Source organism: Oryctolagus cuniculus, chromosome 1, assembly GCF_051225735.1.
Source record: "Oryctolagus cuniculus isolate XC-2025 breed Fujian yellow rabbit chromosome 1, ASM5122573v1, whole genome shotgun sequence".
NCBI classification, from domain to species: domain Eukaryota; kingdom Metazoa; phylum Chordata; class Mammalia; order Lagomorpha; family Leporidae; genus Oryctolagus; species Oryctolagus cuniculus.
In genome coordinates, this window is record NC_142867.1 from 59,538,334 (window position 1) to 59,682,512 (window position 144,179).

Sequence of the window (144,179 nt, forward strand, 5' to 3'; positions counted from 1 at the left end):
GCAACTTTTCCAAACTCTCTCATGAGTCCCAGTAGTCTGCTAGGAGTCTTTTTTTTTTTTTTTTGACAGGCAGAGGGGACAATGAGAGAGAGAGACAGAGAGAAAGGTCTTCCTTTTGCCGTTGGTTTACCCTCCAATGGCCGCCGCGGCCAGCACGCTGCGGCCAGCTCATCGCGCTGATCCAAAGGCAGGAGCCAGGTGCTTCTCCTGGTCTCCCATGGGGTGCAGGGCCCAAGCGCTTGGGCCATCCTCCACTGCACTCCCGGGCCATAGTAGAGAGCTGGCCTGGAAGAGGGTCAACTGGGACAGAATTCGGCGCCCTGACCAGGACTAGAACCCGGTGTGCTGGCACTGCAGGTGGAGGATTAGCCTATTGAGCCACGGCACCGGCCTAGTGGATTCTTTTGATTTCCCTATGTATAGGATCATATCATCTGCAAACAGGGATAATTTGACTTCCTCCTTTCCAATTTTTATCACTTTGATGTCTTTTTCTTGCCTAATGGCTCTGGCTAAAACTTCCAGAAGTATATTGAATAGGAAGCGTTAGAGTGCACATCCCTGTCTGCTTCAAGATCTTAGTGGAAATGCTTCTAGCTTTTCCATATTCAATATGATGCTAGCTGTGGGTTTGTCATATGTTACCTTGATTGCGTTGATGCATGTTACTTCTATACCCAATTTGTTTAAGGTCTTTATCAGGATCCTTTCTGATCTTGCTATATGCTTCATAATGTTTTCATCCTTTATTGTCGTACAAATAGACTCCCTTATTCTCAACTTTTAATTGAAATATAATAGCAGGGGATCAGATGGTGGGTGGAGAAAGAGCTTAAAATATTTCTTTTCATGACTTCCTCCATATAAATTAAGTTCCTCTATATAAATTAAGACCAATGCTGCACTCTGAGTCCTTTGAATATAGATATATTCTCCAGTTTCTGGTTTCATGCTATTGGTATTTTAGTCCTGGATGGATTAGAGACTCTTACTCTTATTTGCTCTAGGATAAACAAATATTTATTGTCTTTTTCCTGAAACTGTATTTACTTTTATGAAAGTGTATCATGATAGACACAGCCCACATATTTCTAAAAAGCATATGTAAACATCAGAGTTCATATATTCTACTTCATTTTACCCTTGCTCCTTACTACCCACCTCAAATACACATATAGGTACATAGCAGGCACAAACATTTTTGTTCTTATTTATTATTTTTAATAAATGTGAAATATTTATTTTGGATTATGTAAAGATATTCAGAAATATCAACAAAAAGAACTTGGAGAACGATTAAGATAGATGATAATACATAGCATGAGTAAAAGACTGTATAAGGTTTATGAAATGTTAGTGTTGCTCAGAGCATTTTCGAGCTCTTAGGTAACCAAGGTGACAAGAGGGAAGCAGATCCTTCTTCCTGTTTCCCCATGCATATTTGTTCTTTTTCACACAGGAAGAGCTGGATAAAGGAAAGAAGGTAGGTAAATGGATAAGGACGAACAATAGGAATCTTAAGATATTTTAGATCCATAAAGAAGAGGATTGCTCAGAGAGTCTTATAAAGAGGGAGCCAAGAAGGTCTTTGAGTTCATTTTCAGATTCCAAACCTGCAAGAGAAATTTCTTGAGGCTACTTTCCTCAGAGCTCCCTTCACATCCTTGTTCCTCAGGCTGTAGATGAGGGGATTAAGCATGGGAGTCACCATTGCATAGAACACAGAAACCAGCTTTTCTTGATCTTTGGAAGATTTGGGTGTCATATAGGTGACAATTGCTGATCCATAAAAAAGGATGACCACCACTAGGTGGGAACCACAGGTAGAAAATGCCTTGAGCCTTCCTGCAGCTGACCTCATCTTAACCACAGTCAGGAGGATGCGGCTGTAGGACACCAGAATCAGGGAAACAGGTATGAGGAGAATCAGCACCCCCATAAGGAAAATGGCCATCTCTGGAGTTCGAGTGTCTGTGGATGCCAGGACCAACAATGCAGGGGCCTCACAAAAGAAATGTGCGATGGTGTTGCTGCCTCGGTAGGGCAGCGTCAGTGTGAAAGTGGTGTCCACCACAGACACGACAATGCCACTGCTCCATGATCCTGTGGCCAGCTGTGCGCACACCCTCCAGGTCATGATGCTAGGGTAATGTAAAGGGCTGCAGATTGCCACATAGCGGTCGTAAGCCATCACGGCCAGAAGGGCACACTGTGTACACCCAAAAATGAGGAAGAGTAGCAGCTGAGCGGCACAGCGTGGGAATGACATGACCTTCTTCCTGGAAAGCAGATGAGCCAGGGCCTGAGGAACTATGTTGGTGGAGAAACAGAGGTCAGCCAGAGACAAGTTGCAGAGAAAGAAATACATGGGTGTGTGCAGCCGGGAGTCAACCTGAACGAGGGACATGAGAAGCAGATTTCCAAGCACAGTGACCAGATAGACTCCCAGGAACAAGATGAATAGCAGCTGCTGTGTGTGTGGATCCTCAGAGAGTCCCAGAAGGAGGAATTCTGTCACCTGTGTCTGATTTGTCTGCCTCATAGTTTGCCTCCCTTTGCAATAAGAAGTCGCTATCTACTAATCATAGGTATGCACAACATGTGAATTCTGTAATTCAGAATTGGAGGGTTGGCAGTTTCACCACTCACTACCACGGGTTTCAAAGTCCCACTTTGAAATATTTAGAACATTACATGTGTCTTCAGTTGGAATATTTTCATCTTAAGATAATATATGTGATCATATTGTGCATTAATCATTGGTGTCATCTGGCAAATATAGAGTAGAGCAAAAGAATCATCTTTGTTATTCTCAGTGTTGTATTTCGAAAATACAATAATGATATGGATTGGATTCATCTGTAGAGTTATGCCATTTAATTTCAGTTCCTTATCAATGTAATTCCTTGTATCTTCGGCTGCTTTGTCACATCTTACCCATTTCATAATAGTGTTGATTTTTAAAAGCTGATTTTGACATTTAACTGTTCCTGTTGTCTTTTCCTTGAAAGGACAGTCCCAAAGGAATAAGAGTTCAAAAAGAGGCAACGTACCCTGTGGAACTGACATATTTCTAACATCAAGTGTCTGTTGAAGGAGCCAGGAAAGTAAGGGATCATTTCTACCTGCAGCTTCACTGGAGTATCGTAATTAATTTCAACTGAGAAGGGGATTCCAAAATAGCAGACACACCACAACTTTGCCTAATATCCCATTCCATCCAAACAGCAGTATTCTCCTACCACTAGTCCACTGCCTCTCACTATATTATCCCCCCAAAGATGAAGAACTCTTTGGAAAATTGTCTACATCTTTTTCCTTTCTGTGTCTTTCTAAAGACTTAGTAAAGAACTTCATTAAATAAATTATAAATGACAGATAAGTAAAAAAAAAATAGTTTGCTCAGAGTTAAGCCTTGATGTTTATAAGGCCTGCCTAGAGAGATTTGAAAGAATTTGGGAGTATAATAAAATTTTATGGAGCTGATCTAAATAGAAGCAAAAGAAATTTACTTAAATGGTAATGTTTAAGGTCCTGGGCAAGGGTTATGGCTATAAATCCTTTATCTTTCTGGAGAATGTTCTCAAAATAAGGTCTTAAATACATTGGATAGTATCTAGCATTATCATGGAAACCAGTTATATCAAAATACATTTACTGATGTAGTTTTAGAAAAGAAATATGTAGACAGCAATCTATGGGCGTTATCCTCAATTGTTACAGTGTGATACAATTGTACTTCTGATTTATGTTGTTGACAAAGTCATAGATATTTCTAATACCGGTATGGATTGGTTACATCTATTCATATTAGAATGAAATGTTAAGTTTAAGTTAGAGGATAGTAAAAAAATAAGAAGTATTTCACATGAAAATTAAAGAACAATTAATTCTAGGTTAACAACTGTTGGGCTATAAGAATTCCCAGAAGTGTTCTAAAGGGGTAAAAAAGCAAAAATTATATCTCATGCAATCTATTAATGAAGTCTAAAATCTGGATGGGTTTGTGAGTCAAAGTGCTGAAATATTTCAGTTCATATCTGGTCTCAGGACTAAATTGGAAGGTGGCATTGAGAAGAAGGTCCCACTGTACTTTTATTTAACTCTTCAGTGCTTGTTCACTTTATAGTTGGAAGCGCTTAAGAGAATAGTATGCTCCAGACAATACTTCAGCTGTATAACAAAAGCTGATTAAGTATAGATGTATATTTAATGTATATAAATATCATTAATATAAATTCATTAATATAAATATAGCTATTGCTGATTAAATATAGATTCCCATTTCCTGCCCTCAATTCCTGGGATTTCTCCACAACATCCTTTTCCATTCCTAGTCTCATCCCCCACACACAGACACTAGCACACACAAGTGCGCATACTCACAAACACCTAGTCTGTCTTATAGAACAAGTATACAAGTGTGCTGCAGCATCAGGTACTTACCTCCCTCCTAGTGTGTAGCAAATCACATTGAAATGACTGGTCTATCTCTGGGACTGTAAGATATTCAAGGGCAGAAGCCACATCTGAATCATCTTTATTACAAATCATGACACATAATAAGTGTCTGAAACAAGTTCTTCAAGTGATTTATTTGAGACAAAGTAGCAGGAGATAGGGTGGTGAAGTGAGTCACATTTGAAACTGACTTGTGATTTGTCAGATGCAGGGCTCTCACCCACCCTGGGATTTCAGGGTCAGAAGACAACACTCTTCACCTCTTCCAGGTTGTCTTAAAAATGTGATTCACCCTTGAAAATGTGGAGGAGAAAATGTTCTCCCAGGCGACTGTGAATCTGCCCCCAGGGTCAAGCAGCTTCACTAAGAAAATCATGCTTCCTGTCACCCTTTCTGCCATTTTATTCAAGCTTTTCTCCAGATTTAACAGGGACTTTTGAGTTTGCTTATGTAAAAAATAAAATATGTCACTGGATGTGGGACAGGATGACAGGGTCGCAGAAACATTGTCTAAACTGACAGGTATTTTAGGGAGAGGAGACAGAAAACCCAGAGGGAAAAACACTAAACTCAGAGAAAAATACTAAATTTCTCCTCTGATTCCATGATACTCCATGCTTAAATTGAAGTATTTTGTATCCTACACACCCACTTCCCATTTTCCAGACCCAGCTTAACAGAGGCACAACAATCCCCAACCAAAGGACCCATACTGGCTCCATGGAATTTCTGCCTGTGTCTCCGTAAGGGGAGGACCAGGGTTGTTTTTGGTTGTTTATTTTGTTTTTCCACATATAATTTCACATTATGGTTGTGGTTTCACAAGGTAGATACACTGTAGGAAAAACCTTGGCAGGATCTATTACAGAAGATTTAGTCCTAAGAATCAGATTAATTGGACAAAATTAGTTGAATTTTAAAAATCAGACCTATAAAAGTACTGAAACCAATTCATTCCCAAAATAGACCAGGTTCTCCCCAACCCTACTTTGTTTAACTTGTACGTCATCTAATAATAATAATCTTACCCTTTTCTCATCTGATGAAGAAAAATAATCAGACTAGCATATCATCAGTAGTAAAGATACTGCACTCCTGAGGGAGAAAGCGCTACAGTTGGATTGCTTACAGCATGGGAGTGGAGATAGCAGCATTTGTCATAAAGGCAAAGAACTTTGAAATACGTCTTCAGTCAAGACCAAGGACAAGGCAGGAAGGGGACTCTCCACATCTCCTATGTCCCTGTGCTCCATCCAAAAGGTTTTATTATTGACTTCAGGGCATGTTGTGCAGTAATATTCCATTTAAATGAGGTATAAAGTAGGGGAGGGTTACAGGGAGTGGCTGAAGTCTCTGGAGTGGCTGAAGTGCTCAGGAGAATTCCAGATCATTAGTGTGGGTCCTATGTTGTGTTTTCTCACAGAAGGATCCCAAATGGTTATAAGGAGGAGAGAAAACAGCAGGTAGTTAGCACTGATACCTCCACGTATAGGCCCCATCACGTGTTGTTTCTGTGTCTTCTCTTTGGGGAAATGTTGTATTGTTGCAGTTAAGTAGTGTATTTGATTTCTGGAGGTACCATTCAGATCTGGTACATGCGCTCTGTATGTTTTCAAGAAGGTTCATCATTTATGGAATGTGACTATGATATACCTCAGATAATAATAATTCAATGGTGTGAATAATGTCTGTGCTGGTCAGAGCTCAATTAATAACACTTCTGATTATTAAGGTCAAGGCTAATGGATTGCAATATGCATTCATATCTGAGTTTTGGCAGGTATCACATGTCTGACGTGGTTCTGGAAATTTATTATACATTTGCAGAATCCTAAATGGCCAGTGCAAGAAGCTGAAAGACCAAACAAAAATTAGCTGTGAAGAGGCAAAGAAAACTAAGCAGAATCCTTGAATCTGGGTTGGGTGTGGATGAGGGGAGTTGAGATCAGGATCTGTAGAGAGCCCTCTGGGAAACACCCAACTCTCAGTTGCAGCCCCTGAATGATCTCCAGAGAAAGAGCCACATAAATTTGGACCAGCTGTCACAAGACCTGATTGAGTAGAATATTCTGTTAGGTCAATTCATTAATTGTATGTTTGTCAGCAAACAATTTCTCTTCCTTCCTTCCTTCCTTCCTTCCTTCCTTCCTTCCTTCCTTTCTTTCAGTGGCAGTGGATGCTACCATATCCAGTTTTCAGGCTCAGCCATCAGCAGTTCCAGTACGTTTGTCCTGTGTTGATGGTATTATCAGTGTAAATTGTACCATCTAGTGTCAAATGTCAGTCATGTCCTATTTGGGCCAGTTCTATGATAGGATTTTGATCTATATTTCTGGCTACAGGGCTTGAATTACTATTGTTTCAACATTTTTTACTTTTAGCTTCAGTCATATACTGTCAGTTTCTGTTATATACAACTAAATATCCTGATTGATATGTCATCTACGGTATGTCATGATTTCTGCATGGGTGTACTAAGCATTTTGCATTATAAGTTTTTTGAACCTTCATTCTCCTTCTCCCTCCATAGCACAAACATAGTGTTTACAAGCAGGCAGCTTTTCATTGGTAATATGAGGAAGTTCTGTTTGTACCTGTTTTGGTGGCATTAATGGTATTATTATTCATTAATACCATTATTAATAATGGCATTACTATTATCAGTATTTGTTGCTGCATGACAAGTCATTTCAAAACTTAGTACCTGATAACAAAAACCATTTTATTTTGGTCAGGATTCTGTGGGTCTGAAATCTGAAACAGACAGATGGTAGTTCTCAGCAGTGACTTATTTAAGACATGACCATGGGGGTGAATGACTCAGATCATTGGAGAAATGAGCAGCAAGAGAATCAGAGAACAGAGAATATTTGAGTGTTGCAGCTCAAATAACAGAACTCTACAGGAAGAGTTGTTGGAGACATTGGCAGTGAACCAATAGCTAAGTCCTCAAAGAAAAGGGAAGAATGACCCGGGAATCTAAAATAATTAAAAAAAAAAAACCCATAATCTAACTTTCCTGACCGTACTGTATTTATTTCTTTTACCTCACTGTGAAACTTCTCCATTGTAGAGTCTACCCTTTGCTTCCATTTTCTTACCTTTCCATTGCATTTATCCATTTTTCTTTACTACAACAGAATACCCCAAGCAGCCTAGCTTTCTGAAGAGGCTTGTTTAGTTTGTACTTTGAGGGTCAGGAAGTTCAAACATCATGGAGCAGGCTCTTGTGAGGACCCTCTTGGCTGCATCACATCATGGCAGTCCAGGCAGGCGTGTGTTTATGTGTCTATGACTGTCTGGTCTCTCTTCATGATCACACCAGGATTAAATTATGGGGCTACATGATGACTTATCTAAAATAATCAACTTCCCCAAGGCCACCCCTCTGATACTACCCACTTAGTATCTCACAATGGGTATTAAATTTCAACATGTGAAGCCTTAGCACCCTCCCTTCACTACAATAAATCTCATCTATGTCATAACTAGCAGCCAAACTCACCAAATTTAATGAATTTTCTGTGCTTTGTTAAATATTTATTATAATTTTTGAGAGAGAGAGAGAGAGAGAGAGAGGTCTTCCATCTGCTGGTTCACTCCTCAAATGGCCACAATGGCCAGAGCTGGGCCAGACTGAAGCCAGGAGTCAGGAGCGTCCTCTGAGTATCCCATGTAGGTTCAGGGGCCCAAGCACTTGAGCTGTCCTCTGCTGCGTTCCCAGGCATATTGGAAGGTAGCTGGATCAGAAGTGGAGCAGCCTGGACTCAACCTGAACCCATTTGGGATGCTGGTGCTGCAAGTGGTGGCTTAACTCACTATGCCACAAAGCCAGCCCTGAATATTCTGCTTTTATTTACATTACTTCATTTAGCAGACTAAATGAAGGTTTTTTTTGGTGAACATACCAAGATTAGAATTTGCCTATTGTGATAGTTATAGCAAATATTTTATTTTTCTTATTTTGCATCATAAGCAAGTTATCTTTTTTAAAAGATGAGTTATGGGGCTGGCGCTGTGGTATAGCTGGTAAAACCACTGCCTGCAGTATCAGCATCCCATATGGGTGCCGGTTAGAATCCCAGCTGCTCCACTTCCAATCTAGCTCTCTGCTATGGCCTGGGAAAACAGTAGAAGGTGGCCCAAGTCCTTGGGCCCCTGCACCAGTATGGGAGACCTGGAGGAAGCTCCTGGCTCCTGGCTTGGGATTGGCACAGCTCTGGCTGTTGTGGCCAATTGGGGGAATGAACCAGTGGATGGAAGACCTGTCTCTTTCTCTACTCTCTGCCTCTGCTTGTCTGTAATTCTGTCTTTCCAGCAAATAAATAAATCTTAAAAAAAGAGAAAGGCTGGCACCATGGCTCAATAGGCTAATCCTCCGCCTGCGGCGCAGGTACTCCGGGTTCTAGTCCCTGTCGGGGTGCCAGATTCTGTCCCAGTTGCCCCTGTTCCAGGCCAGCTCTCTGCTGTGGCCTGGGAGTGCAGTGGAGGATGGCCCAAGTGCTTGGGCCCTGCACCCGCATGGGAGACCAGGAGAAGCACCTGGCTCCTGGCTTCGGATCAGCACGGTGCACCGGCCGCAATGGCCATTGGAGGGTGAACCAACGGCAAAAGGAAGACCTTTCTCTCTGTCTCTCTCCCTCTCTCACTGTCCACTCTGCCAGTCAAAAAGAAAGAAAGAAAGAAAGAAAGAAAGAAAGAAAGAAAGAAAGAAAGAAAGAAAGAAAAAAAGATTGCGGCCTACGCTGTGGCACAGCAGGTTAAAGCCCTGGACTGAAGTGCCGGCATCCTACATGGGCATCAATTCTAGTCCTGGCTGCTCCTCTTTTGATCCAGTTCTCTGCTATGGCCTGGGAAAGCAGTAGAAGATGGCCCAAGTCCTTGGGCCCCTGCACCTGCATGAGAGACCCGGAAGAAGCTCCTGGCCCCTGGCTTCGGATTGGTGCATATCTGGCATTTGCAGCCAACTGGGGAGTGAACCAGCGGATGGAAGACCTCTCTTGTCTCTACCTCTCTCTGTAACTCTTCCAAATAAATAAAATAAATCTTTAAAAAATATTAGTTAATAACAATCAGGAAGAAGGGAAAGAGAGAGAGAGAAAGAGAGAGAGAGAGAGAGAGAGACTCTGTCCACTGGTTCACTCCCCAAATGCCAGTGCTGAGCAAAGCTGAAGCCAGAATCCAGGAATTCCATCAGAGTCTTCTACACAGATGGAAGGGACCCAAGCACTTGGGCCATCATTGGCTGCTTTCCCAGGTGCATTATCAGGAAGCTGGGTCAGTAGTGGAGCAGACTTGAACCAGCACTTTCTTATAGGATGCCAGTATCACAAGTGGTGGCTTAACCTGCAGTGATACCATGCTGGTCCTGATCATTTTTCTTTAAAGATTTATTTATTTATTTGAAAATCAGAGTTACACACAGAGAGAAGGAGAGGCAGAGAGAGAGAGAGAGAGAGACAGAGAGAGGTCTTCCATCCGCTGGTTCACTCCCCAATTGGCCGCAACTGTCGGAGTTGTGCCAATCTGAAGCCAGGAGCTAGGAGCTTCCTTCAGGTCTCCCACGCGGGTGCGGGAGCCCAAGGACTTGGGCCATCTTCCACTGCTGTCCCAGGCCATAGCAGAGAGCTGGATGGGAAGTAGATTAGCCAGGACTCAAACTGGCACCCATATGGGATGCCGGCACTGCAGGCGGCAGCTTTACCCACTACACCACAGTGCCAGCCCCAGCCTCAATCATTTTCTATTGTACAGATGAAAACAATACATTTTAAATCTTCTTTAAAATTAAAAAAGCTAAGACATAAAATTTGTACATATTTGCGGGCTACTATGTGATGGTTTGGTACATCTTTTAATGTGTAAGGTCCAATTTGGGTAAATATAATTATATTTTTGGCCAGCGCCATGGCTCAATAGGCTAATCCTCTGCCTGCGGCGCTGGCACACCAGGTTCAAGTCCTGGTCGGGGCGTCGATCCTGTACCGGTTGCTCCTCTTCCAGTCCAGCTCTCTGCTGTGGCCTGGGAAGGCAGTGGAGGATGGCCCAAGTGCTTGGGCCCTGCACCCCATGGGAGACCAGGAGAAGCACCTGGCTCCTGGCTTCGGATCAGCGTGGTGCGCCAGCCGCAGCGCGCTGGCCACAGCGGCCATTGGAGGGTGAACCAACGGTAAAAGGAAGACCTTTCTCTCTGTCTCTCTCTCTCACTGTCCACTCTGCCTGTCAAAAAAAAAAAAAAAAAAAAAAAAAGAAGAAGTAAGTAAGTATAAAAACAACTATTTCACAGGAATAGAGACAGGCCTGAAAGTAATAATGAAATTCCAAGATGTCCATTTCATTCATATACTTATTTTTGTACTCTGCATATTACCTACCACAAATCATAGCAAATGTGTTTTCTGGTGTTTTCAAGAGGAAAAAATGAACTGGAAAGTATTATTTCTCCTGTTGTCTTTTTTTCTTTTCTTTCTTTTTTTAAATATCATCTATTTACATGAGATGTAGAGTTACAGACAGTGAGAAGGAAAGCCAGAGAGAAAGGTCTTCCATCCACTGGTTCAGTCCCAAAATGGCCACAACAGCTGGAGCAGGGCTGATACAAAGCCAGGAGCCAGGAGCTTCCTTCAGGTCTCCCACAAAGGTGCAGGGGCCCAAGGACTTGGGCCATCTTCTACTGCTTTGTTGGATCAGAAGAGGAGCAGCTGAGTCTTGAACTGGTGCCCATATGGGATGATGGCACTGCAGGCAGAGGATTAACCTACTGTGCCACAGCGCTGGCCCCATCCTCTGTTATCTTTCACAAATAGAAATCTCCTAGGCCTAAATGATTCCATAGTAAAGGCTCTTCCAGACATTTTGATTGTTTTAATTGGAGTCTTTCCACATTTTGTATGACCTGTACGTACACACTAAAACTATCCTTGATGTTTGAATCATGCATGCAATGCATTTTAGACGACATTTCAGGATAATATAGTCTGTATGTCCTAGTTTTCAATCTGATCATGCTGAAGCCATATTTATGGCAGCTGAATTCACTGTATGTTCCTCAAAACAGCATCTGACAGCTTTCATAACCAGGACATTACTGAACGTCTCATGTTTTTATTTCTTTCCTATGTTCTAGTTGAAAGTGTAATATTGTTGGCCGGCGCTGCGGCTCAATAGGCTAATCCTCCACCTGCGGCGCCAGCACACCGGGTTCTAGTCCCTGTCGGGGTTCCAGATTCTGTCCCAGTTGCCCCTGTTCCAGGCCAGCTCTCTGCTGTGGCCCGGGAGTGCAGTGGAGGATGGCCCGAGTACTTGGGCCCTGCACCCGCATGGGAGACCAGGAGAAGCACCTGGCTGCTGGCTTCAGATCAGTGGGATGCGCTGGCTGCAGCGTGCTGGCCATGGCGGCCATTGGTGAACCAACGGTAAACAACGGTAAAGGAAGACCTTTCTCTCTCTCTCTCTCTCTCTCTCTCTCTCACTGTCCCCTCTGCCTGTCAAAAAAAAAAAAAAAAAAAGAAAGTGTAATATTGTCTTTTGTACATGGCCTTCACTCACATGTCTCTTCCTGAAGTTACCTAGTTCATAACTGCCAAACGTCTGCTCCTCCTTAAAGGATGTTACCGCAGTTCTAAAAGTGAGACCCCTAGCACACCGCCTCTGGGTGTGAAGCTTTCTTCCAATAGTTTCCTGAGAGCCCTCTCCACATCCTTGTTCCTTAGGCTATAAATTATGGGGTTCAACACTGGAGTCACCACTGTGCAGAACACAGATATCATCTTATCATGCTCCTTTGTGGTCTTGGAGTTTGGCTGCATGTAGGTCAATATTGCAGATCCATAGAAGAGATCAATAATGAGATGAGAGGTATAGGTGGAACAAGCCTTGAGCCTCTGCATCTGTGTGTGATGCCCAGACTGCATCTGGGGCACAGTGGAGATGATATTCCAGGAGGAGATTAGGATGAGAAAGACAGGAGCTAGGAGGATTACCACGCCCATTGTAAAGATGGCCATTTCCGTGCCATAGGTAACTGCGGAAGCCAGCTTCCGAGGAGCAGAAGGCTCACAGAAGTAGTGATTAACTATGTTCTGATCCTGATAGGGAAGACAGAAAGTAAAGGTGGTATCTACCAGAGACACTAGTGCCCTAATAGTGCAGGACCCAACAGCCAGCTGGGCACACACCCAATGTGTCATGATGGTGGAGTAGTGCAGGGGCTTGCAGACAGCCACATACCAGTCATAGGACATCACTGCCAGCAGTGCACACTCTGTACTCCCAAGTAGAAGGAAGACAAAATGGAGACTGTTTTCACTTTTACCAGGAGGTGAACAAACACTTGAGGGACATTGCTGGTAGAAATACAGATATCTGTGTAAGAGAGGTTTCTTAGAAAAAAGGTTTCTTAGAAAAAAGAGTTGAGAATCCATGGAGGTGAGAACAATGATGAATAGGTTTCCAAGCGGAGTCAACAATAAATGATGAGGAAGAGAATAAATAGTAGAATCTGGGTCTGCAATCTGATGAGAGGCCCAGGAAGATAAACTCTTGTACACAGGTTTGGTTTCTTTCTCCCCTAGAGATGTATGCCCATTTATCTGTTTGGCATAGAGAGTTTCCCCAGTATTGGATGGAGACTTGTACCCTGGTGGGATTGGCTTGTTTCAGCTTGTATCACTGCCAGCCGCACACTGGCCTGACACACACTGCAAGGTTGCACAGGGTGATGACTTGAGACCCAGATATGACCCACCTAGTGCCAGTCTGGGAGACTGAGGATCTCTGTCATCCTTCCTTCAACCTTGGAAGACAGCAAAGAACCAGAAGAATGTTTTGGGATTCAATGTCGTTCAGGAAAAACCAACACTGAGAAGATCCTAACAGATGCTTGTGCCCAAGTCAGTGATGCAGACAGAGGCATTGGATCTGTGTGCCAAATGGAATTCTGAGGCCCCATTTGAGCAGCTCTATATCCTAGCTAGAATCACCAATGGCTGGTAAGAGTGGCATCAGGTGGTAAGTCCAGCTCAGGAGCAGACAGGCCTTAGCAGGGCTGGCTTTGTTCCTACCCCGCAGGTTACACAGGTCTTGGAGGGCTATGAGTTTTATGTACTATGTATTTTATGTATTATGTATTATTGTGTCATAGGACTAAACACTTAGGCTTATCCAAGCCCCTGGAAGAGGTTTTAGGGATGAGTATTTTAGATAATTTTTAGATACTTCCATAGTTCATTCTGAAACACTCATTAATTTTGTGACAAATAAGTGCTTGTGGAACACAACTGGTGAAAACACACTGAGCAGACCTGATGCAAACATTGATTTAGGCCACCATCTAGTGGTGAAATAGCAGAAGTGTCCATAGGCTCAGAGATCACCTGCTTAGAATTTCTGGAAAGACAGCCACAAACAAAGCCAGAGTATCATAACCCATCTTTCAATGCACACATGATGTCAACATCAACAAACATCAGGAACTTCCAGGAAGCTCAAGTGTTTGGCATAGGGGTTAAGATGCCACTTGGTATGTTCACATCCCATATTAGAGTACAACTATCAAGACCAGAAAGGTCAAATGTCATCAATCTTGCTAACTACTACTGATCTCTTTATTCTATTGCTTCATGATTCAATCTTAGTAAAGTGCATCCAAGAATTTGTCCATTTCTTCTAAGTTACCAATTTTTTTGCCACATAATTGTTCGTAGTAATCACTAACAGTACTTTGCATCTCTATGGTATGAATCTTAATGTTTCCCTTTTCATCTCTAGTTTTATGTATTTCAATGCTTGGATGAAGACATCAAAATAACATTTTTTAAGGAAACTCAAGAAACTTCTAAAGAACACAGAGAAATGATTTAATGCTCTAACATAGAGTCTTGATAGAGAAATGGAAACTATTAAAGAAAATCAAACAGGAAACCTTCAACTGAAAATGACACTTAGCAAAATTAAAGATGCAATAGAAGGCATCAATAGTAGAATAGATGAATTGGAAGAAGGAATCAGTTCAAGCTTTTTGAAAATACCCAGTCAAGGAATGGTGAGAGTTTACAGGTAATTTGAGATGGAGGGAAAAGAGCAAACATTCAAATTATTAGGGGTCAGGAGGAACTCAAGAATGACAAAGGGGTTAAAAGCATATTCAAAGAGACAATAAAAGGAAACTTTCCAAAGTTTGACCAAAGAGATGAAAGTTCTCTACAATGAAGGCTGTAAATCATTGAAGAAAAAGAAATTGAAGAGGATACAAAGAAGTCAAAGATCTACCATGTTTAAGTATTGGAAGAATCAATATACTTAAAATTTTCAAACTAGCTAAAGTCATATACAGATTCAATGCGATCCCCTATCAAGATACCAAAGGTATTTTTCACATATATAGAAGACACTAGCAATATGTATATGTGAACACAAAAGAACATGAATAGCCAAAGCAATTTTGAGCAAAAAAGCACAAAGCAGAACGCATCACATCGCTGGACTTCAAAATGTATTGCTAAGCTACATAATTAAAACAGTGTTGTGTTGGCGTAAACACAGACACGTGGACCAACGGAGCAGAATAGAAACCCAAGAAGCTGACTGATCTTTGACAAAGGTGCTAAGAATATGCATCGGGAAAAGAACTGTTTTCAATAAATGTGGTGCTGGTAAAATTGGATATCCACATGCAGAAGAAGGAAACTAGACCTTTATCTTCAACCACGTGTGGAAATCAACTTAAAATGGATTAGAGGTATAAATGTGAGACTTTAAACTTCAAAATTACTAGAAGAAAACATAGGGAAATACTTTAGTACACTGAGATGGGCAAGGATTTTTTTGGATCAAAAATCCCGAAACAGAGGAAATAAGAGCAAAAATATACACATATACACAATTTCACCAAATAAAGAGCTTCTGGCACAGTAAAGGAAACAATAAAACATTGAAGAGATAGTCTAAATAAAATATCTGCAAGTTTTGTATCTGACAAGGAGTTAATAACCCAAATCTCTAAGGAACTCAACTCAATACCAATACTTCAGTTAAAAAATGTAAATTAGATAGATATATACAGACATTTCTCAAAGTGAAGGATACAACTGGCTGACAAGTACATGGAAAAATGCTCAATATCATTAATCATTAAGGAAATGCAAATAAAAAGTCAATGAAATATTACCTCACTCCAATTAGATTGGTTATTATCACAACAACAAAAGATAACAAATGTTAATGAGGATGTGGTGAAAAGGGAACCCTTGCACACTGTTGGTCGGAATGTAAATTAGTACCATTATTGTGGAAAATAGCATGGAATTATTTAAAAAATTAAAAATAGAACCACCATCTATGACCCACTTATTCTACTACCGGTTATATAGCCAAAGTAAATGAAATCAGTATCTCACAAAGACATCTTATATTTACTGCACTCTTAAATTTATTGCAGCACCACTCACAGTAGTCAAATAAATAACCTAATTGACAATCCACTTATGAATGGATAAAGAAGATGTGGTACATAGAAACTGTGGAATAGTACTCAGCCACAAAAGGATGAAATCTTGTCCTTTGTGACAACACAGGTGAAACTGGAGGTAATTATGTTAAGTGCAATAAACTAAGCACAGAAAGACAAGTGTCACAAGATTTTACTTTTATGTGAAGTCTCAAAGAAAGGGAGATCTCATAGAAGGTAAAAGTATCATGGTGGTTTCCAGAAATTCAGGAGGGAGGAAGGAGGATGAAAAATATGATTACTGGGTAATAAATCATATTTAGATATGAGTAAGACATTTTGAGTCTCTACTGCAGAGTAGAATAACTATGGATAATTTTAGTTTACTGTATACTTCTCTATTTTACAAAATACAAACTGAAAGATTGGATTTTTAATGTTTCTACTATAAAGAAATGTTAAATGCTTGAGGATAGAGATGTATTTACTCTGGACATTACACAATGCATACATGAATCAAAACATCACATGATACTCAGATATGTAAAGTTCATGTGTCTTGAAATAAAAACTTTAAAAAATATTAAAATAAAATAATGGAAGAAAATAAGTTAAATTATTGTGATATTTTGATAGGAATAGACTTTAAAAGCCTTTTAAGAAACTACAATGAATAACATATACTCAGTTATTGCATATACTCAAAGACTTCTGTGAGATAATATCATGAGCAATATTAGAAGATAACCATGAAATGGGAAAAATATCTGGGGGTGATGCCAGACAATAGTTAAATAGTTTTGTTACACTAAGAATCTGTATAATACACTATGAAAATTAGCTTCAAGAAATAATGGGTCAAGGACACAAACAGAATATTTATAGAGAAGTAACATAGATTACTACTAAGTACAAGAAAACTATTCAATGTTATTATAACTCTGCAATTACAATTACCACATTGAGATATACATTTTTCACCTAGATTAACAGCTAAGACTTTAACAAGAAAAATTGTAATAAAAATAAAACTAGAACTTGAGCATTTAGTACATAACAGACATTATTTTAAAGGTTTTATATGATTACAACCTCCTAATAACATTATGATACAGATATTATTATTGTTGTCTTGCAAATGGAGAAACTTAGACATAGAGAAGTTATATTACTTTCCAAAAATTACACAATATTTCAGAACACATTAGCTATACAATGAGAATGCAAAGAACAAGACACATTTGCAAATGCAAGTTGGTAGGAAAAATCGTACAATCTTTCTGGAAAATAATTTTGCTGAATTTACTAAAAGACTTAAGTAGACATATGCTGTGACCCAGTTCTCAACAGTATAGAGCAGACATAAATTTGCTATTGTTTTTTTCCCTACAAGGAGTATAATACTTACTTACAACCTTCAAGGATGTTAATTGGTCCATTTTTATTAATGGGTAGGGTCACTGTGCTTTAAAATATCATGCCTATTTTTATTTCCTTTCTTGGTGGGACTGGACAGACAAGCAGAATAAGGTTCCTTTTAAGCACCTTCCTTGCTTTCTTCTCTCATTTTTGTACAAGATCTCAGTGTCATCTCTTTGTTCTTCCATATCATGTTGTCAGCTACAAAGTAATACGATGATAGAGTGAGGATTTTAGATGTAAAGATACTTGAATTTCTTGAAAAATTTAGGCCAGTTTAAGTGCTTAACCCAAACTGAGGAGAGCTCTGAGCTTCAGGATCATTTAGTTAGCATTAGCACAATTAATTAAAAATTATGCATTATTTTCATTCTTTTCTAGACCAAGACTAGAGTGGTAGGGGTTCCTGAGTCTGCAAGGCCTATTACAACACAATAGTCCCATACCAGTTATTCTGATTTTGAAATTCACTTAGAGTCCCTTCTAAAAGAATATTCTAAATTGCAAAAAAAATTAATGAGCAAGTATTTCATCACACTACATAATGAAATAATAGAAACAATTTAAACAAACAATAGAGGATTAGGCAAATTACACATTTGTATTATGTGAAACTAAGCTATGACTAAAACAATATTTGTGAAAGACTTACTTGATATTAAAATATTGTTTACATATTCCTAATTGAAGCATATAGAACTCAAAATTTACTGCCTAGTGTGATTTCAAGTGGACGTAACTGCAGCAGTGGAAGGAGGTAGCATATGGACATAATGTCAATCATATGTGAGCACAATGCAGAGATATTTCTCTTAACCTAGGTTAAGAACAATTCAGTGTCTTTATTGGTCTTGACATGCCAATTTGATCTTTTCTCTTCATCAGATGAGAAAATATTAGTAAGATTATTAGGGAGAGGGGAAGAAAAGTCACAAATTAAACAAAGAAGGGGATGACTGGGAATAGAATGAGAGTAAGCTAGTTTGAGTATTTTCATAGATTTATTCTTTAAAATTAAACTGTTTTGTTTAAATAGCTGGTTCTTAGGGTTAAATCTTTTGCAACTGATACTGTCAAAGTCTTACACACAGTGGATCTACCTTGTCAAACCATGATTACAACGAGAAGTTACCTTCAAAGAGGAAGAACCCCGGTTCTTCCCTTACAGAGACACAGGCAGAAGTTCCATGGAGTCAGTATTGGCCCTTTGGTTGGGGATTGTTATGCCTGTGTTGGGCTGGGTTTAGAAGACAGAAAGGGGGTGTGGAGGATACGGAATAATTCATTTTAAGCATGAAGGCTTTTTGGAATCAGTACAGAAATCTAATATTTTTCTCTCAGTTCCCTATGGGTTTATTCCATCTACTCTTCTAAAATACACATTCGATTAGACAATGTATGTTTCTGGTACCTGTCATCTTGTTCCATACCCAGTGACCTATTTTATTTTTAGAGCAATGAACTCTCAAGTTTATCTTAAATCCAGAGAAAAAGTTTAAAAAAGTGACATAAAAGCTGACAGTAAAACATGATTTTCTTTGAGAAGATTCTTGACCCTGAGGTCATATTCACAGTCACCTGGGAAGATTTCACCCTCCACATTTGCATGGAAGAATAATATTTTAATGACAAATCAGAGAGATTAGTGGGGCTTATCTTTTAATGCTGTAACCAAGGGTCAGCAAGAACTTCTTCCATATGACAAGCCATGTTCATCTGTGACTCTCATTCATCTTTCTGTCTCCAGCTACTTTGGCTTATGTAAAATCAATTCAGGCAATGTGTGTTTGACATTTATATGCCATGATTGGTATTATTTGGTGTAAATAGAAATGATTCAAATGCAGCTTCTGCTCTAGAATATCTTATAGTAACAGAGATATACAAATCATTACAATACAATTTGTTAAGACCTATAATAGAGGTAAGTGTGTGATGTACTGCACTTGTGTATCTAAGACTAGGTATGTGTGAGTATGTGCATTTGTGTATATCCATGTCTGTATGTGTTGGAGGAGGGATTGGGGAAAGGAGAAAACCCAAGAACTGAAGAATGAAGAGGGAGCCCACATGTAACCAGAAACAGATAAGGGTAGAAAAGTTATAAATTTGACTTTTGTCATGTAGGGGATACATAGTTGGAACAAGCTTTTATTTATTTATTTATTTATTTTTTAAGAGTATCTACCTAAAAAGTGAACAAGTAGCAATGCTAAAAAGGTAAAGGTACCAAACAATTAACTAGAAGTGCAGTGGGACTTTCTTCCCACTGCCACATTCAACATTAGTGCTGATATCAATTAAGAGTTGAAAGCTGTCATCACTTTGACTCAAAGACCCATCCTGACCTTGAGGCCACAGGATTTAGGTTAGATTAGATGGTGTGTTTTATCCCCCTTTTAAAAGCACTCCTAGGAATTTCTGTAGCCCAACAGTTCTTAATCTGGGATTCAGAGTGTTCTTCAATTTGGACAGGAAATCCCATTTCCTTATTTTTACTTTCTTCTTAGATTTGACAGTTCCTTCTAATTTGGATACATTGATAGTAGAAGTACTTATGACTGTCAGAAATAGAAATACAATGTATTTTTTATACTACATTGCATTTGTTGAAGATACCTCCAAATATTTAGGCTCATATTATTTTGTAATGAATGTGGTTGTTAGATACATCACTATATTTATAACTTTCAGGTTTGAATAAAGATAATTTTATCTTTTTATTCTGTGTTAGTAAAGCCCATATATTGTTGTCTTTTTAGATCTCCAAAGCTTATTTAATTATTTTAAATTTACTTATTTATTTTAGAGGGAGGGACCGAAGAAGGGAAGGAAGAGGGAAGAGAGAAGGAGAGAGAGGGAGAGAGAGGAGGAGAGAGAAGTATCTTTTAGTTTACTCCTCAAAAGCCTGCAATGAAACCCATTACTCAAACTCAATTCAGGTTTCCTATGTGGGTGGCAGAGACCTATCTACCTGAATCATAACTTATTGCTTCCCAGGATGCAAGCTAACACATAAGTGGAATTGGTAGCCAAACAGGGACTGAAACACAGGCACTGAGACATGGGACGTGGTATCCTGAGATATTCCTTGGTTCCCTAGCTCCTTCAAGATAGGTAAATTTCTTTAAGAAACACAGAGTTCTACAGGGTATTTTGGCTCAATTTGAATTCATGTAATTTTGTGACTGTCCTTTCAGGGAAGAAGCAAAAGGATTAGCTGCATGTCCAAATAATTATTGAAAGCCTACAGGATCACCAGATGGAGGAGATGGAACGAAGCAGCACAAGACTCAGGGGACTGAGGTGATAATAAAATGAATTTAAATGGCACGACATACAGATAAATCCAATTTATTCATTACTGAATTATTGTGTGGTATTCAGAATAAGGACGATGATCCCATTGATCTGCTCTACACTTGCCAGATGACACCAAAAATGAAAGCACCATCTTATAAGTATGATTTTACAATAGTGATGATGTTCTACCTACAGCAGCACAAACATCTTCCAAAGATTTAATAAAAGGGATTTTGAAATTATGGGTAGTGATGGAGAAATTCCTAAGCCCTCCAACTCTGAAATACAGAATTAACAGGTTATGTTGATAAGGAACTGAAATTAAATGGCATAACTCTACAGGTGAATCCAATCCGTATCATTATTGCATTTTCGAAATACAACACTGAGAATAACAAAGATGATTCTTTTGCTCTACTCTATATTTGCCAGATGACACCAATGATTAATGCACAATATGATCACATATATTATCTTAAGATGAAAATATTCCAACTGAAGACACATGTAATGTTCTAAATATTTCAAAGTGGGACTTTGAAACCCTTGGTAGTGAGTGGTGAAACTGCCAACCCTCCAATTCTGAATTACAGAATTCACATGTTGTGCATACCTATGGTTAGTAGATAGCGACTTCTTATTGCAAAGGGAGGCAAACTATGAGGCAGACAAATCAGACACAGGTGACAGAATTCCTCCTTCTGGGACTCTCTGAGGATCCACACACACAGCAGCTGCTATTCATCTTGTTCCTGGGAGTCTATCTGGTCACTGTGCTTGGAAATCTGCTTCTCATGTCCCTCGTTCAGGTTGACTCCCGGCTGCACACACCCATGTATTTCTTTCTCTGCCACTTGTCTCTGGCTGACCTCTGTTTCTCCACCAACATAGTTCCTCAGGCCCTGGCTCATCCGCTTTCCAGGAAGAAGGTCATGTCATTCCCACGCTGTGCCGCTCAGCTGCTACTCTTCCTCATTTTTGGGTGTACACAGTGTGCCCTTCTGGCCGTGATGTCTTACGACCGCTATGTGGCAATCTGCAGCCCTTTACATTACCCTAGCATCGTGACCTGGAGGGTGTGCGCACAGCTGGCCACAGGATCATGGAGCAGTGGCATTGTCGTGTCTGTGGTGGACACCACTTTCACACTGACGCTGCCCTACAGAGGCAGCAACACCATCGCACATTTCTTTTGTGAGGCCCCTGCATTGTTGGTCCTGGCATCCACAGACACTCGAACTCCAGAGATGGCCATTTTCCTTATGGGGGTGCTGATTCTCCTCATACCCGTATCCCTGATTCTGGTGTCCTACAGCCGCATCCTCCTGACTGTGGTTAAGATGAGGTCAGCTGCAGGAAGGCTCAAGGCATTTTCTACCTGTGGTTCCCACCTAGTGGTGGTCATCCTTTTTCATGGATCAGCAGTTGTCACCTATATGACACCCAAATCTTCCAAAGATCAAGAAAAGCTGGTTTCTGTGTTCTATGCAATGGTGACTCCCATGCTTAATCCCCTCATCTACAGCCTGAGGAACAAGGATGTGAAGGGAGCTCTGAGGAAAGTAGCCCCAAGAAATTTCTCATGCAGGTTTGGAATTTCCTTTTGACAGTGTTAATAAATATGGAGACCTTGGTGGACCCCTACCAGTATGAATTGCATGGTAATCCCATTACTTTAGAACGTAAAACGAGGAGATTCTTATCCTTGGAACTTTTTCTATGGACCAACCATTTATCATTTTCCACTTCTGTATTTATAAAAGGGAGAGAGGAAAAAATTTATAACAGGAAGCAGCATTTACTCCATTGTGTTTCAGTATTTGAATGTAAGAATTATAAAATTTGGGGCCGGCGCTGTGGTGCAACAGGTTAACGCCCTGGCCTGAAATGCCGGCATCCCATATGGGCGCCAGGTCTAGTCCTGGCTGCTCCTTTTCTGATCTAGCTCTTTGCTATGGCCTGGAAAAGTAGTAGAAGATGGCCCAAGTCCTTGGGCCCCTTCACCCGTGTGGGAGACCAGGAAGAAGCTCATAGCTCCTGGCTTCAGATTGGTGCAGTTCCAGCCATTGCAGCCATCTGGGGAGTGAACCAGTGGATGGAAGACCTTTCTCTCTGTCTCTACCTCTCTCTGTAACTCTATCTTTCAAATAAATAAAATAAATATAAAAAAAAAAGAATTATAAAATCCTTTGAGAAACATTTGTATTTCCTAAAACTGGTAAAGTATACATTTTTCATCATTATCCTTATCATTTATATCAGATCCTTCTCTAAGTTCTTTACATTTTGGTGTTTCTGAATCTTTCTGTATGAATAAAGAATAAAAATGTAACAGACATTAATCACTTACAGTGACCTAGGTATTATGTGTTTGCTCATCCTCGTGTACCTGTGTGTGTGTTTAAGGTGTGAAATGAAGAGCATGGATACAATGAAGCAGAGTACAAGAGCTCTCACATTCTTCTCACATGCCTTTTAGAGACTGTGGATCATTGTATATTGGGATATACCTTCAAAAACCTTAATATGTAATTTTGAAAGCCAACAAGAAATAGTAGACTAACAAAATAAGAAGTTGTAATGCATCCTAGGCCTGAAGGACCAAGAAAGGGAGTAGAACATGAGGTGGTAGCTGTATGTAAAGGCTCAGAGAAGAGCTGCGATTTAGGTTCCCTGCAGCCAGGATGCCATGCTTAAAAGTATTTCAAGCTCATTCTCCACCTGCCCTTCTAATCCTCTGCTATTTTATTCCAGTTGGAAGCCAAGAACAAGGGAACCTGTTGGTAGAATCTGTAAAGACAACAAGCATTCCTAAGTACACAGTGAGGTCACAAATGCTAGAGGACACATATAAAAGGGTCAATGCATAGTGAAGAATATCTCTACCTGCAGCATCCACTTTTTCTTGATCCAGTTGTTAGTTCATGTAGCTAACACAGAATGTAAGATTCTGCTAAAAACTTTATCATCGCAATGTGGTCTCAAGCAAGTCACACTTCTACTTGTTGTTCAGGAGAATAGCTCTTACCAGTATTATTTCTATAAGATATGGGAGGAGAAAGGGCAAAATAAAGATCACGTAATTAGCAGAAAATAATTGCTCTAGGTCCTGATCCTGGTCACCAAATCTAAATTGTTGATTATTGCTTCCTATTTCACCACTCATTTGTGGATTTCTTCCTTTCTTAGCTTCAGCTTGCTGGCATTTTAAAATGTGTTCTGTGTGGGGAGCAACTCGGACTATACTGTTACTGGAATTAAGACTTATTCTGTGCATCTGCTCTCCCACAATATGGCGCTGGGAGAGAAGAAAACAGCTTCTACGCAGCTGCCTCCAGTTCAACCAATAAACTGTAGGACCTGCTCCTGATTGGAGGAGGGCAGCGTACTCGGCGTGTGGGCAGCCGAGTTGGGATTGGCGGAGGAGGACTATAAAGGAGGAGAGAGACGGCATGCACCAGGAACATCTAAGGGGAACATCTAAGGGAACACCTGTGCAGCCCCCGAGAGAGCCGGCCGGCGGTGTGCTGCTCCCCTGCGGAAGTGGGGAAAGTGGCCAGGGGGAACCGCCCTTCCACGGAGGTGGAAGGGACAGTAGCCAACCCGGGAAGAACCAGCAGCAAACCCGGGGAGGGCCGAGCAGACGAAAGAACAGCGCAGGGTCTTGTGTCGTTCCTCCACGAAGAGGGGGAGCGACATAATGGTGCCGTGACTCGGATATGAAGCCTAGGCAGGGTTTAGTGTCGCTCCTCCACGAAGAGGGGGAGCGACAGTTCTGTGTGGGCGATCCTGTGCCTGGTTGGAGACTGCCTGCCCAGCCCCTGCGGGAGGTTAAGAGGGCGTGGCACACCATGCCTCTGGAGATGGCCTGACTGCTGGCAGGCAGCAAGAGCCCCAGGCACATTTCCCCCACCCTTGCTCCCTGTTGAAGGGCCTTGTAATTACCAATCAGGAAAATAGATCCGGGCATGGCCCAGGCCCATCAGGACCACCTGGGAGACTACCTAGGCTACGTGACCTTCAGGCTGATTGGAGAAGCATAGTGGCATCAATATTGGCTTTATCCTATAGAATTAGTGTTGCCCTCTGCCTATCCTTTAAAAGTGTGCTTGATTGTTAATAAAGTGGACATGTTCATGGAAAGTTGTCCCCGGTACTTCTTGTTGAAGAACGCTGTCACCCCACCATCCTGACAGTGCGCAGCCTCGCAGGACGAGTCCATGGTTATAGTAACCTAAAATTTCTTTCCTGTAGTGTTTGCATCCTGATGATGTCTTTTAAATTGAGTTTCTGCAGTTTCCCTTTCACATGGCTGTTGTTCAGGGGAGCATGATCCAGCATAGTGGAGAGTCCCCTGGATTTCAAATCCAGTCTTCTTGACATTGGAAAGCAGAGGATTAGAAGGGCTTGGAAGTAGGATCAGTCACTCTAGTCTATATAGTGACTTCATTTGTCAGTCTACTTGTTCAAAAGCATATGGAACCTGGTGCCAACGAGCAGACTCTGCTTCTAATTCATTAAAACTGTGAGTGGTTCAGGACCATGGTGAAGACTTTTCTTCTTTGGGAACTAAGAACTGTAAGTCAGTCAAGCCCAAGAATGTAGCAATAGGTAGCAAAGACGCCTGAGTAGGTTGTTTGGCTTATTAACATGAGGAATCACTTCAGGTATATACTATGATTTGCCAACCTTTATATTCCAGCAATTGGAGAGACATCACAATATTAGTGACCACTGTTTTCACATATACACTACATTTTACAAGTCATCATTTCAACCTCTTGGAAGGTTTTCTCCCAGCTGGTATTGTAACTGAGACTTCAGTAGGCCATGCTACAGTGCTATCAGATCAATTGCTTCTGCATGCTGGAATACATGGGGAGACAGACTCAGATTGAATCCACTACACTTTTTGTTTTTTTAACCATAAACAACAGAGAAACAATGGGAGTCTGTTCTTGTGGGGATAAAATACTGACACCTTAATGTTGGAAGAGGTCCAGAAAAATCGACGTAGAACCAGGAATCAACTGTTTCTTTTTCCAAAGTGTGTTATAGTGGGGTCAGTGTTCAAAAATATAAACAATGTTGTAACCATGGAACACTGATAATAGAAAAGATTGTCATCATTATGAAAGGCCTATGATGTCTCCTTTCAGCTGCTGTCTTCCTTCTCCTAGTCCCTGGCAATCATTGAGATGCTTTCTGTTACAAAAATTTGCCTTTTCTAAAATTTTATATCAATGTAGTCAAACAGAATGGAGTTTTTTTTTTGTTTGTTTGTTTTTTGTTTTTTGTCTAGCTTTGGTTTCACTTTTAAATAATAATGCTTCAAAGATTTCTTGGAAAAGATCCCAGAAGGACAGCCAATCAAAGCAAAAATAGACAACTGGAATGACCTCAACCTAAGATGCTTCTGCACTTGAAACACTTGACAATGTCAAAAGGTGACTGACAGAATGGGAGGAAATATTTGCAAACTATGCAACTGTAAAAGGTTTAAAATCCAAAAATCTATAAAGAACTCAAAAAACTAAACAACAAAACAAGCAATCCAGCTAAGGAATGGGCAAAACTTGAACAGTGTTTTTCAAAAGATGAAATTCAAATGGCCAAAAGACTCAAGAAAGAATGCTCAAGATCATTAGCCATAAGTGAAATGCAAATCAAAACCACAATGAGGTGTCATCTCATCCAAGTTAGAATGGCTCTCATACAGAAATCAACAAACAATAAAAGCTGGTGAGGTGTGTGGAAAATGATTCCCTAGTCAATGATTGGTGGAAACACATTAGGTGTTTAGATCATTCACTTTTAATGTGAAATTATCTGGGCCAGGATGTTCTTTGAGAGAAGGTTTATTTGACCTCAAATCTGATTTCTTTATTTGATATAACACTATATCAAATATTTCTTCTTAAATGAACTTTGAAAATTTGTGTGATTCAAGGAACTTTTCTATTTTAAGTAAATTGGTGGATATATTGAGAAACTTTTCACATTTTTTATTATAATTTTGCTGTGTATAATCTGCAGTAATGTGATCTGTGTCATTATTGATACTAGTAATTCCTACTTACCTAATTATTCTATCTAGAGGTTTATCAATTTTACGGATCTCAATGAACCAGCCTTCGGGTTTTGCTGATATTTTACATTATTGTTCTATTTTCTATTTCATTTATTTCTGTTCTGATTTTCATTATTTGTTTTCTTTGCTTATTTTGATCTTAATTTGTTCTTTTATTGTTAAGGTGCATGTTATAGTCATTTACTTGAGACTTTTTTGTTATTAAGATATATGCATTATATATTATACATTTCTTTTAAGTAAATTTTAGCAGCATACCACAAATTCTGATATGCTATGTTTTCACTTTTATTCAGTTCAAAATACTTTCTAATTTCCCTTTTTAATTTTTTTTATTTTATGGGTTATTTAGAATTGTGTTATCCATTTCTGAAATTGTATTATCTGTTTTTGTTATTTTTTTACTTTAATTCTACTTGGCCATATAACATACTTTATGTTATTTAAATCCTTTTAAGTTTGTGGAGACTAGTTTATGGCCTAGGATTTTCTGTTTTGGTAAGTGTTTTGAGTATACTTGAAATGAATACATATTTTGCTGCTTTTGGGCAGATTATCAACCAAGTCAAGCTTGATAGACACTATTGTGAAAATCTATTGTCTTGTAGAATTTCTTTTGTAAGCCATAGAGAAGGGTATATTGAATTGTCTCATGGAAATTTTACATTTATGTATTTTTCCTCGTAGTTTTATCAGGGTTTACTTCATGTACTTTGATGCTTTACTGTTAGGCACATAAGTATATATAATAATTATTTCCTCTTGTTTAAATGACTCGTTTATTATTATAAAATGACCTTCTTCACTGATAAAAATATTCTTTACCCTGAAATCGTCTTTTTCAAATATTAAATTGTCGCTCCCCCTCTTCATGGAGGAATGACACTAAACCTTGCCTACGCTTCCTATCCGAGTCACGGCACCATTATGTCGCTCCCCCTCTTCGTGGAGGAACGACACAGGACCCTGCGCTGTTCTTTCGTCTGCTCGGCCCTTCCCGGGTTTGCTGCTGGTTCTTCCCGGGTTGGCTACCGACCCTTCCACCTCTGTGGAAGGGCAGTTCCCCCTGCCACTTTCCCCACTTCCGCGGGGGAGCAGCACACCGCCGGCCGGCTCTCTCGGGGGCTGCACAGGTGTTCCTTCAGATAGATGTTCCCGGTGCATGTTGTCTCTCTCCTCCTTTATAGTCCTCTTCCACCAATCCCAACTCTGCTACCCACACGCCGAGTACGCTGCTCTCCTCCAATCAGGAGCAGGTCCTGCTGTTTATTGGTTGAACTGGAGGCAGCTGTGTAGAAGCTGTTTCCTCCTCTCCCAGCGCCATATTGTGGGAGAGCAGATGCATAGAATAAGTCTTAATTCCAGTAACAGTCTAGTCCGAGTTGCTCCCCACATTAAATATTCTTTGTTAGATTTCCTTTAATATTAGCATAACAAAAATTTTCAACTGTTTAAATCTAATGTATTTGTGTCTCTAATTTCATAGACTTTCATTGTAGATAATATGTATCTAATAGCCTCTTATTTTAATTGAAGTATTTAGACTATTTTCATTTAACATGGCTCTTGAAGTGGTTAGATTTGTGTCTGTAATCTTGCTATTTTCAATTTGTCTCATGCTTTTTCTTCACTTTTTCCTCTCATACTTTGTACTAGTTGAGCATTTTTATGGTTGTATTTTATCTTCTCCTTTGGATTTACAACTATAACTCCTTGTGTAATAGAACTCCAGAACTGTTTACTCCTAACTATAACTCAGTACTTTTTAATCCACCTTTCCCCAATCTTCCTTCCTCCTATATTGCCAGGCCTCTGATTACCACCATTCTAAATATAACTCCACAAGATCAACATTTTTATACGCTACATACTAGTGATGTCATACGGTACTTGTCTTTTTATGCTTGGCTTATTTAACTTATTGAACCTTCAGTTCATCCATGTTTTTGCAAATGAGAAGACCATCCTTTTTTTGGTGAATTGTATTCCATATTATATATACACCATATTTTCTTCATTCAGTCATCAGCTGATGGGCACTGGTTGTTTCCATTATTTTGCTATTATGGATAGTGCTGCAATAAATGCAGGAGTGCAGACTTCTCAACAGACTGTTTTACTTCTCTTCAGTGCATATCCAGTGATGGGATCGCTGGATCATATAGTTCTATTTGTAGCTTGAGGGACTGCCATACTGTCTTGCCTGTATTAATTTATATTTCCACCAACAGGATGCAAGTATTCCATATTCTCCACATCCTTTCCAATGTTTTCTATATTTTTCTTTTTGATAATAATCAGTCTGACTGGAGTGAAGTTATACATCATGAAGGTTATATATCATGAAATTTATACATCATTTTCAGCTCTCTGGTGATCAAAGGTTTTCTCTTTATCATTGGTTTCGTGTGATTTGATGACTATGTATCTTAGTAATTACCTTATGTGTTTTATTCTTAGGATCTGCTGAAGGGTTTGGGTTTAGAATTTTAATTAAATTTAGTGAATTTTCAGTAATTGTTTCCTCAATGATTTTTTTCTGTCTTCCTTCTTTCAGTTACTTCATGTTAGATAGCCCAGTGTTGTTTTTTTCACTTTTTCCTCTGTGTTTCTTTTTGGATAATTTCTATTGCTATTCCATGAAATTCACCAGTCTTTCTTCTGCAGTATCTAATCTGCTCTGAATCTCATTCAACATAATTTTCCTCTAGAATACTATTGTTTTCACTTCTAGAAATTTAATCTGGATCTTCATTATAGCTTTCTTGTCTTTTATTAACTTTTTGAAGGTAAAGAATAAAGTTATAACTGCTTGAACTTTGTTCTCTACTATTCTACTTTTTCTGTCATTTATGGGTTGATTGAAATTCATTGATTGGGGCTGGTGCTATGCAGTAGGTTAATGCCCTGGCCTGAAGCGCTGGCATCCCATATGGGCACTGGTTCAAGACCTGGCTGCTCCACTTCCCATCCAGCTCTCTGCTATGGCCTGGGAAAGCAGAAGACAACCCAAATCCTTGGGCCCCTGCACCTGCATGGGAGACCTGGAGGAAGCTCCTGGCTCCTGGTTTCAGATAGGCACAACTCCAGCCGTGGTAGCCAATTAGGGAGTGAACCATCGGATTAAAGACCTCTCTCTCTCTCTCTGCCTCTCCTCTCTCTGTGTAACTCTGACTTTCAAGTAGAATAAATAAACCTTAAAAAGAAATTCATTGATTATTCTCCTAATTATACATTATACTTTCCTGAATCTTTACATACCTCATAGTATGCATTGGATGCCACACTTTGTGAATTTAACTTTGTTTGGTGATGAGATTTTTTTGCATGCACCTAAATCTTTAACTTTGTTTTTAGGATGTAGTTAGGTTATTTGGAGACAATTTCATCTTGTGTTTTGCTGCATGATTTGTTAGGTGGATCTAGAATCATGCTCAGTATTCCCTCCTAGTATAACAGGACCATTTTTTTTTAATATTCTGTCCAATATTGCATGAACTGAGTTTTTCCAGTCTGGCTAATGGGTGCAGGGACTAATACAGACATTGTGAATGCCAGGAACTGTTTCCTCTAATCCTTTCTCATGGTCCTTTCCTCCCTCAGATAGTTTCTTCATTTGGATATATGTGGTTCATTCTCTTGACTAGAGAGTGGGCCTTTGTACAGAAATCTTTGGGATTTTTCTCTTTGCAGAATTTTCTCCCTGTTATCCACTCATAGAGCTCACTTCATTTTTCTGCCTCTCAGTCACCACTGTCCTTTGTTGCCTAATATCCAGCATCTTGAAAGACCACTGTTTTATGTATTTTGCATTTATGTTATTGATTTAGATGAGAAGGTAAATGTAGTCCTTGTTGCTGTATTTTGATTGGAAATAGAAATGCTTAACATTGTTGTGAATGATAGTTTTGCTAATTTGGACGTTTATACAGGCAATACTTTTTTAGTCAGTTTAAAAAATTATTACAGGGCCAGCGCCATGGCTCACTTGGTTAATCCTCCGCCTGCAGCACCAGCATCCCATATGGGCGCCAGGTTATAGTCCCGGTTGTTCCTCTTCCAGTCCAGCTCTCTGCTGTGGCCCTGGAGGGCAGTGGAGGATGGCCCAAGTGCTTGGGCCCCTGCACCCGCATGGGAGACAAGGAAGAAGCACCTGGCTCCTGGCTTTGGATCAGTGCAGCGCCGGCCGTAGTGGCCATTTGGGGAGTGAACCAACGGAATAAAGACCTTTCTCTCTGTCTCTCTCTTTCACAGTCTATAACTCTACCTATCAAATAAAAAAAATTATTCCAATGCTTTATGTCTTCATTGAACATGTGTTTGCTTATAGTATATTCTGCGTGTCATTATTATTTTTTAGCATTTTGGTGTGATTTATCAGTTATTTTTTTTACTTGTTTGTTTTACCTAAACAGTTGATATTAACAGAGCAAATATTTTTTCCAGACATTGTGCCTCTTTCACCCTATTGTTTATTCCTCTGGAAACCTGGTTATATATTATTTAGAACTTTAGCTTGATTATATATTTTTTTAATATTTATTTATTTATAAGTCAGAGTTACACGGAGAGAGAAGGAGAGGCAGAGAGAGAGAGAGAGAGAGAGAGAGAGAGAGAGAGTTCTTCCTTCCGCTGGTTCACTCCCCAAATGGCCGCAATGGCTGGAGCTGTGCTGATCCAAAGCTAGGAGCTTCTTCCGGGTCTCTCAAGTGGGTGCAGGGGCCCAAGCACTTGGGCCATCTTCTACTGCTTTCCCAGGCCATAGCAGAGAGCTGGATGGGAAGTGGAGCAGCTGGGACTCAAACCGGCATCCATATGGGATGCCAGCACTGCACACGGTGGCTTTACCCACTGCACCAGAATACCGGCCCCCAGCTTGATTATATTTTAGAAATAATTTTACAGACTTTCTGATAGATTGAATATGAGGGGTGAAAGTTGGTGTGTAAACAAGGATGACTTGCATCATTCAGTAAATGGTAATATTATTTACTGATAAATGGATGAGTAAATAGAAAAACATGTATAATAGAAGTCTTCAGCCCAAATTAAGTTTGAGATGTCTGCTTGACAAACACAGAGACATACATGAAGAATGCAACTGGATACTGGAGGATGAGCTCAGTGGAACCATACCTGAAACACATCATAAGGAGTATCACAGGCATGAAACTAGGTAACGTATTTCAGATTATCTCCAGCATGGAAATAATAATAATTTTAGTTTATTCAAAGTGCTGTTTTGAATGAAATTAGAATTTTAAACTATAGAAATGCATACATTTAATTATATTTTCTAATACTTTATAATAATAATGTACTTTATTCAGAAATGGCTAACTGATTTGGGTATAGAACAGATGGATAAATCATGCATTTTATAGGTTTTCTTGGCTATTACACTCTTTGGATAGGTATATATACATTTTTGTCATTTTGACCATTTAATCAGAGATAAAAATTTGTCTCCTTCTTTAATAAACTTCCTTTATGGACAACTTTAGATTTATAGAAAACTTAGATAGTATAGACAGTTCCTACATAGTCTCCCTCTGCGTCAGTTTTCATATTACTAATATCTTATATTAGAATGGCAAATGCATTATAATTATGTATCAACCTTGATTTATTGCTATTAACTAAAGTTCATAGTTTATTCAGATTTCCTTAGAACTCTCCTAAGTATTGGGGACCCTAAATATTGACAAATCAACATTTCTCTGAAGGGATTATATGTGTGTGTGTGTGTATATACATATACATATATGATTATTAGGAATCTTAGGTAATTAAGTATTTGGACTTGTTAGCATTTCAATTCATTTGATGGCAAATCAAACGTACATTTATTGTATTTTCACTATAATTAAGTTACTGTGTTAGGCTCTATAGGATATATAAATATGATATAAAGCCTGTCCTTAAAAAGAAACCACATACAGAAAAATGTGATAGGACAGAGAAGAGATAGAGTATGTATGTGTTTGTGTGCACATGTGTTTGTGCACATGTGGGCATGTGTTTTTCAGAGAAGAAAACACTCTCTGATTGAAGGCGATTGAACTCATGTTATGAAAGAGATAAAGTTTAAAGGATGATGAATCTGTGAAAATCGCAATATTTTTTTAAAAACATGTATTTATTTGAAAGGCAGAGTTATATAGAGGCAGGGAGACAGAGAGAGAGAGAGAGAGAGAGAGAGAGATTCCATCTGCTGGTTCACTCCCCAAATGGCTGCAAAAGATAGAGCTGGGCTGATCTGAAGCCAGGAGCTTCTTGGGTGTCTTCCATGGGGTGGGCCATCTTCTACTGCTTTCCCAGGTGACAGTAGAAAGGTGGATTGGAAGTGGAGCTGCTGGGATTTGAATAGGCTCCCATAAGGTGTGCTGCCACTGCAGGCAGTGGTTTTATCCTCTATGCCTCAGTGCCAGCCCCTCTCACAATATTTTGAGTGGGTTGAATAGTGATATGATTTTTAAATAGGGAAAACATGTTGCAGTTTGAAAAAGCAGTAAACATAACTATTTTTTAAAAATATTTTTATGATCCAGAAAAAAATCCATATAGTCTTTACAGAATTTATTGAAGATTTTGTCTGATGCACTGTTGTGACACCGTGAAGTCAAGATGCTGGCTAGGAGAGGGCTTTTTACCAGATTTCCTGGGTATTAAGGATGAGCCTCATTTAACTATCAGGTTTCTGGTTTGGCTGACTAGGTAATATTAGAGATAGTCTCTGAAAAGGGATTCAGTTTGAGAAGATTTGGAAAGAAAAATGAGTATTTTTTTTGACTTGAGTTAAATGATGTATTTAAAGTATCTTTGGGAGATAAATGTGGGTAAGTCTTATGAGCAGTTGCTAATACCTATCTCTGAAGCTCAGCACTGATAAAGCATTCCCCACCCCATAAAGAGTGAAAAAATACTATGACTATTGTTGAAAATTTGTGTAGCACAAATTCCCAAATGGTTAAGTATTTGTCAGCCAATTTCTTGAAGATTGAGAAAGTGTAGTCAGAAATGCAGGAAGGAAATCAGGACAGAGTGGTATTTGGTAAATAAAAGGTACAGAAATTTTCAAAAGGAATGAATGAGTGCTGTAAGGGCTGTAGTAGAGAATGACAAAAGTAAGATTAAATACTAGGGGCGAGCACTATGTCATAGCAGATAAAACCACCACCTGCAGTGCCAGCATCCCATATGGGCACCAGTTCGAGTCCCTGCTGCTCCACTTCCAATCCAACTCTCTGCTATGGCCTAGGCAAGCATGGAAGATGGCCCAAGTCCTTGGGTCCCTGCACCCATGTGAGAAGACCAGGAGGAAGCTCCTGGCTCCTGGCTTCGGATCTGTGCAGCTTCGGCCATTGTGGCCATCTGGGGAGTCAATCAGTGGATGGAAGACCTCTCTCTCTCTCTGTCTCTGTCTCTCTGTAACTTTGCTTTTCAAATAAATAAATAAATAAATAAATAAATCTTTTAAAAAAAGATTAAACACTTATCACTGGACATGGTATTATGGAAGCCATTAATGACATTAAAGATCTATAAGTGATGGGGCAGAATCTATATTTCAGTGAGAAAACAGTAAATGGAAAGAAGTTAAATGGAAATTATAAACTTTTCCCACCAAATGTCTGATAGTAATATATATGTTTTATTTGGGGTGTCAAAATTGTTCTAAGCTTAGGCTGTGATGATAACACCATAAATATACTAAAAATCAATGTATTATAAACTTAAGAAAAGCTTTATATATAGATAGATATATATATATTTATAAATGCAGGGAGAGGGGGAGGGGGAAGAGAGGAGAGATCTTCCATACAAATTTTACTCCCTAAATGCTTGCAACAACTGAGGTTAGGCTGTACTTAAGCCAGGACTCATGAACTCAACCTGGGTCTCTCTCAGGGACACAACCATTTATTCAATACTTTCTACCTCCCAGAGTGTGCATTAGCAGGAAGCTGGAATTAGGAGTGAAGCCAGGACTCCAGTATTGGGTATAAACACCCCAACTGGTGTTTTAACCAGAATGAGGAAAGCCTGTCTTAATTATAAACTATCCATGGATGAATTTTGCAGTATGTGAGTTATCCTGATGTGTTTTTTTTCGAAGATTTTTTATGTATTTATTTGAAAGTCAGAGTTGCAGAGAGAGAGGAGAGGCAGAGAAAGAGAGAGAGAGGTCTTCCATCAGCTGGTTCACTCCCCAATTGGCTGCAACGGCTGGAGCTGCGCCGATTCGAAGCCAGGAGCCAGGAGCTTCTTCCAGGTCTCCCACGCGGGTGCAGGGGCCCAAGCACTTGGGCCATTTTCTACTGCTTTCCCAGACCACAGCAGAGAGCTGGATGGGAAGTGAAGCAGCCGGGTCTTGAACCAGCGCCCATATGAGATGTTGGCGCTTCAGGCCGGGGCGTTAACCTGCTGCACCACAGCACCAGACCCCTGATATATTTGTTTGAAAAGTAGGTTGTTTTAGAGTAAATGAGAAGGATGGGAGGAACATGGAACCAAGATCGTGATCTATTTTTCTTTTAAGAGTCAGGGCATTTTTATAGCTTGAGAGTAAACTAATACAAGGATATATTGAAGTAATTGTTTTCCCCAGAGTTGTGGTGTCTATACATGAGGCTGCTGTTTACTAACAGTGCAGAGCTGAACTGTGTTCACTGAGAAAAGTCATAAATAGAAGCTGCTGTGTTGATTGGATAATGTGCAAGATTGTAAAGGATAATTGATTTCATCTAATGACAATGAGATTGCAGAAGAAAATGTAAAATCTGGTAAATGAAGAATCTTTGGATTATTTACAGAACTGTCCCCAAATTTATTTATTTGTACTTGATAAATGAGGGATTTATACTTGAAATTGGGGGTTCTTTATACTTTCATGTCAAACAGATTTCATACTGCAGGTAGATAGTGTGAGATGTAGTGGTCAGTGTGGAGAGGTTTTTCTTAAGATGAGGTACAGGTGGACTATGTGGCAGAAGAAGAATGGCTCAATTGCTAGCCCCCTAAGCATCCATACTTTATAAACCACTAGAGATCTTGAGCGTCTTTTTATTTTCTCTTCTTATCACCAGAATGTAAATTTTACAGGGCAAGGAGTTTATCTATTTGTCCACCACTATATTTTAGGATCTAAACAGGGCTTGGTAGTGCTTAGTGATGTATAAAAATCTATTGAAATTTTGGTTTCAAGTTCAAAAGTTGTTGAAGAAGTGAAAGAATTAAACAGAATTATGTTGTTTATTATCACAATTATTTAAATTACCTTGTAAGCAAAGACATAGTAGAAATATGCAAGTAGTGGTTCTAGATACATAGAAAAAATGGAGCAGAGGATTATAAAATTAAACGGATGAAAAATTTTGAGAAATATATAATTTTGGATTGTATCAAAGTTATCAAACTTCAGAGTGCTATAATTTTTGAAAACCAGCAGAATTGTCAGTGATAGCAGAACCACAGTCCCATAGAATACTGAACCTATCATAAGGCTTCCTTTCATCATTCATGTTTTTCATTCAGAAATGACTCCTGGGGGAAAATTCAAAGTCCCTGTCAACATGCTGTATCTCCTGGAAAAAGTGGAGACCCACAGCCCACAAGAACTTACTTTCCTTTTCTTTGGTCTTACATTGTACCCCTTCAGGTTCCTTAAGTCGGTTACAGTTTCTGAAGTCCCAGGGTCCTGTGGATGATCCGCTTCAGTGCAGCCTTCACTTCACTATTCCTTAAGCTGTAGATGATAGGGTTCAACATGGGAGTCACTACTGTGTAAGAGAGTGACAGTAGCTTCTTGTTCTCAGGAGAGGTGTTAGAGCGTGGGCGGAAGTATGTGAGGATGGCAGTGCTGTAGAAGAGGGAGACGACCAGGAGGTGGGAGGAGCAGGTGGAGAAGGCTTTGCGTTTCCCTTCAGCAGAGGGCATTCTGAAGATGGTGGAGAGGATGCGAACATAGGACCCCAGGATCAGCAAGAAAGGGAAGAGGATGAATAAAACGGTGGCCGTGAGGGCCTCTAGTTCAAACAGAGAAGTGTCAGCACAGACCAGTGCAATGACAGGTGGGCTGTCACAGAAGAAGTGGTTTACCTTGTTGGGGCCACAAAAAGGGAAACTGAAAATCCATGTGGTTTGCACGGTGGCCACTGGAAACCCTGAGAACCAAGAGGCAGCTGCCAGCTGGGCACAGGACTTGCGGCCCATGATGACTGGGTAGCGCAAGGGGTCACAGATGGCTACGAAGCGGTCATATGCCATTGTGGCCAGGAGGCAGCACTCGGCAGCCCCAAAGAAGAAGAAGAAATACATCTGGGTGGCACAGCCAAGGAAGGAGATGGCTGTGTCTTGGATGATCAGGGTCCCCAGCATTTTGGGCACAATGACCAAGTTGAAACCTATCTCCAGAAAGGACAAGTTTCTGAGGAAGAAGTACATAGGACTTTGTAGGGCAGAATCAACTGTAGTGACCAGGATGATGAGGACATTGCCCATCAGGGTGACCAGGTAAATGATCAAGAAGAGGAGAAACAGTAAAGCCTGTAGCTCAGTGGACAGGGCTGAGAAGCTCACTAGGACAAACTCACTGACAATTGTCCAGTTTCTCCACATCATTATTCTGCCTGGAATTTCTTTGAGCATTCAAACTCTAAGAAGGTAGAAGTCTCCATATTTACATCTCTATTACACTCTTTTTAAGGGAACTCCCTTTGGTCTCATTCTCTGCCTTTCTTGTGATAGTTATTGAAGATCAAACATGCGTCCTCTCTAAAATGGAAAAAAAAAAGAAACTTTACTGTAGGATTTACAAGTTTCCTTTGGAATAATTTCATTTTGTTTTCATGCTGACCTGAGAGTCACTATATGTATTTATACATGTTCTGACTTTTCTGTACAGAAGATGCCCAAAGCCACAGCTTCAATTTTGTGTTCTTACCCTATGTCTCAATAGTCAGTGTTGCTACATCAGGCAGTCCAAATGTTTCTAAAGAGCGAGGTCTTGACACCTAATGAACGGTGTGATAAGGCAGGTATCAATCTGCAAAATGGAAGGGTGAGAAGGAGAAAATCAGGGAGAGTGAATCAACAACTTCCAAGTAAGTCCAGAAGAGGAGATTGAACATGTGTTAGGTCTCAAGAAGCACATACTTGGGAAGATTTCATTCTACATTCAGGAAATTTCAGTCTAAAGAGAAAGACACAATACAGAAACTGTGATTTATCTTTATCCCAAGGCTAAATGTTCTTCACGTGGCTGTATGTTATCAGACAAAAGGAAATAGTCTCAGGGTAGTGCCAGAACCATGGAGAGAATCCAGATGTTTTAAACGTAACCTGTCTCATCAGTTTCTCTTGGTTGACTTGTTTCTTGATTCCCAAGAAATATGAAGATCATATTTAACATGTTAATTAAGTTCAACTCAAAGACGTGGAAATTAGGATTAAGATAAAACTCCATGACAGAAGATATCATCATTACATCAAGAACTAAGCTTCAAAATTGGGACCCTGAAATTCTTTCTGGTGACTATGAACTGAAACGAAGAGAGATGGCTAAAGCCCTTGGCATGTTGTCTGGTACGTAAATGCTCAAGAAATCCTAACCGTTATAATTATTATGGCATAATATTACCTTCCAAAATTTTTTCTTATCTAGCTCATTACCAAGATATACTGTAACTCTAATTATTCAATCCCTAGTACAAAGGATAATTGATTCAATAAATGTCTTGTGTGTCAGGCACTGTTCTAGATACTGAAGATGATACATCAGTAGATAAATAAAAATATTTTTCCTCAAAGAACTCATCCTCTCATGGGGAAGACAGCTTACAAGCAAATTATGTTCATAAAATACATAGTCCATTAGATAGTAATAAGAGCAAGGAGAAGAATAGAGTAGCAGAGAAGGAGATAGGCATCTGGGATGGGGGAGTGTCAAGCAGAGCTTTACTGAGAACATGTTAATTGTTTCCAGTCCTGAGCAGCAGTGAGAGGTGAAGTTAGGAAGTTGAAGGAGGGAAAAAAATAGGGAAGTGTTTTACATTTTTTGCAGACTAATTCCTTTTTTAAAACATGTTTATTTTTTAAAATTTATATAAAGGTAAAAATTTCGTGTATCTCATATACACAGTTTAAAGAACATAAAATATACTTCTACCCTACCCTCTCTTGCTTCCACGTGAGTTTAATCATCAGCCAACACATTCACTCAGTCTTGCAGAATGCGAGTGGGTCTAAGTCCACAGATGAAGACAAGCTGCAGTGTCTGGAATAGCATGGTGTTAAGAGAGAAAAGCAAGACAGTTTCCAAAGATGAGCAGAAAGTTTTTGTACATATAAGAAACTCCAAGAAGTGGAATGACACATTTGCAGTCATTATTTTGGAATAATTATTAATTTATGTTTTTGGCTCATACCATAGTTGGTGTGCTCCTCAAGAGTAGGAGCTGTGTTATTCAGATGTTTATCCAAATTCTAGAGAGGTGGATGCTCAGGAAATTGTTGCTGATTGGATTAATGGATGATAAAGAAAATATTAAGAATAACCAGGAAAACACCCATCTTGATAAAAGTTAGGTATGGTAGCCATCATTCATAAGCAATTTAGACACATACAGAAAAGAGTATCACCTAGCCTCAGACAACATGAACTTAAAGAGGAATAAGAGAAATAACCTGAACATGATATTTGTATCCATCTCATGTTAGTATTCCAGGAGCTGGAATATAATCATCCTTTAATCCACCCCCTCAGTGGGTTATGTGTGATCAGACTGATCCAAGCCACCTTCTCCATCTCTACCATCACTGCCTTTATTTTCTGGCTTTGGTTTTCTCTGGGTGGGGCAGGAGAACAGTTTAAACCCACTTCCAGTTCAATTTCTTTACTCCTTGGATTTTATGTGATCTGACAGCAACCCTGATTCAGTCACGTAACAGGTTACCATCTTCTAATCCCTCCATACTGCCCTGGGATAAAGTACAAACCCTTTAATGGGGTCTTTTTCTCTGGTTATTGCTTATTTTTCTAATCCCCCATGTAGCTGATGTTGCAAACACGTCAGAATCCTTTCTGATCCTAGTATACATCATGCTCTGTCACGGTTCCCTGCATTTGCGCACGTGGCCCTCTTCTCTTGGAAACCATCCTCCTCAACCATGCTTATCTTTCTGTTCATCTCAAAGTCTCTGCTCAAACATCACTTTCTTTGTGATGTTTCACTGCCCTCTCTTGGTGGAATCAAGGAATTTTTACTTCACTCTCAAAACACTGTGCAAACCTCTACCAGAAGATTTTAATAATTGTGTGTGGCCGGCGCCATGGCTCAGTAGGTTAATCCTCTACCTTGCGGCGCCGGCACACCGGGTTCTAGTCCCGGTCGGGGCACCGGATTCTTTCCCGGTTGCCCCTCTTCCAGGCCAGCTCTCTGCTGTGGCCAGGGAGTGCAGTGGAGGATGGCCCAAGTTCTTGGGCCCTGCACCCCATGGGAGACCAGGATAAGTACCTGGCTCCTGCCATCGGATCAGCGCGTGGTGGCCATTGGAGGGTGAACCAACGGCAAAGGAAGACCCTTCTCTTTGTCTCTCTCTCTCATTGTCCACTCTGCCTGCCCCCCCCCCAAAAAATAAATAAATAAAATAATTGTGTGTACGTGTTATCTTAATTAATAATGCCACATGGCACATCTATTCATTCATCATTGTATCTTTTGCACCTAGTACACTGGTTAACTCCAGTGCTCAGCATTTTATGTAGCCCAAGATTTACTTTTCCAGTTGTTTGATGATACAGTGGATCTCTAGTTGAACCTAGAGTCAAGTCAGATCTCTTTAAGTGTTTCTCTTTAACAGATTGTATATTGTTTTGTGCTACAAGGTGTACATGTATTTTGTTTAAAGTTTGGTGCATTCTGAGGAGATATTTTTTAAAGATTTAACCTACTCTAATAGTTTGCATCTTTCATATGCTGACTTCTTTTCATTTGAGTAGAGTGATCTATACCCCCATGTTTATTGCAGCTCAATTCACAATAGCTAAGACATGGAATCAACCCAGTCTTCATAAACTGAAGACAAGATAAAGAAATCATGGTAACTAAAAGAGTACTAAAAATGTACATATTAGTGTGAAATGGACATTTTGAGATTCAATGATTGTTTTCAGCCCTTGTCTCTTCTGTTGAGGTACAATGTTTCTTTTTTTCATACTATGTGTTGAACTCTTTTACTTAGTGTACAGTTAACCTTATGATCATTAAGTAAACTGAAAGTAGATCTCTGTAAAAATTAAGAGTGGGGATGTGAGAGGGAGGAGGAAAAAGGGTTAGAGTGTGGGTGAGAGGGAGGGAAGTATCACTATGTTCCTAAATCTGTGTGTATGAAATACATGAAACTTGTATAACTTGAGTAAAATTAAAAAATAATAATAAAAAAGAAACTGTGGTATATAGACAAAATGGAATACTACACAGTAGTAAAAACTAAATCCTGTCATTTGCAACAAAATGGTTGTAACCAGGAACCATTATACTTAGTGAGATAAGCCACTCCCCCAAACACAAATACCATATGTTCTCCCTCATCTGTGGTAACTAATAAAGTAGTGATCTACAGTAGTGAAATTGACACTTTGAGATGTGATGATTTTTAACAGCCCTGTCTCAACTGAAGGAATGTTTTTTTTTCTTATAATTGTTTGTTGAACTCTTTACTAAGTGTAGGATTAATCTTATGAGTATAAAGTTTGCTGAAAATAGATCTTTGTAAAAAACAAAAATGGGAATAGGAAAGAGAAGAGGAAGAGGGTGGGAGCGTGGAAAGGAGGGCCAGTAGGGTGGAAAGTATCACTATATTCCTGAATCTGTATATGTGAAATACATGAAATTTGTATACCTTAAACAAGAATTTTAAAAAGGAACTATTGGGTGTTCGTGGTTGGGCAACACTGTGAATACATTACATGTCATGAATGGAACAGTTAAAATAATTAACTGAATGTTATGTGATATACACTTAGATAGAAAATCGTATAATGAAAAAAATAGTTTGCATTACTGCAATAGTTTGCATTTGCCATGGATGTCCACTCCTCTCAAATGTTTAAACAAAATGTTCCAGGACAGAGCTAAGGCCTGGAAACACATCAATTAGGCTACAACCCCAAATGGGTTGATATCAATTTTTTAATCTATCCTTTTTATGGGGGGTAGGGAGGGGATAAAGCATATTTTTTCTTATAAATAATATTAAATAATTCCAAATTTGGGCTGGGTATTATGGACTTAATGGAATGGTGACTATAGAGGCTTAAATTAGCTGGGATATAATCTGTTATGTAAAGATGCCTACAGTCACTTTCTCAGATCTACATGACTTTTTTGCAAACTCTGGGACCCATACTATTGTATGTTAAGAGGGAATAAGCTTCTCATCTTAGAGCCACTATAGGAAAAATAATTATGCCATTGTCTGAACATTTCAAAACTCCATTGTTTGCGTCTCCCTGCATATTGATTACACCAGTGTATGGATCTGTAGTGTACTCCCCTAATTAATAATCAAGCCTGGAACTACAACCAGGTATCCTTTGATTTTTACTGTGATTTGTAAGCCCAACTTAAATCTATCCTAAATAAAGCTGACTGAATGTATGTACCCACCCTGAAAGAAAAAAAAAAAGTCAGACCTAAACTTTAGCAAAAGCTTGCAAAGCAGTTACTTCAGACTGATTCCAGGCTTATATTTTCACTTTGCTTTCTGAATAAATTCTAACTTTGATTCCTCAATTAGGCTGTGATTATTTCAGTTGACAGAATCACAGTGTTATGTATGAGAGTACTTCAAAAGTTTCACGGAATCAAAGGATAAGTTTAAGACTGGTGTTGTGTTACAACAGGTTAAGCTGCCACCTGTGACTCCAGCAACCTATATTAGAGTTCAAGCCCCAGCTTGTGGGCTTCTGATTCAGCTTCCTGCTAATGTACCTGGGAAGGCGGTGGAAGATGAACCAAATACTTGGGCCCTTGCCACACACATGTCAGACCAAGAAGGAGTTCCCAGCTGTTGGTTTTAGCCTGGCTCAGATCTGGCTTTTGTGGCCACTTGGGGAGTGAACCAGTGAATGGAAGATTGATCTCTCTCTCTCTCTCTCTGTGTTTCCCACTCTCTGTTATTTTGCCTTTCAAATAAATAACTTTTTAAAAAAGATTTTTTTATTTTGGTGCAAAAATTTGAAATCCAGGTGTAGTTCTTTTCACAATACACACTTTTCATGAACTTTTTGAAGACCCTTTTGTACTGTCATCTGGGAACATATCATTAACAATGGTTTGACATTGCTACCATTTTTTTTTTTTTTTTGACAGGCAGAATGGACAGTGAGAGAGAGAGACAGAGAGAAAGGTCTTCCTTTGCCATTGGTTCACCCTCCAATGGCCGCCGCAGCCAGCGCGCTGCGGCCGGTGCACCACGCTGATCCGAAGCCAGGAGCCAGGTGCTTCTCCTGGTCTCCCATGCGGGTGCAGGGCCCAAGCACTTGGGCCATCCTCCACTGCACTCCCTGGCCACAGCAGAGAGCTGGCCTGGAAGAGGGGCAACCGGGAAAGAATCCGGTGCCCCGACCGGGACTAGAACCAGGTGTGCTGGCGCCGCAAGGCAGAAGATTAGCCTAGTGAGCCACGGCGCCAGCCTCATTGTTAGCATTTTTACCTGTGTGTTCTCTCCTGTAGACCTAAACAAGTTATACCCATCACTGCATACATATTACATTGCCTAGTGCCCATACATTAATAATAAATTTTATGAATAAATATTATTTAAATATATATTTAAATATTTACTATTTAACATTTATTTATTTTTATCCTTGAAATCAGTTTTATTTTCTGAAGGGACAGGACGCCAAAGATTAGTTTTTTACAGATGGCCAATAGCCTACAGTGGGGAACAAATGCCCATCCCTATCATATCATTTGTAACAATGCATTACTCTTGTCATTTATCCACTATTAATATTTGCTGCTGGTGCCGCGGCTCACTAGGCTAATCCTCTGCCTTGCGGCGCCAGCACACCGGGTTCTAGTCCCAGTCGGGGCGCCGGATTCTGTCCTGGTTGCCCCTCTTCCAGGCCAGCTCTCTGCTGTGGCCCGGGAGTGCAGTGGAGGATGGCCCAAGTCCTTGGGCCCTGCACCCAATGGGAGACCAAGAGAAACACCTGGCTCCTGCCTTCGGATCAGCGCGGTGCACCGGCCGCAGCGCGCTGGCTGCGGCGGCCATTGGAGGGTGAACCAACGGCAAAGGAAGACCTTTCTCTGTCTCTCTCTCTCACTGTCCATTCTGCCTGTCAAAAATAAATAAATAAATAAATAAAATTTGCTGAGACTGTTCAGTGTTACGGTTACAAGGATGGAAGATCTGCCTTTCACATTCGGATAAAGGACATGAACAAACAGAAGCAACTTCAGTGTGGCAACAATGACAGTTCAGGACCCTGCAGATTCACAGTGAGAAATGAGGATATCCAGGGCTTTATTTTGTAATGCAGAGGCCACACCGTGGCCCCAACCCCACTTCCCACACTGCACTTCTTAAATGTTTATCACTCTAGGAGACCCAGCAATCCCCTTCATGATCTTTTGAAGATCATTGAACTGGAAAATTATACCCTTATTTCTCTTAAACAGATCAATAGCATTATTTACAGAATTCATTTTACATAGATAGCAAAAGTTATACTAAAACTTTCACTAAACTAACTTTATATTTTCCTTGCTTCAGTTTCATTGCTAAACATCGTCACAATGCCTTCTGGTTCTCATTTTCTTGGTGCTCACAATGTCCTTATCTTTCTCTGGATCTTCTGCCTGTCTCTTGACACCTCGTGTTACTCTCTGCTCAGACTTACTCTCCACAGAGTCTGCACCAGACTTGAGATTGGTCTTTCTGGATCTCAGACTCATTACCTCTGTATTTCCAGGTACTCCTTTCTGATTCTTCATGGAGACTTCTACACTTTTCCCCTTCACTTTCACTTCTGTTGTGTTATGTATGGGGGACGCATTCTCTTCCAGATCTCAAGCACATTCTATTTTTACTGACTTTGCCCCTGGATGTAAGTTTCTTGGCTTCATCATCTGGTTTTTGTAGCTCCTGGCTTTCAATGACAGTTAATTAGCCTAATATACTACTATTTATAATAAAAAGTCAATGAAATTATTTTTCATAAAATTGTCAGCAAATCCATGAAGGATTAAAGTTACCAGATGGAAACAAATGTGGAATTACAAAACAGTAGACAACTTTGAATTCTTGTCATTATTATTATTGATAAAATTATAATGTAGAGTATTGTCAATAGTTATCACACACTTATTATCGCTTTTTAGCTGTGAAGCACTGAGCTCCTGAAGTACCTTTTTATGGTTTTCTCAACTGCAAAATTGTAGTGGTAATAAAAGCCCTAACTACCTGACAGGGTGGTTATCAGTGAAATGAGATAATAAATCAACAAACACTGAGTCTTCTATGTGTACAGTACTCCCTATATGTATATATATAAATCATTATATTTATACATATATAAAATCATTGCTTTCTGTCCTTCCTCAGTTTCCTAATTTGACAAGTCCAGTAAAACTCCATATTCTTTACATGAGACACCTGATCTTTCTTCTTGTGCTTAAGAAGGGAAATGTCTCAAAGACACAGGTTAGTGAGCCATCATTCTCCTTACAAGAGATTTCACATCTGCGCTCCACCTGTCATCCTTTACTCACCTCCTACAATGACACTGTGTCTTTAAATTCCATAAAAGTCTTGGTCTGTATCAGCCACTCTGGAAAGTATTTCTAACGAGTCACTCCAAGGGAATCCTAAATTATGGGTTTTCCTGTGCAAGCCATTGCAGAGACTTCCCAAGCAGCATCAGTGTCAGTCATTCTCAAGACACTCTTGGCTGTGCTCATCTCAGTCCACATTGCTGGCCAACTGTGGATTGTGCCTCTGGCACATTCTCCATGAAGCTTTGTTTCAGATCTCACAGATAAATCCTGGGCTGAGGCTGGGTCAGTCCCTGTAAAGAAGCTCTGAGCTGTATAGCCTTTGTCACCCCAGAGAAGCTCTGGGCTGGGCCTGTGTCAATCACTCTTGAGGATTCCAGCCTGGGTCTCAGGACTATTTCATTCCCTGATGTTTACTGCAGGGAAGAGATTCTCCCAATGCTTCCTTTTCTTCAGATAAAGTAATGGATTCCGAGAGGTATGAGGTTTGAGGAATTCCTAGGGGGACAAAGATTCATGAAGATTTTGAAGTCCTAAAATTGGAGGAAGGACTTGATGGCACCTGAAACTTTTCTTAACATTTGTGAGGCTAACAAGAGCAAGGGGACAGAACACAGTGATCTATCTATCCTCCAAAGTGCAGGCCCAGGAGATAATAAAGGAGAGTGCATTTTTTTTTAGGTTTGCCTTCATTGTGATTCTCATTGGGTTCATTCTCAGGAGTGATTCTAAACTGGACTCTGGAGAAGTTATCAGGCATGGGGAAGAGAATCTATTAATAATGATCTAAACCAAGTGAAGAATGTTAACAAAAACCCTGAGCCATTAGTTTGGTGGTTGTGGAGGTCATTAACCCGATGCTATGATGAGGAGATGAATGTCAAGCAGTCTGAAATCTTAAACCTTTCGGAATAGAAATTGATGTTGCATGAGTAAGAAGAAGCTAATGCTTTAGGATAAAATCTGCCCAAGATGATAAGAGATTCATAAAGATGAATCTTTATGCAAAGATTCTCATGGGCATCTGAACAATCCTCATGGTACTTTTGAAACAAATGTTTTATCGCATGCTTCTTTACCAAAAGCAATAACTGTATATGGCTTGTTATTGTTTGCTTGGTATCTCGTATGGTGCCTGTACGTAAATACCTGAATTTTCCCATGAGGTTTTTAACATATTAACCATATGTCTCAGTATTACCTACTAACTTGGTATTTTCTGTTTTGATTGATGAGGATGACACATTCATCTTGTACTTTGTTGTATAGAAACTTTACATGGATAACAGTATTTCTAAGACAGATGTGATTCTATGGATGAAAAAACAACAGCTATGTTGGGGACTACAACGTGGCTGGAATTCTGCCTGGCCAGATTGCAAAGGTGATGGGTGAAGTTATGTTGACAATGGCAAAAATCATTTGACATGTATGCTGAAGCAGCTAAGGAAATGCTGTGGTCTCCAGTTAATAGCAAATGGGACATTTGCCCCAGTTAATAATTAATATCCCTCAAGTTTCCCCCATATTGTATTGTTTTCTTAATCCTAGCTTCTAAGCAAATGTGTCTTTCTTGTAAACACCAAAACTTCCCATTATTTCCTGATTTTCTATGTTTAAACTCCTTCATCATGAAATCCTGTTTTCACCAAACTGCGCATGTTTTATGATTAATTGATCACATCACCATTGATTATGAATTCTTGGAGTAACCAGACATCTGGGCCTCTGCCTCTGCTTCCACCTTTGTCAGTGGACAGAGTATCCGCTGGTCTCCTCACTTTAAAATATCTAATCTGAGTCTGCTTCCTTAATCTAGGCAATGTCGTTCCTCTGTGATCCTCTGTCCAGTTAACCTGACACCTGGTCATGCTGAATGCAGTACAGCTACTATTCCCCATGGTGATTGTTTTCTTTGTCTAGTATTTACTTTAAATTCAAGGACCCTCCATGGCTCTTTTGAATTACAGTTAGAGGTAATGTGAGAATAAGTATGACTACCAGACTTCTCTCTGTCATGCTTCCTCTCCCTCTCTCAAATCCCACCCTTTACCATATGGAGGAAGAACACTTCTATCGGAAGCTCTAATGGACAATGAACTTTAAATATTTTCTTCCTTTAAATATTTTATCATTCAGTCAACAAATATTTATTGGCTGCCAAATCTATGCTAGACACTAGAGATTCTGTGGCAAATTTAATAGATGTTGCTCTTGGCCTCACGGAACACTTCCTCGTGGAACAGGAAGACAAAAATTAAAGAACCACATAAAAATGTGAAATTATAGCTGTGATGAACATGTAACTAGAAAAAATTATGTAGCTGGAAAAATACTGCCACCATGTCTTCTTTCCCTGGACATAAACTATGAACATGTGGTACATGGATAATAATTTGATAAAGATGTTAATGGAAGCAACCCCAAGGTTTCAGCAATATTTTTGGATGGCTAGGATAGAAGATTTTAGAGGCAAATTAATAATCTATAGCTCCTTTCTTAGTTCTAGCAATCCCAAAGCAGATAATATCAAAGTGGATGGTGAAGAAAAAGAACTATCACTGCTCACTGTAATAGTGTATGGTTTTGAGTCCTTTGTGAAAAGTCAAGATGTCTTCAAAATGATGATTTAATAAGAAACTAGTTTTCTACTTATGTGTTAGTGATATTATTCTTGATAAGGTAATCTATATTTCTGGGAGATGAATTTGAATATTTGTGCTTAGTTGAGATTACATGTGGAATAATCTGGAAAAAATAGACATGTCAGCAACTTGTTCTGAGTTGATGTTGATCATAGAGAGGTCATCACACATGTTCTATTTTTAGAGATTTCCCTATACTCATTTTTTAATTCTGAAAGGACTGTAGTGGCCACTGTTAACATTATTCTTCAATCCTTTTGGATAAACATAGTGTGCCATCTCTACAAAACAGAGTACTATGAAGTTATAGAAAGAATGAGAACTCATTTTGTGGTTAAGGAAACCCTATGTTGGAATCAACTGTGCTGATGCTATACCTTTCCTCAGCTTCTGCAAGCTCTACTTTTTCAATTTCATCAAAGTAATAAACATATCCATCACCTCCAAAAATGTGTGTGTGTGAGAGAGAGTGAGAGCGAGGGAGAGAGGGAATGAGAACGTGACAAGAATGCTCAGGACAACTTTCCATTATGAAAGCTTGTATCTGAGGTCTTGTGAAGTGTTTCCTGGGACCTCTATAGGAGACAGAGTGACCTGGCATTTCTTTTCTCCTTCCTTACCACCCCATACTTTCCAGTAATCAGCAGATGTCTGCGGCAGAAGTAAACAACCTTACTTCCTGTGACCTAACACAGAACAAACACACCGAGAATTATTTTATGCTCTGGGGTTCCCTGATGTGTCAGGCTGAGACTGGGATTTCACCTGAAATTGCACTTTTGCTTAGCTCTCTGTTCCTAATCTAGTTTCATTAATTAGTTAATGGGTTCTCCAGTAAGTCAATCTCATTTGAATCCTTGGCTCCACATTTGATTCCTGGAGAACCTGGCCTGGGATGAAAACCTGCAGTCCTGAGGAAAGATTAATTCCAGCATGTTGGCAGAAGATGTTTTTAGAAGGTGGAAGGGAATGCATAACAGAGATACTAATGTAAAAGCTTTAGGCTTGAACTTCTGTAGAAAAAAAATCATGTCTTTAACACTTCTTTTATGGATCTTTCACAGACTTTATTAGAACACCTGTGTTCTACCACAGGAATTGGTCTTGGTTCAGAATTAGTCCTCCTCTCTTGAGCAGTGCATTTTCCCACATGTAATGCACTATAAAATTCTATAAAATTTTCCTCCTAAAATTACTTAGAATTAATTTTGGCTTATACCTCTCTACTCGATGTCATCAATTCCCAGTTGCACTATGCATTTATCTATTAATCTTTCATATACTACTGAAAAATTGGGGAATTATTTCACTATATGTAATGTGAAAGTCCTTCTTGGGAAAGGCAAACCATGACAAAAAGTGATAACCATCAACATTTAGGTAAATGTCCCTAGGCTCAGCCATCAGGAAGCACGGTGAAAAATTTTAATAACAATATAAAAAGCATGCCTGTACCTAAGGCTCCTTCCTAAGATTTTGGTACCCCTATTTTGTGCAGCTTTTGAACCAAAGCATATAGCATTGAATCTCATGACCAACAAAAGTCTTCCCATCATCTTACAAACATGACATATTATATACAGTTCAAAATGTATGTGAAAAAGATGTAATATCTGGAAATACTTTATCATAGAGGTATTGATATATCAAGTGAATTTACAACAAAAAGAATAAAAGTATAAAATGGACAACTGGAGGAGATGTTGTAAGTGGTAGTAACAGGTCTAAAATACTTTTGTGTCCTTTCTTTTCTACCGAGCTTTCAAAAAGCCATTTACCATTGGGTTTCATCCCAATGGAGATGTAAAAAGAGGTAAAGAGGAATTTCAAATATGAGACTGTTTATTCTCTATTCAATAAAGTATAGTCTTACCTCTTACTGCATAGGGAGACATGGTGTCTGAAGGCTAGAACCTTATGGAAGGTCCTGCCGAGGGCATTCTTCACCTCATTATTTCTCAGGCTGTAGATGATAGGATTCAACATTGGAGTCACAACAGTGTAGGACAATGATAGAAGCTTCTTGCTCTCAGGAGAATTATTTGACTTAGGCCGGAAATAAGTAATGCTTAAAGACACATAGAAAAGGGAGACCACTAGGAGGTGGGAGGAACAGGTAGAGAAGGCTTTACGCTTGCCCCTAGCTGATGGAATCTTGAGGATGGCAGCAGTGATGCGAGTGTAGGAACACAAGATCAGCAAGCAGGGGATCATGACAACCAGAATGGTTCCCACGATGGCGTAGACCTCAAACAGTGCTGTGTCTGCACACACCAGCCTCAGCACAGGTGGGCTGTCACAGAAGAAGTGGTTCACCTTGTTGTCACAGAATGGAAAGCTGAAAAGCCATGTAGTCTGCACAGAAGCTACAGGAAAGCCTGGAAACCAGGAGGCAGCAGCCAGTTTGGCACGTGTCCTTTCGTTCATGATGACTGGGTAGTGCAAGGGACTGCAGATGGCTACATAGCGGTCATATGCCATGGTGGCCAGGAGGAAGCATTCAGCTACCCCAAAGAAGAAGGAGAAATACATTTGAGTGGCACAGCCAAGGAAAGAGATGGTTGTATCTTGGGCAAGTAGGGTCCCCAGCATTTTGGGCACAATGACTAGATTTAAGCCAATCTCTAAGAAGGACAAGTTCCTGAGAAAGAAGTACATGGGACTGTGCAGCATGGGATCTGCCAGTGTAACCAGAATGATGAGGCTGTTTCCCGTTAGGGTGACCAGGTAGATGATTAGAAGTGTTAAGAAGAGCAATGACTGAATTTCGGTGGGTAAGGAAGAGAAGCTCATGAGGATAAACTGACTTACTCTTGTCCAGTTTCCAGTAGCCATATATTAGGCATAAATCACCAATATGTTTTTAAAGAGAGGTCTTGATTGAAAGAATCAGATGCTGGTTTTCATACTTCTTCTTAGTGTCAAGAAAGGTAGCAAGGTCAGAATCTCACTTAGAAGAAGAAGGGCTTGAGCTGTCAATAGATAGACAGAAGAAAAACGCCTAGAGATTAAGCAATGAGATGGGAATGGGTCAGTGTTTTAAGGGTGGAAACTTTCCCATCTGCACATTTACTTATACAAGGGTACCTTCAAAAAGTCATGCAGTTGCAACTAGTGCTTACCCTAAATATTACAATGCCAATAATGAAGTCTGCTTCTCACAATGGAGTATCTAGGTTCAATTCCTGACTCCTTTTTTTTTTTTTTTTTTTTTGACTCCAGCTTCCTATTAATGCAGACCCTGGTAGGAAGTGCTGTTGGGTCAGCTAATTGGGTTGCATTTCCAGTTCCAGGCTTTGGCCCAGGCTGAGCCCTGGCACTTTGGGCATTTGGGGAATGAATTAGTGGGTGAGAGTTATTTCTTCCTCTTTCTCTTATCTTTCTTCCTCACAAATAGTATCTTACATTTTGTGGGAAACAGAACTAAAAGACAAGTTTCTTTGGTGACAAAAATGTTTGAATTCCATGTGTAGAAGAATCTTCAAAAATTTCATGGAAAGACATATGATAAAGATAAGTACAGGTGAATTTAAATTTTTTCCCAACAAAGTAAACTTAGCTTTTAATTCCAGTTTTCCAGGAACTTTTGAAGTTCCTTTCTACAGAAAGATGTTCAAAGTCAGAATCATGAGTCTTTCATGTGCTACCAAAGGAAACATTTCAGAAGGCAGTGATATTCCTGAAAATCATAGACCTTTAAGAAACAGGCTCAATGTTTGTAATCTCCTTACAGAAGACACAAATATGACTTCATATAAACTTTAGAAACATAGTTATTATGTAGAATGAGGTAACAGTAATTTCCCATTCTTTATGTATTTTTCTTTCCTGACTAGAACTTGGGAGGCAAGAGGTTAGGATGTATTAATACAGTTTACATGTACAGGTTTGTATCCTCTTATACCTCTATTTTGTAGGTGAGGAAATTGATCTCAGGGAAGTTAAGGTACGACAAGTATAGCTGTTTGCAGTAATTCCTGATGATTCTTTTTATTTCTGTGGTATCCATTGTGACATCTCCTTTTTCATCTCAGATTTATTAATTTGGGTCTTCTCTATTTTTTGTTAGTTGGGCCACTGGTATATCAGTTTTGTTTATTTTTTTTTTTCAAAAAACAAGCTCTTGATTTCACTGATCTTTTGTATTTTTTGTTTCATTTTGTTTATTTTTTCTCTAATTATTTCTTTTCTCCTAATTTTGGGTTCAGTTTTTCTATATCTTGGATGCATTGATAGCTTATTTATTTGATGCATTTCAAATTTATTGATGTAGACACCAATTGCTATAAATTTCCCTCTTAACACTGCTTTTGCTATATCCTGTAAGTTTTGATATATTGTACTGTCATTGTCATTCATTTCCAGAAATTTTTTGAATTCTCTTTTGATTTCTCCTATGGCTTAATGTTCATTCAGGAGCATGTTGTTCAGTCTCCATGTGTTTCCATATTTTTAAGAGATTCATGAGTTGTTAATTTCTGGTTACATTCCATTGTGGTCAGAAAAGATGCATAGTATGACTTCAATTTTTTGAGTTTGCTGAGACTTGCTTTATCGACTAGCATATGGTCTATGCTAGAGAAAGTTCCATGCACTGATGAAAATAATGTGTATTCTGCAACTGTGGGATGAAAGGTTCTGTAGATATCAGTTAGGACCACTTGGTCTACAGTGTATATTAACTTTGTTGCTTCTTCATTGATTTTCTATCTAGTTGATCTTTTCATTGGTGAAAGTGGGGTGTTGAAGTCCCCCACTACTATTGTATTGGAGTCTATGTTTCCCTTTAGATCCATTAATTATGTCTCTTCATTCTCTCCTAACCTGTAGGGTTTCTTTTTCTTTTCCTAAAGATTTATTTATAATTATTTGAAAGGCAGATTTACAGAAATGCAGAAGGGGGGGAGGGGGAGAGAGAGAGACACAGAGAGAGAGAGAGAGAGAGAGACAGAGAGAAAGAGAAAGAGGTCTTCCATCCATTGGTTCACTCCCCTAATGGCTGCACCTGCCGGAGCTGCACTGACCAAAGCCAAGAGCCAGGAGATTCTTCCAGGTCTCTTATGCGGATGCAGGGACCCAAGGACATGGGCCATCTTCTACTGCTTTCCCAGGCCTTAATAGAGAGCTGGATTGGAAGTGGGCAGCCAGGACTTGAACTGTCACCCATATGAGATGCTGGAACTGCAGATGGCGGCTTTACTCCCTATTCCATAGTGCTGGTCCCCCCTGTAGGGTTTCTGATGAGAAGTCAGCTGTGAGTCTAATTGGAGATCCTCTGAAAGTAATCTGATGTTTTTCTTGTACATATTTTCAAAACTTTTCTTTATGTTTTACTATTGAAAGTTTGACTACAATGTGTTGTGGTGAAGATCTTTTTTGGTCATGCCTATTAAGAGTTCTATGGTCTTCGTCTACTTAGACATCCCTTTCTTTATACAAATTAGGGAAGTTTTCTATAATTATTTGACTGAATAGGCCTTCTAATCCATTCTCTCTTTCTATACCTTTAGAAACTTCTAAGTCCTAAGGGAACTTCTAAGACCCATATGTTGGGTAGTTTGATTCATTTCATAAATGGCAACTTTAAAAATTTTTTATTCTAATTTCTAATTCTTCCTTTTGGTTTTACTGAGATATTTCCAAAGTTCTGTATTCTTGCTCACATATTCTTTCTTTGCCTCACCAAGTCTGTTTTTGAGGTTTTCGCTATTTTTTTATTTGACACACTAAATTCTGCATTTCTAATATTTCAGACTGATTTATTTTCTAAACCCCAGATTTCATAGAATATTTTCTTCCATGTCATGTGTTGATCTCTTCAACTTGTAAATTTGCTTCTCATCAGTTCTGAGTAATCCTATGATCAATCTTTTGAATTCTTTTTCAGGCATTTCATCAGTTTTTTCATGCTCACATTCTAATATTGAAGTGTTGATGTGTTCTTTTAGGAGAGTTACATTTTCTTCCTTATTCTTGCTTCTTGAGTTTCTGCATTTATTTTTAAGCATTTTTGGGCATACTTGTTGTTTTTCTCCTTTGATGGCTTTTATCTTTGAACTATGCCTCTGTGGCTTAGTGGAGTGCTTGTTCTTTCATTGAATACACAGAAGCATGGGCTGGGTGTGGCTAGGGAGCTCTGGTCAGTGCTCCAGAGAGAGAGGGATATCCAGTGTGACACGCAAGTTGAGCATGGTAGATGTCCACTATATCCAGAAGGGTGGAGGATACAATCACCTCTATGGGCATAATCACACCCTCACCTACTCTCTTCATAGGTGATCAACGCACAGGGTTAGCCCACAGTGGGTGCAACACCTACCTGCACTGCTGCATGAATCACAGGAAGGATCTTTGCAGCACTTAGTGTGAGCACAGATGGTGATGAAATGACCCACCCCAGGCAATCAGGGAGCTCTGAGTCTTTGGTGACAGACTCAATGATTGCCCAGCTATACCCTGCAACCTATCACAAAGTCATAGATTTCACACATTTTCAGCACAAAAGTTCCCATTGTTATGGGCTGTAGAGGATCCACTCTGCCCTGCTAGCTTGTCTTGTCCATAGTGAGAACAATGATGTTCCCAGGCCACTGACTATGGATTTTCCACCTTAAAAATCTAGCAGAAAGGGTTAGGTTCCTGGACACATACAATCTAGCAAAATTGTATCATGAAGACACAGAAAACCTAAACAGACCAATAACCAAGAAAGAAATTGAATCAGTAATAAAGAACTTCCCCAAAAAAGAAAAGCCCAGTACTGTATGGCTTCACTGCTGAATTGTATCAGATTTTTAAAGAAGAACTAATTACAATTCTTCTCATGCTTTTTGAAACAACTGAAAGGGAGGGAATTCTCTGAAAAATCTTCTATGAGGACAACATCACCTTAATTCTTAAACTGGAAAAAGATACAACAAAGAAAGAGAACTGTAGATGAACACCTATGAACATAGATGCAAAAATCCTCAACAAAATACTAGCTAACTGAATCCAACAACATATCAGAAAAATCATTCATCCAGACTAGGTGGAATTTATCCGTGGTGTGCAGGGATGGTACAATATACACACATCAATAGATGTAGTACATTACATAAATAAACTGAGGAAAAAAATAATATGATCATGTCAGTTGGTGAAGAAAAAAACATTTGATAAAATACAAGATCCTTTCATGATTAAAATCCTTAAGCAAACCAGCGCCGCAGCTCACTTGGCTAATCCTCCTTCTGCAGGTTCTAGTCCTGGTTGGGGCACCGGATTCTATCACAGTTGCTCCTCTTCCAGTCCAGCTCTCTGTTGTGGCCTGAGAAGGCAGTGGAGGATGGCCCAAGTGCTTGGGCCCTGCACCCACATGGGTGACCAGGAGGAAGTGCCTGGCTCCTGGCTTCGGATCAGTGCAGCGTGCTGGCCCTAGCAGCCATTTGTAGTGTGAACCAATGGAAGGAAGACTTTTCTCTCTGTCTCTCTCTCACTATCTAACTCTGCTTGTCAAACAACAATAACAACAACAACAAACCTTAAGCAAAATGGGTATAGAAGAAACATTCCTCAACACAACCAAGGCAATTTATGACAAACCTGTGGCCAGCATCTTATTGAATGGTGAAAAGTTGGAAGCATTCCCACTAAGATCCATAACCAGACAAGGATGCCCACTTTCACCATTGTTATTCAATATAGTCCTGGAAGATTTAGCCAGAGCCATTAGACAAGGAAAAAGAATCTAAGAGATACAAATTGGAAAGGAGGAAGCCAAACTATCCTTATTTGCAGATGACTTCACTAAGAGACTATTGAAACTCATAAAAGAGTTTGGTAAAGTGGCAGAATATAAAGTTAACACAGAAAAATCAGTAACCTTTGTACACACAGACAATGCCATTGAGGAGAAAGAACTTCTAAGATCAGTCCCATTCACAATATCTACAAAAATAATAAGTACTTTGGAATACTTTTATCCAAAGTAGGGAAAGATCTCTATGATAAAAGATTACAAATATTAAAGAACGAAATAGAAGAAGACAAACAAAAAGTGGAAAAATCTTCCATGTTCATGGATTGGAAGAATTAATATCACTGAATCATCCAATTAACATCCAACATGAAAGCAATTTATAGATTCAATGCAATCCCAATCAAAATACCCAGGACATTCTTCTCAGATCTAGAAAAAATGATGCTAAAATTTATGCAGAAACACAAGAGACTCCAAATACCTTAAGAAATCTTATACAAGAAAAACAAAGCCAGAAGCATCAGAATACTAGATTGCAAGACATACTACAAGGGCAGTTATAATCAAAGCATCCCTGTTAGTAGCACAAAAATAAATATTAGACCAATGGAATAGATTAGAATCACTAGAAATCAATCCACACATCTACAACCAGCTATTTTTTGTCAAAGGAGATAAAAATCAGTTCCTGGAGAAAGGACAGTCTGTTCAACAAACTGTGCTGGAAAATTTGGATCTTTGCATGCAGAAGTATAAAATGAAACCCCCATTTTATACCTTGTACAAAAATCAACTCAATGGATCAAGGATCTAAATCTATGACATGATAGCATCAAATTACTAAAGGAGAACATTGAGGAAACTCTTTAAGACATTGGTATAGACAAATACTTCTAGAAAAGACCCCAGAAGCACTGCCAATCAAAGCCAAAATAGAGAAATGGGATTACATTAAGCTGAGAAGCTTCTGCACTGCAAAGGAAACACTTAAAAAAGTGAAGACACAACTGACAGAATGGGAGAAAATATTTGCAAAATGTCCAACTGATAAAAGATTAATATCCAGAATCTATAAAGAGCTCAAAAACTCAACCACAATGATACAAACATTCCAGGTATTTTTCAAACAGGAAATTTAAATGGCTGGCAGACACATTAAAAAATGCTCAGCATCACGAGCCATCAGGGAAATGCAAAACAAAATCACAGTGAAGTTTTACTTCACTCCAGTTGACATGACTGATATACAGAAATCAACAAGCAATAAATGCTGATGAGTATTGGTGGAAAACATACCTTAATCTAATTCAGCCATTATTGAAGACAGTATGAAGATAGCTCAGAAAGCTGAAAATAGATCTACCATATGACCCAGCCATCACATTCCTGGGAATTTACCCAAGGGAAATTAAATCAGCATATGAAAGAGTTATGTGTACCTCCATGTTTATTGCAGTTCAATTCGCAATAGCTAAGACAGAGAATCAACCCATATGTCCATCAACTGATGACTGGATAAAGAAATTTTAATGTTAGATATATATATATTTATAGATGTTTATATATATATAAAATATGGAATATTACTCAGCCAAAAAAAAGAATGAAATCCTGTCTTTTGAAACAAAATGGATGCCACTAGAAACCATTATACTTAAATAAACCAGTCTCCAAAAGACAAATACCATATGCCTTCTGTGATAATGAATACAGTACCAAACATGCAATGCATAGGAGTGAAATTGACATTTTGAGCTTTGTTTGCAGTCCTTGTGTCTATTGCTGAGGAACAGTGTTTTTTTCTTGCTACTTGTTGAACTCTTTACTTAATGTAGGGTTAATCTTATGAAGTAAACAGAAAGTAGAAAATTGTAAAAACTAAGAGAGGGAATAAGAGAGGGAGAAGGAGGAAGTGTGGGAGTGTGGGTGGGAGGGAGGGTAGGGTGGGAAGCATCACTAGTTTCCTAAATCTGTATATATGAAATATATGAAATTTGTTTACCTTAAATAAAAAGGTAATTAAGTGGTATATCTTGATTCCAAATAACATCTGTTGGATTTCAAAGCCCTTCTGATCTCTACTAAATCATGCTTCACTTGCCTGTTCTGTCTTGATCTGAGTACTCACTCATTGACACCAAAGAGAATTAAAGTGGGGAGATCTGCAAAATCAGAGTGAAGATAGGGAAAAGGTAATCAAGAAAGCTAACATCATTAACATGAAGATGTTCAAGAGATTCCCTAAACTCAACTGGATCTCAAATTTGTATTAAGTTTTTTCTAATTTTTATCTAATTATCAAGAGGCTCTTTTTTTTTTTACTGTTTTGGCAATGTAGAATATTGAATTCTAATGGGCAAATTATGGGTTGAAGTTGGCAAATGAAATTGACTGAAAGGCTGGGAAAAATTAAAAAGGAACTTGATGTGTATATGGAACTATTATAAGAAAAATAAAAATTTCAGAATCAAAATAAAAGTATTACCAGAATTAACACAAAGTCAAACAAACAAACAAACAAGGATTTGGTTATAGTTTTGGATTTTAAATCAATTTTGTTATGATCCATGTTCTATGGAATTGGTACTCTATTTATGGATAATGAGATTTATGTGAATATTTGAAGCAATGAAATGAGATTCTCATATATGCCATGTAGAGAGATTATGCTGTGACCTGTCTTGAGGATTAGTGATGGGGTGGAAGTAGGGGAAGGATCAAAAGTTGTATTTCTAGGATTAATGGCGGCCAAGTTGAATGTTCATTGTTATATTGTTAGTCTCAGTGTTCTTGCACAATCCTTTTTCAAGTAGCAGAAAAACTTAATGAGGAGAGACTAAATATTTGTATGTCCTGGTGAATATTTCATTTTTCAAGGATATATTTAAAATTCTAAAGCATTTATGTAGGAAATAAAAATCACACTTTCAAAGGAATTTTAATCAAACTCATATAAGGTTTCTCCATGCCACACAATATCTGCAGATTTAAATTCAATTTCAGGAAAACCATATGCAATTTTTAAAAAGTATAAACAGGTCAATGATACAACATATACTCTCAACTAGAAACTCTCTTTGGCACTGACCTTCTGTCTTTCAGTAAGTCTTAGGTATATGAAGACACAGAAGTTTAATGAGATGAATCCAAAGCTTCAGAGCAGTTGTTTTTCTTCTCACAGGAGTCTGAAGGAAAGCTGGAGAGACACTGAATTATCCCCATAACTTCTCAGTGAAGCCCTGGAAAATATTGAATGTTGAGTAGGCAGTCATGAAAGTGAAAGCCTTAGATCAGAAAAGACCACCTGGAGAAAAACTGTAACTATCAAATTAGAAGGCTGTGGAACTGAATTCATCAGAATACAAACTTGAGAAATTCTACCTAAATTCTGGGAAAACTTATGTAGAGAAAAAGATTATGAGAATAATAATTTTAAAAATTATTAATATAAAAACAGATTTCATGTATTTCTAATTGAATTCTAAGAAGATAACCATACTTCCCTCCCACTCTCTCTAAACAAAATACAGGAAATAAAAATCTACTTAACATGCATTTCAGAATGACAAAGGAGGGGAAAGAAAAAGGGAATAAACATTTTTGAGTCAAAGGAAAATATTTTTGAAATTAGATAATCCCTAAGTACAAAATAAAATAAATTTTAAAATATTCATACAAGCATGTATCTTTATCTTAATGAATGTTTTTAAAAATATTTGAAAACAGAGGAAAATATGCTAAGCAATCAGACTATTTAGATGATTAAAATGTTGTAAAAATACCCATTAAACAAAAAAATGAAAAAAGTCTACTCCCATTCACCATATTAATATAAATTAATAGTATATCGCTACATACATATTAGAACAGTTTAAAAAAAAGCCAACACCAAGGAGTGCTGCAAGGACTGAAATAATAGGATCATTCATAAATTTCTAGTGGAAGTATAAATGGTGCTGCCACTCTGAAAAGCACTTCCATAATTCTTTAAAAAACTAAACTTTGCAGCTACGATATGATACAACAATTGCAGTTCTTGGAACTTATACTAGAGTGCATGTGCACAACAGGCTATTAAAATATTTAATACTGGTTCATGACATTTTATCATACTATCTCTTTTAATAAAATATTTTATGTGTATTTGTGTGTGTTTTGGGAAAGTAATTGACAGAAACTGAAGCTCAGGAGCAATGCTGACGTAAGAATTCAGTAAGCAGACTAAGAAAGCTGGAGGTGAAATTAAATGTTACATGATCATCTTAAAAAATACAACAACATAGACTCAACATGAATAATGATTTAAATGTAAAAAAATTAAATAGAATTTGAAGAAAATTTAATGCATTTAAGCGTTTCACATTACTTCAATAAATATTAACTTTAGCATTCTGATATTTTTCTTAGGAGTCTAAATGAGATCCCATAAAAGAAACGATTTATTGGTTTACCACATAAAAATTAGTTTGAGTGTTAAAAACTTATTATAGAAATTGGCCGGCGCCGTGGCTCACTAGGCTAATCCTCCGCCTAGCGGCGCCAGCACACCGGGTTCTAGTCCCGGTTGGGGTGCTGGATTCTGTCCCGGTTGCCCCTCTTCCAGGCCAACTCTCTGCTGTGGCCAGGGAGTGCAGTGGAGGATGGCCCAGGTGCTTGGGCCCTGCACCCCATGGGAGACCAGGAAAAGCACCTGGCTCCTGGCTCCTGCCATCGGCTCCTGCCGCGGCGGCCATTGGAGGGTGAACCGACAGCAAAGGAAGACCTTTCTCTCTGTCTCTCTCTCTCACTGTCCACTCTGCCTGTCAAAAAAAAAAACTTATTATAGAAATTAAAATATAAATTACAAATCAAGACAACATCTATAAATTGATGTCCAGAGATTCCTACAAATTACCCAAGAGAAAATTAGGAAAAGATACAATACTCATTTCATATGAAATCGTTTCAAATCATCACAGAGCAAATATAATTTTTATAAGGGAGATTACTTTTTTCTTCAAAGAATTTAAATATTACAATACTTAGTTTCAGTAAAAGTGAAATAACCTAAACTGTGGCTTCAATGAGTAAGTGAATTTGACAATATTTATTAGGATCCTTGAAGTAGCAATTTCACATTTAAAAGTTTAGTTATTTGCAAATTTTAGCTACCAGAACACCCTTGTCAACTTTATTTATAATACAGAAATTTAAATGAAAAAACAACAATGGACATTCCTAAATACAAAAATGGCAAGTTAGTTAAATTAATTTTGTTCTATATGTATTATGTTCTATATGTATTGTTCTATATGTATTATTACACTATGTAGTAATTTAGAATTATCTTATAGAAGAACATTAAATGGCATGAAAAAATATAAAAGATGTTACCTTAAAAACTAAAAAAGAAAGGGAGAGGGAAAGAGGGAGGGAGGAAGTGAAGGGGAGGGAGTAAAGAAAGAAAGAGGGGGGAATATCATTATATTCTTAGAAATGCATCTATAAACTGTATTGAGTCTGTTAAAAACTAAAAATTAAAAACTTAAAAATTAAATTAATCAATTAAAATAAAAACAAAAAAGAGTACTTCAAAATCTAGAAAACTGGAAAAAGATGTTTGTTTTGGTGCAAAGATTTTTGAAATCCATGCAGTTTTTTACAACATGCATTTTCCATTAAATTTCTAAAAACTTCTCATATGTTTTGCTTAATTGATAAAGGAGGCTACAAAACAGTATTTTCCTCATTTACTATTCACTGTAAAATGAAAATTTATAATATATGTACATATGTATAAACATATATATATATATATATAAGTGTACTGGTACCTACAGACACAGGTATTTAATCACATGCACACTTAGCCTTCAGTTCTATCCCTTTATTAATATTTAGTGGTGCAGTTACAAGTGTTTTTAATTACTTTTTTTGTATTTTATATTTTTTACATTATCCACAGTGAAAATATACTAGTTTTTATTTTGCAGAACAAATATTTGGATATTATTGAGAATAAAAAAATACTGATAACACAAAATAACCCATAAACAATTGGAAAGTATTTGGTATAATAACAACACATAAACATATTTTTCTGTTTTCACATAGCATGTTACTTAAATAAATCTTAAAAAGACACAATTTGCCCTAAAGAAACATTTTCAAAGGATATATATAATTTACCAAGAAATGCCAATGGCCAGTAAGTATATCAAAATTATTGCCTTTGCTAATAATAAAAATCAAAATTAAATCAACACAGAGATTCAATTTCTTTACCACATTTGAAGTATTTATAAATATAAATTCAGTGCTAGTAAGGGGTAGAATAGTAGGCACTATCTTCATTTGTTTAAGGATTTGTATCACTTCTAGGAAAGCCAATTTGACATTTCTAGGAAAATCAATCTGACCTGATTACATAAAAATCCTTTAATGTATGCACTTTTCATGGAAGGACCCCTTCTGACAAGACACGTGCTGCAAAATATGTGCCCCTGTATAGACAACCAGGAGGCAGCGTTTTCATTTGTATGGTTCTTTAGTGCTGATGAGTATAGTGATAAAGTGAACTGATCACTATTAGAGATGACTGGTTCATTTATGAGACCATGTATTTAAGGAAATATTTTGTAATAATTAATTTTTGTAGGAGATTTAGTACTTTTGTGTTATAATCACCAAATAATATTAAGTGAATAAAAAGAACATAACATTGCTTACTAATGATAAATTTCTGATTTTAAATATGTATACTGTATAAAATGCTAAAAGCTCATGGGCAAAATTTAAAAGTGATCTACTTTAAGTGGTAAAAGCAGATTTCCTTTTATTGTTCTAGATTTCCAAATTTTCTTTTTTTTTTTTTTTTTTTGACAGGCAGAGTGGACAGGGAGAGAGAGAGAGACAGAGAGAAAGGTCTTCCTTTTGCCATTGGTTCACCCTCCAATGGCCGCCGCGGCCGGCGCACTGCGCTGATCCGATGGCAGGAGCCAGGTACTTATCCTGGTCTCCCATGGGGTGCAGGGCCCAAGCACTTGGGCCATCCTCCACTGCACTCCCGGGCCACAGCAGAGAGCTGGCCAGGAAGAGGGGCAACCGGGACAGAATCCGGCACCCCGACCGGGACTAGAACCTGGTGTGCTGACACCTCAAGGCGGAGGATTAGCCTAGTGAGCCACGGCACCGGCTCAATTTCCAAATTTTCAACAATGAACTATATTTGTTTTATATTAGTTATAAAGTCATTAAAAAAGAAAATGATGACAATATAGGTAATATATTCTGAGTTTATAATAGATCTGTTCTTACATTTTCTTCTCACTACTATGGTTTAGTTACCATGATTATACTCCTCATACTAGATATGAATAAATTGAAATTTGGAGTTTTATGTAATTTTGCAGTTAAGAGACTTTGTAATTATATGGATAGTAAATGGCAGGGCCTGCACTTAATAAAGTAATTATAATGAAAATTTGGGCTTTCAACAAGGCATATGAAATTTAAAATAGCTGCAACTTAAGTACATGTCTCTTTCCACAGTGTTCACTTTTTACTACTTATTGCATGTAGGACTTTAACAGTCTATTGCACAAATCAATTCTTTTCATGTCTCTATGCTTTTGTATGTGACATCACTTCTGCCTGATCCCTCTCCTGTTCCACTTGTCTGATCTCTGATTCTCAAAACTCAGCTCTGCATGATGCTTCCAGATAAGACTAGTCATCTTCCCTATTTTTATACATCCTTTAAAAATAGCTTAATTGGACATTTTCATTACCAATATGTACCCCAATCTGTAAAGTCTGTCAGTATTAAGTGTCTTAGTTATCTTTATAGAGAGGAGCTTGTGTTTGTCTAGAATAATCTTTGTATATGTGTGTTGGCACAATTGATTGGATTAATGAATGACAGAATTCATTCTTTGTGGTGTTTCCACTCACCACTAGAGACTTGTTGTTTTCCATGACTGTTCTTATTTAGTCAGAACTCCCTTTACATTAGGAACTGCACTTAGTGACTCATGTGAGGCATGTGGTGCTGGTGTTGAGGTCTGAGAAGGCAATGGAAGTAGAGAGGAAAAGGCTGTCTCAGTTTCCACTAGGCTTCTGGGAATTACAGAAGGAGTGCTGGCTCCCTGTCTCTGTTGTGGGTGACACTGCAGAAACTAGGGGCCATGGTTGGCCCATGGGTTCCTTGCCAGTCCCTCCAGAACTTTCCTAGAGAGATCCCTTTTGCTGGTCATTTGACTGACTGTTCCAGGAATAGGACTCTACTCCTTTAAGACCTCAATAGCCACATAATCGTCCTAAAGCAGTAGTGTGCCTGGATGTCCTATGCCTCATGAATGTTCCACCAGGGCAAGTCTTCCTTGAGTTAATCAGAGGCAAGTCAAGGCTGAGAGGTGGGTGCATGACCTGCTGAAGCTGCAGGGCCTGGAACTTTCTGACCCAGGAAACCTCGGAGGACAGGACTGGAATAATATGAGTAATACCAATCTTCTCCAGCTTCAGATCTCGTTTATGGTGCACAGTGGACAAGCTGAGGTCTAGGGAAGAAAGGACATGATGAGATCTTCCTAGTGCGCACCCTGTAATAGAATTAGGTGTATATAAAACCTGCCAAAATCTCATCTAGCTGAGCCACTGAACTTGAAAAAGGGCCCTGGGTGATTTGGTGCTTGCTAAGGAGCCTTACCTGTGTCTAATGGGGCATCTGCTGGTCAGCTCTGTCGACTTCCATGCTTCATGCATGGTCTTGAGTATGTGAGGAACTCTGTCTCTGTTTCAGAAGAGCCAGAGGAGAAACAAAGTAAGTCTTCTTCTCTGTCCTGGATGAGCCATTAACATCTGGAGCTTCCACCAGTCCCCTGCTGTCTTCTCTGCCAGCCTTGAGTGGATATACTATGTGAGTGGGCCATGCTCCCAGCTCTGACGTTGAGAGTTATTCCCAGCTGTGTCTCATTTTCCTTGGGGCTGGTAGAAAGACTGGAGTTGGAATTTTCCCCATGGTATTATTGGGTTCGCTTAAACTCTTCTTTCCTTTCCTAAGGGAGCCTGACCTCTCTTAGGTTGATTGTCCTTTGAGACCATGATGAATTTCAGATGTCAAAATTCAAGAATGGGGGAGGAGGGTGACATAGTGGGTAAAGCTGCCACCTGCAGTGCTGGCATCCTATATGGGTGCCGGTTCAAGTCCTGGCTGCTCTACTTTCGATCCAGCTCTCCATTTTGGCCTGGGAAAACAGTAGGAGATGTCTCAAGTCCTTGGGCCCCTGCACCTATGTGGGAGTCCTGGAGGAGGCTCCTGGCTCCTGGCTTTGGAATGGCACAGCTCCAGCAGTTGTGGCCATCTGGGAAGGGAACCAGCAGATGAAAGACCTCTCTCTTTTTCTCTATCTCTGCCTCTGCCTCTCTCTAACTCTGCCTTTCAAATACATAAAAATAAACTTAAAAATTCAAAAAAGGAAAACCAAACTTAAGGGAAGAGGCAATAGCACTTTGTTGAAATAAAGCACCAAAACTTAAAAGTCAGAGGGACCTAAGGTTAATCTCAATTCTGGTACTGTCTCATTCATGATATTTAGAAATTTTGTCAAACTCTCTGGAATTCAATCTTAGGTTGCTTATTTCATAGGACTGATGTTCCAATGACATGAAATGACAAAATAATTGAACCTATTACAGAGATAATAATAAATATTCATTTAAATATTCATTAAGTATGTACTAAAATGTCAGGTGTTCTAAGCATTAGGTTACAGAAGTAAAACAAACAAACAAACAAAAAAACACCAAGAAACAGATATGATTCCTCTGCTCATAAAGCTTGCATTTCATTGGGAATCCGGGTAACTACAAGTGAACAAATAATAAACAAAGAAGAACATAAAGCTAAATGGTAGTTATTAAATACATGATAAAGGAAATTGGAACTATGGTAGAAGAGAAAGAACTCAAATGTATGGATTTTAATTAAGAGATTTTGATTATTATATGGTCATATGCTGGTCACCATTATACAGGAGACAGATCCCTGGAACCTAGGTTGTTCAAGTGAATTGAGATTAATAAATTTTTAAATAGCTAATGAACAATACAAAACAAAAGCAAAATGTATCAAATAGGTTGATTTGGGCTTTTTAAAGTCATTTTGCCTCAGAGAAAAGAAAGATTATGATTTTTTATGTAGCACCATTTTAATGGCAAAACATTGTGGAAAATCCTTTAGTTACATGAATAGGGAATTGATTAAAAGTTGTGTATTTTTCCATGGAATTTAAAGGAATAATCTGTCAATATATACTAATATTTATATTAACAATCAAGATGAACACCTAGTCCCTCCCCCCCCCCCCCCAGTTTTTTCTAATGTGCTTTCTCAGGCACATTAGCAGGCACATGAGCACATTAGCCAGACTGGAAGTGGAGCATTGGCACTCAAACTGGCACCCAAATGGGATGCCAGCACTGCAGGCAGAGCTTAACCTTCTATGACACAGTAATGGCCCCATAAAATTTGTTATTAGGAAATTTCTGTATGGATATATAAGAAATTTATAATAGTTGTTGGATATATGTGAGTGCATGGGGAAACATAGATCAGGATTGGGAGATATGTATTTTTTTAAAGATTTTGTTTATTTACTTGAGAGGTAGAGTTACAGACAGAGGGAGAGACAGAGAGAAAGGTCTTCCATCCACTGGTTCACTTCCCAGTTGGCTGCAATGGCTGGAGCTGGGCTGATCTGAAGCCAGGAGCCAAGAACTTCCTTTGGGTCTCCCACGTGGTTGCAGGAACCAAAGGACTTGGGTCACCTTCTACTACTTTCCCAGGCCACGGCAGAGAGTGGGATCAGAAGAGTAGCAGCTGGGATACGAACTGGCACCCACATGGAATGCCGGCGCCTCAGGTGGATGCTTAGCCTATTATACCATAGCACTAGCCCTGAGATTTGTGTCTTTGATGGCTTATTATTTTATACTGATTAGACTTTTGACTTAAACTACTTGATTTGTAAGTAATTTTATTTTATTGCAAGTAATTTTAAATTTACAGAAGAATCAAAACGTAATTTGGAGAGTTCCTACATACACTTCACTCAGTTTTACCTAATTTGCTCATCTGACATGACCATGGTTCATTTCTTATCACTGCAATATTAGCGTTGATACAATACTATTAAATGAAGTACAGGCTTTATTTGAATTTGATCATTTTTCCAACAATTGTCTTTCTTTAACTCTAGGGTTCAAACCAAGATTACATTTAGTTATTATATATTTTTATTTTTTCTCTAATCTGGGACATTTTCTTAGCATTCCCATATTTTTCCTAACTACTTAGTATTGCTTGGGTATTTTGTGGAATGTCCCTCAGTGAGGGTTTGTCTGTTGTTTTTTCATGACTAGACTTTTTATAAATTTTTTTTGAGGTGGGGGCATGTGAAACAACACATACGTGAGGTGCCCTTCTCATAACAAAATATTCCCATGTGTGCAATATTGGCATAACTTAGTACTATGCTATTAACCTGACTCGCTGGTTAAGGTGAGGTCTGCTGGTTTCTCCATTGTAGAGTTACTCCTTTTTCCTTTTTGTTCTTTATTTCTTAGAAGTGAGGTACTAGGTCTAACTCACATGCACGGGAGAGTAATTAATTCCAACCTCCAGGAAGGAGTCTGACTGAATTCTTATTATGTACACATCTCTCTTATGATTAAAAAAAAAAGCACTATTTGAAACAAAGCCAAACTTACATTTTATCTCTTCTTCAGTGATTCCTAATCTCGTAAAAAACTCGTAAAAAACTTGTTCCATGTCTCAGTTTTTTTTTTTTCTGTATAAAATACTAAGTATTTGTGAGAATTAAAGTAAATTTATTTTGGCACAAAAGATATTGAAATCCATGCATGTGAAAGGACATCAAAATTTTGTGGAAAATGCCTATTATGAAGAAATTTGCATGGATTTCAAAAATTTTTTGCACCCCAATAAACATATTTTCTTAAAACATTGATTTATTTGAAAGGCAGAACGATAGGGAAAAATGGAGGGAGAGAGTAAGAGAGGATGGTGGGGTGGTAGAGAGAGATTGATCTTCCATCTGCTGGTTTACTTCCAAATGGCTGCAACAGCTAGGGCCAGGCTGAAACATGGAACAAAAAACTCCATCTGGATGTCCCATGTGGGTGTCGGTGGTCTAAGTACTTGAACCACAATCTATTGCTTCCCTATATATCTTAGCAGGAAGCTACATTGAAAGTGGAGCAGCTGGAACTTGAACTGGCACTCCAATATGGGATACCAGCGTCAAAAGTGATTTAACACACTGCACCACAATGCTGACCTCTAAACTTATCTTTTTCTTTCTTCTTTTATTTTTAAAGATTCATTTATTTATTTGAAAGGCAGAATTACAGAGAGGCAGAGGCAGAGAGAGATAGAGGTCTTTCATCCACTGACTCACTCCCCAGATAGCCTTGATGGCCAGGGTTGCACCGATCTGAAGCCAGGAGCCAGAAGCTTCTTCTGGGTCTCCAATGCAGGTGCAGGGGCTCAAGAACTTGGGCCATCTTCTATTGCTTTCCCAGGCCAAAGCAGAGAACTGGATAGGAAATGGAACAGCCAGGACTTGAACCAGCGCCCATATGGGATGTGCCACTGCAGGTGGCAGCTTCACCCGGTATGCCACAGTGCTGGCCCCCTAAACTTATCTTTTAATTTCTCTTTCCATGAACTTTTTGAAGCACTCTTATAGGATGCTTTTTGACTGGGGATTTGAGCTCTGCCATCAGGAAGGGAAATGGGCTTTCCAGTTGATACCATGCTGATCACTACCCTTGCTATTGTTGCCTGTCATACCATTTCTGCTATTACTGAAGATTTAGGATACTTGTATATACTAATTCTTCTGCTTCAAATATTGTTCCTCCAAATTTTTACGTTAATTCCCATACAATTATCTAATGCCACTCCACATGTCTTTTTTTTTTTTCAATGAGGTATTCTCCAATACTGGATGTAAATCAGGTCTCCCTCTTTTCTTTCTACTCAGAGAACTGTGTCCTTTTCCTTCATAGCAATGGTAACAATTTGTGAATCTGCATTTATTTGTGCAGTGCTTTGTTTAAATGTCTTTCCCCTCTTTGGTCTGTAGTCTCCTAAGGACAGAGCCTCAGTTTTGCCTATCACTGTAAATCTAGTACTTAGCACTATTGGTAGGGGATGGGAAGTGAAAATGAGAGCCATGAGGACAGTGAGCAGGCTTTTCAGCAATATTTTAGAAATAAGGACTTAGGTGAATGGCAGTGGCAGTGAAAATGGAAATTGAACCACGGCTGAGTAAGAAGAATTTTGTCAAGGAAGAATTAACAATGTTAGAAGACTGGTTGAACTCTTCTACTTGTAGCACTTATCTGCATAGAATTATAACAAAGTACTTTGTACAACATCCATTTGAAAGTATTTATTTATTCTATTCTAAAGGCAGAGAGACAGAGAAACAGAGAAAGACAGAAAGAAATCTCCTACTCATTGGCTAACTATTCAAATGCCCACAATGGCATCCTGGGTTGGGGCTGGGCCAGTCTGAGCTAGAAGCACAGAAGTCAGTCTGCCTCCCAGATGGATATCAGGGACTTGGGCCATCACTGGTATGCATAGCAGGAAGCTGGATTCAGGAGAGGATCTAGAACTACAGTTCAGGCACTCTTGGGGTGTAGCATATCAAGAGTTATGCCAAATGCCTTATTTATTTATTTATTTATTTATTTATTTATTTATTTATTCATTCATTCATTCATTTGTTTCTTTGTTTGTTTGTTTAATTTTAAAGGCAGAGGATAGATAGAGAAGGGAGAGGGAGAAAGAAACAGCCAGCGTGAGCGAGCTTTCTGTTCTATATCTTTTTTTATTTGTCTTCCCCACTCAAGCAGGCAGGAGCACCTAGAGAGCTGCTCTTGAGCAGCTGTACTCCTAGGATTCAGTATAGAAATTTTCACTGATTAAATTGAAGAATACAGCAATAACAGATAGAGTCAGAAAAAGGAATAAATAGCAAGCAAACATGTTTTTCAATATCCTGAGATTTGGAGATGAAGTCTGTCTGGGAGCTTCTTGTTGCTTAATGTATGGCACTAAACAGAAATGTCCTAGAGACAACTGGAAATATGGAACTCATATCTCAGTGATGGGTCAGGGTTTTACAGAAATAATTTAGCGATTTTGCATGCATTCAATCATTTTTTAATACCTTCTGTATGCTGGGCACTGGATCGGGTCTAAGAAATAGAAACACAAATGATAAACTGTCCTTACTGTGTCCTCAATGCATATAGATATACAATTGTATTTAATGCTTAACAGTTATAGGCATGACATACCATATCTGTACAAAGGAGAATGAGGCCAGTGCTGGGGCTCAATAGGCTAATCCTCCACCTAGCGGCACCAGCACACCGGGTTCTAGTCCTGGTCGGAGTACCGCATTCTGTCCCGGTTGCTCCTCTTCCAGGTCAGCTCTCTGCTGTGGCCTGGGAGTGCAGTGGAGGATGGGCCAAGTGCTTGGGCCCTGCATCCGCATGGGAGACCAGGAGAAGCACCTGGCTCCTGGCTTTGGATCAGCGTGGTGTGCCGGCCACAGTGCACCGGCCCTAGTGGCCATTGGGGGGTGAACCAATGGGAAAGGAATACCTTTCTGTCTGTCTCTCACTGTCCACTCTGCCTGTCAAAAAAAAAAAAAAAAAAAAAAAAAAAAAAAAAAAAAAGAGACTGAACCCAATATTAGAGTTGAATCTTTTTTTTTTTTTACTTTTATTTAATGAATCTAAATTTCCAAAGTACAGCTTATGGATTACAATGGCTCCCCCCCCCATAACTTCCCTCCCACCCGCAACCCTCCCCTTTCCCTCTCTCTGCCCCCTTCCATTCACATCAAGATTCATTTTCAATTCTCTTTATATACAGAAGATCAGTTTAGCATATATTAAGTAAAGATTTCAATAGTTTGCACCCACATAGAAACACAAACTGAAAAAACTGAAAAATACTGTTTGAGTACTAGTTATAGCATTAAATCACAATGTACAGCACATTAAGGAAAGAGATCCTACATGAGGAGGAAGTGCACAGTGACTCCTGTTGTTGACTTAACAAATTGACACTCTTGTTTATGGCATCAGTAATCACCCTAGGCTCTTGTCATGAGTTGCCAAGGCTATGGAAGCCTTTTGAATTCACCGACTCTTATCATATTTAGACAAGGTCGTAGTCAAAGTGGAAGCTGTCTCCTCCCTTCAGAGAAAGGTACCTCCTTCTTTGATGACCTGTTCTTTCCACTGGAATCTCACTTGTGGAGATCTTTCATTTAGGTGTTTTTTTTTTTTTTTTTTTTTTTTTTTTTTTTTTTTTTTTTGGCTTTCCATGCCTGTAATTAGAGTTGAATCTTAAATGATACACAGGAATTAGCTTTGTATGGGTAATACAGGGAGAGAGGCAGGAATTATAGACAGAGACATTTAGAGACATTTAGCAAGCATAGAAATTTTATAATTATGTCTACTTTATTCTATTTTGAGTAGTTTCTTAGGGAAAAATGTAACTTTGTTAGTTCTTTCAAAGACATCAAAGAAATAGTTTGCCATATATGCTAATAGCTCACTCATTCATACCTACTAGTCTCAAAGTTATTACTCTTATGAACTTCCTGAAGCTTTTTGGGCTTCATACTGCATACAATTCTTTTCTTTATCTCCTAACTTCTTGCTAGCTTCTGTCTCTATATCTTAGAGAACTAACATACTATGTTGAAAAGAACACAATTTTTTGAGGTCAATTAGACTTGGATTCAAATCCAGATTCTGATATTTATTAGATGTTACTTTGTCCTATATAAATCCCTTGAGAATACCTCTGAGTAATAGATGATTCTTTATTGCCAAACAGGCAGTCCACTGGGAACAAGTGGGATGCTGGGATGGCTCAACACATGCAAATCAATATACATGACATTTCACATTAACAAGTTGGTGAATAATAGATATCTCAATAGATAAGAGGAAGCATTTGATAAAATACAATCTCCTTTCATGATAAAAACCTTACGTATACATTGTATAGAAGGAACATATCTCAAAACAATTAAGGCAATGTTTGACAAACCCACTGGCAGCATCATATTGAATAGGGAAAAGCTGGAAGCATTTCCATTAAGATCTGAACCAGACAAGGATGCCCATTACTATTCAATATAGTATTGCAAGTTTTAGCCAGATTCATTATCAAGAAAAAGAAATCAAATGGGTATAAAATGGAAAATGCAAGTCAAATTATCCCTGTTTGCAAATGACATGATTCTATATATAGGGGAACTCATGAAGAAACTATTGGAACTCATAAGAGTTTGGTAAAGTTGCAGGGTATAAAATTACCACACAAAAATCAGTAGTCTTTGTATGCAGTGTCCTGGCTGAGAGAAAGAACTTGTAACATTGGTACCATTCATGAAAGTTACAAAAAATTTAAATGCAATGTGAAAGACCTCCACAATGAAAATTTAAAAAAAAATTAAAGCTAGAAATAGACACAGAAAAAGAAAAAAAAACTTCCATGTTTGTGGATTGAAAAAATTAGTATCACAAATGTACATTCTATCATAAGCATTTCCAGATTCAATGCAATCCCAATCAAAATACCATTCTTCTCAGATCTAGACAAAAAATGCATAAATCCACATGGAAACCTAGGAGGAGTGCCCTAACACCTAAAGAAATTTTAAACAGCAAAAATAAAGCTGGTGGCATCACAATACCAGATTTAAATACTACAGAGTAATTATAATACAGCCTTGTACTGGTACAAAAATAGACATGTAGACCAATGGAACAGGATAGAAATCCCAGAAATTAATCCATGCATCTATATTCAGCTAATCCTTGATAAATGAGCTAGAATCATCTCGCTGAGTAAGTACAGTCTCTTAAACAAATTGTGCTGGGAAGATTGGATCTATGCACGCAGAAATATCAAGCACGACCTTTTACTTTATACCTTACAAAAATCAACTCACAGTGGATCAAAGATCTGTATCTACAGCCTGATACCATCAAATTACTAGAGAAAAACATTGTGGAAACTCTGCAAGATATTGGCATAGGCAAAGATATCTTGGATAGGACTTTAGAAGCACAGACAATAAAAACAAAAATGGGCAAATGGTACTACATCAAGCTAAGAAGCTTCTGAACAGCAAAGGAAATACTTAAGTTATGAAGCAACATTTAGAATGGGAGCAAATATTTGCAAATAAAGGATCAATATCCAGCATATATAAAGACTTTGAGAAACTCAACTACAAAACAAACAATCCAGTTAAGAACTGGACAAAGGACGTGAACAGGTATTCCTCAAAGGATGAAATACAGACAGCCAACAGACACATGAAACGATACATGTGATCCCTAGCTATCAGGGAAATGCAAATGTAAACCACAGTGAGTTGTAACCTCACTCCAATTAGAAAGGCTATCTTCCAAAAATTAAAAAAAAAATGCTGCAAGGATGTAGAGAAAAAGGTACCCTGACACACTGTTGGGAATGTAAACTAGTTCAGCCAATCTTAAAGACAGTATGGAGAGTCCTCAGAAATCTGAAAATAGATCTACCATATGATCCAGCCATCCTACACCTGGGACATGAAATCAGTGTATGAAAGAGTTACTGGTATCCCCATGTTTATTGCAGCTCAATTCACAATAGCTAAGATAGGGAATCAACCCAAATGTCCACCAACTGATGACTGGATAAAGAAAAAAAAAATATATATATATATACACACTGTCTGCTGGTTCATTCCCCAGATGCCCTCAATAGCCAGAGTTGCGCCAATCCGAAGCCAGGAGCCAGGAGCATCCCTGGGTCTCCCATGTGGGTGCAGGGGCCCAAGGACTTGGGCCATCTTTTACTACTTTTTAGGCCATAGCAGAGAGTTGGATTGGAAGTGGAGCAGCCAGGACTTGAACCGGTGCCCATATGGGATGCCAGCACTGTAGGTGGTGGCTTTACCCACTATGCCACAGTGCCGGTCCCACTACAAGGGATTTTTTTTATGAAGTGCTAGAACATTCATTTTACTGTGATGATGATGGTTAATCATAAGGAATTTAATTATAGGACAGATCATCAATGAGTGTTCAGGAAGAACCCTGAGGAGGTTAAGGAGGATGTATTGGAACAAGGTGTAAATCTAACTCTGCAGCATGATTAGAGACAAGGAAATCAATGAGGTGGCTCCTGCAATAATCCTAGTGGAAATATAAGTCAAGCTCAAGTTTGTCTCCACAAGGTGATTGGTTGAAACCCTGGGAGCTGTTGGGCTTAGAGAGCACACAGGAAGAGAGAAGAAGGCCAATGACTGAACTCCCACAAGAATAGTTTAAAAGGACTTGGAAAATAACAAAAAGAATCTGCACTGGGATATGTAGGAGGATAACAAAGGAGCCATGGTTATGAAAGGCAAGATGACAGAAGGCTCCAAGAGCTATGTCCCGTTTATACAAGCATCCAAGAACACCTTCCAAAATTTGATTTCCTTCAGAATTTCTCTAGACCATGAGTTGGTCCAAATTCAGTGTAGCTTGACTCTGCTGTCACTTGGTCTCTTCGGATCTCTGTCTCCATGATCATACTCTCTGAGAGCGCAAACATGCTAGAGATGAAACAGTAAAAGACCAGGAGTCAGCTAAGTTTCTCTCCTTCCAATGCACAGACTCTTGACTGAGGTCTGTTATCACTGACTCCTGTCCTTACCCTCGGGGTTGCTGATTAACCAGTCTATTAATGAGAAGTCACTGGCATGGCCTCATTAAAAAAGTTGTTAATGAGGCACTCTGCTATTTAGGGAGCAGAGTTGACTGAGGGTCTCTGTGGCGTATCCTGCGCCTGCAGGGAAAGCTGAGATGAGTAGACAGGATCAGACCTAGAGAGAGGGCTACTGACTTAGGCAGAAGAGCTGTAAGTCCTAATGAATTCATCTTGGCAAGAGGCCATCTCTGAAGCTCAAGTGCCTGCTGGCCTGCAGGTGTGCGGAGTGTCCAGGTCCTGGAGCAGAAGTAATTTTCCTCGGAGCTGTCTCTTCTGCTTTCTGCCTGCTCTTTGACCCATTTTTCTGATGTATTTTAATTTCTGAAGCTAAAATGTAGCTTTCCATGTACTGAATTTTGGTCTCCTCTCTTTTTTTTTTTAATTAAAAAATGAATTTCTTTTGTTTTATTTGAAAGGCAGAGTTAAAGCTTGAGAGGCCCCAAGGTCTCCAATCTCCTAACTGTTGAATTACAAATGTCTTTTGACTGGCTCTGTTTTTCAGGTTTCCCCCTTGTCACCCATTCTCCACACTACTACCACACCCCCAACAGTCCCACAGGCATTAGATATAATGTCAACACATCTGGAAAAATCTGTGGCTTCAGAAGCTATACGAGCTGCTATAAATAGAAGTATCATAGGGTACCCAGCAAAAATTAAAGCTTCCCTTCATTGAGTATACTTTTCCTTCCAGCTGGCATTGCAGCAGTGCTAAAGCAGTACCCCAGACCGGTGCAGCCACCCAGGTTCTTTTCCTATGGGACCCCATTGATTTGCAAATGTGCTATTTTTAAGACATTCTTGCTCGAAACACAAATAATGACACCGGTCACTTTCATTAAATGTCTGTATGCACAGTTGGTATGACAAAGGTTTGTGCCAGACAGGAGGAGTGGATAGGAGTTGCCTCCTCCACCTCATCCCCAAGTACCGGGCCCATGTATTCAACATGAAGTTGGCTCATGGATTTGAGATCTTATGCTCCAAATGTAGCCCACATTTTTCTGACTCCAGGAAATCCTCATGACTACCTCACCACTCTGGGCCAGCTTCCTCAAAAGTGTGAAAAAAGAACTTTTAGGCCGGCGCCGCGGCTCACTAGGCTAATCCTCCGCCTTGCGGCGCCAGCACACCGGGTTCTAGTCCCGGTCGGGGCGCTGCATTCTGTCCCGGTTGCCCCTCTTCCAGGCCAGCTCTCTGCTGTGGCCCGGGAGTGCAGTGGAGGATGGCCCGAGTCCTTGGGCCCTGCACCCCATGGGAGACCAGGATAAGTACCTGGCTCCTGCCATCGGATCAGCGCGGTGCGCCGGCCGTGGTGGCCATTGGAGGGTGAACCAACGGCAAAGGAAGACCTTTCTCTCTGTCTCTCTTTCTCACTGTCCACTCTGCCTGTCAAAAAAAAAAAAAAAAAAAAAAAAAAAACTTTTAAGGAACTGATAGAAGCTTCTACTCTGTACCAGAAAAGGTTTGAAATGGCAAATAACTACTTCCATCTCTCAGCAAACTGGCCAGAAAGTTCTCTCGCTATGAGTCTAGGTGAAGAAATCTTAACCTTATTACAGACAATACCAATTGAAATAGAGGAGCTTAGGAGAGAAGAGGCTAATCTTCCCCCAGAGGATGATGATAAATGGCTGGATCTCTCATCAGATCAGCAGCTGGCAAAAAAGAATCACAGCCCATTCCCAAGGAGGAAGAAGAGGAGAACTATGACCTAAATCAAGTGTCACAGGGCATGCAAGCTTTCGTATCCAAAGTCTCAATTTGCAAGGGAGCAGAGCTCCTTGAGAACCTTCTGAGACTACAATCCCTTCTGATGCAGATTCTTTTCTTAATTATTTTAATAAGAGTTTAGGGCCAAGTTCTCATGAGTCAGACTCTGATGATCTGAAGGAGGAAGATTTTGAATGTTTAGACAGTGATGATGACTTGGACCTTGAATTGCAGGAATCAGGAGAAGAGGCCTCTCTGAAAGCAACTTTGGATAATCTCAAGTTATACCCAGATGGACTAGGAACTGGCACACACCATCATTGGCAAAAGTTTCATGACCTGGAAGCAAGGGGAACCTTTGTCCCAAAGTACTTACAACAATTCAGATGAGGAAGATTCTGGTGCAGGAGAACCTGTTATGGCACCAGTGGGTGTAGACCTGAACCTGGTTTCAAACATCCTGGAATCCTATAACTCCCAAGCTGGACTGGCAGGACCTGCTTCCAACTTCTTCCAAAGCATGGGAGTGCAGCTGCTGACTACACTGACCACAGGCCTACCAGGAAGCCAATAAAGGACTATCCAGCACACCTAGTTTATTTTTTCTCTTTTTAAATAAATACTGAGTCTGAGTGTAAAAAAAAAAACACCTAGGCAGTATAGAATCAGAGTTTATTATTTTATTAGGGTATTAGAAAACTGCATCCTATGGGTCAAATATAATCCTTCATCAATCTTTACAGGGTCTATTAATTAAGAATCCCTTTTTTAGCAAAAAAAACAAAAGAATAAAAATTTTTGACACATAACATATGAATTTCAAATTTCAGTCCCCAGAAATAGAGTTTTATTGGAGCATAGCTACACACATTTATTTATATATTTGGCTACTTTCATGCTACAGTAGCAAAGTTGAATACTGGCAGAGTTTATCCATTAACGGTACTTTCTTTTGTTCTTTTGAGTAAATGTCAAAGTAATGCAATTATAATTGATCAATATTTTCTTACTCGCTCATGGTTTTTATTCAGCAATAGTGGATCCCTTTAAATCTGGGTGGTGTGATATAGCAGGTTAATCTGCTGCCTGTGAACCTGCACCATGCTCCAGTTTGAGTCCTACTGGCTCCACTTCTGATCCAGCTCCTTGCTAATGCACCTGGGAAAACAGTGGAGGATGGTCCAGGTGCTTGGGCTCCTGCCTCCCACTTGGGAGACCTGGTCCAAGTCCTGCACCACATGGGAGACCTGGAAGAGGCTACTGGCTCCTGGTCAGATGGGCTCAGCTCTGGCCATTGTGGACATTTGGGGAGTGAACCAGTGGATGGAAGATCTCTCTCTGTCTCTACCTCTCTCTGTAACTCTGTCTTTCAAATAAGTAAAAAAAATCTTAGAAGAGATAATTTGAACACTTTTAATGGCATATATCATCCCAGCAGATTTCTTCACAAAAATAATAAAAAAAAAGAACATGAGCCTGAACCAAAGATGATTCCAGATGGCTCATTTGTTAGCCAAGCAAGGAAAGTTTTACGAATGATTGCTTAATCAAATCACTTTTTATTGCAAAAATAAAAATGTGCTCATAGAGAATGAACTTGACCATTACTCTTTTGGTCAGAACAGATTCTTGAAGAACTGAAGATATTGGGAACAATCAACATTTTGAGTGGTTTCTTCGACTGTGGCTCTTGATGAATCAACAGATGCAACTGATGTCACTTATTTGTTTCTTTAAAGAGTTAATGCAAGATTTAAAGTTATTGATGAATAAGCCTCATCATGGACAAACAGGAAAGAATAATGTTCAATGAAGCTGAGAAAACACAAAGTCTAGTTTGTTGTGGAATCTGTTAAAATATGTTACAACTTATGTCAAAAATACAGGCAGAGAAGTAAAATATATCCAAGCACTTGGGCCCTCTTTTGCTGCTTTCCCAGGCTCATTAGCTGGATCAGAAGTGGAGCGGCCAGAATTGGAGCAGCCAGAACTGGAACCTGTGCCTATATGGGATGCTGGCACTGCGGGTGGCAGCTTAACCTGCTACACCACAGCGCCAGCCTGTGTTTTTTATTTCTGTCTCACCAATAGACTACATGGACTAATTCAAACTCCGTATGTATTTTTAGTGACTTAATCATATCTTATAATATCCATTTGAGTGAATTAAGAATAGTGATATCATTGTATGAACAGAAACTGATTTCTAGGAAAACTAGAAACTGAATTTCGTATCTCTCTGCCATGCCCCCATAATGAGAGATGTTCTTCTTCTGTATTTTGCCATCTCAGTAAAGGTGAATTCTGCCAATTTGGTTGCTTATGCCAGAATGTGGACATAGTCTTTGATGCCTTCTTATTCTTCTTCAAATGATACAATCTGTCTCAACAAATCTTGTCAATTTTATATTCCAAATGGATTTAGAATCTGAAATGTCATCTCTACAGCTACTATCCTAAACTAAACCAGCACTATGATAATCTTTCTCTTACATTTTTGCAAAAACATTTTCTACTTACTAGCTATTCATTTCTTTTTATGTTTTTTTTTTAATCACCCTCTTAATGAAACCGTTTCAGTGATCACCATCACATATGAGTATAGGTTAAACTTCAAAATACTTAACATAATAAAATTGATTTCCTATATAAGCTGACCTCTACCTTTCTATCATACCTATTTTCCTCTTCTTTCCCATCTTTACAATGTTTCAAGCAATAATAGGTTTTCTTGTACTTTTACAATGCACTCAAGTTCTTTTTCACCTACAACTTTCGGGTGTTTTTCCATCAGTAGTACCATTTTTATATCTTATATAAATTAGTTTGAAATCATCATCCAAGGAGCTCTTATTTCTTTATTACTATTTGTTTTAACATTCCTTTCTTCCTTCTATGGGAAACTTAATTTTATATGTGGGACTATTCTTTCAGATACTCCCCAGCATAATCACATGGCCCTAGCACTTGCTGAAAGTCAATTTTCTGAATGATGGCCTTATTAGTTTTCCATCCTGTTGATGAATTTTAGAAAAATCCAGGTGGGCATATTGTGATTGTTCTAATATATTTGTAGATTTCTGTGAAGTTATAGTTGATATTTTTTTGTTGTTTCTTCCTGGTAACAAGTACAGTATTGTTAAATTTCTTGGAGGCATCAAACATCTCAAAATTTTAAATGTCTTCTGTTGTTCAGACTTTTAGTGCATATCCTTATGATTATGACAAAATGTAAAAATTGCATCAATACTTCAAATTACTATGAATTATTAGATAAAGGTGTTGAAATCACTAGGCAGATCAGAGAAAAAAATTAAATATCTCACACATCACACCAGAAAAATTCCTGTTTGCAAAAAGATTGAAATATTAAATGATAAATTCAGAGAAGCAGTGATAGAAATAATAAAATAATATTTTTGTAGAATCAAGTGTGGCACTTAAACCTGAGGGACAAAAGTAAGCAAAGTAGAGAGAGAAGTAACAAAAAGATTAAAAAAATTTTTTCAACTCATTTCAAGAAGCCTATTATCTACCTATTATATGAATAATCAGTGCTAACAGATCCACCATATGGCATATTTGTGCACAAAGGATATAAAGAAGAAATAAATGCAATGACTTTCAACATGATTAGAAATTAAAACTGTAGGAAGAAAAATTTTTCACCTATAAAATTGGCATAAATCCAAAGATTTAAAACAAATATTTTTGAAAGGCAATAAAGAATAAGACAAAATCATTATTCATAGAAATGCAAATTGGTACAAGCTTTCTGTAGGGTAATATGTTTTCAATCTTTTAATATTTGTTTTAATGAATCTTCAAGGTTAGTTCTTATTCTTGGCATGTTTTTATTTCAAGTTATACTAGAGATCCTAGATAGTACAAAAGGTAGTATAAAGAGAAAAAGTATGTAATGTTTAGAAAGGAAGAAGAAAACTATATTGGCACATTATATGATTATGTAGAAAATTCAGATAATTTCATGGGTTTTCATTCTAATTCTATATTTGGAAATTGATTTTAGTATGGTTAGCACAATTACAATTAAATTATAAAAATGTTCATCATATTACATTTTATACTGGACAAAACTTGAATTATAGAAAATAGAGTTAATATAAGAAAAGTAATTCATGACACTTAAATACATATTGATATACTTTACATATTATTTTAAAATTACATAGTTAAATATCATTCTTACAAGTATAATATTATAAAATAATTATAATTAGGTTTATAAAGGTTACATTTATTATCCAACTTAATTTTTACAGCTATCCTATGTGGAAATTCTCATGGTTATTTCCACTGTTAGATTAAAAAACTGCTTTAGTGCTTTAAATAATTTGTTGTGTTGCAATCTGGCATTCCTAGTTAATTATTGAGTGTTAAAAATAATTCTAAAAATGTCCATAAGTATGGATGCAACTGTCAGAAATCATTACAAATAAGTGCAGTTAGTATTATTATCATTTGTCTCTGGGTAATAAGAATTGGATGAATTTTTTCTTTTTACTTTCAGTTCTTTTCTCAAGTTGTAATGGGAATGGTTTTCTGACTATACAATGTAAACCATCTCATTACATAGAATTATATCAGAGACATTATCCAAAATAACTGCATAAGGATATCCTCTACAGTAATGGCAAGTGGTCAGAAAGTTTGTTTCTTTTGTTATAAAACTATGTACTTAATTTTATGAAAAATTATTCTATTAAGCTCTTCATTGTATTAACATAACTCCTAGATAATTAAATGGAAAAAATTATAGTTCTTGTGAGAATATCAGCTTCAAATGCCTGATCTACTGTTTGCTCACTGTATGATTTTGGGGTTCTCTGAACCTGTTTCAGCCTTTTAAAATGACTATAATAAATATAAGTAGTAAAGGGACTATGGCAACATTAATTCAAATAAAGTGTGAGGTATTTGGTGAATGCTGGAAGTTGGAGAAGAAACAAGAAAGCAAGGTAGAAGCAAATTATGTGTGGATTCCATGTATTCCTAGGAAAGAAAAAGCATGTGGAAGCAATGTGATGTTGGGCCTTGGAATTTTAGTATTTGTTCAAGGGCAGGATGAACTGACTCAGAATTGTTTTATACTTCAGAATAGGTCTAGTTTAGGTTATACAATCTTGTGTGTTGAGAAAAGCAGAACATGATACACTCTTAGTTTCTAGTCCCTTAATACATCAAGTTTCAATTTTTGTGTATTTCCATCAATTGCTTAAATGACTGAGATCCATAGCTCAATTACTACAGTAAAAATGCTCAAGAAATGTTATAAAAATATCCCATTTTTAATTTATACCCATTATTCTACTGACCTTTGAAGATAAAGAGGTCTGTATTTTCTTTTCTGCTTATTACTCAAATATTTGAAAACAGCACGTCACAGATTCTTACCTTAAATCATTGCTCACTTCTTCCCTTGAGCTCCTATAGTCTCTCAATCTGTAAATGCTCTGATAATACTTGCGTGTAACTTTCTAAATTTGTTTACCAATATTTGTCTTACAAAAGGATATTTCAGGTGCTGGTGTTGTGGCATAGCAGGTTAAGCCTCTGCCTGTGATGCCGGCATCCATATGGGCACCAGTTTGAGACCCAGGTGCTCCACTTCCAATCCGACTCCCTGCAAAGGTGCCTGGGAAAGCATTGGAGGATGGTCCAAGTGCTTGGGCCCCTATACCCACGTGGGAGACAGAAGAAGCTCCTGGCTGTTGACTTTGGCTTGGCCCAGACCCAGCTGTTTCGACCATTTGGGGAGTAAACTAGCAGATGGAAAAATCTCTCTCTGTGTCTCTCCTCCTTTCTCTGTAACTCTTTCAAGATTTTAAAAAATAAAATAAAAATAAAAAACAAAGATATTCCAAATGAAATGAGATCATAATGGAATAGTATGATACTATTTTTTGGTTAAGATGTACAAATCTAATTATATTTCTGCTAACGCAGTTTAAAGTGGTTTCTCACATCTTTTTTGCATACACCAGTGTGCACTATGGTCTCTCTTTTTTTTTTTAAGATTTATTTTATTTATTTGAAAGACAGAGTTACAGAGAGAGGTAGAGACAGAGAGATCTTCCATCCACTGGTTCACTCTCCAGATGGCTGCAAATGGCCGAGCTGTGCAAATCCGAAGGCAGGTACTGGGAGCTTCTTCCGGGTCTCCACATGGGTGCAGGGGCTCAAGGACTTGAGCCATCTACTACTGCTATCCCAGGCCATAGCAGAGAGCTAGATTGGAAGAGGAGCAGCCGGGACTAGAACTGGTGCCCATATAGGAAGCCGGCACTTCAGGCCAGGGCTTTAACCCGCTGCGCCACAACACCGGCCGCTCTCCCACTGTTTTTATAAGATGTTCTTTAATCTGAATCTGAATTACTTAATTAGCTATGCATTGAACATTACTGAAAAAATCAAAGAATTAAGATTTAAATGACTGAGTTTTAGTTCTAATTATATATGTGACCAAATACCTTTCAGTTTTGTTTTCCTTAGCCAGAAAGTGAATTTTCTCTTAGAATTACTTCACATGGATATCATTGAGGATTAAATTATTAACATCTGATAGCAATGATTGAAAATTATGGTCTTTTGTATTTTAACATTGGCAACATGCAAAATTAAAATAAAATAAAGTCACTAAATGAAAAATATTAAAGATGTTTAAAAGACTTATATTGGAGTCAGCCGAGATCCACGCTAAGCCTTGAATAAAGCAGTACCATGATTGAAATTCTGGTTGTGAACATTTGAAATGAATTAAAAAGACGAAAGAACCTGAAAATGGATTTGGGGAGAGGATTAGAAATTCAGGTCTCTCTACTTGGGAAGAATATCCTGAGGAAGAGTCCATTTAGGCTTTTCCGGTTGTAAAAGAATACTCTTAGGGATTAGTGAACCACGTTTCTCTATCTCTGCTAAAGCAATCCATTTTCCTCTATGCATGATAAATATCAACAAACCTAAGGGTCACCTCTGTCTCAGAGGTATGAAAAATGAAATGAAGGAGCAAGGAAGACTATGTGCTAGTAGGAATGACACCATTTAGTTATTCCTGCTGAGAGAGTTAGACTTGTCCAAAGGACGTTAAAAGGCCAAGATGACTTGATGTGTCATCTTTTTTTCTTTCTTTTTTTTTAAAGATTTATTTATTTGAAGTCAGAGTTAGAGTTAGAGAGAGAGAGGAGACAGAGAAAGAAAGAGAAAGAGAAAGAAAGAGAGAGAGAGAGAGAAAGAGAGAGAGAGAGAGAGAGAGACTTTTATCCACTGATTCACTCCCCAGATAGCTCCAACAGCTGGAGCTGCACTGATCCGAAGCCAGGAGCCAGGAGATTCTTGCGTCTCTCCCACACAGGTGCAGGGGCCCAAGTACTTGAGACATCTTCCACTGCTTTCCCAGGTCACAGCAGAGAGCTGGATTGGAAGTGGAGCTGCCAGGACTCAAACCAGTGCCCACATGGGATGCCGGCTCTGCAGGCAGTATCTTTACCTGCTGTACCACAGTGCCAGCACCTTTATGCTTATTCTCATTTTGTGTCCCCAAATTCACATCACAAGAAGTTTTTAAATGCCCACAATGTATGTCATATTGTGCATATTAGCAAATTAAATACTCAGAAAGGATGGGCCACAGAAGTGTCAATATTAATTTTATCAATAAGGAAGATAGAGTAAGTTTCGAGTTTGGCAGATTGTAATTTTAGGTCTAAGCTGCCTTGGTGCTCTTTTATCTTCCCCAAGATTTGCAACAGACATTGCAATAGCTGGGATTCACTCCAACAGAGCCATGAGGAGAGGCAGAGAGGATGTCTACAGGTTGTGGTTTCTCGGGGCTAGTGCCTTGTGGAAGGTCCTGCCGAGGGCATTCTTCACCTCATTATTTCTCAGGCTGTAGATGATAGGATTCAACATTGGAGTCACAACAGTGTAGGACAATGATAGAAGCTTCTTGCTCTCAGGAGAATTATTTGACTTAGGCCGGAAATAAGTGAGACTTGAGGATACATAGAAAAGGGAGACCACAAGGAGGTGGGAGGAACAGGTAGAGAAGGCTTTACGCTTGCCCCTAGCTGATGGAATCTTGAGGATGGCAGCAGTGATGCGAGTGTAGGAACACAAGATCAGCAAGCAGGGGATCATGACAACCAGAATGGTTCCCACGATGGCGTAGACCTCAAACAGTGCTGTGTCTGCACACACCAGCCTCAGCACAGGAGGGCTGTCACAGAAGAAGTGGTTCACCTTGTTGTCACAGAATGGAAAGCTGAAAAGCCATGTAGTCTGCACAGAAGCTACAGGAAAGCCTGGAAACCAGGAGGCAGCAGCCAGTTTGGCACGTGTCCTTTCGTTCATGATGACTGGGTAGTGCAAGGGACTGCAGATGGCTACATAGCGGTCATATGCCATGGTGGCCAGGAGGAAGCATTCAGCCACCCCAAAGAAGAAGAAGAAATACATCTGAATGGCACAGCCAAGGAAGGAGATGGTTGTATCCTGGGCAAGCAGGGTCCCCAGCATTTTGGGCACAATGACTAGGTTGAAGCCAATTTCTAAGAAGGACAAGTTTCTGAGAAAGAAGTACATGGGACTGTGCAGCATGGGATCTGCCAGTGTAACCAGAATGATGAGGCTGTTTCCCGTTAGGGTGACCAGGTAGATGATTAGAAATGTCAGGAAGAGCAATGACTGAATTTCGGTGGGTAAGGAAGAGAAGCTCATGAGGATAAACTGACTTACTCTTGTCCAGTTTCCAGCAGCCATAGGCATGGGCATAAATCCTGAGTGTGGTCTTGGAGAGAGGTTTTTTCTTGATGTGTCAGATACTGGATTTGCTTTTCATAGTCCTCCTTAATGTCAGGAAATGAGGAAGTCAGGATTTCAGATATAAGAGAAAGAGTCTTATTCCTCTAAGAATAAAGATACCAGAAAAAATGCCCAGAGTCTAAGCTCTGTGATGGACAATGCATCCTTCCTTATTATCAGACATTTTTATAATCTATTTCCCACATCATCACACTATTTCCTATTTCCCATTTCCACAAATACTACTTTTCTGCTGAATGATTACTTTTGTAATGGAGTTAACTGAGAGGGATTTGCAGACAATAGGGTAGAGTCGGTTTAAAAAAAGAAATTGGCATTCATATCTCTAATATATCTTCCTTTATCAAAAATTCATTCTTTTTGTCTCCTTCATAACTATCAGAATTAATTCTTATATCTATGGACTATACTCCAAAAACAATTTGATAGGGTATGCACTGGAAAGCAATGTATTTTTGTACTATATTTTTATTTGACAGAGTTAGACAGTGAGAGAGAGAGAGACAAAGATCTTCCTTCCATTGGTTCGCCCCCCAAATGGCCGCCATGGCTGGAACTACGCTGATCGGAAGCCAGGAGCCAGATGCTTCCCCCTGGCCTCCCATGTGGGTGCAGGGCCCATGCACTTGGACCATCCTCCACTGCCTTCCTGGGCCACAGTAGAGAGCTGGACTGGAAGAGGAGCAACTGGGACTGGAACCTGGCACCCATATGGGATGCCAGCACTGCAGGCGGAGGATTAACCAAATGAGCCACGGTGCCAGTCCCTGTACTATATTTCTTTTGAGATGACACAAAGTAGGAAAGGGAAGATGAGATGATGCATTAGGGTATTGTCATTTAAATGAACTTCCCCCAACCCAATGTGGGAACTATAGACTACTTAAATCACATGGTAACTTTCTGGCATAATCAGACTATAGAGAACAACTTTAGCAAGTTCCTCTTCAGATCAGCAAACATATAATTGACAATTAATTGTAGTAACTGCATTATGCTGTAATTTTGTTTTATATCTTATTTGTTATGTAAAATATTTTATAGTTTCTTCATGCATCTCTAAGTTCAATATATTTTTTTTTTTTTTTTTGACAGGCAGAGTGGATAGTGAGAGAGAGAGAGACAGAGAGAAAGGTCTTCCTTTTGCCGTTGGTTCACCCTCCAATGGCCGCCGCGGCCGGCGCGCTGCGGCCGGCGCACCGCGCTGATCCGATGGCAGGAGCCAGGAGCCAGGTGCTTTTCCTGGTCTCCCCATGGGGTGCAGGGCCCAAGCACCTGGGCCATCCTCCACTGCACTCCCTGGCCACAGCAGAGGGCTGGCCTGGAAGAGGGGCAACCGGGACAGAATCCGGCGCCCCGACCGGGACTAGAACCCGGTGTGCCGGCGCCGCTAGGCGGAGGATTAGCCTAGTGAGCCACGGCGCCGGCCTAAGTTCAATATATTTGTATTATATATATATATCATTGAAATACAATGAAGTCCTAGGCATTTTATATGCAAGAAGAATTCAGTAAAGAACCTTGGAGTAATGCAAAGAAACCTAGTCAAACTCTTACCTTTTATCATATAAAATTATTTTAAATACGGATAATGATTTAAATTTTGAAATAAAGCTGTGGAAAGTAACTTTATATTTAGTTTTAGATGCTGATGATTTTTCTAAACAATATACTAAACAGCATTCCCAAAGAAAAAAATGATTGTCCAGCTCAAAAATTAAATGATGCCAAACATTTTAAAACTCCAAAATAAAAAAAAGATTAAATAAAAAATAAGCATATGGCAAAACATTATTCTATTAATTTCTAAAGAATAGAAAATTAAACAAAAGATGCATAAAAACAGACATGTGGGCCCATATAACAGAAAGTTAGTTTAAGAAATTGGAAAGACAAAGTGAGAGCTATAAGTATAAAGTTCCTAGAAATAAAGGGAAAAATCATCACATTTTTCTTGATGATGAATTATTGGATGTGATTAAAAATGTATAAGCAACAAAAGCAAATTGGGCACAAACATACCATTTGTATTGATTATGGCAGATATTTCATATATGTAGTTATGTGGATATTATATGTTACAAAATTGAATGCTCAGTGGAAATACATTAATTTTTTTTTTTTTGTTGTTGTTTTTTTTTTTTTTTGACAGGCAGAGTGGACAGTGAGAGAGAGACAGAGAGAGAAAGGTCTTCCTTTGCCGTTGGTTCACCCTCCAATGGCCGCCGCTGCAGCCGGCGCACCGTGCTGATCCGATGGCAGGAGCCAGGATCCAGGTGCTTTTCCTGGTCTCCCATGGGGTGCAGGGCCCAAGCACCTGGGCCATCCTCCACTGCACTCCCTGGCCACAGCAGAGAGCTGGCCTGGAAGAGGGGCAACCGGGACAGAATCCGGCACCCCGACCGGGACTAGAACCCGGAGTGCCGGCGCCGCAAGGTGGAGGATTAGCCTATTGAGCCACGGCGCCGGCCCGAAATACATTAATTTTAAAACATTGAATTATACCCATCTAGAGAGAAACTGCAATTGTATTAATGTTAATGGTAATATCTTAGTGGTATAATTATTAACATTTAAAATGTTATCTTCATATTGCATATTCCAAATATTATTTACCTTATATATTACTTTGCATTCAGGTCAATAGACACAAATTGTATTGAGAATAAAATACTGATGTAACTCACACAATTCAAACTTACAAGACAAATGGAAAATTTGGAATAATATTTGTAGTAATTAATTCAGCAAGTAAAAAATGTTTAAATGATTTATAGACAGCTCATACAAATCATTAGGGGGAAAATGTCCCTCCCTCCAAAAAATAGAATGCAGAAATATTAAATTCACTGAAAATTCTAATAAGGAATAGACAGAATTATCCTTCCAAGGAATAAAATAAAAAATTTAAAGAAATCAGAAAACCTATAACTTCAATTGTTTTCATCAGATTTAGAAAAGCAAAGATAATCATAATGTTCAGTGCTAATGAGGGGACAGTATGATAGATAATATAATGGTTTTGGCTGTAAGTTAGTATGTTTTCTGTAAAGCAGTTTATAATATTTACATTAAGTCTTTTAAAGTATTCATACATTTTATTTTGAGAACCTCTTCAGAGTCTCTATGCCAATAATTAGAACCATGGACAGATTTCACATGTATACATATTCATTGTTGTATCATTACTGCATCAAAACTGGAACCAACCATTAATCCATGTATTACTATATGTTATGACCGAAGCATTGAAGAAAATGTAATGTAATAATACAACTCATTTGGAAGAACATTTATTGCTATTGAATGATATCTACCCTATAGTCTTAAGTTAAAAGTACACAAAAATATATGCAAATACCTGGCTCCCAATTTTATAAATACATGCATATAAAAAAAGACTGAAAGGATATGTAATATTTTAGTAATGATCACCTCCTAGTGGCAGAAAGATGGGATTATTTCCTTAATTTCATTTTGTGATTTTCTAAGTATTCTGTAATAAATGTTTGTTATATAGCAGCAATGAAAACAGTAATGATAAATATGAAATTTATGATTATATGTTGGTAACATCTCCTGAATATATGATACATTTTTGCTCTGCATTTTTTCATATTATTCTAACAACTGTCTTATTTATATCCACTATCATCCATCTCATATTGCTGATGGATAAACTGAAGTCATTTGGTAAATAATTCTATATTCTTTTTACATAGGCAGTAAAATGCAGAACCTGCATTCAAAATCATGATTGGAAATGTAAATTGAAAGTAATACTTGGATTTTTGGCAAAGCAGACACCATGTATACTGCAACATATCCTTAAATTTAATTGTTTTGGTAAACTTGCCATCCAGGTACCTTAATCTCCAGCAACACTGAGCTTCTTATCGTTTATTGATCAAATTGCTGCCTTTCATGGTTCGATACCAGAGGTTGGAAAACTTTGCCTGTTAAAAGCCATATAGAAAATATTTTAGGCTGTGTGGGCTGTGTGATTATTAATAATTACTGAAAATTTAAACACATAAGAATTATATAATATCATACATATAAGAAGTCACAACATAGATACAAAAACAAGTAATTTGGCAGCATATGTATATATATGTGGCTGGGTTTCAATACAACTATTTATAGACTTCAAAATTTCACATCTAAAGAATTAAATTTAATTTTCAAGTACCAGGAACTCTTGATTTTTAAAAATCATCTGCAAATGTAAAATCCTTTTAAGCTCATGAACTATATGAAAGATGGAGTTAGCCAAATTATACCTGTGAGTTTTAATTTGCTAATTCCTGCCCTGCCTTTGCTCATGACCTCATCTCTGGTTGCATGACCCCACTTCCACCTGGCTGACTTCCTTCTTCTCATCTTTAAAACTCAAATGTGTCTCCTCTGCTACATTTCCAGACAGACTTATTCCTATATTCTTTTAAAATACTTTACTTATTCAATTATATTTTAATTATCTATTGATATCTGAATTTCTGTTTAATGTGAAAAATCCTTCAGACTAGAGCTGCTTATTTTATTTTCAGAAGTAATTCCATGTATGACCAGATTAAGCCATTTATGTATGTTTTTGGATGAATGAGTATAAGAATAAATATATGGAGTAGGCATTTGGTGCAGTGGTAAAAATGCTGCTTGGAGTGGATGCCACATCCCCTTACAGACTACCTGGGTTTGAGTCTTGCCACAACTCGATTCTGACTTCACGCTATTGCACACCATGGGAGGCAGCTTAAGTAGTTAAGTACCTGCCACCAATGTCGGAAACTTGTATTGAGGTCCAGGCTCTTAGGTTTGACCTGCCCCTGCCCCTGCCTGGCCTCTTTGTGGCATTTTGGGAGTGAACCATTGATTGGAAAACCTCTGGCTCTGTTTCTCTGCCTTTCAAAAAAAGAAGAAGAATACATTGATTTCAGAAAGTGCATTATTTATTTGATTCTGTGCCTGCTCACCTCCTTCTATGAGCACCATTTTAACTGGAATCCAGCCCATTTCATGACAGATGTATGTAGTGGTGAAGAGGGTTAAGAAGAACAAAGAAGTAAAGATGAAAAGGCCTGTTGGATATCCCAGGGAACTTCTGCAAACTATTGGCCGCAGGTCGTGGGCCACAGATTCCGGTGGCTCTGGGAGCTGGGACACCCTCTCCTGTGGCTTCGCAGTCCCTCGCCTTGGTGCTCACTCAACAAGGCCTCTCATGCCTTATCTGGTTTTCTATAGGCCCAATGGGGAGCAGGCCTTGGTGGGGCCATCTGTAAGTGTGTATTGTGCACAGGAGCCTGGTGCTGGAGTCCGTGGCAGGGCAGGGGTTTCTGAGGCAGACCCAGGGTGCTGGGTAGTGGGAGAGGGGTCCAAAGTGGCAGACACTGCAGAAGCTGGCAGCCAGCCCACAGGCTCCTTGTCAGTCCCTCCAGAACTATCCCCCTCTGCCGCTTACACCCCCTACCCTGCTTCCGAGCATCTCTTTGTTAATCATTTGACTGTCCCAAGAACTGGAGCCTACTCTTCTAAGCCTTTCATAACCACAGTATTGACGTAAAGAACAAATATACCCTGATATCTCTTGAGTGTTCCACCAAGGCAAGTTTTCCTTGAGTTAATCAGTGGAAAATCAGCACCTGGTGGCATATAGATCCTGTTAAGTCTCCAGACTCTGTAATCTTCCTGACCCAGAAAAATTTAGAGACAAGAATTGGAAAAACCTGGATAATATAAATTTGGGGGGGGGTCTCAGATCTCATCTTTTAAAAAAGAGTTGATTTATTTATTTGAGAGGCAAAGTTACAGAGAGGGAGAGACAGGGTCTTCCATCTGCTGCTTTACTCCCCAAATGACTGTAATGGCCAAAGCTGAACTGATCAGAAGCCAGGAGCCAGGAGCTTTTTCTGGGTCTCCCATGTGGGTGCAGGTGCCCAAGCACTTGGGCCATCTTCCACTGCTTTCCTAGGCCACAAGCAGAGAGCTGGATCAGAAGAGGAGCAGTAGGGACAGGAGCCAGTGCCCATATGGGATGCCACTGTTGCAGGTGGAGGCTTAGCCTGCTATGCCACAGCGCTGGGCCCCCTCAGATCTCACTTATCATATGACACAGAAAGGGAAATGAGGTTCAAAATAGAAAGGAACCTAGAGAATCTTCCCAGAATGTATAGATAGAATTAGATGTTCCCTCAAAGCTTGCTGAAACCTTGTCCAGCTGAGTAACTGAACCTGATCAGGGCCCCTGGTTGATTTGTTCCTTGGTAAGGAGCCTTACCTGTGTCCAGTACCTGTGTCCAGTAGGGCCATCTGCTTTGATCCCCTCTGCCTCATGCCTGTGCTTCACACTTGTCCTTGAGCATTTGAAGAGTTCCGGCTCTGTTTCGGAAGAGCCGGAGGAGAAACCCAGGAAGTCTTATTCCCTGAATCATTATCAGCTACAGCTGGGTTTGCTCACGGTTTCTCTCTCCGTCAAACAAGAGTGAATCGGTATATGGGTTGGCCATGCTCCCTGTTCTCACTTTAGGAGAACTATTCCCAGATGTGCCAACTTTGTCCTCAGGGCCAGTTGGAGAGCTGGCACCTGTGTTTTCCCCTAGGTATCTCTGGGCTCACCTAAGTGCCTTTTCCTTCTCTTTCACATGGGGACCTGAACTTTCTCATATCTGCTGTCCTTTGAGGCCCTAAAGAATGTCAAATGCCAAGAGGATGATTGTCAAAAAAGGAAAACCATGCTACAGGGGAGTTGGGTTCTATAGACAAAAGCACAGAAGTTCTTGACTCTAAGTAATGTAAATTTAAAGTCAACTTTGGAACTCACTGACTTGGGATGTTTATCAATCTGTTAAACTTTGTGTTTCAGTCTTCATATTGCTCAAATATAATAAGGCTTATTTTATAATATTGGTATGATTAGATTGGATATATTAACATTGATATATTATTAATATTGTTATTAATATCGATGTATTATTAATATATTAAAATTGATATTAATATATAATAACATATATAAATACCTCATGTTAATAATGTAACCATAACCTATCATACAACCCATATTTATTCAACAAACATGTATTGAGTGATTACTATATGGCAGGCATTGTTCTAGACACTGAGACATAGAAATTAACAACAAAGTCCTTGTGGTCATAAAGCCTGACATTTTAAAAATAGGCAATTTAGTAGACAAGACCAAGTAATTACTGTAAATAAAATCCAGGAGGGGAGAAATGGGGAACTGCTGAAAGGAGTCAGTCAAGGAAACTTTGTTTACTATAGGTTTTTCTTTTGTTTGCTTTTTGGCTAATATTAAGCGGGTGATCGTTAAGGAAGATGTATAAACAGAAGATACAATGCCTTGTTCCAAGGTTGATCAAATGAATTGAGGCTTTCCAATCGTGCAGTGGCTAGTGAAACGTACAAGCCAGAGATGATGATTGAGCCTTGGAGTCATACAATTTAGGAGAGGAAAGATTATGAGTTTTTCACTCTAACACAATTTTAATCACAAAAGAATGAGAAATTATCTTAATTTCATGAATGGGGACAGATTAAAAATTGAAGATTTTCCCACTGGAATCCTATGTAACTGTGAATAAATCATGTATATGGAATAACTCCCAGATAAATATTTATATGAAAAATCAAGGGGGCTGGTGCTGTGGCGCAGCAGGTTAAGCTGCCCTCTCAAAGTGTTGGCATCCCATATGGGCACTGATTCAAGTCCCGGCTGCTCTATTTCTGATCCAGCTCCCTGTTAATGTGCCTGGGAAAGCAAGCTCCTGGCTCTGGGCTTGGGCCTGGCACAGCCCTGGTCGTTGTGGCCATTTGAGGAGTGAACCAGCAGATAGAAGATCTCTCCTACATTTCTGTAACTCTGCCTTTCAAGTAAATACACCTTAAAAAAGAAACATCAAGGTAAAATACATTACATACACATCTTACAAATTCATGTATATATAGAAGTGAACATCAAACAAAGATACATATAAAATATGAGGACAGAAATTTCTGTGAAGAAGAAATTGTCAGTGGTCATTGCCTCTGGGGCAGGAAAGTAAGCGTTTGAGGGAGTCAATATGGAGAAGTTCTTTGGATTGTGTTATTTTCTATGTAATTTTATCGTTTGTATTTATTATTTTTTACAGAAATGAGACATGAAATAAGTCAGAGATTTTATTCTGCTTCTTCCCTTGTTAATCTCTATGGTTATTATCCAGAGGAAATATTAAAATTACTCCATGTTCAATTCTATGTTATGAGAAGGAAACAAGATAAAGTACCAAATCCTGGCAAATGCCATAAATGGTAACAGTTCATCATGACACTGTCTAACCTGGGACTTGAAGTTGGCATATGGAAGGGAAGGAGGATTAACTCTGGGTGTATGATGACAACTGCGTTTTCTGTAATCACATTAAGGTTTTGCCAGCATGACTTCTTTCTTTTCCTACAATACAACAAACTCTTTCTTGTCTTAGGGCATTTGCATGAGTGAATCCACTTAGTTTTACGATTTTCTTAATTTGTCCCTAGTTAATTCCTACTCAATTTTCTGTTGTCACATCCTCAGAATGTACTTCCCTGATGCTCTTCTATTAGGACCCTTAAATTTTCTTTCTAAGAGAATAGTATTCCTTTCATTCATAGCAATTTAACAATATTCCAGTATATTTTTACTTGTGGATTATTTGCTTCCCTTCTTATTGGGCTGTAATGTCCCAGTGCAGGGACTTCTTTGGTTCATCACTAAATTCAGCATTTAGGAAGATTGTGTACTAAGCACAGAATCTGTGAGAATAGTGAAGAGTCTCTTTCCATAATAATCCAGAAGTAAAGGTCTAGGTAGGCTAGTGGCAGTAGAAATGAGAATGGAAGTTGAAACAAAGGATGAGTAAGAACAATTCTGTTGAGGAAAAATGAGCAGGATTTGGAGATTACTTGAGTATTTTTATGATAGCAATTATCAAACTGTTTTCATCTGATTTTTTTTTGTTTTCTTATTACTGGACCAGCACCAACTAGAAAGTAGCATGTTTTTCTTTTTAAGATTTATTTATTTATCTGAAAGGTAGAGTTACAGAGAGGCAGAGAGAGAGAGGTCTTCTATCTGCTGGTTCACTCCTCAGATGGCCACAATGGCCAGAGCTGCCTGATCCAAAGCCAGGATCCAGGAGCTTCCTTTGAGTCTTCCCACGTGGGTACAGGGGCCCAAGGACTTGGGCCATCTTCTACCGCTATCCTAGGCCACAGCAGAGAGCTGAATCAGAAGTGGAGCAGCCAAGACTCGAATCGGTGCCCATATGGGATGCTGGCATTGCAGGTGAAGGTTTTACCTGCTACACCACAGCACCGGCCCCCATAAAGCAGAAGCTTTTTCATCATTATACCCCAAAGACTCAATGTTCAACTGATTTTGATAGAATGTAGAAATGAATCAATCAAAAATTGGGTACAAAAGATGGGTAAATAATATGAGAAAAAAATGATAATTGGAACAACAGGTCTTATTGGTTTTTATTCTGAGTGATCCATGGGTTCATAATGTCACCATGTAGGAATGCTGCAAGAAAGGTTAGCGTTGTCTTAGGGTTTGTATGTGATGCTAAGCTAACAAGCTCAGCATACTCCTGACAGGTGCAATCCTTAATTAACGTTCTCCATGGTTTGGACTTTCATGCCACGTGACCCACAGCGGCATCATTCATATTTCTTTTGGTTATAGCCAAAGTACCCTCATATATCACATAACTATATAAACTCTTTCCAAATCTGGGATTCAGTAGGTATTCATCATTTTGGGTGAGTCATCTCAGTGCATGCAAGCAAACGCCATCACAACATGTGCTTTTAAATAAAGGAGTGAACATCTTTTTGTGAGCATTTTGGGAAACATCTGGTGGGGTTTTTGAGTTAAAATTTGGGGGACTTTTGAGAAAAGCAATTTTAAGAAGAATAGCATTTCATTGATATTTGCTTACCAATTTCATCAATATTTGCCCCATCTATATCATTCTTTTTGGGGAAAATCAGGTATCCTTCATAAAAGTTTATTTCATACATTAGTGTTTAACAGTCTTGTTGCTTTAGCAGAAATGTCTTGGAGGCAGTTGAATGAGAGTTTACACCAGAGATGGTGATCTGGGAATTAATAATTCACCTAAATATTTATTGGGAGTTAGCGAATGCCAGGCACAGAAGTGTGAACATAAAAGAGACGCTGTCCTTACTCAGGTGATAGACATGCAAAATATAATTACATTGTGTAAGTGGTTTAACAGTAATAAACCCAGGAGACTACATGTGGGAAAGACAAAGGAATTCAGCTTTGTTTAGAGGAATAAGTTTGTAGAAGAAAAATGGGAGATGGATGTGTGGCATGATGGATAAGTTGCCATTTGGGACACCTGCATTCCTTATTGGAGGGCCTGATTTGAGTCCTGGCTACTCTTGATCCAGCTTACTGCTAATGCACACCCTGGGAGACAGCAGGTGATGGCTCAATTTCTTGGGAACCTGCCACCCACATCTGAGTGCTGGTTAGAGTTCTGAGATCCTGGCTTTGGTTTGGCCAAGCCTTTGCTGTTGTAGGCATTTGAGAAGTGAGCCAGCTGATGGAAAATCTCTCTATTTTTCTTTCTGTTTATCTTTGTCTCTCTGCTTTTCAAATAAAATGAAAATAAAAAATAAAAAAGAATATAATGATGGATTTTAAAAAGTAGAAAAATTTGCATTATATCCCAAATAATAGAATCAGAATTTAATCTTGAAAGACATTAAGCTCGGACTGAAAAACTTAAATGTCTTTATTGTCCTGGAGGTAGGATGTGTGACCAAAACCAAATATGGTCATCAAATAAGATTGTACAAAGTAGAACATAAAACAGGCAGCATCACTCTTTCCATGTGGGGTAAGAGCAGAGGTCTTATATAGCCAGGGGATGTTATTCAGTTGACCAGAGAGTATGCATCCTTGGAGATAGGGTATCTGAAACTGTATTGCAAGGTGTGGTGAACTTGAAAAAATTGGGGATCTAGGTGCAGTACATACAGCTGCAATGTGAGCTTCCATACACTACTTCCCTGGGAGTGATCACCAGCCTGACCTGGAGGTGCCATCCTCTGTAAGGGTACAAGGTTTTGTATGGTTTATTCAGCAGTGCCAAATTTCGAGGAGCTCAACCCAGATTACTGAAGACAGCAGGAAAAGGAGGCACACAGTGAATGGAAGAATAATTCAATGACTAATACTATGGGAAAAGATACATTTGGACCAGGTGGAAATGGTATTCAACTTTGCCCTGAATCACAGGGATACAAATTCTCGTAGGCTGATAGAAGCAGTGTGGTCAGGCATCTGTAAGTCCACAGCTGCCAGGGACAGCCAGTGACCAAAAGGTCATGGCCACAATAAGTAATGGCAGGGCCCTTGGAGACCCTTTAAAGGTTGAGCTATGCCAAATACTTGCATGTAGTTCTGAAACTACATGTTCTACTTATTGCTTATTGCACTTTTATTTATTGTTAACTGTGAGAACTATGTCCTTCATTGGTTTCCTTTTTCCACTTTTGGTTGGTTAAGAAAAGTGATTTGTTTTAAAAAACAAAATTATTAAGCTGCTCAAGTCTTCTGTTGAAGAATGTGAATACTCTGAAAAGTAGCAGCATTTATTTTTAGGGGAAAACAGATTGGATATCCTGCAAAAACCTGTACCCATTTCATGCGTGAGTTACTTAAGATGTCAGTTTTGCAGACTCCACGAGGCTGTCTTCTACCTAAATTTTTAATTTTATAATATCAACATTAGACTTTGTAGGTGATATCTTTTTGTCTTAATTCAGATAATTGCCAACTAAATCAATAACTACAAAAAAATCACAACAAAAATAAAGGCAAAACCCCACACAAACCTGATAGCGCTAATAGCAGTGTTTTGAGTATTTGTGATTCCTGGGAATGATTGCCCTCTTCACTGAATGACTGCCACTAAGATGGTTCAAAGGACTGAATCCTGCTATTGTTATTTTTAAACCAAAAGTGAGATTTTTCCATAAGAATTATGGTATAGAATGTGATCTATACAATAACAAGTTTTAGAAGAAAGCAACATTTCCTTAATTAGGATTGTGCTGTTAACCTTTGTTATCTACTTGGTGGATTACACTGAAAGAAACTTTAAAACTGAAGCCTTGAAAATGTATTTTTTGAAAATACCATGCTAAGTATTAAAGTGCAATTTAAAAGAGTTATAAAGTCATTACATATGTTAACCTAATTTTTTAAAAAAATAATTGTGGTAACTATGACAGTGAAAGTTATTCAAGTTGAAATCAGAGTTATATTATAGTCTTAAGTTATAGATCCTAGGTACCTACAGTTATAGAGCCTCAAGTGCAAATATACTTTATTTGAGATGTGTGTGTATATGTGGTCAAAGATTCTGAACACAATTCATGTAGCCTGATCAGCAAAAGTTAAGAAATGACTCTCAACAAAGCAATTACAGCTTTATTCAGAAATATGAAGGGGGAGTTTATTTATTGTTGTGAATGTTACCAATGTCCACATTTTACTTTATGTAGAAGTGGATATCTGGTAAGTATTACCTTTGTTAGATTTAAATTTTCTGTAATACTCTTTATTGAATAAAATCTGCATTAATGCTAATCAGAAAAAGAATGATAAGTATAAACACAGGGAGGATATGAAGAGAGGGAGAAATTATAGAAAGAAATTTGCATAAAAAAGTAAGGCAAAATCATAGTATCTGCCACTTATTAAACACTCACTCATTGCCAAGGATCTTTTTCTTTCAGAAAATAAAAATCACTTTTTAAGTCCTTTTTTAAAAAATATTTATTTATTTATTTTGAAAATCAGAGTTGCACAAAAAGGGGGAGTCACACACACACACAGAATGAGAGAAAGATTTTTCCATCTGTTTGTTCAACCCTTAAATGGCCACCACAACAGCCAGGGTTGGGTCAGGCTGAAGCCAGGCTCGAGAAGCTTCATCCAGGTCTCTGATGTGGGTCGCAGGGGCCAAACACTTGGGCCACCTTCCGCTGCTTTCCCAGGCCATGAGTAGGGATCTGGATCATATATGGAGCAGCTGGGACATTAACTGGCACCCACAGAAAATATCAGCATCGCAGGTGGCGGCTTGACCCTCTACATCACAATGTTGGCTCCAATAAATATTTTTAATAATTTTAAAGAAATAGTTCTTCATAAATTAGAGCAGATAATTTCTATGTAATTTGGTCTCAGTGTTGTTTCTTGTATTTTGTTTCCTCCGTTGCTCTCCTAAGGACTCTTTAAGTCTTCATGTTAAACTTTATTTTTCCTGCTGGTGCCGCTGTAGCTCAATAGGCTAATCCTCCGCCTACGGCGCTGGCATACCGGGTTCTAGTCCTGGTCGGGGCGCCGGATTCTGTCCCGGTTGCTCCTCTTCCAGTCCAGCTCTCTGCTGTGGCCCGGGAGTGCAGTGGAGGATGGCCCAAGTCCTTGGGCCCTGCACCCTCATGGGAGACCAGGAGAAGCACCTGGCTCCTGGCTTTGGATCAGCGCAGTGCGCCGACCGCAGCGGCCATTGGAGGGTGAACCAACGGCAAAGGAAGACCTTTCTCTCTGTGTCTCTCTCTCTCACTGTCCACTCTGCCTGTAAAAAAAACAAAACAAAAAAACTTTATTTTTCCCCTTAACACATCTCCAGATTCTACTCCTATATTTTAGACAAGGAATGTGTAGTAATTTAAATGTACATGATATTTTGAATTCAGACCTACATTAAAATCCTATCTCTGACTCTTAAATAGTACAACTGTTGAACAAGTTATTGGTCCTCTGAAGCAAGTATCCTATTTTATAAATTGGGATAACACCTTGAGGATTAATTGAGACTTTATGTAAAAATATGTAAATCACATTTGCCTTTGAATAGGTGTTTCCTATTCATTGCCTCCTGCTTCCCAGGAAGCAATGGAGCTTACCTAGATTTCTCATGTTACTATTACAGAAAATGTTCTTGAAAATTATACATAATTAAATTCTCACTTTAAATTACAGGAAATGCTAAAGCACAGAAAGGATCCTAGAGCTCCACACTGGAATTGGTTGGCTTTTATTACTCTTATTTCAATACATAGGAAAGGGTACTTTAGAATGTATGTATAAAAGTGGATTCAAAACATAAGGTTTGGGGTGTATTTTGGTGCAGTCGTTAGACACTCCTTGGATGCTTGGATTCCATGTCTTAGTGCTTGGGTTTGAGTCCTGTCTCTACTTCTCTTTCTGGCTTCCTGCTAATGCACACCCTGGGAAGTAGTAGGTGATGGCTCAAGACTGGGTCCCTGTGGTCCATGAAGAAGACCCCGATTGAATTCATTTTTTTAAGACTTTATTTACTTGGGAGGTAGAGTTATAGACAGAGAGATGGAGACAGAGATAAAGGTCTTCCATCTTGTTGTTCACTCCCCAAATGGCTGCAACAGTCAGAACTGGGCTGATCTGAGGCCAGGTGAAAGGAGCTTCTTCTGGGTCTCCCACGTGGGTACAGGAGCCCAAGCACTTGGACCATCTTCAGCTGCCTTCCCAGGCCACAGCAGAGACCTGGGTCAGAAGAGGAACTATTGGCACACAAACCAGCACCCATATGAGATGCCAGCGCCACAGGCAGAGGCTTAGCCTACTATGCCACAGCACAGGCCACCCGATTGAATTCTTTTTTTTTTTTTTTTTTAATTTATTTGACAGAGTTATAGACAGTGAGAGAGAGAGAAAGACCTTCCTTCCATTGGTTCAGTCCCCAAATGGCCGCCACGGCCGACGCGCTGTGCCGATCCAAAGCCAGGAGCCAGGTGCTTCTTGCTGGTCTCCCAAGCAGGGTGCAGGGGCCCAAGCGTTTGAGCCATCCTCCACTGCCTTCTGGGGCCACAGCAGAGAGCTGGACTGGAAGAGGAGCAACCAGGACTGGAACCTGGTGCCCACATGGGATGCCGGCGCCTCAGGCAGAGGATTAACCAAGTGAGCCGAGGTGCCGGCCTCAGATTGAATTCTTGACACTTGACTTCTGCCTGTCCCAGCCCAGCTGTTACAGTCATCTGATAATTGAATCATTGGATAGGAGATCTCTATTTTTCCTGGCTGTCTCTCTGTCTTCTCTGTCTTCCAAGTAGATAAAATAAACAAATTAAAAAAAAAAAGAGTTTTTCATGTGAAAGACTGAAATCTATGAAGTTTTTTATAATACACACTTTCCATGAACTTTTGAAGACCCTTTCATAAAAATGATTGCAAAAACTTTTTCAACAAAATAAACTTTTCTTATTCCATTTTCCATAATTCTTTTAAAAAACTTAATTAATTAATTGATTTGAGAGGCACAGACACAGAGAGAGACAGAAAGATCTTGTGTGTACTTTTTCACTATGCAAAAGCCCACAGTGTCCAGGTTGAGCTGGGTCCAAAGCCAGGAACTGGGAAAACAATCCAGGTCTCCCACATGGATGGCAGGAACTCAACTACTTGAGCCATCACTTTTGCCTCCTGGGGTGTACATTAGCATTGGCAGGAAGCTGGTGTCAGTAGCTAGAGCTGGGAATTGAAACCAGGTGCTCCAGTGTGGGTGGCAGTTTGAACTGTGAGGATAAGTACCAGCTTCTCCACACCTTTTGAAATGACTTCATATTATTAGTTGTGAAATATTATATATCCGCACACATATATATTCATATATAATTATGTAATATTCCAAACACAAATTAGGAAACTGGTAGAAATATAGAATATTTTGTGAGCAGTTGAGTAACTGGTAAGTAGAAGGCCTAGGATTTGGATCCAGACCTTCTAGACTCTAAATTATTGATGGAAATTAAAAAAGATTATATTCAGGGAAACAAAACAAAAGTACTATGTGAAGATAAATAGGTCAGAATGACTACTGAATGAATAAGTAAGTGGTAAGAATTGAAAATGGGGAGATAAGCTAGAATTTGACTATAAGGAGGTTATATTATGTGCTAACATTGGTGTTATTTTCAATGGGGGTGAATAATTTAGGGTTTCAGGCATGGTAATGACAGATCATTTTATAGGTGTTCAGAAAGAACTCTGGGGAGGTTAAGGAGACTGGATTGGAATAAGATGTGTATGTAAGACTGCAGCATGCCTGGAGACAGAGAGACCAATTAGGAGGCTACAGCTATAATCCTGGTGGGAGATATAAGTCAGAGCCCAAGTTCCGCCTCCAAGGAATGATTGGTTAAAACCCTAGGAATGGATGGGATTTCTAAGTGAGAGAAATACAGGCAGGAGAGAAAAGAAGGCCATTGACTGAACTTCCATGAAATAATATTTAAAAGGACTTGGAAAATAACATAAAGAATTTGTTCTGGGTTATGTAGGGGGGATAACAAGGGAATCCATGGTTATGGAAGGCAGGATGATTTAATAGTTTCAAGAGCACTGTTTCATTTACACAGGCATCCAAGAGCATTTGAAAAGCCTTTTTCTCAAGAATTTCTCTAGACCAAGAGTCAGGCTGAGCCCAGGACAGGTTGGCTGTGTTACCACCTCCTCCCACCAAGGCTAGGTCCCTCTAGATCTCTAACTCCAGAGTCATCAGAACTCAAATGGACACTGGAACAAACCAGCAAAAGCCTAGGAGTCTGATAAACTTTTCTCTTGCAAGGCAGTGACACTTGGCTGAACTGTTAGCACTGACTTCTGTTCCCAGGCTTCTTCACCCTCGGGGTTGCTGATTAACCAGTCTGTTTAATGAGCTGTCACTGGCATGGCCTCATTTAAAAGTTGTTAATGAGGCACTCTGCTGCTCAGGGAGCAGAGTTGGCTGAGGCTCCCAGTGGCCTATCCTGGGCCTGCAGGGAAAGTTGAGGTGAATAGACAGGATCAGATCTGGAGAGAGGGCTAATGATTTAGGCGGAAGAGCCACATTTAATGAACGCATTTTGGCAAGCATCCATGTTTGAAGCTTAGCTCCCTGCTGACTTGTAGTTTTACAGGAACAGCTATGGCCTAGAGCAGCAGTAGATTTTCTTTTAAGCTGCTTACTGCCTGCTCTCCTGAAATCAAAAATCTTAAATTAAGAGATGATTTTGTGTTACCCTGAACTGGTGCCTCATGAGCAATTGTGGAAGCCTTTTGATTGGTCTCTAACCCACAAACTGTGTTCTTTTACCACCCATTCTCCACACTGCTGCCCATGGCAAGCTTTCAAACATGTATCTACTTGTTACTTCATTCTTATGACCTTTTAACGGTAAAGCCTATTTAACAAAATTTTAAGCTCATGGGCATAGAAGGGCCTTCAATATTTTTCTCCTGTCTGCCTCTCTGCTATCATCTTCCTCCAGATTTACCCTCCATAATGTCGTATTTATCATTATTAACACCAGTTTCATCAGCTTCATTATCCTCACTATAATTAATGTTTCTACAGTCGTTCTTAAATGTCTCTCAGTGTATTTAAACCTTCCTACAATGAAATGAGAATGTGCTGTGATTATCCATATTTTAAAGATAACACTGAGTCAAGATATGCCACCTAACTTTCACAACGTCTTACACATACTCAGAAAGATTAATGAAGGATTATGACTTAGGTATTAGGCTTTGGAGTTAAAGCTTTTATGCGCTATGGTGTACAGCATGGTGGTTTTGGTTTCTACATCTTTGCATTTATTTGTCTTAGAAGGCTTGTCTCACATACAACTTCAAACTTTGACTTCCATTCTTTCTTATACTTACTGATTTGCTACTACTTCAAAACATTTTACATTAGGTATTTGCAGCTATATTTATGTCTGTCTCCTCAATTCACTGACATTCTTGCACGAAAGTATTAAGTTGGGTTCAGTAACTTTTAGTGGTTTTAACGATACTTTTTATGAAATCCTATACTATATCTATACTCTTTCATAAAGTAGAAAACAATACTTTATCTTTTTTTGCTGCTGTGACCCTACTGCCATATATGTCATCTTCCATCTTTTCTTAACTTAACAAAAGGAAACTATATCAACTTGATGGCTTATGCTAGAAATATTGGTGTCATTTGTCACCTATTAAATATTAAATCATCAACAATTATCACCTGGCCTATTGTCATAATCTCTTACAATATTCTCTCTTTTTATGATCTTGCCATCTACAATAAGTTATTTACCTAATAGACAATTATCTTGGAAAAAAATCATACTTTGCCCAAAATGCTTCATGGATGTCCAGTGGATTTAGATTAAATTCCAAAGCCGTAACATGGTCAGAACGAAGTCCTGAATCAACTGATTTCTTTAAACTATACAATCAGTTTGCCCTATTTTCATCCTAATCTATAAAGTTTCCATCAAGTAGAACCCCTCCCCCAGATTTTGGTGCCAGGATAATACCAGCTTCACAAGGTGATTTGAGAAGAGTCTCCTCCTCTTCGATTTTTTGTGAAATATTGGTGTTACTTCAGCTTTAGAAGTGTGATAGAATTCACCATTGAAATTATATCTCCCTGGGCTTTGTTTATGAGAAGATTAGTAATTCCATTCTTTTAGTTGTTATAGATCTGTTGTGATTTTCTATTTCTCTTTAGTAAGTTTGACTTTGCAACTTACTAGAAATTTTTTCCATTTCCTATAGGCTATCTAGTATAGTATCTCTTATCATCCTTTTTTATTTTGATAAGGTTAGTTTCCACATTCTGTCTTATAGCTCTTATTTTAATAATTTTCATCTTCTTGATGGCCCAAGTTCTTGGGCCCTTGCACCCACCTTGGAGACCTGGAAGAAGCTCCTGGCTCCTGGCTTTGGATTGGCACAGCTCTAGCCATTGAAGCCAACTGGGGAGTGAACCAGGGATGGAAGACCTCTCTTTCTCTGCCTCTCCTTCTCTCACTGTGTAACTCTGACTTTCAAATAAATAAATAAAACCAAGCAAATATCTTGTTTCTACTTCCCACAAAATCTGAACGTAAATACTGTGGGGAGCAATCCGGACTAGACTGAGTTACTGGAATTAAGACTTATTCTATGCATCTGCTCTCCCACAATATGGCGCTGGGAGAGAAGTAAACAGCTTCCGCACAGCTGCCTCCAGTTCAACTAATAAACTGTAGGACTTGCTCCTGATTGGAGGAGAGCAGCGTACTCGGCGTGTGGGCAGCCGAGTTGGGATTGGCGGAGGAGGACTATAAAGGAGGAGAGAGACGGCATGCACCAGGAACATCTATGGGGAACATCTAAGGGAACCCGTGCAGCCCCCGAGAAAGCCGGCCGGCGGTGTGCCGCTCCCCTGCGGAAGTGGGGAATGTGGCCAGGGGGAACTGCCCTTCCACGGAGGTGGAAGGGATAGTAGCCAACCCGGGAAGAACCAGCAGCAAACCCGGGGAGGGCCGAGCAGACGAAAGAACAGCGCAGGGTCCTGTGTCGTTCCTCCACGAAGACGGGGAGCGGAGACAAATACAAGCATATAAATAATTTCTGACAACATGTGAATCTCATCTGGGAAAAGGATAATTTATATAAATGCTGGATACATGATCATTTCAGATTATGCCCATTTGTATAGTTAACTTAGAAGATGTATACAGAAATATGAGTTCCACTGAAATGCTTAAGCTGATTTTAGCCCAAGAGTTTAAGTATTTCTTACCTCTTTCTGTAGGATTTCTTCTCGAACTTGGGAACTTGCAAGACTCTTGCTTATCCTGCAGCTCAATTAACTTGACTTTGGAAATGTTTTATAAGTACCTAGGAAATACAAATACATTGTTGATAAAGTCCCCCCCACCCCGGTTACTATTTGAAACATATAAGATAGTCAACTCATAACTGAAAAACACCTTTTAGAATAATGTATAAACATTTGGAAGAAAGTGGCCAAAATTTATACTTTCATTGATTAAGTAGAACAGTATTAAGGAGCTATTAATAAAGCTAACACAATCATATCTGTTAAATGTCAAATACATGGACATATTTTTCTATCAAGAAACTAAGAACTTGGGACAAATTCATATCTCTTATCTCCAATGCTGTAATTAAACTGTTGTAGTGATCAGATTATGCTGACTTCCTTTTAACTCACATTTTAACATATTTATAACTCTGAGAAAATAACATACTACTGCAATTTAAAAAGTCTGGAAAAGTACAATTAAAAGGTAAGTTTATTTTGGTGTAAAACATTTTGAAATCCACATACCTAAGAGGTCTTCAAAACGATCATGGAAAATGCACAGTATGAAAAAAACTGTGCATAGATTTCACAATTTTTTCCATTAAGATAAACTTATCTTTTAACTTCAATTTTCAATGAGCTTTCTGAAATACCCTGGTATTTACGGCTCTGTGGCATTTTGACATTACTTTTCCCAATCTGACTGCTCCTTACTACAAAATCAATTGAAGCACCGTTTGCAACTGCTGTCTGATGCCCTACTCCTAGAGGGGATGAGGGAAAGGTGCTGCAGAAGTTATCTGAAAGTCTGTCTGGATTTTAACTGCTCAAAAGAATTTAAATTTTTTTTTATTAAAGTACTAAAACAGTAAAAAATAATTTTGATCTCTTTTCAGTGTAGCTAAACATTTGTCAATATTGTGGGTATTTTCCAAGAGCCAGTTTCTGATTACATTGATTTTTTTCTGTTTTTTTTTTCTAGTCTCTGTTCAATTTCTAACATAAATTTTTATTTATTTTATAGAAATATTTATTACTCCCTTCTTTCTGTTATCTTTATATGTCATTTTCTCTTTTATTTCTAATTCCTTAAGGTGGAATTTGGTAATATTTATTTGAAAATTTTCTTCTTATATATATATTTACAGGTATCAATTTCTCTAAATTATGTATTAACTGTAACTCATAGATTTTGATAGCTTGTGTTTTGGTTTTCATCATAATGCATTTTCTAAATTTCTTTTTTGATTTCTTTCATTGTTGGCTATTGTTTAATTTCAGCTTATTCTTGAAAATTTCCCATATTCACTTCTGTTGTTTCCTAATTTCATTTTATTTTAGACAGAGTGCACCCTTCATATAATTCCTTCCTTCCTTCTCTCTCTCTCTTTCTTTCTTTCTTTCTCTCTCTCTCTCTCTTTCTTCTTTCTTTCTTTCTTTCTTTCTTTCTTTCTTTCTTTCTTTCTTTCTTTCTTTCTTTCTTTCTTTCTCTCAAGTCAGAGTTACACAGAGAGGAGCGAGAGAGATAGAGAGAGAGAGGTCTTCCATCTGATGGTTCACTCCCCAATTGGCCACAATGGCCGGAGCTGTGTGCCAGTCAGAAGAAGCCACAAGCCAGGATCTTTTTCCGGGTCTCCCACGTGGGTGCAGGTGCCTAAGGACTTGGGCCATCTTCTACTGCTTTCCCAGGCCGTAGCAGAGAGAGCAGAGAGCTGGATCGGAAGTGGAACATCTGGGTCTCAAACCAGAGCCCAAATGGGATGCTGTCGCCTCAGGGGAGGCTGTTAACCTGGTGCATCACAGTGCCAGCCCCCGATATAATTTCAATTCTTTTAAATTAAAGTTTATTTTATGGACTAACATATCATCTTTTCTGGAGACTGTTTTATGTATAATTGAAGAAAATGTGTTTTCTGACTTTGTTGGATAGATTATTAAATAAATGTACATTAAGACTAGTTGGATTATGATGTTTTCCATGTCTTCAAGTCTTCTTTTTCTTTATTCTCCCAATTATTTTCTACATTATTGAAATTAGGGCATTGAAATATCCAAGTATTGTTATCAAAGTATTTGTTTCTCCATTAAATTCATTCAGTTTATCCTTTCTGTATTTTTGAATTCTTTTGTTCAGTCTGTATATGTTTAAAATTATCTTTCTGTTGGTTCAACACTTTTATAAACATTAAATTGCTTTCTTTGATTCTAGGACTATTTTTTTTTTGTCTAAAGTATATTTTATTTGCTTTTAATATAGCTATTCTTTTTGGGTTACTTTTCCCATATGTATAATTTTTTAAAGATTTATTTATTTACTTGAAAGTCAGTTACACAGAGAGAGAAGGAGAGGCAGAGAGAGAGGTCTTCTATCCACTGGTTCACTCCCCAGTGAGATGTGCTGATCCAAAGCCAGGATCCAGGAGCTTCTTCCGGGTCTCCCACATGGGTACAGGGACCCAAGGACTAGGGCTATCTTCCACTGCTTTCCCAGGCCATAGCAGAGAGCTGGATCAGAAGTGGAACATCAGGGACATAAACTGGCACCCATATGAGATGGTGGCTTTGCTCTCTATCACAGTGCCAACCCCAGTATATGTATAATTTTTTTTTACTAATCTCTTTTTTATTGATTACTTTGAAAGGTGGAGTTATGGAGAAAGGAGAGACACACACATATATACATATATAGAGAAAGCACAATGTTCCATACCCTGATACCCTCACTAAATGGCTGCAACAACCAGGGTTGTGCCAAGATGAAGCCTGGAGCCAGGAGCTTTATTCATGGTCTCCTACATGGGTAAAAGGGCCCAAGTACTTGGGACATCTTCTGCTGTCTTCCCTGGTGGATGCAACAGCAGGGAGCTGGTTCAGAAGTAGAGCAGCTGGGACTCAAACCAGTGCCCATTTTGGATGTTGGCATTGTAGGTGTGGGCTTTGCACACTACATCACAACACTGGCCCCTAACTTTTTATTTTCAACTTATTTCTTTCTTTGAATCTAAAATGCTCCTCTTATAGATAACATATGATAGTTCCATTTTTATTTAATTCACTTAAAACATTTGCAATTAATGCAAATACATGTCTATTATTTTGATAGGTTTTATTTCTATATGTTTTATGTTTCTTTGTTCCTTTATTTCTCCATTACTAACTTATTCTGCTAAATATTTTCTAGTGTAACTTTTGAATTCCTTTATTGCTTTTTTTAAATTCTAATTTTAATTCATTTTCAGTGGTTATCCTTGGGGTTACAAATAACAATTTCTTACAATCTAATTTGGATTAGTGAAAAAATTAGAAAACTTAAAAAACTATGTTCCTATATTGATCCACTCTCTCTCTACTCCTTTTGCTATTATCATACAAGTAACATTTTATACATCATATGCATATTAACATGTAATTATTGCTATATGTAGTTGTCTTTTCAAAAGACAAATACAAATTAAAATACATTAAAAATCTTTTATATTTACCTATGTAGTTAAATGGTAACCTTTAATTCTTTTCAAATTTTTTTCATTAATATAAAGATCCAGGTACATTTTGAATTGATTTTTGTATAAGGTATAAGGTAGGGTCTTTTTTCATACTTCTGCAGAGATCCAATTTTCCCAACACGATTTATTGAAGAGACTGTCCATTTTCCAAGAAAGTGATTTTAGCTCCTTTGTCAAAGATTAGTTGGTTGTAGATGTGGAATTGATTTTTGGAGATTTTATTCTGTTCCATTGGTCTATGTGTTTATTTTTGTGTTAGTACCATGCTGTTTAGATTACAACTGTCATGTAGTATTTCTTGAAATCTTGAAATTTCTTGAAATTGTGATGCCTCCAGCTTTGTTTTTGTTGTTTAAGATCATGTTAGCTATTCAGGATCTCTTGTGTCTCAGTATGAATTTTAGCACTGTTTTTTCTAGAGCTGAGAAGAATGTCATTTGTATTTTGATTGGGATCACATGAATCTGCTGAAGTTGGTTTTGATGATATTAATTTTGATGATACTAATTCTTCCAATCCAAGAACATGGAAGATTTTTCCATTTTTTGTGTCTTCTGTTTCTTTCTTTAATGTTTTATAATTTTCATTATAGAGAGCTTTGACTTCCTTGGTTAAATTATTCCAAGATATTTAAATTTTTCATAGCTATTGTGAATGAGAGTGATCTTACAAATTCTTTCTCAGCCATGACATTGTCTGTGTTTACAAAAGTTTTTTATTTTGTGTGATCAGCACATCTCACTGGGGAGTGAACCAGTGGATAGAAGACCTCTCTCTCTGCCTCTCCTTCTCTCTCTGTGTAACTCTGACTTTCAAGTAAATAAATAAATCTTTATATATATATATATATATATATATAGCCATGTCAAATGCAAATAGGAAGAATTTGAATTCTTCCTTTCCCATTTGTATCCCTTTCATATTTTCTTACCTAATGGCTCTGGCTAAATCTTCCAGAACTATATTGAATAGCAATGATGAAAGTGGGCATCCTTGTCTGGTTTCAGATCTTAGTGGAAATGCTTACAAGTTTTCCCTATTCAATATGATGCTGGCTGTGGGTGTCTTGTATATATTGCCTTGATTGTGTTGAGCAATGTTTCTTCTATACCCAATTTGCTTAATTTTTTTTATCCTGAAAGGATATTATATTTTATCAAATGCATCTATTGAGAGCATCGTAAGATTTTTATTCTTCAGTTTGTTAATGTGATGTATCATATTTATTGATTTGTGTATGTTGAACCATTTCTGCATACCAGTGATAAATCTCACTTGGTGCGAGTTAATAAACTTTCTGATGTATTGTTGGATTTGATTATCTATTTTTTGAGGATTTTTGTATTTATGTTCATCAGTGATATTGGTCTATAGTTCTCTTTCTTTGTTGTATCTTTTACTGATTTTGGAATTAAGGTGATGCTGGCATCACAGGAGTTTGGGAGGATTCCCTCCCTTTCAATTATTTTGAATAAATTGAGAAGAATTGTTATTAGTTCTTTATAATTCTGGTAGAATTCAGCAGTGAAGCCATCCGGTCCTGAACTTTTCTTTGTTGGGAGGGTCTTTATTACTAATTCAATCTCTGTCTTGGTTATTGGTCTATTTAGATTTTCTATTTCTTCATGGCTCCATTTTGGTAGATTATATGTGTCTAGGAATCTATCCTTTCTTTTAGATTTTCTGATTTGTTGGCATATGGCTCTTTGTAGTAATTCCTGATGATTCATTTATTTCTGTGGTATATGTTGTCTGTTGTCCTATTCATATTAAGAGAACAGATTTGATGCATTTCATAGATACAGTTCCAAGGAGACAACCACACTTCCCTCACTCCCCTGCTCTCCACCCTGGTCCTCCTTCCTCTGTCTCCCCTCTTTTTATCAGTTTTTCAAAGTCATAATTTTAATCCACTCTTTACTTATTTATGTGACTTGAGTTTTGCTCCAGAAGAGAATCCTGTTAAGGTATTTCTTGGTCTATATAATGGAAAATCTATGTCTGATATTCAAAAACCTAACTTGATTTGCCATAGAGGATAGTACCATCTTAATTATTTCCAAACCCAGATCAAATCTATTTGCTGATACATGGAGTAAGGATCATTTATGTAAGAGTGAATATCATGGAGTTTCATTCCTTTCTAAGACTGTACCAGACAAAGTATCTCATACATAGCAGAATTGTGGAGATTAATGACATTACAAAAGACTTGAAAGAAGTGTGAATGTTTAAATTTATCACATTTTTATTTAACTCACCAGTTTGGTTTGCACAAGTCAGATTGGACTTGGAAAATTAGGTGTTAATTCAGATCACAGCTCATGAAAATTGAAAAAGTATCTATTAGAACAGATCAACACAATACCTAACACTTGGTATATGGTTATTGACTTAATGCCTTATTTTCCATTTCACTTTCAAGATTCTCCAAACTCTTTTATCTGGCAGGGCTACTATTACATACCTTCACATTTTTTGTTTCAAGGCTAGCTGAATTCTTTTGCTATTTATCATATAGTGTTTTGATATTTCAACCATCTTGACTTTCAACACATAACTCTGATCTACTACATTGATGAAATCATGATTATAAACAGGAAGCATAAAGCAAGATATAAGCAAACATAGGATGGTGGGAGGCAAACTTGTCAAAATTCAACCACCTACAATCTCAGTGCAGTTTCTGAAGTTAATGGTGTGGAGCATGTTGTTATTTCCCCTTCAAAATGAAAGGTAAATTTCTGAAGATCATATCACCTTGATCATAAAAAGTCACAGTGCTTGACAAGCCTGTTTGGATTTTGAAGGCAAAATCCACTATATTTAACTGTTCCACTTTGATCCATTCAGAGATTTATCCTTATGGTTGACGATTTTGGAAAGGAACAAAAACAAGCAGAGGCTCTGCAGTAAAGCATTGCATATGCAATCGCACTTACAGTACTCATAGTGACTAGAGATTTAAACTGAATATCTGGCAATCATTAATGAGATAATAACAGCACAGATTTCTGGAATTTTGGGGAAAGTCTATGACTTTTTTGCAGAATATAAAACTTTAGAGAAACAGAATGACATTTTAGAGCCTATCTTTGAAATGTACAGAAAATACTAAAACATCCTAAAAAATCTATTTGTTTGAGAAGAGGGAGAGCGAGAAAAGAGGAGAGGGGAGAACAGATGAGGGTAGAGGAGAGGAGGGGAAGGAGAAGAGAGGAGAACAAAGAGGAGGAGATAGTACTAAGCATGTATGTAATACTTCTCCATTTGAGGCATCTTCTTGGAAAAAAATCAGAAAAAAATTCATGTATAAACATGCTTGTAATTTAAGCTTTCTAACTATAACAGTGATAGGCACATGTTTATATCTAAAGTGAATGGTCTTTTTAGTTCTTTAAAGTTGCCTTATTTCACTTTGTATTTCACCTCTGATATGACATGATGCTGTAGTTCTTGTGCTTGACTTCTGAATAAATATTTGTTAACTTTTATTATGAAGAAAATCAGACTTTAGCTTGCTTGATTCAAATAACTAGAATCATGTATATTATACATCCAATTTCAGTACATCAGCAGCATTTTTTGCATATACATGTAGTGTCCATTCTGAAGCACCACTAATTTTCTTTCATATGAATATTATGTTTTAAAATTTAACATTACGATTCAGATTTCCTTAAATATTTTTATTAGAAAGGCAGAGTTACAGAGACAAAGGAAGAGAGGGAGAGAAAGAGTTCTTCATTCCCCAAATGGCTGAAAAGGCCAGGGCTGGGCCAGGCTGAAACCAGGAGCCTGGAATTCTAACCATATAGAGGCAGGGGCCCAAGAACAAGGACCTTTGATTGCTGCTTTCCCAGGCACATTAGGAAGGGGCTGGTTCAGACACAGAGCAGATGGAATGCCCATAAGAGATGCTGGTATTGCAGGCAGCAGCTTAACCCTATGCCCACAACGTTGGTCTTGGAATGGACTTTTTGACTTGTATCACAACCAGCTTGCATGGACCTGGCTTACAGGGAGACCCAGAGCAAGGAAGAATACCATGCTGCCTCATCATAGGCTGATGACTATGGATGAGGTATCTGGGTTTATCTTGGCTTCTAAGGTGGATTACCCTTTTTACACACTTCTGCAATTTTTTTCTCTTAACAACACAATAACTGTAGAGTTGGGAAAACCTGGAATAGAGGTGCCCTCTAGTGCTGATGTAGCAATAACACACCAACAGTAAGATTGAGGCAAACCTCCACTTAGGACTCGTCTGATGCTAACATAGTGTAAGTGTCCACAGGTTCAGTGAAAATAAGCAGATGGCTTAGACTTTCTAAAAGACAGGTAGAAATAAACCAGCAAGCAGAGACTGGAAAAAATCCTGATTCTTAGTGCAGATGCCATGGTAGGACATTATGGCATGAGGCATCAAGAAATTTCTGGGAATCATGAACTCATCTAATGAGCAACATAAATGTCAGATAGCCACTGATAGATTCAAATTTTCAGAAGCTGAATTCAAAGTAGCTGTTTCAAGGAAATTCAATGAGCTTCAGGAAAACAGGGAATCGTTCAATAATCTAGCAGACATTTAACAGAGACGATGTAGAACAGAAAATGTTGAGTTGAAAATTACACTAAGGGGAATAAACAATTTGACATCAGCCACCAATAGCAGAACAGATAAAATAGAAGAAAGAAATAATGTTCTTTAACACATGCTATTTCGAAGATACAAAGAAGAGAATAAAAAATGGGCAGTAGTGAAGAAAGATTATGGTATTTGGGGACAGTATGAAAAGAGTGAATATCTGTTAGTTACTGGTGTTTAAGACAAAATTGAGAAGGCCAAAGTTTAGAAAGCAAATGCAAAGGGATAATAAACGAACATTTCCTGAGCCTAGAGAAAGAGAAAGATCAGAGGTTGAGGTTGCCAGTGAGATTTAACCCAATCAAGTCTACCCCAAGAGATACTGTAGCTCTCCAAACTAAAGATAAAGGGGATTATAAGAGTTTTAGAAGAAAATAAGCAAACTATGCATAAGGTGCTGCTACTTGCTTTACTGAAGACTTCTTGGCTGAAACATTACAGAACGGGGAAGAGTGGGATGAGACTTCCACAGTATTGGAGGGAAAAACTACCCATCAGGAATATTGTACATAAGAAATTCATTCTTTTTTTTAAAGAATTATTTTTATTTATTTGAAAGACAGAGGAGTTACAGAGAGAAGCAGAGCCAGAGAGAGAGAGAGAGAGAGAGAGAGAGAGGTCTTTCATTCCGCTGTTGCACTCCCCAAATAACCACAACGGCCAGAGCTGAGCTGATCTGAAGCCAGGAGCCAGGAGCTTCTTCCAGGTCTCTGATGCAGGTGCAGGGGCCCAAGAAGTTGGACCATCTTCCACTGCTTTCCCAGGCCATGGCAGAGAGCTGGATCAGAAGAGGAGCAGTCGGGACTCGAACCGGTGCCCATATGGGATGCCGGCGCTGCAGGCTGGGGTTTAACCCACCGTGCCACAGCGTGGGCCCCAAAAAATCCATTCTTTAGATACATACTGAAAGAACAAGATTCTAATGGGTAAAAAGAAAATATCAGAAGGTAGAAAACTCACTGTATAGAGAGTCTAAAAGTAAACCTACATATCTATAGTCAGTTTACCTTTCATGAAGGTTCAAAAACACGAATTGAAGAAATGGTTTCTGGAAAAATTGAATGGCTACGTACAGAGGAATAAAACTAGACCCTATCTTTCACTATATACAATAATCAAGTCAAACTTGATTAAGGATTTAAATGTAATACTGAAACTATGAAATTATTGGGAAAAAACAAAAGGGACGCTTTAGTACATTTAAAATGAACAAATATTTTATGCATAAATACAGGAAACAAAAACAAAAATAGAGTCAGCATTTGGCATAGACGTTATGCAGCTGCTTGCGGTGGCTTCATCCTACAGCAAAGTGCCTGGGCTCACATTTCAGCTCTGTTCCTGATTTCAGCTTCTTGCTAATGCATACCCTGGGAGGCAGCAGGTTATGGCTCAAGTTGCTGGGTCCCAGACTGAATTCCCACTTTCTGTCTTTGAGCTGGTCCAGTCCTGGCTGTTGTGGACATTTGTGGAGTGAACCAGCAGATGGAAGATCTCTCTATGTCTATCTTTCTCTTTCTCTGTCTTTCAAATAAATAATGAAAATTCAAAAACAAAAATATACACATTGGATTTCATCAAACTAAAGAACTTCTGCAATGCATGAGAAACAATCAAAAGAGTGAAAAGACAACCTACTGAATGGGAGAAAATATTTGCAAGCTAAACATCTGACAAAAGGTTAATAATCAGAATATATAAGGGACACAACCCAAAAGCACAGAAACAAACAATCCAGCTAAAAATTAGGCAGTAGATGTGAATAGACATTTTTCAAAGAGAGTCATACAAATGGGCACCAGGTACATGAAAAAAGTGCAACATCACTCATCATCAAGGAAGTGAAAATTAGAACCATCATTATTTATCGCCTCACTGCAGTTAGAAATGCTATCATAAGAATGATAAAAATAAAGTATTACATTGTACATCAACAGTCAGGACAAGAGCTGATCAAGTCACTATTTCTCATAGTGTCCATTTCACTTCAACAAGTTTCCCCTTTGGTGCTCAGTTAGTTGTTGCCGATCAGGGAGAACATATGATATTTGTCCCTTTGGGACTGGCTTAATTCACTCAGCATGATGTTTTCCAAATTCCTCCATCTTGTTGCAAATGCCTGGGTTTCAATGTTTTTGACTGCTGTATAGTGTTCTATAGAGTACATGTCCCATAATTTCTTTATCCATTCTACTGTTGATGGGCATGTAATACTTTAACCATTTTAGTATTTTTTTTGTTCTAGTACCATTGGTTGAACTCTGTAATTAACACACAATTATTCTTAGGTGTTTAAATTTTAACTGAAAAGTGATGCCTGTTAGGAATTTGGAAAACATTATGCTGAGTGAAATAAGCCAGTCCCAAAGGGACAAATATCATATGTTCTCCCTGATCAGTGACAACTAACTGAAAACCAAAATGGAAACCTGTTGAAGTGAAATGGACACTATGAGAAATGGTGACTTGATCAGGCCATGCCCTGACTGTTGATGAACAACTTAATACATTATCCCTCTTAGTATTTTTTTTTGTTTGTTCTACTTAATACTTTTGGTTGAATACTGCAATCAATACGCAATTATTCTTAAGTGTTGAAACTTAACTGAAAAGTGATCGCTGTTAAATATAAGAGTGGGAATAAGAGAGGGGAGAGATGTGCAATTCGGGACATGCTCAAGATGACTTACCTCAAATGGTAGAGTTAGAAACATACCAGGGGATTCCAATTCAATCCCATCGAGGTGGCGTATACCAATGCCATCTCACTAGTCCCAGTGATCCATTTCTATTCACAATTGATCATAATGATAGGACTAAGAGCCAAAGGGAGCACATAAACAAGACTAGTGTCTGCAAATACTAGCTGATAGAATAAAAAAGGGGAGAGAACGATCCAACATGGGAAGTGAGATACACAGCAGACCCATAGAATGGCAGATGTCCTAAACAGCACTCTGGCCTCGGAATCAGCCCTTAAGGCATGCGGATCCAGCTGAAAAGCCCATGAGAGTACTTCAGGGATGGAAAGCCAAGACACTCTGAAAAACAAACAAACAAACAAACAAAAAACCAAAACCTAAATGAAAGATCTCCGCGAGTGAGATCCCAGTGGAAAGAACAGGTCATCAAAGAAGGAGGTACCTTTCTCTGAAGGGAGGAGAGAACTTTCACTTTGACCATGGCCTTGTCTAAATATGATCAGAGTCGGTGAACTCAAAAGGCTTCCATAGCCTTGGCAGCTCATGACAAGAGTCTAGGGTGATTACTGATGCCATAAACAAGAGTGTCAAATTGGTAAGTCAACAACAGGAGTCACTGTGCACTTACTCCTCATGTAGGATCTCTGTCCTTAATGTGCTGTGCATTGTGATTTAATGCTATAACTAGTACTCAAACAGTATTTTTCAGTTTGTGTTTCTGTGTGGGAGCAAACTGTTGAAATCTTTACTTAATATATGCTAAACTGATCTTCTGTATATAAAGAGAATCGAAAATGAATCTTGATGTGAATGGAAGCGGGGAGGGAGAGGGAAAGGGGAGGGTTGCGGTGGGAGGGAAGTTATGGGGGGGGGGAGCCATTGTAATCCATGAGCTGTATTTTGGAAATTTATATTCATTAATTAAAAGTAAAAAAAAAAAAAGCAGAGCAAGTTAAAAAAAAAGAATGATAAAAATAAACCCAATGCTGCTGAAGATTTGGATAAAAGAGAATCACTGTAAATGGTGGAAATTTAAATTAGTACAGTCATTGTGGAGGGCAGCATGAAAGTTCCACAAAAAATTAAAAATAGAACTACCATATGACATATCAATCCCAATTTCTGGGTATATATCCAAAGGACATTAAATCAATCTGTTTATGAGACTTTGAACCTCATTTTTATTGCAGCAATATTCATAATAGCCAAGACATTGAAATGTCTAAAAATTCATGTGTCTATAAATTCATGAATATATAATGAAAATGTAAAACTTATATAGAATAGAATGAAATGCTGTCATATGCAACAACATGAAGATTATTACATAACATAAAATAAGCTCAGCAAAGAAAGGTAAGTACCACATGATTTCATGCATGTGAAATATAAAAAAAATATCATACAAGTTGGGAGTAGAATGGTACTTTTTTAAAAATTTTTTTATTATTATTTTTTAAACTTTTATTTAATGAATATAAATTTCCAAAGTATAGCTTTTGGATTACAATGGTAAATTTTTTTTGACAGACAGGCAGAGAGGACAGTGAGAGAGAGAGAGAGACAGAGAGAAAGGTCTTCCTTTGCCGTTGGTTCACCTTCTAATGGCCTCTTCAGCCGGCGCATCGCGCTGATCTGGAGCCAGGAGCCAGGTGCTTTTCCTGTTCTCCCATGTAGGTGCAGGGCCCAGGGACTTGGGCCATACTCCACTGCACTCCCCGGCCATAGCAGCGAACTGGCCTGGAAGAGGGGTAACTGGGACAGAAACTGGCACCCCAACTGGGACTAGAATCCAGTGTGTTGGTGCCGTAGCCGGAGGATTAGCCTATTGAGCTGTGGCGCCGGGCAGTAGAATGGTACTTTTAAGATGCTAGAAGGATTAGGGAGAGGAGATTTATGGGTAAAGGTCAATTAATGAGCAATAAATTTTAGTTAGGCTGGAGAAAGAAGTTCCAGAATTTTGTTGCAAGTTATGGTGACTATACGTGATAATAATAAAAAGGAATGATTTGAAAATCAATCAATATAATCTACCATGTTAATAAGCTAAAGATGATATATCAATTGATGCAGAAATTGTATTTGGCAAAAATCAATACTGATTCATGATACAAACTTGAGAAAATTGGAATAGAAGATAACTTTCTCAATCTGGTCATCTAAAAATAAGCTACTACCAGTGTAAAGTACACATAATGGGAAAATGACAGTCTCTTAAAAATAGTATTGGAGTAGAAGAAACAAAAAAAATTCTAAGAGGGATACTTTTGGTTGAATACTGTAATCAATACACAATTATTCTTAAGTGCTGAAACTTAACTGAAAAGTGATCACTGTTAAATATAAGAGTGGGAATAAGAGAGGGGAGAGATGTGCAATTCGGGACATGCTCAAGCTGACTTACCTCAAATGGTAGAGTTAGAAACATACCAGGGGATTCCAATTCAATCCCATCGAGGTGGCGTATACCAATGCCATCTCACTAGTCCCAGTGATCCATTTCTGTTCACAATTGATCATAATGATAGGACTAAGAACCAAAGGGATCACATAAACAAGAATAGTATCTGCAAATACTAGCTGATAGAATAAAAAAGGGGAAAGAATGATCCAACATGGGAAGTGAGATACACAGCAGACCCATAGAATGGCAGATGTCCTAAACAGCACTCTGGCCTCGGAATCAGCCCTTAAGGCATGCGGATCCAGCTGAAAAGCCCATGAGAGTACTTCAGGGATGGAAAGCCAAGACACTCTGAAAAACAAACAAACAAACAAACAAAAAACCAAAACCTAAATGAAAGATCTCCGCGAGTGAGATCCCAGTGGAAAGAACAGGTCATCAAAGAAGGAGGTACCTTTCTCTGAGGGGAGGAGAGAACTTTCACTTTGACCATGGCCTTGTCTAAATATGATCAGAGTCGGTGAACTCAAAAGGCTTCCATAGCCTTGGCAGCTCATGACAAGAGCCTAGGGTGATTACTGATGCCATAAACAAGAGTGTCAAATTGGTAAGTCAACAACAGGAGTCACTGTGCACTTACTCCTCATGTAGGATCTCTGTCCTTAGTGTGCTGTACATTGAGATTTAATGCTATAACTACTACTCAAACACTTTATGTTTCTGTGTGGGAGCAAACTGTTGAAATCTTTACTTAATGTATGTTAAACTGATCTGTATATAAAGAGAATCAAAAATGAATCTTGATGTGAATGGAAGGGGAGAGGGAGTGGGAAAGTGGGAGAGGGAGGGTTGCGGTGGGAGGGAAGTTATGGGGGGGGGAAGCCATTGTAATCCATAAGCTGTACTTTGGAAATTTATATTCATTAAATAAAAGTTAAAAATAAAAAAAAGTATTGGAAAAACTGGATATGCACATGCTGAATAATGAATTCAGGGGTCAGAGTTGTTATGCAGCAAGTTAAGCCACCTACAATGCTGGCATTCCATATCAGAGTGCTGCTTCAAGTGCCTGTTGCTCTGCTTTTTTTTTTTTTTACAGGCAGAGTGGACAGTGAAAGAGAGAGACAGAGAGAAAGGTCTTCCTTCCGTTGGTTCACCCCACAATGGCCGCTGCAGCCAGTGCGCTGTGTGCGGCGCACTGCACTGATACAAAGCCAGTAGAAACATCAAACTTACATGTTTCTGCATGGAAAAGAAAACAAGCAACAGAGTGAAGAGACAACTTAGGAATTATGAGAAGATATTTGCAAACCATACATCTGATGAGGGTTAATATCCAAGGTATAAGCAACTCAAATAAATTAATACCAAGAAGACAATCAAATTTTTTAAAAATGGATAAAAGTCATGAATAGACTTCTCAAAAGAAGACATTAAATGACCAATAGATATATTTAGAAGACACTCAACATTACTAATCATCAGGATAGAAAATAAAACCACAATGAGATATAGATTCAGGCATGCAAAGATGGCTATCATCAAAAGGACAAAGAGTATTGGCAAGGAAATGAAGAATGGAAACTCTTTTTAAAAAGATTTATTTATTTATTCATTTGAAAGGCAGAGTGACAGAGACATATCTTCCATCCACTGGTTCACTTTGCAGATGGCTGCAACAGCCAAGGCTAGGCCAAGCCGAAACCAAGATCCAGGAGCTCCATTCAGGTCTACCAGGTATATGTCAGAATTCCAAGTACTTGAGCCCTTTTAAATTGCTTTCCAGTTGTATTAGCAGGAAACTAGATCAGCAAAAGAATAGTGGACATCCAACCAGAACTACAATGTGGGATGCAGGCATCCCAAGCAGCTACCCAACCTGCTGCACCACAGTGCTTGCCTGGAAAATAGAACTCTTGTACACTGTTGGTGGGAAAGTGAACTAATATAGTCATTATGGATAAAAGAATGGAGGGACCACAAAAAACTAAGAATAGAATCACCATTTGATCCAGAAATTTTACTTCTGGGTATATAGCCAAAGGAAAGGAAAAAGACATATCAAAGAGATACCTGCATTTCCACTTTCATTGCAGCATTATTCACAATAGCCAAGCCGTGGAATCCAAGTGTCCATGAACAGATGGATAGTTAAAGAAACATGGTAAATATACACTGAAATACCATGCAGCCTTAAATAAAAAAGGAAATCCTATCATTTGTGACAATGTGGATGAACCAGGAGGACATTTTGCTTGGTTAAACAACTCAGGCACAAAGGAGACAAATGTATCATAATCTCACTTGTATGTGGAATCTAACAAAGTTGAACTCGTAGAATAATAATTATCAACCGGCGGGGAAGCTGGATGAGAGGGCAATGGGTAGATGGTCAGAGTAAGAAGTTTCAATTAGGTGGAGAAATGAGTTTTGGAAATTTATTGCACAGTAGAGTGATTATAGTAGTAATACTGTATACTTAAAAATTGCTAAGAGAGTAGGTTTTAAATGTTCTCACCACAAAAAGTATGTGATATGATGGGTATGTTAATTAGTTTGAGTTAAGCATTCCACAATGTACACATATATTGAAACATAATGTATACAATAAATATACACAAATTTTTATTTGACAATTAAAAGCAATATTATTTTAAAACTATTGTCAACGTCATACTTAATGGTGAAGGACTTAATGCCTTCCTGTTAGATGGCGAATAAAATAAGGGAGTCCATTTACCTTTTCTCTCCGGTATAGTTGCTGGAAGATTTAGTCAGTGAAATGAGTAAAGGAAATGAACCCAAAGGAATACAGATCAGAAACAAAGAAATAAAACTATCTCTGTTATGGAGAACTTGGTTACATGGAGAATTCCAAGAAGCCAGCAGGCAAATCTTAGAACTAAAAGTGACTTCTGCAACATCACAGGATACAAGGTAAATAAACAATAAAAGTTTCTCTATACATGAACATATACATGCTGAAATTCATAATAATATAATTTTCAACAGCTCAATAAGCAAAAAAGAAATACTAAGAAGGTGCAAATCTAATAAGATATTTACAAGACCTATAATTTAAAAACTACACTATGCCTATAAAGGAAATCAAAGAAAATCTAAATGAATAGAAAACGAATAGAAAACTCTACTGTTCTGGTGGACTGGAATGCATAATACAGTAATGATGTAGATTTTTCCAAACTGATATGCAAATTTATACCAGTTGTTCTCAGAATCTCAGGGTTTGCCAATAGATAGGATTGCTCTAAAATGTAGAAAGCAAGCTGGCTATAATTTTAAAAAATGCAAAGGAATACAAGAAAGATCCATTTCACTAACAGTTCCTGTACAATGGAATTTTACTCAAAGGCAAGCTTATTTTGGTGCCAAGAACGATATCTCACAACAAAGAATATTCAAAGAAAACCTATGGAAAATATACATTATGAAAAAAAGCATGGATTTAAAATTTTTTTTTTCACCAAAAGAAACTTATCTTTAAATTCAGTTTTTCATGGATCTTTTGAAATCTCTTCACATAGGTAGAAGGCTGTTATTTACGGTGGTATAGCACATGAATCAATGAAACAGAATGGAGAACCCAAAGATAGACCCATAAGCATGTGCTCATTGATTTTTGTTTAAATGCAAAAGCATTTCAGTGAAGGAAAGAAAGCATTTCCAAATGGTGCTGGTGCATTTGGGCACCTGTGGGTCTGGGTTTTGCATATTTGTGGACAAAGCCTGATCCAAGTTTCATGCATTGTATTTGTACAAAAATTTATTCAGGCTGGATAATGAACTTAAATTTAAAATGCAAAGGTAAAGAACTTGAAGGAAAGAATAAGAGAACATCTTTGGGATTTAGGGCTACACAAAGAATTCTTAGAATTCATAAAAATCCATAAATATAGAGCTGGTACATCAGACTTCAACAAAATTTAAAATTTTGGCTTTGTAAGGTGTTCTTGAAGAAGAGCAAGAGCAAAGCTACAGAGTAGAAGATATTTGTAAATCATACATTATTACTATATAGAATATATTTTAAAAAACTTTCAAAACATCAGCTTTAGAAATAGCAATCTAACTAGAAAATGGGCGAAAGACTGGAAGAGAATCTCCCTGAAGATATATACAGGTGGCAAATAAGCACACGGAATGGTTAATCTGATTAGCTTCTAGGGATGCAAACTGAACCAGAGTAAGGTATCACTTCAAACCAATAAAAAAAAAAACACTAAAATAAAAAAGTGACAACACTAAATGAAAGAAAGATGCAAACAAATTATTATCCATACATTTTTGGTAATGATATAAAATGGTACAGCCATTCTGAAACACAGTTTGGGAATTTCTTGAAAAACTAAGCATTCAGTTAACATGCAACTCAGTAATTACACTCCGAATTTCTCACAGAAAAATGAAAACTTACGTTCACATTAAAATCATGCACAAATCTTTATAGAATCTTTTATTTTTAACAGCCACAAATGGGAAACAATCTATATGTTCTTCAACTGCTGCATAGTTTTTTTTTTTAAGATTTTTATTATTTTTTTTTATTTGAGAGGTAGAGTTACAGACAGAGAAAAGGAGTGACAGAGAGACAGGTCTTACATCTGCTGGTTCATTCCCCAAATGGCTGTAGTGGTCAGAGCTGGGTAGATCTGAAGCCAGGAGCCAGGAGCTTCCTCCAGGTCTCCTATGCTGGTACAGGTGCCCAAGCACTTGGGCCATCTTCCATTGCTTTCCCAGGCCAAAGCGGAGAGCTGGATAGGAAGAGGAGCAGTTGGGGCTAGAACTGACACCCATTTGGGATGTCGGCGCTGCAGGCAGAAGCTTATCCCACTAAGCCACAGTGCCAGTGTATATTTTAACACTGATGTACATTAATAATATGAACTAATATTCATCAATAAAAGTGATAAACTGTTAATCTGTTGCCCAGAGACCAGTATAAATTTCTAGAGAAATATGCTGCATGAAAAAAAGAAGACAAAGAATTCCAAAAGATTAGTTAATGTATATTTTTTAAAAATATATCATTCTAGAAATGGCAAATTCCAGAAATGAGAACAAATTTATGTTGCTAAGGGTAAAAGAAAAGACAGGGCAGGAGAGAAATCAGTCTGACTATAAAATGATAATACCAGAATCTTCTCTATCTGTATTGAATCTTTGTGGATGCAATTTCTGATCATGTATTATCATTTTGTAGCACATTACCACTGTGGAAAGCTAGGCAAAAAGGGGCACAGAACAGTTCTATATTATTTCTTGTGGGTCTACGACAGATTTTTGTTTAGCAATTTTATTTTCCATAGGCTGGATCATATTATATGCAAAGAATTTTGCTGCATATAAATCACTATCTATTTCATATTGTATTATAGGGAGAAAGATTGCCAAAGCGGTGTGTACTACTGGCTTTAAAGAATTTTTGTTACCTTACTTTTTAAAAAAAAAAAAAAACGATGTATTTATTTTATTTGAGAGGCATAGCTACAGACAGTGAGAAGGAGAGACAGAGAGAAAGGACTTCCATCTGCTGGTTCACTCCCCAAGTGGCCGCAACAGCTGGAGCTGGGAGTCAGGAGCCAGGAGCTTCTTCTGGTCTCTTACGCAGGTGCAGGGTACCAAAGATTTGGGCTATCTTCTACTGCCTTCCCAGGATTTAGCAGAGAACTGAATTGGAAGAGGAGTAGCTGGGACTAAAACAGGCGCCACAGGTGGGGGACTAACAGACAGTGTAGAGAACTGGAAAAGAGGAGCTGGTAGGCTCCAAAGATAAGGAAAACTAAGTAAAAGGAAAGCTAGTTTCCTGGTTTGATCAGTTTATGATGTACAAATGTGTTGAGATATTGCACGATACCCCGTAAAAATGTGCAAATATTAAATGATAACCAAAAACTTGGAAAAGTATCCTCTCCATCCTAGTGAGTGTTGAGTTTATCAAGTAGATTAAACAATACATACATTGAAATTATTGTTTTATCATTTATATTATTTATGTAATCTTTTCATTGTTAAAAATCACAAAAAGCAAACTGTCATCAAGATCAATAAAACTAACTTTTGTGAACATTTTCACTTAAATAGTGCTACTACATCAACCAAATCAATTAAATTCAACCAGTTGCTAGCTTTGGTAGTTTTTTGACTAATAAAGTATGTCCAATATATGTGTAATTATGAATATACCTATAGGCTTATTCAATTGTTACAGTATCCATAACACATGATTTCACTCAAAATGAGGCTTTTATATTAAAGGTACTTTTTAAAAAAGATGTATTTATTTATCGAAAGACATTGTCACACCCACAAAGACAGAGAGAAATCAGGGGAGACAGGAAAGAAAGAGCCAGAAAGAGATCTATCCACTTACCTTCACCTTAAGTGGCCATAACTGCTGGGATTGGGTTGATCTGATGGCCAGAGCCAGGAACTCCATCCAGGTTTCCCATGTGGGTGGCAGGAACTCAAGTACTTGAGACATTATCTGATGCCTCCCAGGTGCAGTAGCAGGGATCTAGATCAGAAGAAAAGCATCAGGCACTCTGATAGGGATGCAGGCCTCTCAAGCAACAGCCTAATCTGCTGAACCACACCAGCTTTGAGAGTACTTTTAGTTAGTTTGTAAACTGCTACCTCTCCTTGCTGCTGCGTAATTTTCTTCTGGCTTGGTTAATTTCTGATAGCTTCCTCAGTACTACATCTGGCTTAGGAGGGAGTTTTGCTCCTAATATAGAGCCATTAGACTTCTGAACAGCACACTGACACAATGGTAACTGCCCCTTCACACTCATTTTTGTTCTGGTTATTCAAAGTTTGAAAACATTTCCTCCCAGTTACTTTTAGGAATCCTTCTTAAACTCAGAATCTCAAAGATATTTCCTTTAGCTCCAGTATACCCACTATTAACTCTTTTCTCAAGCCTCAACAGACTCAGATTCAATAAACAATCTTAAGCAACAGCTAACATTTCCAGATGCTACTCTAAGAAGCGTCCATATATGTTAATTTCTTTAATTCTCACAACAATTCTGTGAGATGCATATTAAACTGGTCCCATTTTACAGATGAAAAAGAGAGTTTAAATAATTTTTTCAAGGTCCCATATGGATCACAGTGTGACTTCAGAGCCCACATTGCAAACCTCTATGTTATACTGCTGAGTATGGGTTGAGTATTTTGCCAAATATTTTCACAATTTTATCTTTTTTAATCTTCAAAACACCTACAGTGTGATTGTATTTTGTGAAAAATAAATTTGTAAAAACATCCATATTAAAATTTGCAATTACAAAAATAAACTAAAACGCAGAAATTGTGGGAGAGCAGATTAAACTGCCTCTTGTGATGTGGCATTCGATATTGGAGTGTTGATTTGAGTCTTGGCTGTTCTGCTTCCAATATAGATTCCTGAGAATGCACCTGGGTGGGCAGTGGAAGATGGCCCAAAATATTTGGATGCCTGGTTTTGTCCTACTGCAGTCTAGGCTGTAGTGATGATTTGGGAAGTAAACCGGTGATGAAAGATATGTCTCTCTCTCTCTCTCTCTCTTTCTCTCTCTCTCTCTTTATCTCTCCACCTTTCTAACTCTGTCACTCTGCCTCTCAAATAAATAGATAGATCTTTTTAAAAATTTACAGAAAGCCAGCACTCTGGTGTACTATGCTAAGCCTCCAGTTGCAGTGCTGGCATCCTATAAGGCCACCAGTTCAAGTCCTGGCTGCTCTTTTTTTGATCCAGCTCCCAGCTGATGGCCTGGGGAAGCAGTGGAAGAATGCCCAAGTGCCTGGGCCCTTGTACCCATGTGGGAGACTTGGAAGAAGCTCCTGGTTCCTAGCTTCAGATAGACCCAGCTCTGGCCATAGTGGCCATTTGGGGAGTGAACCAGTGGATGGAATATCTTTCTCTCTGTCTCTCCCTCTCTCTGTAACTCTATCCCTTGAATACTTAAATAAATCCTTCAAAAAGTTACATAAGAACTTTAGACACCTTAACTTGCAATTCAGTGCTTCCTCTATGACATCATGGCTTTAAAGAGTGTTACCCAAATGGGGTCAATGGTTAAAAGAAGAAATTTTTGGGGCCAGCTCTATGGTGCAGCGGATTAACACCCTGGCCTGAAGTGCCAGCATTCCATATGGGTGCCGGTTCTAGTCCCGGATGCTCCACTTCACATCCAGCTCTCTGCTATGGCCTGGGAAAGCAGTAGAAGATTGCCCAAGGGCTTGGGACCCCATACCCACATGGGAGACTTGGAAGAAGCTCCTGGCTTCGGATCCCCATTGTGGCCAATTGGGGAGTGATCTGGCGGAGGGAAGACCTTCTCTCTCTGTGTTAACTCTGACTTTCAAATAAATAAAAAAACTTAAAAAAAAAGAAGAAAATTTCTAGCAGTTTCGAGCCATAGCAAGTCTCACACATTCTATGCATCTTATAACATTTACTCCTCTCAGTTACTCTGTGAGACTTTTAATCTCATTATACTGCATAGGAATCCAAGGTTTGCAGAGGTTAAGTAAGTTGCCCAGGATTACTTTCAAGACTTTCCTACACCAAAGACTGTGGCTTTCCTTTGAGAAGGAGTATGACATGGTAGAAAGAACTGAAGATTGCCATGGAATGAGATGGCAAGGATTATAACCCTGAGGCTGTGGGGGAACTGTGATAGCCTCTCTTTCATGTAACTTTGCTGATAAATTTCTGTTTCCTAAGTTTCTGAAACATTCTGTTTCCCTATCCTCTGTCCTATCTTTTTTCCCTCTAGTATCTCTTTTGGTCTCTTGGGCTTCTGTCTCAGAGTCATCCCAAAGCATCATAAGGAGGTGCAAGATAATTGAGTCTTTCCTGGCGTGGCTGGGTTTTTGACCATAGGTGGAGGCTCTGCAGGATCTTTTTTCATCTGATGCTGCATTTTATTTTACATCTATTCCCTGAGTACAAACAAGCTGGCCATCTAAGGAGGACACCTGATGCATCAATGACCTGTGAATAAAGTGAGTAGATTCTGTTATCTGCTGATTTCTCCTCTAAGTGGCTGGTTCTACCATATCGTTAGTTCTGTCCAATGCATTCATCTGCCTATTCCTCTCTACGCCTAACAAAAGCACAAATACTAAACTATAGTCAATGTATGTGCTCAACTATGTCATTTTTAGTGATCTATTTAATGCTTTATTTCTGTTCATTTCCACCCAAATCCTTTGTACGTTCTTCCTTCTCTATCTATTCTGCCTATTATCATACCTTCCTCCATTTTCCCAATCCTCCTTGCATACATGTAACCACTACAATACCTTGGCTAATTGGTAAATAAGGTAGGCCACATAACAGGAATCGCTTTCAGAAGGAGAGGCATTCTAGTAAACACCCTGAGTCTGCATAAATTTGGATAGTTTTGAAGGAAAAGTGAAGGTTTGAAACGTGGTGGTTGTTTCTGACAGAGAGAAGTGTATGTGCGAAGTCACAGAAAAAGAACATCATGACACATTTAAAAAATGGAAGGTTAGTAGGTAAAGACTGAATTGTTGTAGAATAATTAAAAGGAAATACATTTCAATGATTTACTGGAGATTTTTTATGTATTCTCCATAACTGGATGCTCTTATGATCAGCCATTTCTACATGGCTATATGAGTAGAGAAACCAGTGGAGGTTGGGGTGATAAAAGTTTAGGGTGGAGGAAGAAAGAATAGGTAAGAGGCTATTGAAATAGTTAAATCAAGAAACAACAAGGTCCCAGTATATGGGATTTGAGGGGAAGGTGGTAGAAATAGTACAGCAGAAAGGGGATAGGATATATGAGTGAGATTATTGAAGAGGCAGTTTAGATAGGGCTTACATCAGCTGGGATTGCAATGTGTGCTAAGGAAGGAAGAGTGTAGAATATCTAGGAAATTTCCCAATCTTTGGAGAAGATGACTACATAGAAGGTAATGTACTTCATGGTGAAAGAGGAGAAACAGAAGTACAAGATTATTTTCGAGACCTATTGTACCTGAGGAACTCATGTAACATCCAAGGAATGAGGTTGACTCATCACTGTACCAGTAAGGACATGTGGATTCACTTCAGCTACATTGTTCTTCCTTTACCTACCTGATAGCAGTAATGATATGGCAAATAAAAGAATATATAGGACTTCAGGGGCATTAATAGGAGTAAAAATGACAGGAAACCCAGCACACCTATGGGAAATGAGAAAAGAGCAGAGATGACCCATGAGCCAGATTTGAAGGCTATGTAGAACAGAGTTATGTTCGTGGATATTGCAGCATGAGCAAAGTCATGAGGTGGTAAACATGTTGTGTGCAGCACCAGAAGGGTATCCGATAAAATGTAGACTGTAGCAAAAGATACGATATTGGTGAAAGCAGTTTCAGAAGATGAAGTAACAGTAGGCCTTCTTATATAGTTTGAACATAATTGCATAGACAATGGGACACTATGGATGAGTTTTAGGTAGAGGAGTCAAATGGTGAGATTTGAGCTTCCTCAGGAGAGCGACTATAGGCTGAAAGGTCAACTGGGAGTCCATGCAGAGGAGGCTAATCATTGTTCATGTGCAGAGAATGAAATGTGATGGTAGAAAAGCACGAAGGCCTGAGGCAGAAAGACTAAAAAGCACAAAGACAGACACATGAAACAGATATTGAGGAGAAAGAATCAAGGGTAGATAAGGTCATGAAAGACAGCTGTAGATCTGAGGTTCTTATTTATGAAGCTACTGTATGAGGGATGATATTCATGGCAAATTAAAGTTCAAAGGGATGAGAAGCTGAGGATTTGTCTCCACTACAAGATTCTGAGCTCTCTGTGTCTTATTTTTTTTTAATTTCACAGATAAAGTTAGACAGTGTGAGAGACAGAGAGAAAGGTCTTCCTTCCGTTGGTTCAATCCCCAAATGGCTCCTTCGGCCGGATGCTGCACCGATCTGAAGCCAGGAGTCAGGTGCTTCCTCCAGGTCTCCCTTGTGGGTTCAGGGGCCCAAGCACTTGGGCCATCCTCCACTGCCCTCCCGGGCCACAGCAGAGAGCTGGACTGGAAGACGAGCAGCAGTGACTGGAACACGGTGCCCATATGGGATGCCGGCACCGCAGGTAGAGGATTAACCAAGTGAGCCACGGTGCCGGCCCCTCTGTGTCTTATTAATCTTTTATGTAAAACAACTTAACCTGTGGTCTGTAACACAGTTGAGCCACCATACATTTTGAAACTAAGCACAATTGTGGTTTTGGGTGGTAAGAATGGGAGTGATGGTAAATGCAGGTCAGGGGTATAGACATTTCATATTTGCATTTCAGTAATGTAGCATGGGAGAGAGGCCAACAGCTCAAGTGCTGAGTCATACTCGAGCACTGACCGTAGAGCATGGAGAGAAGAGAAACTCAGCTAGAGAATGAGAGCTGGTGGGAGTTTGATTGGTGAGCACATTCTGCTTCTACTAAGCCCAGAAGAACAGAGCTAAAATTAAAAGTAAGGTATCTGCAAATACTCTACCTCTTTCTTTCTAATCCTTTCCTTGTATCCCCACTTGGTTTGAGTTTTTCTTACAATATATGCTTTGCCTTCCCACAGTCATTCAGTAATTCCCATTTGCACAAGTTCTGTGAAATTATGGAAGTTGAGTTATAATTCTAAACATTTGGTGTAGCTGCTTTAAAATGTCATTCAGTAGCCTTTCAGATAAACTCCACCAAAAAAGAATAATAAAAATATCACACTATATCCCATATTGTACATTTATATGTCAAGGCATGTTAATAAATGAAAAATAAAATCAAATAAAATCCAAAAAAGTAAGTTATCTTCTAAAAAAAAAAAACAGCATCCAGAAATCCAGCTGACAGCAGCCATTCTTCCTCATCTCTTCACTGCCTCCCAACACTGTGACCATTCAGGTTCAAAGGGTAAAAATTACCCCTTCTTAACAATTTCCATGTTGATATGCCAACTTTTATTCCACATCAAAAACAGCAAAGGTTTAAAATGTTTGGAATAAGTTTTAATCATTAATATCAAAATAAACAAACTGCCTACTCCTGTAAATATATGTGTTATATTGGTCTTGGTGCTTAAGGTAGTGCTGTACTCCCATTTCAAGAGATCATAACTTTCAGAAGTGATGAGATTATCATCTGCCGTCTGGTATCCACTTCCTAATATGGTTTCCAAGTGGGTCCCAGGCCCTCTTTCCAAGTACTGGGTTAAGTAGGACTAGCATCGCAGAGTTGCTGTTATCTTCTTGTTGTTCTGCCTCACTCTCACTTCTTTACAGGGGGCACTGCCTCACCAGCTGACCCCCAAGATTCCCTCACATGTTTTATATTTGGTGTACATCTTACAGTGCTTCCTTCATGTCAAAGATTTTGGAATCCCTGAGCTTCAGACTTTCTGCATCTCTTAATAATCTATGTGACACAGATCAAATCATTTACTTTCTCTATACCTCAGGGTTTTTAGATATTAAGTGTGCCTATTGATTTTTACTATCTCATAGGATTGTTCTGAAGAGCAAATTAGTTGATACTGAAAAAATTTTACAATAGTGTCCATGATAAAAATGCACAGTAAATATACTGTTGCATTATATATTATTGTGTTTTTTTTTTTGACAGGCAGAGTGGACAGTGGGAGAGAGAGACAGAAAGAAAGGTCTTCCTTTGCCGTTGGTTCACCCTCCAATGGCCGCCGTGGACGGCACGCTGCGGCCGGCGCACCGCCCTGATCGGATGGCAGGAGCCAGGTGCTTATCCTGGTCTTCCATGAGGGTACAGGGCCCAAGCACTTGGGCCATCCTCCACTGCACTCCCTGGCCACAGCAGAGAGCTGGCCTGGAAGAGGGGCAACCGGGACAGAATCTGGTGCCCCGACCGGGACTAGAACCCGGTGCGCCGGCGCCGCAAGGCTGAGGATTAGCCTAATGAGCTGTGGCGTCGGCTTATTGTTGTTTCTGTATTACATAACTCATTTCCTCAAAACAGAATCACAATCCAGATTATAGACAAACTCTCACTTTAGGGTAGGTCAGACAGTCTTACTGTTTTTTTTTTTTTTTTTACATATTAAAATATATTAGTATTGTATTTTCACCATTAAAATTTATGACTTTAGTCTTTCCTTCTTGTCTTTTCATGGGACAAAAAAGGGATTTGGTAACCTACCGGTGTCACATTTGGTTGGTGTTTCTCAATCCAAGCTTCTTTAGGGACTACACTAACCTCCCTTCCTGTCCCTAATCCAAAATAATTTCTTTTTGTCCATATTTGTCTCAGCTGATTTCTGATTTAAGAAGACAGCATTGACCTCAGCCCATTGATTAATTATATCCACTACACACATTGTATCCTATTACCAAGAGAAAGGCTAAGTTCTTGCTGGTGCCTCTTGAAGACTTCATTTTCATCATTTGAAAAGCAGTTGGAAGACTGACACCATGGAGCGGAGGAACCATAGTTGGAGAGTGCATGAGTTTGTGTTGCTGGGTTTCCCAGCTCCTGTGCCACTGCGGGCCCTGATGTTTGCCCTCTCTCTACTGGCCTATGTGCTGGTGCTCACTGAGAACATGCTTATCATTATGACCATCAGGAACCACTCGACCCTCCACAAACCCATGTATTTTTTTCTGGCTAATATGTCCTTCCTGGAGATCTGGTATGTCACTGTCACTATCCCAAAGATGCTTGCTGGTTTTGTTGGGCTCAAAAATCATGGACAGCTAATCTCCTTTGAAGGCTGCATGACACAGCTTTACTTTTTCCTGGGTTTGGGTTGCACTGAGTGTGTTCTTCTTGCTGTCATGGCCTATGATCGCTATGTGGCCATCTGCCATCCTCTTCAGTATCCTGTCATTGTCAGTGACCGGCTATGTGTGCAGCTGGCAGCTGGTTCCTGGGCTGGGGGTTTTGGCATTTCAATGGTCAAAGTTTTTCTCATTTCTCGCCTCTCTTACTGTGGCCCCAACATCATCAATCATTTTTTCTGCGATGTGTCTCCATTGCTCAATCTCTCTTGCACTGACATGTCCACTGCAGAGCTTACAGACTTTGTCCTGGCCATTTTTATCCTGCTGGGACCACTCTCTGTCACTGGAGCCTCCTACGTCGCCATTGCTGGTGCTGTGTTGCGCATCCCCTCAGCTGCTGGACGCCACAAAGCCTTTTCCACCTGTGTCTCTCACCTTACTGTAGTGGTCATCTTCTATGCAGCAAGTATCTTCATCTATGCCCGGCCAAAGGCACTCTCAGCTTTTGACACCAACAAGCTGGTTTCTGTACTCTATGCTGTCATTGTTCCATTGCTCAACCCCATCATTTACTGCTTACGCAATCAAGAGGTCAAGAGAGCCTTGCGCCATACTTTGCACTTATACCAAGGCCAGGATGCCAACCCCAGGAAAGCTGGTAGAGACAGGTAGAGAGTAGGTGAGAAGTCTAGCAAAATGCTGTTGAACTGAGGCTAAATGTCTCCTGGGAAGTCCAGTGGAACTCTTAGGGCCTAAACTAGAGGATAGAGTTTCAAGGACATCACCAAACAACTGGGAATTCTCCCTTGTAACTAGGCAAGGAAGAGGAAGAAGGATGGATTGCAAGCAATAATCTGATTTCTTCAGGACAACTCATGAAATACAGGTTAGAGAGAGGTTCCATAATGTTTGCACTGTTGTAATTTACACAAACCCAGCTACATTGAAGGAAGCACAGACTTCATTACAGGAAAGCAACAGGAAATTTCTTGATAAGCTCTCTTCTAGTCACAGACCATGAACTGTATATCCAGGCCCAGATAGTGATCATTCTAATGTGTGTTATAAGGCAAGAAGATAAGTAATCAACAAGTTCTGTCTTGGCAATATATCATCTCCTGGACCACACGAAGTTATCTACTTCATTTCCTAGTTTACCAAGATTGATCTACATTGAATCAGTGGCTGAGTGCAGTTGCTTATTTAATAATATGTCTCCCTAATTAGATTATAAGCTTCCTGGAGACAGAATCACAGTTGCTTGTGCATCATTTTATGATCAATAGCATTATAGTATCTAATGCATGATAGTTATGAAAAATAAAATAAATAAATATAATTTAGGGCCATGTAGTCAAGGCATGTGATTCATGCCTGTAGATGGGATTGGCAGGTGTAGCAAACAAATCTCTCATATTTCACTAGGATACAAGAAGCTGAAAATTGACTCAGCCTGGCAGGAAGGAAATTGGGAAATGTACATCATAAACCCTAAAAATGTTGAGGTCATTCTGACTCAGAAAATATGTGTAGACATTTTAATTTTTAATGACAAAATCATAAATTTCCTTAACTTCCACAAATAAGGCATTGGTTAGAAGCCAGCATTGTGGTGCAGTAGGTCAAGTTGCAGCTTGTGATACAGACATCCCGAATCAGAGTGCCAGTTTGAGTCTTTCCCTGTTTGCTTCCAATCCAGCTTCCTGTTAGTACACCTGGAATTAGCATAAGGAGGCCCAGTAGTTGAGTACAGCCCAAAAATAGCCCAGTACTTGAGCCCTTGCCATCTGTGCGGGGGACAAGGATGAAATTCCTGGATCCTGCCTTTGTCCTGACCCAGACGTGACTGTTGTGGCCATCTGGAGGAATAAACCAGCAGATGGAAGAGCTCTCTCTGTCTCTGTCTTTATATCTCTTTCTGTCCCTCTATCTTTCAAATAAAAAAATAAAAATTAACAAAAACCATTAGGTTATGTAAGTAATGACAAAAGAAACAGCATTGTTTGCAATTTGTGGCTAAGCATTCTTACCAATATATTGATTTAAATAAACTTTTCTTACCCAGCAAGATCTACAACTCTATTAGTATCGCTAGAGAAATGATTAGAAGTGATTTCAATATAAATTTTTGAAAATTTGGTTCCCCACTGTTGCCCAAGACCAGAATACTGAAGGCAATGGAGTTTCTATCTCTGAATGAGGTATCCAACTTTGCTATTTGTCTTTATTGTTGGTTACTGCTAAACAAAGTTTGTGAAATGTTATTAGCAAGGATACCAGACATTAATTGCTAGACTACACTTATTAATATTTTAATACTATACATATGTGTGTATATACATATACAGATGTGTGTGTATTTGTACCAAAATCATTAAATAACTTGATATGGATTTTGTTATAATAATTTTTTTAAATGACTGGATGTAAAGCACATGATAAGTCTACTTTCCAACTGCTCCCATAGAGTAAGTTTCAGCAGTGGGATAGTGATATGGGCTGGGACTATCCTCTGTACATTTCTGTTAAAGCTAAAAGAACTTCCTTTACAGTCTAGCTCTAGATAACAAGAAGCAAAATCATGATGTTGAATTTCTTGATTTTCTCTATGTCTCAAGCTTTTTATAGGAAAATGTGTTATTTTTTCAACTTACAAAAAAAATCTCTACATCTGAATCTGAAATTTCAAACAAAACTTTCAGTATAGGAAAGTATTTGAATAGTGTCCTGCACATATTCATCTTTTAAAAAACAACAATTGAGGTGTTTGACTCTATTGTGAACTATGGTGAGATTGCTATCTCCTTTGGTTTGGACTGAATTTTAATAGTCTTATGACCCTCACTCCTCATGAGAAATTTAAAATTTCACAGCCTAATCTTAATTTTCCTTTGGATCTTTATTTTAATCTCTTGCTGACAACATTCATTGTATAGAAAAATGTTTAAAAAATGTTAAGTTGCGAATAAAAATGCTTTAACAAGAAATTATTCATCTAGTATCTTTTGCTATTTGCTAAAATTTCCAGTTGATCAGAACCAGAAAACAAAACCTTTCTGAACAAAGAGTAATGGAAAAAATAAAAGTTATTTTGTAGATATTAAAACCCTATATCTCTTCACTAGAACACTGTTACAATTACAAATATAAGTAGCCTGATATATTTAGACTAGAGAAGACTAAAGAGACAGGACACCTATACAGCGTGTGGTAGAGTGGATTGACTTCTGGAGCACAATTTTAATTTTAATGGAGAGGTAAAATGTGAATAAAATAATAGAATCTTTGTAATTATTAATAAAATCAATTTTGGTTGATTGATTTTCTTAAGTATACATGGTAATGAAAGATAATTATTTTAGAGAAAACTGAATCTGGGTGAGGGGTATATGAGGACTCTAGTATCTTTGCAATTTTTCTGTAAATCAAATTATTTCAAAATTAAGATTTTTATTAGCCAGTTACATACTTTACAAACAAGTAGAAGAAAGGAACTTCAATCTTCCAATCATAGAGTAAAACCAAAGGGAAATGTTGATTACCTTGATTTGAGCAGTATACATTGTACACAAGCAATGGAATGTCACACTGAATGAACAATTATGTACAACTACTGTTAAACTTATGATGTTATTGCACAGGGTAGTCATGGTAGTAAAATAATTGGAAATTAAAATGTCTGTTGTAGCATGGTTACATGGTTGGTGATGTTAAGGCATTGATAGCAGACAGCAGAGTTAAGATTCTTGCTTGTGTGGATTTGGAGGAAGCTGCTAGAATGATTGTAAAGCTCTATGAAGTAGTGACTTGAGCCAAGCAAGCCCTCATGGTTTTATGTAAAATTTCAGAAACCAATTAGATGTGAGAACACAGTGGACGACTGGAGGGCTTACATGTGTTATAATGGCCATGCATGCTGTGCTCTGTGCTATTGTTCCTTTTTAGTCTGTGGAGACTGTAATTGTCACCCAGTCACACAAACTTTTAATATTTGATCTGCACTTAACTCCTCTGTTCTAATGGACCTGTTTGTACAAAGAATGTACAAATGTAGGTATCTAATTTCTTCTGTTGCAACTGTATTTTTCTACTTCTAATAAAATGCCACTTGCAATATGCCTGTTTATTATTGTTGCGTTCAAATTTCTACATTGATGAGTCCTATAAATAAAATCAATGATAAGCTTTGTTCTGGGGCCAGCACTGTGGCATAGAGGGTAAAGCCGCCACCTGCAGTTCCGGCATCCCCTATGGGCACCTGTTCGAGTCCCGGCTGCTCCACTTCTGATCCAGCTCTCTGCTATGGCCTGGGCAGAGCAGTAAAAGATGGCCCAAGTGCTTGGGCCTCTGCACCCACATGGGAGACCCGGAAGAAGCTCCTGGCTCCTGGCTTCGGATTGGCCAGCACCAGCCGCTACGGCCAATTGGAGAGTGAACCTGCGGATGGAAGACCTCCCTCTCTCTCTCTCTCTCTCTCTCTCTCTCTTTGCCTCCCCTTCTCTCTCTGTGTAACTCTGACTTTCAAATAAATAAATAAATCTTGTAAAAGATATATTTACCAAAGACTTGACAGCCACAATATCAATTTAAGTTAATAAAATTCTCCCCATATGAAAAAAATTTAAAACCAAATTCTTAGTTTTTCTATGCCAAATAATTTAATAGAGTTATGATTGATTTCAGTAGCTTCCATAAGATAAAGGTTTACTGTCCATTCCTTTTTTATTACAGTGATATGTACAGCCAGCACCATTCTTTTGCAAGAAACTGTTCTCAATTTTTACTTGAATTTTTAATCCTCAGGACATTCATGTGTTGATACTGTTTTTATTTAGCTAGCTGATAAGATAGAGTTAAAACAAAGGAATATTGAACATGTAGGCACTGCCTTGTACATTTATAAATTCAGAGTATATCAGCTTTTTTGAAATCACCATTTGGTACTAGCAGGCATGAGTGGACAGTTCCATCTGTAATAGAGAAATGACCTACAGGGCAAACATCTTCATTTCCTCTTAGAATCATTGCTCAGGCTCCTTGATCTTTACGTTCTTTAGTCTCACTTTGTGAGTAGCAGTGGTCTCTGTCTTCCCAGAATTAGTGTCTGCTCTCCACAGTCCTCTTAGACAAAGCATATGAGTAGAGGAGAGAGAGGAAAGGTCTCAGCCCATTTATTTCCCGCCATATTCCAATTAGTCATGCACAGGTGTGCAGGTTCTCACGGAATGCAGAAAGTTTCTGGTGTCTTCATTTCCAGGCCCTGCTTCAGCTGGCTCTAACTACCTTTGTGGATTTGCTGAGAAACAAGTGCATCTTTGGGGCCTTCATTCTCGTAAAACATCAAGCAGCTGATTTTACATTTTATGGCTTCTTGCAGCACAATTAGTAGTAGGGTCTCTGAAACCTCACTCCACTCTGGACAACAGATGGATAGAAAGTGTTGCTACTTTACCTTGTTCTTTTTGTTTTGTTTTGATTTTTGTTTGTTTTTTAGACTTTATTTATTTGAGAGGTAGAGTTATAGAGAGAAGGAGAGACAAAGAGAAAGGTCTTGCCCCCACTGGTTCACTCTCCAAATGGCCCAATGATCAGTGCTGAGCTGATCCAAAGCCAGGAGCCAGGAGTTTTTTCCTGATCTCCCATGCGGGTGCAGGGACCCAAGTGGTTGGGCCATCCTCCACTGCTTTCCCAGGCCAAAGGGGCAGCCAGGACTCAAACAATCATGTATATGTATGTTGGCACTGCTGTTGGAGGCTTAGCCGTCTACACCATAGAGCTGGTCCCATTTTACCCTGTTCTTGCCACAGGGTGCTCAGTTACGAACAGGGTGCTCAGTTACGAAGCGTTTTCTAAGTTGCCATTGGTATGAACAGTAAGTCACTGCAGAGAGCTCATTGTGACGTGACTGAGAAGATATCGACAAGCCAACTACTGTGATCCAGTTTGGTAGGTGAATAAACTGGTGAATGAAGATAAGTCTTTAAATCAGATGTCTAAAATGTGGTGGAACCTGGGTTAGGAATCTGATATTCAGGCTGGTAAACCAAAATTATTTCCCATCATGGTAATTTTAAACTGTTTTACCCCACAAGTCTTGAATGACAGAGAGTGTCTGTCTCTCGTTGTAGCTCCCAGAGCATTTTACTTTGCCTTGATGTGGCACATGTGACATGTCAGTGTCATTAGAGTGTGCACTTCTTCCTTGACTTAGAACGTGACGTTTCCAAAGGTAAAGTACCATGACTGACACATTTTTAGTCTGACTAATGTATAGTACAGTATCCTATATATAAGAAGACTTCAGTGACAGCAGAAAATGTTTTTTAAATTATGAAAAAAATGAGCACTTTTGTTATTTTATTAATCCAATTATATTTCCTGTCTTGTTTCTTTTTTTTAAATAATTTTGCATTACAGCATGGTGCATAAAGAAGTAAGAGAAAAGAACCACTCTGTGCCCACAGATGGAGTTTCAAGGTCCAGGCATAAACAGGAAGTGATAGGCAGGTAGAAGGAGATTCAGCTTCCCCACTCAGGTCCTCTGGACATAGTCTTGGCAGTGCACACAGAGTTTCCCTAGAGTCGGCAGAGACAAAGTGAAAGGGAGGCTCCTGGGGAAAGGACACAGGGAATTTAGGTTCGTGTTGAGAATATTCTCCTGCCTCTGCTTCTGTCTTCTTGCTTTAGTGCTGTGGGACTGACCATGAAGTCTAAGCAAAGAGCAGCCATAGAGCTTCAGAGAATATAAAAATCTGCTGAGCAGTCTGTTCTCTCATGATCAGTGCAAATGCCTGAAGACATTTTTACTTCTGAGGCAAGACAAATGGACAATGGGGAGAGGTGAGGTACCAGGTGATCTTGCTTGATCTTTGAAGAAATATCAAAGAAATTTAAGGAAGTACTTGGGGAAATGTTATCAGCTACCATTCCTGGACAGAAGAATGGGATTAGGGGGAAATGATCAGGGAAATTAAGGTTCAGTGCACAGTTCATTGTTACTCAAGTTTTTATGGTAATTTCGGCAAGTGTGAGATCCTTTGGATTTTGTTTAAAGGGGAAAAGATATGTTCTTTATCCTAGAGGAAATCTATTGGTAAGTTTTCTCTTAAGAACAATCTCATCTAGGACTGAAAAAATTCTGTTGCACAGTGACATGATTTCTTTCCGTGAATAACAGAGATCCCAAAGCTCAGGGGTCTCATTTCTGAGATCAAGAAAAATAAAGAGAATTATGTATCCCTCTATGTTTCAAAATGGAACCTGCTAAGATGCATTCATGACAAAGAAGGTGGAGGAGGAGTAACAAGGTGTATGCTAGAACACATGAAAGCACTATATTAGAGAGAAGATGAGGACAAGGGTGGTCTGAAATGTCGACTCTTCCAAGATGCTTTCTTGTTCTCTAGGAAATTCGATTTATATCAATCCCTAGAAGATAAGAAAAAGTGGATTGGGGAGAATGAATGCCTGTGTATGATAACATGTAATTGAACACATGAGAGTTTGTATGATTAAGTGAGCATGAATGAATGGACTGTAAAATAATCCATTAATAACTACATCTTACAAATGGCAATTGGGACCAAGTATTATGTTAGGGGCCTTCTGTGTAATATCACATCCAGTTTTCACAACAAATCAGTCAATTAGGCATTATTATTAACATTTCCATCATTATAGAGGAGAATACTGAAGTATATATAAGAGTTAATATTTTTAGGGTAACACTGCTAGATTTGTTCTGATTCTAAAATACATGCTCTTAAATTCTGTGCAAAGGTGACTGTGTGGAAATTTTGTGATTGATGACTAAAATGTAAAATGTTATACATTTTCTGTAAACGAGGATCCTCTACATTTGTTGCTCATTCCTGTGGGGGCCAGAGCATGAGAAAACTACTGTGCTTTCAGAAACAGTTACTTTTCCAAGAAAAAATGTCAAAGACATTGAGTAAGTAGGACAGGATCTATCTCAGGAATTGGAGTTGGAGGAGTGGTTGGACGCTGTATATGGAGAGGAGAATGGATAGAGGGAACAGTCTTTTTGCAACCAGAAAGCAGTGTTGTTTTCTGGCTAGGAGTGCTGCCATGGAAATGGAAAGTGGTGCCAATAATATGTATTCTAATACCTCATCCATTAATATCTTTCTGTGAGCCATGGCCAGAAGACTTCCAGTCAAATGGAACATCAAGAAAAACCTAGGTTGGCATACCACCCTCTTGGTACAAAGTGAAAAGTGTTTGGTGGATAGAACGTGCAATTGTATGAGGGAAGGAACTTAACTCAGACTTTATGGATGAGAGTGTTATTTCCATATGTCCTTGTACTGTCACCCTCTCAGGCAGAGACAGAGAGCGGCTGATATTTAGAAAAATAGATCATCTGAGACCAGGGCTAAGGTCTAATGTTCTCAGATGTGGATAGGTTGGTCATGAAAGTATCGTATGGGTTCAGAATTTGGTGCAGTGGCTTATGTTACTGCTGAGTATTCCCTCATCCCATATTGAAGTGTCTGGTTTGAATCTTGGCTACTCTGTTTCCAATCCTGCTTCTTGCTAATGTGCATCCTGGAAGGCAACAGTTGCTGGCACAAGTACTGAATCATTGACACTCACAGGGGTGAACTGGATGGCGTTTTAACCCTCACGTTGGCCTGGCATAGCTCTGGCTATTGCAGACAATTGGAGAAACAATCAGTGGATGGAACACATTCAAAAAATTGAAAAATAAAAGGAAGTACATTGAGGATGTGAGCTCCAGATGTTTCAACTCTGTGTAGTTCGATAGATATGTGCATCCTGCCAAGGGAGACACAGAGATGTCTGTGTCAGCTTATAACCCATTCCCTTTGTATTCCAAAGCTGCAAAGGATCCATTACTTCACTTATCAATCCATATTTGATTAATATCTATGTTTGCTAGTCACCGCCATAGGCATTTCATTCACAGTTGTAAAGGAGAATACCTTGAGTTTTGACCATCTAAATAGTATTCCTTGTGCCAGACATACTCAACTAGATTTTGCGCCCCCCTCCCCCATAATCTCTCTCATCCTTATGGTTATGTATACACTTTCCACTTTTCCTTTACATTTTCCCCCAAAACTGAGTTTTGGATTATTGCAATATAGTAGAGGGAAATCTCCAGACTTAAAGGATCCATGCATTGGGAAACAAAATGCGAATGAAGTACTTCATCAGGTTTTTGTAAATGTTTCCTAAATGGAATTATGACTCTTGAATGAGCGAATACAGTTTTGGGGAAAAGTGTCAAAGAAGAAGTGAAAAGTGTATCCGTGGCACATGGAATACTATTTACGTGGCCAAAAGAGTTAAATGTGTCTGGAGAAATAGCTAGGGATTAATAAATAAAGTGATTTTTACCTGTATCATTAAAAGGTTTTCATTTTTATGTGCATTTAGTGCAGGAGTTATGAAGAACTTTTTTTACATAATCATCTTTAAATTTCCAATTATACTGAAGAAAATGTGCTTAATCAAAACACTACAGCTAAATGTTAGAAACACTAAGATTAAAATTTTGAAATTTTTTCTTCCCCTATGCTATCCCCATGTTTCATTTCAGGAAGGAATACATGTTTGTGTAGTGAGTTCTTAATGGAACAGAGAACTTGAGTCAATGCAAAAAAGAGAGAGTGCAGCGAGAGAGAGAAAGAAAGGAGAGAGAGAGAGAAAGAGAGAAGCTTGGATTTATGTTCATTCAGAAAAGAGCCATGAATGACATTGAAATCAATGAGTGAAGTTAGAAGTGGTAGAATATTTTAATTCTGGGAAATTGTCATAAAATTAATGGAAACAAGTTTCACATTTGGAGAAGAGTCTGTAATAACAGAAATTATTTTATTTTCAGGGAAGACTAAATTAACTTATTTTTGTCTCTCCTCCAATGCCACAGAAATCTTCGTTGTTCATGGTGTTGCTATAGAAGTCGTCAGTCTCTCAGAGCTTTCAATCATCCTGGGGATGAACATCACCCTGGTCAGTGAATTCATTCTGGTGGGATTCCCCACAGCCCCATGGCTGCAGACCTTACTGTTTTTTCTCTTCCTTTTGGTCTACCTGTTAGTGATATTAGAGAATCTTATCATCATGCTCACTGTTTGGATCACTGGCTCCCTCCATAAGCCCATGTACTATTTCCTGAGTAGTTTGTCTTTCCTGGAGGTCTGGTATGTCTCTGTTACTGTCCCAAAGATCCTGGATGGATTCCTCCTGCAGAGATGGCACATCTCCTTCACAGGCTGCATGACCCAGCTCTACTTCTTCATCTCACTTGCTGGCACAGAGTGCGTGCTCTTGGCAGCCATGGCCTATGACCGCTATGTGGCCATCTGCCACCCTCTTCGATACCCAGTCATCATGACCACAGGTTACTGTGTACAGCTAGTGGCCTTCTCCTACACGAGTGGTTTCATGGTCTCTGTCTTCAAGGTCTATTTCATTTCCCATGTCACCTTCTGTGGCTCCAATGTCATGAATCACTTTTTCTGTGATATTTCACCAATCCTCAAACTGGCATGCAAAGACATGTCCACAGCTGAGCTAGTGGACTTTGCTTTGGCTATTGTCATTCTCATCTTCCCTCTCATTACCACAGTCCTCTCCTATGTCTACATTGTCTCTACTATTCTGCATATACCCTCCACTCAGGGAAGGAGAAAAGCCTTTTCCACCTGTGCATCTCATCTCACTGTAGTCATAATTTACTATACAGCCATGATTTTCATGTATGCTCGGCCCAGAGCTATTGCATCCTTTAATTCTAACAAGCTAATATCAGCTGTGTATGCAGTCCTCACACCCATGCTAAACCCTTTCATCTATTGTCTAAGAAACCAGGAAGTCAAGAATGCTATCAAAAAGACCCTGGTGGGTGGCCAGTGCCTCTTGCTCAGCTGAAACCTGCTGCCTTAAGAAATAGGCAGTGTCTCATGAAGGATGCCATTCCCGTGATAATTATCACAATCCTATGTTCTATTATCCCTGCCCCTTAGACCTTGATTCCTAAGGAAATTACCACATGCAAAAATTAAGCATAAAATTTAAAGGAGGATGAGTAGCACACTTGATTGATAAATATAATGTTAACCATAAACTATTTTATATACTATAGATATGAAGTGTTTTAAAATAAAATATAATAATAAATATTTAATACATTTCTAATTTATATTCTAATTTCAATTTCCACCATTTTTGTGATGTACCCTATTTGGTTTAACATCTGCTTTAGATTTGCAAGGTTTAGAGATACAACTCCTCAAATATATGCTCTCAAGTCTATGTATCAATTCCAACCAACTTTGAATAAACTCCGTGTTCTATGCCTTTCTTACAGTATGGCCTTGATTATTCTGTCTTTATTTTTTTTTTATCTTGCTTATGGTGAACCTGTATGGGTGAATATATTTTGTGATTAATAATATTTTTTCAAACTTGAATTAATAATATAAAATATTTTATTGTTTGTTAATATTTCACACTGAACAGAGTCAGAAAGCATCTCCAAATCTTTTCTGGATGAAGTGCATTTTAAAAACAATAGTTATCCTGTAGTTGGAAAATTTGCCATTAAAAGCTTTCATAGTTAAGAAATGTAATGAAAACTGAGAAACTGACAAATCAAAGGAAACTGAGAAAGCACAATGAGTAAGTAGAAAGAATGTGATGCCTTGGATAAGATCCTGGAGCAGAAAAATAAGAATATGGAGAAAACTTGTAAATCTTGAATAAAAATGCTGAAAAATGAATTGTTTACTAGAAATGTATATTTTTCATTTTTTTGGTTTTGACAAGTTTACATGGTACTGTAAGATGATAATGTTAAAGAAAACAGAAACTGGGAAACAGCATATGACAACTATCTCTAATGTCTTTGAAATTTTTCTACAAATCTAAAATTATTTTTAAAAAGTAAGAGTATGGACATTTGGTGCAGTGGTTAAAGATCTTGCTTGGCACACTCACAGCCCATATCTGAATGCCTGGGTTCAAGTCCTGGTTCTGTTTCTAATTCCGGCTTCCTGCTAATGCACACCATAGGAGGCAGCAGGTGATGGCTCATGTACTTGGGTCTCTGCTTCCATGTGGAAACCTGGCATGAATTCCAGGCTCCTGGCTTCAGTCTTGCTCAGCCCTTACGTTG

At 38.6% G+C, this 144,179-nt stretch overlaps 8 protein-coding genes and 1 pseudogene across 11 annotated transcripts; 4 read left to right on the plus strand and 5 right to left on the minus strand.

Annotated features, from left to right (window-relative positions):
- Nucleotides 1-1,600: 1,600 nt before the first annotated feature.
- Nucleotides 1,601-2,542, minus strand: LOC100342423 (olfactory receptor 2D2). Its single transcript, XM_070060209.2, has one exon. The coding sequence runs from the start codon at nt 2,540-2,542 to the stop codon at nt 1,601-1,603; it is 942 nt and encodes a 313-aa protein (XP_069916310.1).
- A 9,529-nt stretch (nt 2,543-12,071) lies between these two features.
- On the minus strand, nt 12,072-13,891 carry OR2D3 (olfactory receptor family 2 subfamily D member 3). The gene is given in 6 exon segments (XM_070060222.1): nt 12,072-12,751; nt 12,754-12,856; nt 12,858-12,928; nt 12,931-12,972; nt 12,975-13,030; nt 13,836-13,891. Coding segments are annotated over 6 exon segments (1,008 nt in total).
- Nucleotides 13,892-21,288: 7,397 nt separating this feature from the next.
- Nucleotides 21,289-22,236, plus strand: LOC100341916 (olfactory receptor 2D2). The gene has a single exon (XM_008268208.3). It carries the CDS (start codon nt 21,289-21,291, stop codon nt 22,234-22,236), a length of 948 nt encoding a protein of 315 aa, XP_008266430.3.
- Nucleotides 22,237-36,110: 13,874 nt separating this feature from the next.
- On the minus strand, nt 36,111-91,704 carry OR10A4 (olfactory receptor family 10 subfamily A member 4). 2 transcript variants are annotated; one of them, XM_089311248.1, is made up of 5 exons: nt 91,576-91,602; nt 89,166-89,254; nt 58,983-59,133; nt 37,666-37,767; nt 36,111-37,496 (listed from the first exon to the last, which is right to left on the minus strand). In XM_089311248.1, exon 5 carries the CDS (start codon nt 37,368-37,370, stop codon nt 36,396-36,398), a length of 975 nt encoding a protein of 324 aa, XP_089167374.1. In that variant the 5' UTR covers nt 37,371-37,496; nt 37,666-37,767; nt 58,983-59,133; nt 89,166-89,254; nt 91,576-91,602; the 3' UTR covers nt 36,111-36,395. The 2 variants fall into 2 exon arrangements, with proteins under 2 accessions (XP_089167374.1, XP_002708824.3); XM_002708778.3 differs by lacking the exon at nt 89,166-89,254 and having other exon boundaries at nt 91,576-91,704.
- Nucleotides 50,023-50,961, minus strand: LOC100341663 (olfactory receptor 10A5-like). The gene has a single exon (XM_089305538.1). It carries the CDS (start codon nt 50,944-50,946, stop codon nt 50,023-50,025), a length of 924 nt encoding a protein of 307 aa, XP_089161664.1. The 5' UTR covers nt 50,947-50,961.
- Nucleotides 51,169-77,072, plus strand: LOC100341401 (protein ecdysoneless homolog; annotated as a pseudogene).
- Nucleotides 83,690-91,705, minus strand: LOC100341145 (olfactory receptor 10A5). Of its 3 annotated transcripts, XM_089311250.1 has the most exons (3): nt 91,576-91,628; nt 89,166-89,254; nt 83,690-85,321 (listed from the first exon to the last, which is right to left on the minus strand). In XM_089311250.1, exon 3 carries the CDS (start codon nt 85,245-85,247, stop codon nt 84,285-84,287), a length of 963 nt encoding a protein of 320 aa, XP_089167376.1. In that variant the 5' UTR covers nt 85,248-85,321; nt 89,166-89,254; nt 91,576-91,628; the 3' UTR covers nt 83,690-84,284. The 3 variants fall into 3 exon arrangements, with proteins under 3 accessions (XP_089167376.1, XP_002708632.4, XP_089167377.1); XM_002708586.4 differs by lacking the exon at nt 89,166-89,254 and having other exon boundaries at nt 91,576-91,705; XM_089311251.1 differs by lacking the exon at nt 89,166-89,254 and having other exon boundaries at nt 91,589-91,692.
- A 39,999-nt stretch (nt 91,706-131,704) lies between these two features.
- OR6A2 (olfactory receptor family 6 subfamily A member 2) lies at nt 131,705-132,685 on the plus strand. The gene has a single exon (XM_008268169.3). It carries the CDS (start codon nt 131,705-131,707, stop codon nt 132,683-132,685), a length of 981 nt encoding a protein of 326 aa, XP_008266391.3.
- Nucleotides 132,686-141,994: 9,309 nt separating this feature from the next.
- Nucleotides 141,995-142,933, plus strand: LOC100340632 (olfactory receptor 6B9-like). Its single transcript, XM_008268160.4, has one exon. The coding sequence runs from the start codon at nt 141,998-142,000 to the stop codon at nt 142,931-142,933; it is 936 nt and encodes a 311-aa protein (XP_008266382.3). The 5' UTR covers nt 141,995-141,997.
- The last annotated feature ends 1,246 nt before the right edge of the window (nt 142,934-144,179 follow it).

Bases quoted from the DNA above. Each gene is read 5' to 3' on its own strand.
- LOC100342423 (XM_070060209.2), bottom strand. From the start codon at position 2,542: ATGAGGCAGACAAATCAGACACAGGTGACAGAATTCCTCCTTCTGGGA.
- LOC100341916 (XM_008268208.3), top strand. From the start codon at position 21,289: ATGAGGCAGACAAATCAGACACAGGTGACAGAATTCCTCCTTCTGGGA.
- OR10A4 (XM_002708778.3), bottom strand. From the start codon at position 37,370: ATGCTCAAAGAAATTCCAGGCAGAATAATGATGTGGAGAAACTGGACA.
- LOC100341663 (XM_089305538.1), bottom strand. From the start codon at position 50,946: ATGAGCTTCTCTTCCTTACCCACCGAAATTCAGTCATTGCTCTTCTTA.
- LOC100341145 (XM_002708586.4), bottom strand. From the start codon at position 85,247: ATGCCCATGCCTATGGCTGCTGGAAACTGGACAAGAGTAAGTCAGTTT.
- OR6A2 (XM_008268169.3), top strand. From the start codon at position 131,705: ATGGAGCGGAGGAACCATAGTTGGAGAGTGCATGAGTTTGTGTTGCTG.
- LOC100340632 (XM_008268160.4), top strand. From the start codon at position 141,998: ATGAACATCACCCTGGTCAGTGAATTCATTCTGGTGGGATTCCCCACA.